The 144,179-nt window shown below is 35.7% G+C and overlaps 6 protein-coding genes and 2 long non-coding RNA genes across 12 annotated transcripts in view; 4 read left to right on the top strand and 4 right to left on the bottom strand.

Annotated features, from left to right (window-relative positions):
• The window catches only part of LOC145641901 (SAC3 family protein A-like), a 16,574-nt gene extending 305 nt beyond the window's left edge, over positions 1 to 16,269 (top strand). The window contains exons 1-14 of one of the 5 annotated variants that reach the window (XM_081692928.1): positions 1 to 13; positions 370 to 450; positions 4,121 to 4,960; positions 7,826 to 8,251; positions 8,424 to 8,525; positions 8,995 to 9,092; positions 10,394 to 10,568; positions 11,553 to 12,047; positions 12,148 to 12,288; positions 12,504 to 12,563; positions 13,018 to 13,148; positions 13,962 to 14,095; positions 14,182 to 14,414; positions 15,626 to 16,269. The exon at positions 1 to 13 is cut by the window's left edge and continues 304 nt beyond it. In XM_081692928.1, the coding sequence (XP_081549054.1) occupies positions 385 to 450; positions 4,121 to 4,960; positions 7,826 to 8,251; positions 8,424 to 8,525; positions 8,995 to 9,092; positions 10,394 to 10,568; positions 11,553 to 12,047; positions 12,148 to 12,288; positions 12,504 to 12,563; positions 13,018 to 13,148; positions 13,962 to 14,095; positions 14,182 to 14,414; positions 15,626 to 15,727 (3,003 nt within the window). In that variant the 5' untranslated portion in view covers positions 1 to 13; positions 370 to 384 and the 3' untranslated portion in view covers positions 15,728 to 16,269. Of the gene's footprint in view, positions 451 to 4,120; positions 4,961 to 7,825; positions 8,252 to 8,423; positions 8,526 to 8,994; positions 9,093 to 10,393; positions 10,569 to 11,552; positions 12,048 to 12,147; positions 12,289 to 12,503; positions 12,564 to 13,017; positions 13,149 to 13,961; positions 14,096 to 14,181; positions 14,415 to 15,625 lie in introns of those variants that run through there. The other 4 variants (XM_081692927.1, XM_081692925.1, XM_081692924.1 and 1 more) reach the window with 4 other exon arrangements.
• Positions 16,270 to 16,593: 324 nt separating this feature from the next.
• LOC145643088 (uncharacterized) lies at positions 16,594 to 17,172 on the bottom strand. The gene has a single exon (XM_081694254.1). It carries the CDS (start codon positions 17,170 to 17,172, stop codon positions 16,594 to 16,596), a length of 579 nt encoding a protein of 192 aa, XP_081550380.1.
• A 23,738-nt stretch (positions 17,173 to 40,910) lies between these two features.
• Positions 40,911 to 43,749, bottom strand: LOC145556171 (ABC transporter G family member 6-like). Its single transcript, XM_081617809.1, has one exon. The coding sequence runs from the start codon at positions 43,532 to 43,534 to the stop codon at positions 41,261 to 41,263; it is 2,274 nt and encodes a 757-aa protein (XP_081473935.1). The 5' UTR covers positions 43,535 to 43,749; the 3' UTR covers positions 40,911 to 41,260.
• Positions 43,750 to 48,852: 5,103 nt separating this feature from the next.
• LOC145643087 (uncharacterized) lies at positions 48,853 to 51,929 on the top strand. The gene is made up of 4 exons (XM_081694252.1): positions 48,853 to 48,924; positions 49,288 to 50,285; positions 50,521 to 51,209; positions 51,292 to 51,929. The coding sequence occupies exons 1-4, from the start codon at positions 48,853 to 48,855 to the stop codon at positions 51,927 to 51,929; spliced, it is 2,397 nt and encodes a 798-aa protein (XP_081550378.1).
• Positions 51,858 to 52,718, bottom strand: LOC145556170 (uncharacterized). The gene is made up of 2 exons (XM_081617808.1): positions 52,428 to 52,718; positions 51,858 to 52,347 (listed from the first exon to the last, which is right to left on the bottom strand). Exons 1-2 carry the CDS (start codon positions 52,692 to 52,694, stop codon positions 52,219 to 52,221), a joined length of 396 nt encoding a protein of 131 aa, XP_081473934.1. The 5' UTR covers positions 52,695 to 52,718; the 3' UTR covers positions 51,858 to 52,218.
• Positions 52,719 to 56,889: 4,171 nt separating this feature from the next.
• LOC145641900 (protein RDM16-like) lies at positions 56,890 to 65,012 on the bottom strand. Its single transcript, XM_081692923.1, has 7 exons — positions 64,875 to 65,012; positions 64,297 to 64,670; positions 63,175 to 63,462; positions 62,665 to 63,009; positions 62,386 to 62,580; positions 62,143 to 62,303; positions 56,890 to 58,402 (listed from the first exon to the last, which is right to left on the bottom strand). The coding sequence occupies exons 2-7, from the start codon at positions 64,645 to 64,647 to the stop codon at positions 57,523 to 57,525; spliced, it is 2,220 nt and encodes a 739-aa protein (XP_081549049.1). The 5' UTR covers positions 64,648 to 64,670; positions 64,875 to 65,012; the 3' UTR covers positions 56,890 to 57,522.
• Positions 65,013 to 70,363: 5,351 nt separating this feature from the next.
• On the top strand, positions 70,364 to 71,574 carry LOC145556169 (uncharacterized). The gene is made up of 2 exons (XR_014091787.1): positions 70,364 to 70,630; positions 71,299 to 71,574. It is a non-coding gene; the product is annotated as an uncharacterized LOC145556169 (long non-coding RNA).
• Positions 71,575 to 85,579: 14,005 nt separating this feature from the next.
• Positions 85,580 to 104,554, top strand: LOC145556168 (uncharacterized). The gene is made up of 4 exons (XR_014091786.1): positions 85,580 to 85,745; positions 87,829 to 87,911; positions 103,490 to 103,684; positions 104,278 to 104,554. It is a non-coding gene; the product is annotated as an uncharacterized LOC145556168 (long non-coding RNA).
• The last annotated feature ends 39,625 nt before the right edge of the window (positions 104,555 to 144,179 follow it).

Here is a 144,179-nt window from a genome sequence, read left to right as displayed (position 1 = left end):
TCCCTTCAATTTTGTACTTCCGCTTTCTAATTTCTCTTATTCATTTTTATTTTTATATCATATTTTGCAGCTAATTATCGTTTTCAAAATCACCCTTTTTTTATTTTTCTATCTGTGATTTTTTCAAAAATATTTTGATTTTTTTTTTTTTTTTTCCTGTAATCGTTGTTGTATTTCAATTGTTTCAATTCAAATTCTTGCCCCTTCTTTCGTCAATTCGATAAACCCACCTTTTCCTAAGCATTAACTGAAGGTTAGGTGATTATTTTGGGAATTAGGGTTCTTATTAGTAAAATAATATTCAATTTCATCTCATTAAGTTTATTTGTGCTGAATTTCTGTTGTTTATGGATATTAATAATGGATCAGAATGATAAAGAAGTAATGACGAGTGAAGGAGGCAGTGCTCAAGCCGTAGCAGCAGCTACTGCTGATCCTAATTTACTTGAGGTAATTATTAAATTGTATCATTTTTAATTTTCTGTGTTAATTTGATTTCCTGCCAACTTCAATCATTTTATCCTGTATTGGAGTTTCTGTGAATCAGTTAGAGCTGCAACTACAATCTTATGTGGACTGTGTCATCGTTTAATTAACGATTTAAGCCCGGTTTATGTAATGAAGAAACTATATGGGGATATATGTTTTCGAGTTTTGGTTTTGGGCATTAAGTTGCTAGAATAGAGTTAATGGCTTAATGCCCAAAACCAAAACTCGAAAACATAAATGTTTAGTTTATGAGTTAATGTATATTGTTAGAGGTCTGATACCTTTAGTCATATTGATTTGGATAATTGTATTTTGCAATTCTATTGAATTTAGCTTTTAGCATTTGTTTTTTGATAGTGCATTCCAATTGTGTCAGAGTTTGAGTGTTTGATTGGATTGTTTAATATGATCCTTGTACTTGAATGGCTGAGTTGTAGTAATCATTGCCTGTGATAATATGTGTTTTTTTTTTCCTTGTTGTTTATCTACGACCTATTAGGTTGAGGCAAGCGTTTTTCTGCACTTCTTTGATCTGGATATCCAGTCGTTGCATATAGACAATGAATATTGTTATGTGATTTTTGAGAGCTTGTCATGGTTGAATAATACACCCTCTTACCTGAATTAAGTTATCACTCTGTCCCAACCTCTTATAGTCAAGGATCTCACCTCTTGTAGTAAAGGATATGGCATGAAACATTCATTTGTGTTACTTTTATCCCCTCCTTATCACTTAGTTTTGAATAGTTACACAAGGATATTTATCATATAGGAAAGGTGTTTCTAGAATCCTAACATAATACTAAAGTGTGCCTCATGCATTATCAATAACATTCGAGATCTAAATATGAATACAACACTACCAACAATCACATAGTCCGAAAAGAGATCTATACAAGAATAACTCATAAATATTTGTGAGAAAATTATAAATATAATAGTGTGATATGAAAAGATGATTTGGCCCTTGAATTTTTCTGATAGTTTTCAATAAGATAACGATCACATAAATAAAGGTTCAACCCATTAGATGACTGTAATTGTTATTATTTTTTTTTTCTTGTTATTAAACTTAATTAATGTAACTTGTAATATATTTCCCCGTATTTTATCTTTTTTTACTTGCAAGGTTTTAGTTTTTCACATTTGCCAATTCATAACTTTAATCATATATATCTTTAATTATGCAGCAACAACAACAAAGCCTTAGTCCCAAAATGATTTGGGTTGCCTAACATGAATCGTCATAAGGAACCGTGCGATTTAAAGAAAGGGACATAACAAGATAATCAGTTGAAATTAAAGTTTCTATCTTTAATTATGCATTTGTGAAAAATTATGAAAAATAAATTTTAACAAAGTTGATGTTGCATCGAATCTAACAAGATTCAATGTATATTCTGTGTAAGTATATATCACATAATGTAAAAAAGGTTAGCATGTGAATAGCGTACACTATTGAAATGTTGCAAGTGAAAAATTGAGGAAATTTTACGTACTCCATAATTATATTTTCTTATTCATTTAGAAGTATGCAAGTATTTTGACTTCAATAATAATGCAAAAATGGGACCATTAGTGGGTCTCCTTAGTAAACAAAACCCAAGTATAGCATAGAAAACAGATACGAAATAAATCTTTTTTTTTTTTTTTGACAAAACAAATATGTAAAACTTCACCATGTACAAAATATTTGATCCCTTTCACCAAACTTAACTTAAAAGTTAAAGTAATCCTATATTACCCACAAAATAGCTTGACTACCTTTAGTACGTTGCAACAACCGCACACACACGCCTACACAAAAAAAAAAAAAAAAAGTAAGATTAATTGCAAGATGAACATCTCATTAATTAGCGAAGCATTAACATAGTATGTATTAGTTTTCCATGATTTAAGCTTTTATTATATACATCTCCATTCTTCTTAGTCTGTTAAGAAAAACAATTGATTTGTCTTTATTTTATTTTTTATTTTCTAATATTTACCATTCTTGACACTAAAACATCATACATATACATGGAATTATACTCCCTCCGTCCCATAATATAGTTCTTATTTTCCTATTTTGAATAGCCAAATTGTTGTTCCTGTTTCTATTTTTGAATAATATGTAAAGACCATTATACTCTCACTTTTTTTTTTACTCTATTCATTATGCTTCCTACATTACCCTTGAACTTTGCACATGCCTTGTACTTTTTTCCACTTTCTCTCTCTAACTTTTGTCTTTAATTGTGCTTTTCACTTTTATTAATATACTTCTACCACTTTCTCCGCCTATTTCTTAAATATTGTGATAAATACAAACAGAAACTATATTATGGGATGGAGGGAGTATCTTAATAAAGCATAAATTTAAGCACAGTAATACTTAACCAAAAAATGCACCAATTACTAAATTAGTACATTCAGTATACATTTTTTATTTTTCTATTTCTTGGGTAATTATACCTTAGTTTAACCTTATACAAATCAGAAATTCATAATACCTTAGTTGACTATTTGTAATGTACAATGTCTTCTTCAATACATTAATTGAAACAAAAAATTTGATGATATGTTTCCCATCTTGGTTTTGGACTTTTGGGTGTCGTGTCTAACACAGTGTCAAGTCCTCTAGATTTTACAAAATTTCATATAAGGCTACTATATATTTGGGTATCGTGTCGTGTTGAAGTGTCACAGGATTTGATACAAAATTTCATATAAGGCTACTATATATTTGGGTATTGTGGTGTTGAAGTGTCACAGGATTTGACACTCGACACCAAACGTAGAACAGGGTGTTAAACTATCATAGGTTTGACGAGTATTGTAGGAAACGAATAATCAAGCAAAAAATGGGTATATATATATAGTTTTGGCCAAAATTGGAAGAAAATCAAAGCATAATTGTTTGATTGAATTGCTCATCAAATCAATACAAAAATAAATTATTGATCTTGGGTTTTTATTAATGCAATTAAATGTTGAATTATACCTCCTCCTTTCCCCTAATATCCCTAATATTGCTTCAAGGGTGGTTGAAGATGAGGAGAGGTATAAAGAGAATTGTTGCAATATTTGTGAAGCATCCTAAATTGGTAATTGTTGTAATATTAGGAGAAGTCAAAGAATGAGAAAATAAATTCGCACTCAAAGAAAAACAGGTGAAATTTGCGAAGATGAGTAGACTTGGAATTTGATAAAAAAATTAGTCTACTATTTATCTTGTTTAATACATGCCTTTGGACTTTTTATTTTGGTAGTACTGATAATACTGTTATAGAAAATCATTTACTTTCCAATTTTCCATGCAAAAATTTCAATTTCATCCGAATAAGTGTCTTCATGGTTAGATTTTCTTCCATGAAATTAAGGTTGATAAACATGGGTGGTTTCATGAAATTTGTTCTATTTATTTATTTTTTTATTTATTGGGATATGCATGTAATCTCTTGTTTCTCTTCCACTAGGAAGTAGGTTAGCAGTTAAATGTTTGAAAAGTGATTTAGGTGGGAGTGTGTGAGGGAAAGGATAAAGTGACTCCTAAATTAATATATAGATATTAGATATGTGCCTATGGATAGAGGAGTATTATTAACAAATATCTTTAAAATCATTTATTCTGTTTTGTTTTATCCTGAAGTATCGAGCTGAAGGGAGCCAGGGGCACACATATCAATATTACCCGTCAGCAGCTGCACCTACGCCTATTACTTGGCCTGTGCATGGGGGTGACCATTCAAATTTAGGGAACAGAACTGTTCAGAATGTGAGCTACCAGTATCAGCAGCAGCCTACTACTGTCCAGGATGCTACAAACATGCCTTCTATTGCCTCTACGTCAACAGCATCAGGGACTGATAACGCTTCACACATGTACCCTAGTTATGCTACATACCCTAATTCCAGTAATCCCTATGGTTATCCAAGTTCTGAATACACCAATTACTATAGTGGTTACCAGCAGCAGCCAACTCAACCATACACTCAAGCAACTGGAACATATCAAAACTCAGGTTCTTATCAGCCTATTTCCTCATTTCAGAATACCGGGTCTTATGCTGGGTCTACAAGTTATCCAAGCACTTATTACAATCCTGCTGATTATCAGACAACGGGAGCTTACAACGGAAGCAGCTACAGCAGCCAGACTAACTTGTGGAGTCAAGGGAACTACACAAATTACCCTCAGCAGTATGGGAATTATAGCCATGACACAAGCAATGCTTATAGTTCTAGTAGTGCTGCTGCAACTACGAATTATCAGCAGCACTATCAGCAATGGGCAGATTATTACAGTAGTCACACTGAAGTTACCTGTGCTCCTGGGACAGAAAATACTACTGTTGCGACCACAGCGGTTTTGTCGTGTCCAGTTCCTGGAATTTCTAGTGGTTATGCAGCTCCTGTGAATCAGCCACAGGCAGCTTATGCCCCGGCTTGGAAGCCCGAGATTGCCCCCTCTGCATTGCCTTCACATCAGGTTTGAGTTTAATTTTGATATTTAGAAAATATAGATGAAGTGCTTGGTTAATGGTATTTATTTCGTTGTCTTTGGTTAGCCTTGGTCATTAGTTAAATGATTTTTCTTAATAACTAACTATTTTATGTGATCGTGCTCTTGATTCTTTATGTTGTACTTTTGACTGTAGACTTTCCATTTATGAGTGTGTGTGTGTGCACGCGCTTGCACATGTATGTAGAGACTTGTTATAGATCAATTGGGAGAGAATCAGATCAGGACTGTAGCAATCAAGAATTTTTGATGTACCTGTGATCTATTTCATGTATGATTTCAATGGGTTCATTTTTATAATTGAAGATGATTATTTGGGCCTGAAGGTGAGGTCTTAGGAAGCTGGACATTCTGTGGAAAGGGAGTAGAGAATTAATTCACACTTCTCTTTATGCACTCTAACAATGTCCCAGTTCTTCTGTAAACCATAACCATACTTGCTCCTAATCACTTTATGCCTCTGGTGTTTAGGTTACAATGTGAACTTATTTCATTTTTCACATATGTGATGATTTTGGAAATCAAGTTACCCAAACCCAGACCCCTTCCTCATGTCTACATAATCCAACTCTATAGGTGATATAATTAGAATTAACTGCCTAACAATATAAACATCATTGTCAAACTTCTTGGTAATCCCTACCAGAATTTTGAAGACGAACAGATGATGTAAAGTGGTATTGAACTAGAACTCTAGAAGGATTGTTAGAGTGATACAAAGCCAAGAGTCTGCCTTCTTATACCCATCTAACCTCTTATAAACTCTCTTAACCCTGGAATTTGAAGGACTTGCTCCTTGAACTCTGTTGCTTAGGCAGGATTTAAGAGGATCCTGAATTGCTAAGCTTGCCAAGGAGGAAAGCCTGGAAGGATTTCAGGCTCCTGATCTATACTAGAAACTGTAGACTTGTGTAAGCTGTATGCATGGAGGCTCAAAAATCTGATGCGGGTATATCATTAGAAAGGTATGAAGGTAGAATATTTAGTGAAGCCTTATTATATAGGGCAAAGATGGTGTGAATATAGGAGAGTGTATTGGATAGCAGCAAGTAGAATTGATGCAAGTCCTAGTCTGACTGTTTGAGCTTTGGTATAACATGTCATTAGGTTTTTTGACAGTGTCTGTTAGAAAATTAAAAATGTTAATTGGATAATGTGCTAGAATTATTTTATTTTATTTTATTTTTTTTATTTTTAGTTTTTTGTAAAAATTTACAATTCTCGAACTTCCGGTGTTTCTTTAAGACTTTAACTGAATAATTTAGTTTGTGAGATCAATTTAATCGTTGTTCAGAAACTGTATAATAGGCAGCCTAGATGATTAGAATTTATCTTCATGAAAGGTTAATTGGTGTTAGTAAATATTTATAATTGTATGTCTACATCTACTTATCCTTGTATTAGTAATCTATTTATATATATCAATATGAGAAGAGAGGAGAGAATTAAGGGCTATAAGAATGTAAGATTCTTAAGTACATGAGAATGAGGCTATGCAATACATAAGAAAGATAAGGGTACCACTGTATGTCAAGCCTCCTCCACTCTCCAATGTTTCTCTGTCTTTTGTTCCCGTTGTTATGATTCTTGTGAATCATGATATAATACGTCTAAGGCATGAAGTTAATTGAGGTCAAGTGCATAATTCTTTCAAGGCATAGGCAGTACTGGGTGCTAAAGGCAGGGCTTCATTTCACCTTCTTCTTTCTCTCCTTTGCTGTTTCAAAGCCTCTCTCATCCTTCATGAACCAAATCCATTATCTTACATTAGACCACACATAGTGATGTTTTGTGAGCCAGGGCTCTTGCTATAATAATTTGGGTTGTGTAATTGGTATCAAAATTTGTACTTCTAAATTTTACGAGTTATGATAGGTTCCCTCCAAAATAAAGGCATTTGGTTGATTTTTTGCTTTGTGATGGCCTCGGTCTTCCACTGTCATCGTTGCTAAATCCTAGCCCCAGAACATTAAAGGCTGTAAGTGGGTCTTATGAGCTCCTAATAATTGCTCCTATCTGTTTGTTACTCTTCGCTGTCTCTCATTTGTCATAACAAAGTGCAAAAGCCTAGTGCTTTCCATCTTGAATTGTTTTTATTTATGAGTGGTTACCATTTAGTATAACAAAATTTATGTTTTCCATAATATCCTATTGCAAGTGTTTGCCTTTTAACACAACAAAGTACTATGTGAAAGGTGGCATATTAATGATAATAATATCCTATTGAACCTCATGCTCTTTGGCCATGAAGTATGTTTTTTTTACTTGCACTTTTTGTTGTGATATGAACATATCTCAAACCATGTGCATGTTTGCCAAGCTGTGAGGGCTGCTGCTTTTTTTCCTCTGTTACTTTTATATTATGGTTGTTTGACGGGTACTAAACTTACCTTTTTGCTGCATTTGACATGCTTATGATTTATGAGTCAGTGCTTGCATTCTATATATTGCAGCCTTCTATGCTTTGTGGTTACATGTAATTCTCCTTCCATATCTCATTTGCCACAGATGTGGGAGAGGAAACGTTGGGATTGCGATGTGTGTATAGGCAAGTAAATATAAATAAGAAAGTGGATTTTTCTTATTGTTTTTTAATTGAGGCGAGAGTAGGGTGGAGAGAGAAGAAGAATAGAAAAAGTAATAAAAATGAAGAATATTATTATCAATCTTTTAGGGAGAAATGGGAGGTTTATTTTAGGATGGAGGGAGCAATTGCCCAATTGTTATTCTGAGTACAGTTTCTGAATGTCATATGACGTTTTATGTAGTCACTGTTTTGTTTCCCTGTTACATTGTATTTAATATATTTTTCTTCTTTTGTTGTCTTACCAGACAAGCAGTCCAGTAGGTGCTTATAATGAATACTGGAAACATGCTACTCAAGCTTACCAAAACCAGAGCGCTTCTAGTTCGCAGTCCAATTTTCTGAAGCCTTTAGATGTAAACCATTCTAGTGCTCAGGATCAGCAGCATACTCTTGCACCACAATCACAGCTACCCAATTCAATGTACACCGAGGTGCAACAAACTCACCCACAACCCTTGCAACCCCTTACTCCAGCAGATACGCTCAGGGTAAGCAACCTTCAGATTCCATCAAATCCTAGAATTGCCTCAAATTTGGCTTTGTCTATGCCAAAAAGTTATAAAGATGCGGCCACATCAAGTGTAACAGCAAAGCCTGCCTATGTTAGTGTCTCATTGCCTAAACCTGCCAACAAGGCTCTGTCTGGTAGTGCTTCTGACTCAACTCTCAAGGTGAGGCTTTTTATACCTTTTTTACCTTCATGTTAATTATGACCCAATAAAAAGTATCCTTCCAAGCTGAGCGACTTCTGTTTCTGTTGATAATTTACATTTATTTATGTTGATCGATGATCAGTTCCCAAACTTTTTCTTTATATTTCATATTTATAGTACTGTTTTGCAGCCTGGAATGTTCCCAGCATCGCTTCGAGGTTATGTAGAGAGGGCCTTGGCTCGTTGTAAGGATGAAAAACAAAGAGCTGCTTGTCAAGAAGCCATGAAGGAGGTGAGCCATAAAATATAGGAATGTTTAAATATAGGAATGTTTACTTGATGGGCTCTTTTGTATTTGTGTACTTGGCTATGTGTTTGTGTGTACACATGCGCACCCAGGACTTAGTTGTGGATAGGCTGGTGGGGCATTTATGGTGTCTGAATTTTTTTTAATTTTTTTTTTAATGTTTTACAAATTGTAAATTATAGAAATAATGTTTAGAAAAGGTCTTGTGGAGAACAAGTACTTTTGCTTATGCTTATAAACATATCCTTTTGCTTACAGACTTGCACATTGTTTCTGTTGGATTTTCCATATGGGCTGAGACTTATTTCCAATTTGGTTGACTGCTTTGTATTCATTAGATGATTATATTTCTGTATTACTGGAAGATCCATACCGTCTCTTAATATATCCTGTTCAGTTCCTGTATATTTCAATAGGTGATACCTTATTTTGTTTTTGATGTATAATTCTCCAGATTATCACTAAAGCAACTGCTGACGGAACACTTTACTCGCGAGACTGGGATATTGAACCCCTTTTCCCGCTACCTGAAACAAGCACCGTGAATAATGAGTGTGTTTCTCTTCGTTCTTTTAGATTTGTTGCTTGTTATTTTAAGATCTTCAGGCTGAGGATATTATTAACCGAAATACTTCTTGTGCCTTGTGGTTTGTTTTGTCCTTGATTTTGTAATTGTAAGTTATTGCAGTTTGTTCAGAACTTCAGGCTGACTGTTCTGCATTGTTTTGTTAAGTCATTATTTTTGTATTTTACTGTAATTTGTTCCAGTGCTTCTTCCTAAAATCTCTTGTCTTGAATTTGGGGTAATAAAAGTTCTGTCTCTATTTCTGTCGATCTCTAGCTCTTTTAAGTTTTTTTGATACGATGCTTCGGTTGGAAAGCCATCTCTTAGCTCATCTTTTTAACAGAACTTGGTATTCCCTTATTTTTGTCTCCTCTCTTTCTGGAAGACTGTCAAGCCAAAATGGGTTTTATACTTTATTGGCAATTGCTTTGTTGGATATGCTTGTTTGCCAGTTGGAAGAGTTTAGGGGTCGTTTGGTTGGAGTATTTGGAATGGATTGGAATGGAGTTAAAGTCCATTCCAACCATTTTCTTGTTTGGTTAGGCAAATTTAGGTATGTAATCTCATACCAAGGGGTTCTAATTCCACCCTATCCCCTTAGAATCTCATACCCACCTTACCCCCAAAGACTCACTATCCATTCCTTTAAGGAATTGTAAAAACCATTCCAAATAATAAACCAAACAAGTTTAGACAAGTACGGGGTTTAGAATCCATACCTCCCTAGTATGAGATCCCATACCAATCATTCCAAGTTAGTGAACCAATCGACCCCTTAGTCTGTTGTGTTTGGTCTTTTGGAAGACCTGTATGTGCTGTTTTTTGTTTAAAAAGTGGTTTTTTAAATTTTTTTTTAAACAAAAATTGGGTTATGTACTTTATTGGCAATTCCTTTTGGACCTTTCTATAAAAATTAATAAATAAATGTATTGGAACCAAGTGGATTGTGATTAATACTCAATTTGTTTGGAACCATTTATATTTTGAAGCTGGCCCAAATTGCTTGGGGCCTTTCTTATTTTGTCAAGTGACTATCCCATTGAAGCTGAGAATACCTATTTTGATTACATGCTCATGCTGAAGATTACTTTTATCAGTTTCTTGTTGCAGTCATTGTTTAACATATCCTGATTTCTTTGTATGAACCTGTTCTACTTCCTTGCTGTCAATCTCTTTGATGAGCTTACTTGGAAGTTAGCCAATCATCTTTTCTGCATGAATTGTTTTTAAATGTATCTGTTTTTTTTTTTTTTTTTTTTTTTTTTTCACTTGCTTTGTTTACCTGCAGACAGAGTGTAGCACCAGCAGTATCATTGTCCATATTTAAAAGAAGCCCTAGCAGACGAACTAAAAGTCGGTGGGAGCCTCTACCAGAAGATAAACCGATTGAGAAACCAACATCGACGCATCAGGAATCTGCTAGGCAGGGTGTATGGGCTCATTTCAACGGAAGGGATCATAAGGTATATGGCCTGCCTTGTTTATGCCCACTTAAGTGTAGTAGATTTGTCTAATTAATTATTTCTCTTCATCATTTTTTTGAGCTGGTGTGGATCAAGAGGGTTTTCTGTTTTTGGCAAATGTACAGGAAGAGCAAGCCTTTGTATTTGCACATTGAAAAGTTTATATAGAAGCCTAGTTTTAAAAAGTGTTCCTTGGGTGGGTGCGGTCAACCGCGAGAATTGGCATCTAAGCTTTGCCAAGTCCAAAGCCCTATAACAGGCGCATGCCTATGCTCTTTTTTTTTTTTGCATGTTTATTGTGCCTTTGTGCCTAATGTTGTAAGGTGTCGTTAGCTGATGTGTAGGATTTTTTTACCACTTGACTTTGCTAAGGTCAGATTAGCTATCGATCACATGACCCTTTTACCTTAACAAATAACATTATGTAATGATAAGTTCTGTAATAATAAGTTCAGTTTAGTAAAAATAATTTTAAGTTTAGTTTAGTAAAAATAATTTTTAAGCAGTAAAAATTGGTGACCTCAAAGAACAAATAAAAAAGACAATTAGAAAAATAATTTAAGTTCAACAAAATCAAGTGAAAAGAACAGGGCCTTATTTAGTAGAAATTGATTATTTATTTATTTAAATTTTTTAATTTTTTAATTTTTAATTTTTTTTATATAAATAACGTGTACCTCACCTACAAAAGGCGCGCACCATGTGCCTAGGCCCCAGGTACTTTTGTGCCTTGGTCACTTGGTGCGCCTCGCACTCTTTAAAACAAAGGGAAGAAGTACAGGTTAGATCTCGCATACAGGATATACCTTGTCATCATCTCTGTAATATACATTTTCAATCTACTTATACCAAAGAGTTTGCATCTCACTAAAGTGGACGGACTTGATTAGTACTTCAGGAGACTCATATGTTTTAAAATGCTGCCACTTACAATATTTTGAAATCTATCTCCTTTCTTCCTTGTTTAATAACCAGTTTTATCAGTTATCCTTGCAGTCTGTTGCCGGAAAATCTGAGAGAAAAGATGCAACTTTCAGTAGATTTTCTACTGTGGAGCAGACAACTGCTAGAAGTGCCCACAGGCCTTCTAAAAGACAACGCTTTGTTAACGACTCTAGTGCCACTGAAAATGGTGATGCCTCAAGTGATAGTGATAAGGAACAAAGTTTGACAGCATACTACTCTGGAGCAATTACACTTGCCAACTCACCAGAAGAAAGGAAGAGGCGTGAGAATCGTTCCAAGCGCTTTGAGAAAGGTAATGGACAAAGATCTGAGAATCGTTTTAGACCAAAGAAGGCTAGTGTTGGAAATCTGTATGCCAGAAGGGCCAGTGCGCTGGTGCTTAGCAAAACTTTAGAAGATGGAGTTTCCAGGGCTGTTGAAGATATAGACTGGGATGCCCTTACTGTTAAGGGTACATGCCAGGAAATTGAGAAACGCTATTTGCGACTTACTTCTGCACCTGATCCATCGACTGTAATACCTTCTTTCCACACAATAACTTTCTGTCTTTGTCTACTGTATATAAGTGGCAAATTCAGGTTGATAACATTATTGAGCAATGTGGTTTCTTCAGGTTAGACCTGAGGAAGTGTTAGAGAAGGCTTTGCACATGGTTCAAAACTCACAGAAAAACTACCTATACAAATGTGATCAATTAAAATCGATTCGTCAAGATTTGACTGTGCAGAGGATACGGAATGAACTGACAGTCAAGGTATATCAATATTATACTCTATGCACTTTTAAATTAAGCATTATAATTTGTTCAAAATAACATTTTTGTTGCCTCTTAAAGTTAGTTGTCTCTTTAAGTTAGTTTGTTATCAAAATAATTTGATTTTACATGAATTAAAGGCGTTTTTATGTTTTTTTTTTAAAGTTCTGCATCATACCATTTTCATGACTTTTCTAATTCTCTGATGCTTCCAGGTCTATGAAACTCATGCTCGACTTGCTCTCGAATTTGGGGACTTGCCAGAGTTTAATCAGGTTGGTCTTTGTGCAATGGTGAAAACATCAGCTATGTCTTGTTCAGTTTAAATTGATATAGCTTATTGTGTTTTCCTCAAAAAAAAATAAAAAAATAGAAGAGATCAGTGTTTGTTCCTATTGTATAGGTCTAAATCTGCTATAGGGTATGACTTATGAGACTCACAGTTGGTCTTAGAAAAAGATAGGCATGATAATTGCAGTCTGCAATCTAAATCTAACGTTATGTGTTTTTGTGTGGACTTATGTTCTTTATCTAATAATTTAGTCCCTGTTTTCAAAAATAATCATTTGTCTATGGATTTATCATGTTCTTTATCTAATAACTGTGTAACGGTCGCATGTTAGTAGGTCGGAGTTATCCAGTTCAAATTGTATAAATATTTTTTTAATTATTATTATTAATTTTTTTATGATAAAAAAAGATGAACTGGGTTGTTGCTTTTGCTTGCAGTCTCAGTCGCAGTTGAAATCGTTGTACGCTGAAGGAATTGCAGGTTGCCACATGGAATTTTCTGCTTACAATTTGCTTTCAATCAGTTTACTTTCCAATAATAGAAGAGATCTGCTATCATTGATGTCAAGGTTAGTGATAGATTGTGAAATAACTTTTCCCTGTATCAAGTTTCTTATATATAGACTAAAACTGCTATGGAGTACAAGACTCACTCTTGATCTAAGAAGCAGATAATCAGAGTCTGTAGTCTTGAATATTCCTGTACTTATATAAATGCTCTATTTTCCTTTTGTGCTGCAGAATAAGTTCTCCAATATTGTTTTAGGAAATTTACAACAATATTTTACTATTCTCCTCCCCACTAGTGGCCCCCTCATCATATTTTAATATTTTTCATGTTCTCCTTATACCCACTTGCTTTTTCAGGTTTTTTTTTTTATTCTTCAACCTACCCCACTTCAATAAAATAATGTTTTTCTACTATTCCTCCTAAAACTTCGTGTCTGGAGAAGTGGAGCATTTATTTATTTAAATACGGAGGGAGTATAATTTAGTGCGTGTGTGATTTTACTCAAGCCCTGTTTTATTATTATCTGGTCCCTAACTCTGATTTAGGTGGTAGCAAAGTTAAAAAAAAAAAAAAAAAAATTACCTGTAGCAAATGTGAAGCGAGGTGTTTTCCCAGGAAGCAAATGTCAAAATTTCCTACAAAGATAGTGTCTTTTGGTAGAAGTTTTTGTCTATTTAGAGAAATCTGGTTGATAATGTATAAATGTTTCAGCTGTTTGACTTGTGTTTAACTTGGTTGTATGAATTTATAATTGGTTTTTTCGATCTACTGTATCTAGTCTTTTAAGCTGTACTAGTTTTAGGCCCATTTGTTCTCCTAAAATGTGAAAATATGTTTATGCTGAAGTATGTTTGTTTAATTTGAGTGGCAGATTATCTGATGAAACTAAAAGGCATGAAGCTGTGAAGCATGCACTTTCAGTTAGGTCGGCTGTTACATCAGGAAATTATGTCCTGTTCTTCAGACTGTATAAGTCAGCACCTAATTTGAACACTTGTCTCATGGGTATGTTGTATGTGTCATCTTCTCTTTCAAGTACAGTTCAATTTAATCTCTCTCATCATTTGACATGTATGATTGTTATTCAACAGATCTCTGTGTAGAAAAAATGCGCTTTGAGGCTGTGAAATGCATGTCTCGTACGTATAGACCTACAATTCCTGTTTCTTATGTTACTCAAGTTCTGGGATTCAGCAGTGTATCTGAAGGTGAAGGGGCTGATGAGGGAGACGTGGATGGCTTGGAGGAATGCATGGAATGGTTGAAGGCGCATGGTGCGTGCCTTATTGCAGATAATAATGGTGAAATGATGATTGATGCAAAGGTATGGCTCGATTCTTTTTACAGTTTACTATCTTTTATTTAAATTCGTGCTTGTAACGAGCTTTTCAAGCCATGTTTGGTTCATATTGACTTGTTAAGGTCTACAGCTGAGGCTGTGCTTTGTTCATCTTAGCTTGTAAAGGTCTGGAGCTGAGCCGTGCTCAAATAGATGGCCAGATGAGTTGGCTCATTATATTTCTTTGCAGGACCCTCTATATTGGTTATTGTTAAGTGGTGGCTCTGGCACTGTGTTTAGCTGTTACAATTTTGACCTCTTGTGGACTGTGAATTGCAATATGTTTATTTTGGCAATGCAGTCTTGTATTTTGTGTGCTGGTTTTGGTTGTGTCAAACTTCCCTTTCCACTTTTCGCTTTTCATTTACATCAATTGTTTGTGTTAATATCTTTAAAATTTTCTTTTTAGTTTTGCATCATTGTAAGTTGATTACAAGCTGTTCAACATTCATCCATGACTTTGGTTTTTTATTACGTCATCGTGTCATGAATATATATACTTTTTAAATTTATTTTCATTTTTAATTTTATTTTAAGCCCACTAATGTTGAATGAACTGTATTGTTTTCCTTTGCTATAGTTTTTTCAAACCTTTATGTTTTCAACTTGAATGATTTAACCAATCTTTTAAAACTTTCTTGAATTTTATTCTTGATTCTCTTTTAAAACTGCCTTAATTTTTCTTAAATGCTCTTTCATTTACTCACTTTACTCGCCTTTTTAAAACTCTTTTAAATGATGGTTACTACCTCCGTTTCATATTATTTGCAACGATTTGACATAATTTAACCAATCTTTTAAAATTTTGTTGAATTTTATTCTTGATTCTCATTTAAAACTGCCTTAATTTTTCTTAAATGCTCTTTTGTTTACTCACTTCACTCACCTTTTTTTTTTTTTTTTTTAAACTCTTTTAAATGATGGTTTTACTATGTACTAACCTCCGCTTTATATTATTTGCAACGATTTGGCATAAAGTAGAGAGAAAAAATGTCTAATCGTTGCAAATTATATGAAACGGATGTAGTATTTATATCGTACGATTCCTTATGATTCATGTTAGCTGACCCTAAATCATTTTGGGACAAGGCTTTCTTGTTGCTGCTGTTATAGTCAAAGTCCAAGTATGTGATGCAACATAATTTTACCTCAAAAATTGGTCCTCTCTTTTACTTAATGGCCGGTGTTGTGAACAGGTCTCCTCATCTAGTCTCTGCATGCCTGAACCTGATGATGCTGTGGCTCATGGAGATGCCAATCTTGCTGTGAACGATTTCTTCACTCGAGCATCCACTTAACTGTTCTTTCTAAAAAAAAGGTTTGAGAGCACTGGGAAGTCATAGTATTGATATTCATCTGACCATCAACAGTATAATTGATGACAAAATAATCATCATCAAAAGGGCAGGACTAGGGTTTTAGAAAGTCTGGCCCTCTGATGCTGATCTTAAAGGATTTTATGTTGGTGGAGGGATGGAGTATGCACATGCATATAGCATTGGAATTGCTAGAGACGGAATCTGGCACAGGCACAAGCATGCTAGTGGCTTGTAGATGCACCAAAGCCTCATAGCAAACCGATTTGTCAAAGATTAGTCTGTAAACTTGTTAGTGAATGTAGTTGTAACATCAATTCATTCTTGTTCGAGTAAAAAGTACATATAGGCAAGAAAAGCAACGCGAATAAGGTGGCCATCCATGTATCTGATGTAATTTTTGCCAAATTTTGTTCTAAGTAGACTATTTTCAAAAATTTTGTTTTGCCCGTCAAAAAAGTTGGCAAGCTATAGAGTTCTTTGTTTTTCACAGCTTCTGTCGTATACAAACCTTTTTTTTTTTATTACTGTTTTTCCTCCCTTACCTAGCCATTGATTCCAAAACACATCTGGATTAACTAAACAGTATTTATATCTTGAGACTTAACAGTCATTCAAGTATTCGACTGATTAGTGTAACCTTATTTACCTGATCTTTACATTGAATCATTACAGAAGCCATTCACTGATCCTCAGAGTATATGACAGTGGCGAATCCAGTAACTTTACATTATTACAGCAACAGAAAATGATTTATACGCAGCATAACTTTAATTATACTCTATAACTCAAACATTTTACAACAGATCACAGAATTAGAAACAAAAATAGCAGCAGCTCTCTGTAAATCATTTCTTTGCATCAGTCTGAGGCCAAACACTAACCTTCTCTTTCTCAAACTTCAAATACACAGCACTAACAGCAGCCATAAAATATATCTGAATAAAAACTATTGAAGGTGTATGATAGCTTATCACACTCTTCCCCGTCGCCAATTCCACCAACAACAACGCCACCAATCCTACACCAGCGAGTCGCCCGTTAACCCGCTCCGTATAAGGACTAAACCCAAAATCCACCTTCAGACCACCTGAGACCGGTTCATTCAATGGAACCGGAGGCAAAAAAACCGGTTCTTTCCCGGTTCCAACAGAATCAGATTGCTTTCCTTTCTTAATCTTTCGTATTTCGGCTTTTTTCCCGGTTCCAGACCGGTACTTGAGCCGCATTTGGGAAAGCCTGGAATCAAAGTCGTCATCAGAAGAAGGAGATTGTGGGTCGGATTCCGGTTCAGAAGCGGCTTTAGGAGTAAAGGTGAGATGGGTAGAGTTGGACCGGGTTGATGGGTGGAAGAAGAGGTTTGTGCGAGGAGAATTAGTGAGGAATTGATGAGATGATGCGAATGAAGAAGCTGCTGTTGCTGCCATTGTTGATGGTTATGCTAGTTTTGGAGATTGATTATATTGATGATGGTGTTGTTTTTAGTTGTTAGTAGTTTTTTTGAGGTTTGTATTTTTAGTTTGGTCCAAAATTTTTGTGGTGGATAAGGTGTTTTGTTGGTGGTGTTTCATCCTTGTCTTTCATGGCTTGATTTCTCTAAAAATTGCTTAAAGTAATCAAAATTCCATGATCACTTTATTTTTTTAATGAAAATTCCCTATATACCGTTGATGTCAGGTCGTCAGCAAAATCAATCGATTTATTTTATTTTATTTTAATATAAATAACTTAATAACGTGAAACCGTCAAATCAATTAGCGGTTTATCCTAATTGAATTAGCGGTCTATGTTTCCACCAAACATGAGTATGGGCACCGAGGGCGTGTTCGGCAAAATATAGCTGTGAAGGTAGCTGTAGCTGTGGAGGTAGCTGTTAGCTGTGTAGGTAGCTGTTAGCTGTCAACAAGCTATTAGCTGTGAAGATAAATAATTTAGATATGAGTGTTCGGTAAAGTAGTGGTTGACTAGCTGTTACATATAAAAATCAATATTTTATTTTTAAAACTATAGATTAAATTTTCAACAGCTACTTAAAAAGCTACCTCTAAATTCAAAAGCTAATATTTCTAACTTTTCACAAAATCTACCTCCACCACTAAAAGCTACCCTAACCACTACTTTGCCAAACACTCACATTTTTTGTTGAGTAGTGGTTTGACCAAGTCAAACCACTAAAAGCTACTCAAAAGCTAACGTCGAACACGGTAGTGTTTTGTGGTTATTTACTATAACTAGCGGCTTTACTATAGATAAAACCATTAATATGGTAAACCGGCTAATTCAATTAGCGGTTTTGCACTAAACTAGTATATAAAAAAAAAAAAAAAATCAATAAGCTAAGGTGGACGGTATGTAAGAATTTTTTATGAAAAGTAAAATAATTGTGAAATTTTAGTTTGTTTAAGAAATTTTTAGGGAAATTACTCTCTTTCATGAATTATTTTATGACGAAAACTAAAATAAAATAAAAATAAACTTCAAGCACATACATTGGGACTAATATGAAGGATTAATATCCATATTATTGCTAATTAATTAAGCAACTTAAGCAATTCAATAAGTTCAATTTTTTTTTCACCATACATGTAATAAATGGTTTAGGCTATAAAGTTGTTGAGAAGATAACGAACGTCTGAGGTGAAATGTTCAATCTGCAAAAAATGTTGATTGGTGTCTTGGACTTAGTTGTGTTGGGGATGTTCATCCCAAGTCTCACACGGGAGGAGTAAGGAGGTGAAGAACTCTTTATAAGTGAGTGCATACTCATTTAGTATGAAGCTTTTTTGGAAAGGTGTCAAAAAATACTACATTAGTAATGAGGTCTTTTGGGAAGATGTCCAAAAACAAATTCGTGTAGATTTGGCCCAAATCGGACAATTTGTGGAGTGGAGTATTTGTGGACCCGTCAAGGTGGGTGCCCTGAGCCCAACAAGTTGATGAACTCTCAGAGATTGTCAATAGGGATGGCAATATTAAGTGGATATCCGCTAACCCGCTCCACCCGCTTTAAATAAATGGACGAAAACCCGAATTAAATGGATGAGAAGCGGGTGACGGATGAAGCGGGTGATGGATCGGATCGGATATGGATGATACTTTTTTCACCCGTTAACCATCCACCCACCCATTTAACATATATTAAATTTTTAATCTAAGAATTTTAATAATGAAATATGAAATGTGCAAGAAATTACTTGTTTTTTTTGTTACAAATTAATTTTTCAAACAATACGTTGTTATTGTTTCCTTTTTTATTAATAAAATAAAAAAAATTATTGTATAAATAACCGAAAATTAGAGTTTATGTGGGTTTTTTTTCACTTTAATACTCATCCATTAGTCATCCGCTCCACCCGTTTCATCCGCGGATGATGGACGGACGGATATGGATGATGGGTGAAGCGGGTGACGGATGGATGTGGATGGAGCGATTAGAATAATGGATGGATGCGGGTGAAGCTCCACCCGATCCGAATCCGATCCATTGCCATCTCTAATTGTCAAGTTAGAACTTAGAATTACGCTTTTGAGAGGCGGAGTGGATCTCCTTTTGGAGATCTCGAAGAGAAATGATTTTGGTGTGAATTATGTTATGTCACTAATCTATATTTATACTTAGTATTTAAAAACACAAACCATCATCCCCATCAAGCCACATGTTAATTTTATTTTTCACCAAAGCCACATGTCACCTCATTTAACCTTTTTTTTTTTTAATTCCCTTTTCTCATTTTTTTTAAATAAAAAAAACTTCAATTAAATACATGTATGAAAAAAAAAATGTTGTTTGCATGGTTCACTTTCCCCAACTTAATATCTTCTACAATTACATTCAATTTTCACCCCTTCTTTTCCTTTATAAACTATTTATTTTCCAATAAAAATAAATTACAAAATCAAATTTGTATTGTATATCTATAAACAATCTGTGCATTGCACGGGCCAAAAGCTAGTTACATAAATTGCTATTAGTATTAAGTCCACAATTTTATATAGTAATTGTCAAGGGTTTCATTATGGTGAATTAAAAATGAATTACACTCTTAATTTAAGGTAGAGCAACATATGAGCATCCAAAATCCTCAACTAGATTACACCTCTTACAATAACGTTCTTATGTTATTAACTTACAACTGAGAGGTTTAAAGTTCAATTTTTAAATTTTATGCTTGCGTACCACACGATCATTTAATGACTTAATCATTTGCTAGAGTCTACATACCACACAATTTTGATTTCCATTTATTCAAGAATACAGATTGAAAAGTCTGGTTGAATTATAATTTAGGATTGGATAAAAATTGGAAATTGATTTTTGTAACAGGTTTATGGCATATTTGGTTACAAAGAAATGAGATGGTGTTTGAGAATAAACAAGTAAACTCTCTTTATTCACAAAATTTTTAGTGGACCATTAATTCAATTATACTATTTCCCAGGTGGATGATAGGAAGAATAAAGGCAAAGGCAAGGTAGGAAGCTCTTCATCCATGAACTGGGAAGCACCAAAGGCAGGCTATATCAAAATCAACATTGATGGGGCATGGATGAACCCTGCTATCTCATCTGAGGGAGGTGTTCTGAGAGGGAATTCCTGTTTCTCACGGTGAGAAACGAAATTTGTTTCTCATGAGGGCATTTTCGTGAATAAATCAACAACTTTTTCTTTATTGTGGGCTCCACATTTGAAAAAAGTTGTTGGTTTATTTACGAAAATGTCATGTGAGAAACAAAATTTGTTTCTCACCATGAGAAATTGGGGCATCCTCGCTCTGAGACGTGCAGATAGCACTTGGTACATGGGCTTCTCTTGCAAGTATTCGGCAATATCTCCTCTAGCTGCGGAGTTGTATGCCTTAAATGATGGTTTATCAATTGCAAGTGATCTGAAGATTAAAAAGGTTGAGATTGAAACTGACACAGACTCTTTGAGAACAATGTTGCTTACTACTGGTCCTAATCCTCATCATGAGTTAGCTGCAGCGGTTTGTGACGTGGCTGCCGTCCTTAATCGTTTTGAAGTGGCTGTAATTACTCATATGCCTAGGGAGAAAAATATATTGGCTCACAAGTTGGCAGCTTATGGAAAGGATATGGCTGTAGGATACAAAACACACTACCTGATTCCAGAGTGTGTGAGAGCCATCTATGATCTGAGCTGGCTCTGGGGTACTGCAAGTTAGGGGGGGATGATCTACAAGGTTTAATGTATAGCGGCTTGGTAGTTTTAGCCTATTTCTTAGGCCTTATTTGGGTTAGCGTCCATTTTCAATGTACAAATTATGTGATGCTATTTGTAATTACAACTATGGCTTTAGCCACTTAACATAATTATTTCCTGTTTGTGTTAAAAAAAAGAGTAATACTTTATAAACAGCACATCATCATTATCAATTTATCATGCATAGTTTCATCTTTAATCTTTATCTTATTTCTACACTAAGATATGAAGATGCAACCAAAACCAATGTATAAATTGGTTTAATCAATTATTCAATATATTTTCTTTCTTAAAAAAATGTTCAATATATTTAATTTTAATTTAGAAAATCATGTAAAGATAACATGATTATATATGAAACATTTGATTAATTATATAATGTATATATATTTTTTTTTATTTATAAGTGTATCTATAAATCTCATAAAAAAATCTAGTAATTATGTGAAAATGCAACTTACCTACAAGAAAAGGAAAAGACTCATTTGTTTGCTTAAAAATCATTATTCTTGACGTAAGTTGGGAATGTAAGCATGTGGCAAGTTTAAAATTTTGTCATTGTGTATAGTTTTTGAATAATATAATAAGTTCTAAGCATTGGTGACATCTTACCTCACCTCTATAAAGTTTGATTTTAGTAATTTTTGCCTAAGAAACTTGTTGCATAGGTAAGTTTCATTTTTAGATTTTTGTTTTTAGTGTGTTTTGCGTGCGGATGACTACATGATTTGACCACTTGTAAAAGAGCAAAAGTACCCTCCATAACGTTGATCAAGTTTCTTTTATAATACTGATCGAGTAACCCCTATAATACTGATGATGTAAACCCTATAAAACTGGCCAAATAACCCACATAACACTAAGTAACCTTCATGGTGGCTGGTCACATCGTGTGGCCAACCACATATAAGAATATTGACAAACAATGCCAAATGAATGTGATCATTTTAAATTACCATATAAATATTCGGAGTAAGAAATAAATAAATAATAAGAAATTGTTTATTGAGGTATTTTTTTAAAAAACAATAAAGAGTGTGTGGTAAGTTATAAAAGGACAAAAAGTAAATACACCCAACTTTTAGGACAATTATTTATTATCATAAAGCAGGTTTTACCATATAATTGGTTAACCATATATACTCATTTTCTCAAAATGAACAATTTTTTTTTTTTTTATGCAATGAACAAGTATTATTCTAGCTCATTTGATATAAATAATTTTTTGTTTAATTATTTTAAAAAAATGAATAATCAAATATTAACTAGATATTTCCTGAGTCATGCTCTGTTTTTTAAAAACTGGTATTCAAAATTCAAATGTAAAAAAAGGAACTCAAAAGTTAATTTATATAACAATAAGTTATCAAATAATAGAGTTTCTAGGCAAATTAATAATTTTTCAAAATAATCTAATATATATAAATAAAGTACGCATTTTTTGGGATCATTCAACGCGCCACATAAGCAAAGGTATTTTTTCGAACAATTAAAAATTAGATTTGTCTTTTATTTTAGAATCAAAAAATTCACTCACCACATAAGCATAAGTGACGAACGAGATTTAAGGATTTTTTCATGTAGGTAAAAACAATAAATAGTGATTTATTATGATTTGGATTATTTTAAAAACTAAAAATTATATTTTTTTTAAGAACTAGAGATTATCTTTAGATTTTAAATAGCAAAATTTACAAAAAAAAAAAAAAAAAAAAAAAAAGTATGATTATATGGGAAAGATTTTTATCACGTGATTATTAAAATTAAAACATAATAATATAGAAAAAAACATATATGATAATTTATACTTCGTACAAAACAAAAAAAAAAATTATCATAAATAATTTTTGTAAAATATTATTATTTTATCTTTCAAAATAAAATTTAAAAAAAATCACGAATACAAATTTAAATTGAAAAAGATAAAGATAATAATTATTATTATAATTTAAAAGAAAATCACAATTAAAAAAAATGTAATCCTTATAAATGATCTATAATGCCACATAAGTGAAGGTATTATTACGACCAATTAAAATTAGTTTTGTATTTTATTTTAGAATTAAAAAATTCATTCGCCATCTAAGCAAAAAAGACGAATGAAATTTAATAATTTTTCTACGTAAGAAAATCAACGAATAGTGATTTATTATGATTTAAATTATTTAAAAAACAAAAAATTATATTTTTTTTTTAAGAACTTCAGATTATCTTTAGATGTTAAAATTAAATATCAAAATTTACAAAAAAAAAATTAAATAAATAAAATTGCATATAAAAATTACCAAAACAAAAAGTATGATTATATGGGAAAGATTTTTATCGTGTAATTATCAAAATTAAAACATAATAATTTAGAAAAAAAAAACCATATACGATAATTTATACAAAAAAAATAAAAAAAATTTGATTATATGGGAAAGAGGTATAGTTTAATTAAATATTGTTATGTTATCTTAAAAAAAAATTAAAAAAAAAAACCATGAATACAAATTTAAATTGAAAAAAATAGAGATAATAATTATTATTCTGATTTAAAAGAAAATCACAATTTTAAAAAAAATATAGTCCTTATGTATATATGATATATATGATCTATGATAATTGTTATAACTAAAAACTAAAGTACGTAAACATAGTATGATTTAAAAAAGTCATTCACGAGAGGCCTAAGTTACCTCATATAAATAGTATTTGGACAATTATACCCTCTTAGATATTTATTTACTTATTGCCCTCATCAATGTTAATTGCCTCTTTTATTTTTTCAGTGCTTAAGAATAATGTGTTAACATAGGTGGATCCTGAGGGGTCTAGTCGTCTACCCGGGCCTTGGCTTCCCAATGCGGCATTGCCAGATTTTGATATCATATAAATAAAAAAATGTTGTACAAATATTATTTTTTATTTTTTATTTTTTTTGTGGCTAGAGGATCTTATAAATAAAACAACAATACAAAAAAACACACAAGATGACTAAAATAAAGTAACAAAAATTCAGGGAGGACCAATATGAGTGCGTGTCACACGAACTAACTTGTTGGACTCCAAATCGAGAGGCAAAGACAGAGCTAGACGTCGCTTTGAGCCACATGATCCACCCTACAACCTACAAATATCCTATTGACAGGGTGAAGTCGTATCCCCTAATAAAAAATAATTCCTAAGTCCTCTAACTAAAGCAGATAGGGAAGTAGGGTCGATCTCCACAGGGAAACAAGTCTTTCTATTCCTAATTAACTAAAATAATCTAGATTATGAAGTAACCAATATTTATATTTGAATAAGAAACTAAACTACTAAGATTGAGAATAGGGAGAAAACAATATATAAAAGGATCTAGGGCATAGGTTCACCAATATATAATAATATTCCAGGGTAGAGTATAATAATCATTCATCCATGCATATATTAATCAGATTATAAAGGGCTTTCGCTACGTATTATAATCACACAATTAATTTACCGGTATTAAATCTCATCTTTCGAATCTCGACCTAACCTTTTATAAATTAACCTGCCTATTGAAACTAGACCTAAACATCAATTCTCATCTGTCGAATCTCGAATCAATATTGTCAAACTCATGCATAAAAGGTCTGCGCAAATCTAGTCACAGAGCATTAAATAAATCAATAGGAAATTAATCTAGCATTGACAATTAACAACCATAAATTACCCCTTCATATTATTCATGGATTCCCATAAACCCTAGAAAGAAAACTACTCACACATAGTAAAAACTAAACTAATCAAAGCAATAAAACAAGTCATGATGGAATGAGTAAAATAAATAACTAAGATTAAGAGAAGAGAAATAGTTACCAAACTAATCTGTATTAATGGAAAAATTAAGAACAAGAGTTGAGAGAAAAGTTAAGAGAGAGAGAAAAATCCTAAGTAGAGAGAGAAATTCTAAGAAAGAAGATAATCAAAATCCCGTACAAATCTCGTACTTAAACGTTTCCTAAAACAAAAATTAGAACTAAACTAATCAGGCTCCATAAAAACGCGCGCCTGATCAGGCCCGCCTTTTTCTTCGCGTTCCTTCTCAGCAGCATCGCCTGATCATGCTAGACGCTCGCACGATCGGGCGCGCTATAGGCCACGCACAACACCAACGCCGCGCCCGATCGTGCTACTCCTTGCCCGATCGGGCCCTTGCTTCACTTTGAGGCTCGGACTTCGATTGGGCCTGATTTCTCGGCCCAAATACCTCGGGATCCCAATTACCGAGCCCTTAATCACCGGCTCGATGACTCTAGCCGGCCTTGGGCTTCAAAGATGGTCGTGCACTTCTAATTCCCGTAGTCGCTCCATGAAAAACCCGAGAAAATGCTCCAAAGGCGCAATTTCCTACAAAACTCAACAAAGACTACGAAAACACTAGAAAACACAAATTAGTAATAAAAGTGGCTCGAAAGAGCCAAAAAAACTACTAATTATTACAAAGGGATGGGGGTAAATTACTATATAAAATGGACATATCACCTATCATAAAACATCTTACCGTCATCAGAAGACGAGAATGAGAAATAGTTTGTTGTTGATGATTTAGACGAGATGAGTCCTTGGAAGGCAAAGGTAAAACTCGAAACTTATGACCCTGACTACTACCTATAAGGATATAAACCCCTGAAAAACTACCCACTTTGTCAGACGAACTTGTAATATTGATGGTTTGATTAACTCTTCCGAAACCTAATTTGTAGCTGCCTCAACCGTGGACGATTGAGAAGAATCACTCAAGACCTGATGAGAAGGAACCGCTTGGTGCTCAAAGCCACAAAATGGAAGAACCAAAGGAGTCTAAGTCTCTGCTTCCTTGGATTTTTCACCTATGGGGACCTCTGTGAAGATTTGAGTTTTACTCGGAGTGACCCGAACTGACATTACCGACATAGACCTAGAATGATAAAAACTAAGCACTTCACCGTGCTTAAGACATGCAAATTAGATGATGCAATTCACTACAAGAAAATAACTTTTTCGTAGCGATTATTTTAACCTTTAGTATCGATTGTAATTGCAACAAAAAGCTTTCCCAACGAATGGTCATTCAATACAATATCCCCCGTTGCCTTAGCCTTTAGTAGTGGTTTTCAATATCGCTGGGGTTGGCCTCAATAATCGATACGAAAACTACATCCAATTGTGGTGATTATTATAGCGATTACAATCGCTATAAATGTTTAACTCATTTTCTTCAAAAAAAAAAAAAAAAACATGCGTATGATCTTTACAAGATTCGAACATGCAACCTTAAACTCTTATATTAAATGTTTCACCAATAAGCTATGACATATTTTATGTATTCTTTGTCAAACAATATTTATATATCTACTGTTGAAAAGGCCTTTCGTATCGATTTTTAGGATTTAGTGGCGATTGTAAATGTTACGATTTCTCCAAATTATATAAATGTGTAAAAATAGTGTTGATATGTATTATTATGTTTTCCGCATCGATTTTCTATGGGAAAACCATGGCGATTGTACAAATGATACGACATCCTTAATTATTTCACAAACATACTTGCATATTGTAGCGAATGTACAATCACTACGAAATAATCGCTACGAAAAGAGATTTTTCTTGTAGTGATATGAAGAGATGAACCAAAACAACCACAAGATCAAAACCGATGTTGATTCAGACCATTATCCAATTGCATTGATTTTGGAGTAGACTCCCTATCCAAATCGTGACAAATCGTCTCATCTAACACTATAGAAGGAGTTCCACTAACAAGACTTACCACATCACAGTCCATGTGATCTCCGCTAGGTAACTCCTTGGGAATGACCTCTATATCACAAACCTCCTGATTGGTTGGATAAATAACTTCCCCCAAAGTGAGAGCTACAAAAAAGGCACAACCTAAAAGCCTTTCAATTTCCTGTAATTCTTTTAACAATTCCACATTTCTCGAATCACTATTAAGTACCTTACAAAGGTTAGATTTGGCGGATGAAGATCGCCTAACCCCTTAAAAGCCAAAGCTCTCTTAAATAAACCTTTTGTATGATAGGAATCATACCTAAACATAAACGAACATAACTTTATTACAGAATCAAACTCCTGTAATTTCAGGGCACAAGCAGCCAAATTGAGATTTAAAGTTAGGGCCAAGGATCGAAACATAGCATATGTCTCTTGGGATGTAGGCTAACTAAAACATAACACTTTACTTGCTAAATCATACTTGGAAAAAGCAAGCTTAAACTTGCGTTCCCGGAACAAGGAATTACCTTCCTCCTTGAAAACTTTAGAACGGACTAAAACTTCATCAAGACAAGCCAACGAATCAAGGATACGAACAACATGCTTGTCATTAAACTTAGCCGGAAGATAGAACTCAGCAAAAGAAGGACACAAATCCGGCTACTAAACAACCTGATTAACCGCACAAAACTCCTATAGTTACAACCACCCACTTCGCCTAATTACAAACCTATCCACATATAAGGCTCACCAAGGATATCCAAAAAAAACCAAAAAAAGGGCAGCAAACAACAACCAAATACCTAAAACAAAACACCATAAAAAACTAACCAAACTGAAGAAGACTAAACTTAATTAACTAAGCTATATAGAACAGCCACCACCTCACCTCTAGGCTCTCGGAAACTGAAAATAAAGCCACCACAACCCACGACCCTTATGTTGTTGATCCTATTGATGACAATTGAAGTAAAATCGTGGAGACCGATAGCCCCAACCACTAAGGTGCAGGGGACCACTCGCCGGTGACTAAAGGAAACGACCAGGGGGAGCAGGTTGCCGACAAGCAATGAGGCGGTGCGAAGATTGGGCTTAGCGGTGGGATAAAAACGAGTGAGAGCTAGCTATCCTAATTTAGAGAGAGAAAACTTTTGCAATCGCCTTAGTTTAAAACTAAGGTTTGCAACATTTAAGTTTTATAGTTGGTTTAGTTGGTTAGTTATTACTTGTTGCATAGATTTGAAAGGTTAAGGATTCAATTCCTCTTGTGCTGTTGTTCATTACTCTCATGCTCATAACCACTTTTAGATAAGAAAAGATAGATTCATTAAGGAGAAAACTAACTACTTGAGTTATGTAAGGTAGAAACCCAGGGAGTTTAATTTTACCACATGAGCTCCATGTGGGCATTGGCCAGTGATGTGTGTTCTATTCCGCAATAATACTATAGAAATTTCAGAGGACAGAGGTCTTAAGAATTTCTTACATCACCCATTATTAATAGCTTAGAGACTTTAGAGTTTAGACTAATCCATTTCAATCAATTCAAAAATTGATTACTGATTGAAGGAATATTATTATTGCAATTTCTTTTAAAAAGAAAAAGAAAAAAAAAATTGAACAAGAAAAGTAAAGTACTTGATATTTGTGGGACTTTGTGTTGTGCTCGTGTCAGTAATTTTTTAAATGAAAAGATACACAAGAAATCAAGACAATCTTCTCTTAAGACTACAACCTAACCTATCTGAATTTTTTTTAAGAATAATTGACTGTCTAAAAAAAAAATTTATTATCTTCCAGAAAATACTAAATCTTTTATGGCGAAAAGAAGGCCATTGCAAAGGGCCATAGCCTCAAGATGCATACCCGTACCAATAGTATAAGAAAGACAAATTTGATTATTTGACAAGTTGAATTAGATTATTCAACTTGTCAAGTGGAAACATCAAATATTATTCAAAATAATCCAGTTTTTTTTCTAATTATTTGATGTTTCCATTTTTTGTTGAGCATATTCTTCATTTAATTGACAAATTGGTTGCAATTTTGATTGTCTTTAACTAATTTTTTTTTTCTCTTAAATTGGATGTAGATAATGCAATATTAATGGTTACATGACATGGCATATAGCTACTGAGAGGTGAGAATTGGGGTTTTGAAACAAAAGCTTTTTATTCTAACCTTTTTTTTTTTCTCAAATCAGATATTCATATTGTTAATTATAATATTTAGGCATACAAAAATTCTTATATGTGGCTGGCCACATCACTCATATGGTCAGCCAACATGGTAGTTACTTCGTTAGTGTATGTTATAGGGGTTACTAGATCAGTATTACAAAGGATACTTAATAGAGGTTACTCAATCAATATTACACGGGTTACTCGATCAATGTTATAGGGGTTACTTTGTTCCTTTACGAGCAACCACATGGTGTGACCAGCCGTACACAAGATGCATTGTTATTATCAAGTTTGATTGTATTACCAATCTCAGTGTTATATCTATATTATATCAACTTAAAATTCAAATTGATGCTTCAATTTTTTTAAAAAATTATTGTTTATAGTGTTAGAAATTTATGAGATAAAAACTTGGTTGCCTTTGTGGTGTGAGAAGTTTGATTGTATTATCTAATTTCGGTGATCAATGTTGTCAATTTGTTTTTCAAGTTGAAATTGCTTAGTTAAGTTCATCTCCTTAGTTAAGTTAATTGATATGATGTTCTTCATCGAGTATGATCGATTGAAGAAAATTGATGTGAGGAGATGATGTAACGAAAGCTGAGCTAGAGTGCGTTAGGGGTTTGAAGATTCTCATAAATCCTACTTTTGAAAATTAATACCAGCTTTGAAGCCTTTTGTAATTTGACCAAGTCAAAATCAAGTCGGTTGTGCATGCAAACGGGGGAAAGCTCTTCTGACCCTACCAATGATGTTGCATTCTCAAATGAATATTTTTTTTTTTTTTTTTTTTGGTGACAAAGTTCTCAAATGAATTGAAGCTCAAAACCATCGATAAATTGTACTTAAAATAACATAATTATCAAAACTTTTTACTCCATAAAATGTATTTAGTTGTAGATTGCTTTTTTTTTTTTCCCTGAAATAATCAATTGTTTAATAAATAATTAAAAACTCATTAGAAATTTTACAACTGAATCTAAATTTAAATATATATATATATATATATATATATATATATATATATATATATATATATATATATATATATATATTATATCAAACAAAGGATTCGCTCATGATGAAGCTATAATTGTTAAATAGACCTTAAACTGTAGTACATTATCTCATTATCTCACGCACATGTTGATAGAATATACAAGCTAGAGGGATGATCTAACGATTTTTTGTTGCAAAAGAAGATGATTTCATCTAATTTATCATTTGAATGTAGTTTAAAGTTTGACAATCGTTGCAATCCTGTATGAATCTTTACTAGTAAATCGATTATAAGGAAGAGGATGATAGATTATTTCTTGATAAACCCTAGCATAGGAAAACTCACTTAAGAGAACGAACAACTACAATAACAATTCCACTATAGGGAGATTGGAACAACTATACTTCTCATGTAGATTTATCGAAATTAACAACGAAAATCTAGAGAAAAACAAAGAAAGAGGCTAGAAATAGTCTAATTTCCACAAAAATTAGATCATTGTCCTATTTTCAGCCTAAATAGCAAAAAAAATATAAACCCCTAGCGAAGAGGAGAAAAAGGGAGAGAGAGTGTTCATGATTTTGTAAAATTTAATATTTAAGAACTTTTTCTTCACCAACTCTTTTAAGGCCAATCACCATCACAGTTATTTCGTTAATGTTATAGGGGTTACTTAGAGGTGACCAACATCGGCCCGGTTTGCTAGCCTGACCCGATCCAACCTGAAAATAGAGCAGGTTTTGGCAAGCCTAAAATCACATTTTTAGTGTAAAGCCCAAACCTGGCCCTGAAAAAGCCCGTTTTAGCCCATCAAGCCCGCTACTTTTTTGCGGGTTTGGAAACGACATATTATATTAAGGCCCGACCTGATCCGATAATTTGATCACCTCTAAAGTTACACTGTTCTCTTACAAACGGTCACATAGTGTTAGCGCATTGCTTCTTCTTAAACTTATTATATATAAATGATCTTTCTTAAACTTTTATTTAAACTAATTATTCCAAAATAAGTCAATTCAAGATATAAGCCAAGAAGTGGCACAATACACAACACTGTTAGCAGCTGATCAAAATTAAATGTACGTTGGTAAACAACTACACAAGATAAGATCACGCCACAAGAAAATTCCAAATTATAATGACAATTCCAAGTCTAATCTCTAATCTGCTGTGAGTATCTCATTACCTTACTTACAAGTCAATTTTTTTCATTTATTATATTTGAATATACACTGCTTTGGCGTGTGGCTAATTTACTTGCAGCATTAACTATCTAGAGAAAGCCCTTTATTGGTACCTAATATGTACTCAAATTAGCTTGAATTTAGTCCCCACTAAATTATGCACAAAATTACAATCAAATAACCCAATCAAGAAAAAAATGGAAGATACAATAATTATGTTATACTATCTCCATTCTTTTTTAATTTACTTGCTTACTTTGTATTAAAAGTAAATTGTAACATAAAATAACTTTTTAACATAAGGTTTCATAATATAAACTTTTTTCATACTTTTTAATTTAATTCTATATCATGTAGGATTTTTATTTTTATTTAATTTTTATTTTTTTTATTTATTATTTATTATTTTTATTTTTATGTTTATAGAGCCAAAGGCAGGTGATAAGAATTGATCCCAAGATCTCTTAAACAAGAGGTAAGCTCTAACCAATTGAGATATCTCTTAAATTTATTTCAATGTGTATTATCAAAATATCAAATTTTCATATTTTATATTATTGCTTGATTAAAGATATAATTGGTCAAACACATGCTTTAGAGATTGTACAAAATACAAGTGAATAGATTAAAAAAAAAAGGAAAATGGCGTATTATACATTTATACTCCCTTTATGTTCGGCCAATTGACCAGATTGATAAATAAAAAAGACCCCTAGTGATAATTTGGTTAAAAAAAAAAATTACTCCAGCCACAATAAGTTAAAAAATAATTAACTCCAAGCGACAATTTGGTAAAACAAATTAATCTCAGGCGACATTTAGGCCAAAATATTTATTTATTTTTTTTCCGAAAAAGTCTTCAATTTCCTAATCCAATTCGTAATTGTATTTTTTAAAATTATTTTTTCCATCTTTAAATTTAAATTAATATGTCATCTTCTTCTATTTTGCTATATCCCGATATCAAATTTATTTCCAACCCCATTTTAAAAAATTTCAATAATAAGGGGTAGGAAAATTGCGTGAAAATTAAAGTTTAAACAATATTTCTTCTTCAAATTGTTAATTCCAAAAAAAGGGTTGGAGATTTTTTTTTATTTACCAATTTGGTGAATTCTCCTTTTACGTTCCTATATATTTGCGCTATTTTTAAGGTTACATGCCTATTACTCCTTTCGCAAATGAAGGGCTAGGTTATCTAGCCTGGTGCCCCCTAAAATATTTGACTAATAAATCAACAAATCAAACCCAAAATAAATTAGCATCAATCAACGTAAAATATCAATAATATTTGTAATTGACAGCTAGAAACATTTTCAAAAAGAGACAACAATCAAACCAAATTGATATATTCCGTTGTTGAACAATTAAAAAAAAAACAACAATCAAACCAATTTAATTGTTAAAGGACCAACTTAACCAAAAGTTTAAACTGATGGTTGAAATACAGGAATATCTATTATACTCTATCACGTCCCTTTACACGAGAGTCTGTTGGGCTTGAAGTGTGAATGTAGCATGGACCCTCCTCATACTTGACGCTTAATATTTCACTTGAAAGTGGGGTTGGATGAGATTTAAATTCGTAACATTAATGTCATGTTGGGTTCAAAGGTTTCCTAACTTGATTAAGACATATATTGTAACTCTATATATATATTGATCAATGATAAGCAATCCAATTTAAGGAGTTTCCTTGAAATCAAACATTAATAAATTTTATTTTTTAAAAGATAACAATAAAATGTGAAATAAATAATCACTATCAAACCAGTGTTTCTCAAACCAATTTATAGACTCAAGCGCATACTAATCTTTAATTTAGACTTAAATACATACAAAGTTTCAATTTATATATACTAGTTTTGTGCCCGATAATACCCAGATTGTCCTAAACTTTTAGCTTGAATGTCAAATACGATCATATAACCCTTTTTAATAATGTTAAATATTTAGAAATACGATATCATATCACTTATTTTTATAATAGTGTACTTTTTGTAGTTTTAGATATCTATGTTATTATTAACTTGATATTTTCTTAAATTATTTTTAACTAAAAGTATTTTTACAAAATTGAAATTATACTTTCTGATTAATACTTATTTTTACTGATTTTTTTTTATTTAAAAAATTATAAATGTGTAGACACCCATTTGTGTCTCCCCAAAACCAAACCCGGTGATGAGTACCTTTCGCGTCGAATCATAATCGAATGAAGTGAAAGTGTGGAAAGTCTAGTGTTGCGGATAGTTTTAATTACTTTTCTCTTATCTCTGTTTTTGAAAACCTATTTTGAGAAAACAGCCAATCCAGTTTGGCTTGGTCCATAGCAAGGGTCTAATAATGGTATAGTTGGATGGGGCTTGAAAAGAGCTTTCCAACGATGTATTATAAGCCCAATTCCGATGAATAATGAGGAAGTTATGGCCAAATTACTAAACTGGGTCCGGTTTGATTCTTATATGCGGCCCAATGATTTAGAGAGGGCCTAATATGAATTTATCATTCCTAATGCAATTAGAATTGATTTTAGTCTTCTAGATTCTTCTAGAAGGTTCTTTTCATTCCTAATTCAATTAGCATTGATAAATTGACTTTGGTTGACTTTTTGGAGTTTTAATTAGAATAAAAGAGTGTTTTTAAGAAAAATACGATTTTGCCCTTCTGTACAGCTAAATTTTATCTGAATTAAGAAAACGCGTGAAAATGATAATTAGCGCCTGACGACAGACATTAGCGCCTGGCGCTAATGCTTGGCGCCTAGCGCTAGCCTTAGCGCCTGGCGCTAATGTTCAGCGTCTGGCGCTAATCTCTTTTATCCTCGTCGAAACTCTGATTTGTTTTTCTATCCGTTTGGCTGATTTTCTCTATAAATAGCCTCCTAAAACCTCCGTTTTTCATCAACAACTCTCTAATTCTCTTCTCTCTCTAAGCTAAAGCTTACTCTCTCTCTCTCTCTCTCTCTCTCTCTCTCTCTCTCTCTCTCTCTCTCTCTCTAAACCAACCCTTTTACAAATACAAAATTCCGCATTCACAAGATCTAGACACACCTAGCATTATTCGAAGTTGTCTTTGCCCTAGACGTGAAAGGTTTTAATTTCTGAGGGTTTGGTCTCAAATCTCTATTTCAATTATTTAATTTAATCGTTTGTTTTATTGTTTTCCTTGAAGTTACTAACGTGTGTATTTTGTTATAAGAAAGAGGTACGAGGCATCCAAGTAAGTGATTTAATTTGTTTTATTGATATTATGATATAGAAATCATGTTTAGGTTGTTATTATGATTCCTAATGTCATGTTAAGGTGTTTTGATCTTCCTAATAGCCTTTTATTTAGGGTAACATGTTTAGGGTAACAACTAAATTTTTTTAATATCAAGTATGATTAAAAGTATGATGCCTTTTATTTTCTTCCTAATAGCATGTTAGTATCATGTTAGGGCTAAAACTTTGATTTTTATTGTTTAGTGACATGCTAGGGCTTGTTATTAATATTGTTAGTATCATGCCTAGGATCTTGCTATTATTATGCTTTAACATGATTATTTTAATTATTATTATGATATTTATTATGATTGTTATGATGATTATTATTTTGTTGCTTGATACATATTTATTGTTATTGCTTGATCACACCTTTTATGCATGTTTAAAGGGAATTGGTACTTGTAATCACGCTTAATAAGATATTTAATAATCTTATTTAGGTTTAATTTGATTATAATTCAAGTGATCGCCAATAATAGTTTTATTTGTGCATTAAATTCAACCAACGTAGATAAACAGGTTTAGGGTTAATCCTATTGATTGAATGTTAGTCAGAAAGCGCACATGAATACGATCAGAATAAAGTAGAGGCCTATTATTAGGGTAGGTTCAATCTCTTTTAGGTTGGATTTGTACCTTCATCCCCGAACTACCAGTCATGGTTCCAGACCTATTGGAGTTGACGATCTCCTGGATCGTCAAGGGGTGTAACCTTCACCTCGTGAACGGTTTACAAGTTCCTAAAACTTGTTGGCGACTCTTTTGCTCTATCTTCTTTCCCTTTGGACGCCACCGTACTTTAGTGTATGATCACAGTGGGGTTCGAGTTAGGGTTAATGCTTGAAATATTCCCCACAAAATAGATCTCATTTTATAGAACTTTTTAAAACGAAATTTATGATGAAAGTAGTTATTAATTATAAGATATTTATTAAAAGTTGTAATTAATTTTGCAAATATGAATTATTAGAATGAAGTATATCGATAATAAAACACTATATGTATACAACATTTTTATCTTAAATAAATTTATCCAACATTCGCTTACTTAGCCTTTTATGTGTCATAATAATATTTATTTGTCGACTACGTGTAGAGCTGTCAGTTTCTGACCCGAACCGTTAAACCCGACTGTTTCGAACCAATCCGAAAAGGAACTAAATTGTTTAAAACCCGTTTTTTGGAAACCGAAAACTGACCCGACCTAATTTTTTTCCAACCCGAAACTGAACTGAACCGAATTTGTGCAAACCGTTACTAACCCGACCCGTTATCAAGCCAAACCGTTACAACCCGAAACTGAAAGCAACCCAAACCGATTACGTTTAAACCTGATAGTAACCCGACCCATTTTAAACCAAAAACCGTTAAAACCCGATAAAAATCCGATAAACCTAAATCGTTCCAACCCGTAACCCGTTGTGACCGAACCGTTTACGACCTGTAACCCGTTGTGACGAAACCGTTTAAAACCCGTAACCCATTATGACTGAGTCATTTACAACCTATTACCCAATATGTTTATGATCTAATCTGTTTCAACCCACTACTCAATAAACCCAACTTATTTATGACTTGACTTGATTATAACATGACTCGTTCCTACCCGTTATCTGACTAATTCGACTCGATAATCATCCGACTCAATTTTAACCCAATATGATTTGATTAGAAACCCGCTTCAAATTGGGTAAACTCGTTTTCAAACCAACCAAGTTCAATCTAAACCGATTATAACCTGAAACGATAATGATTGGACCCGATTTCACCCGATCTGTTTTGAACCGAAACCCATTTTCGAATCGACCCAGTTAAACCTAAGCTGATTATGACCCAAACCAATTACGACCCGTCTTGATTAAGACCCAAACTGTTTTTAACCGAAACCCACATTAAACGGGCTAAACCCGTTTTCAAACCGACCCGGTTCAACCCAAATTGATTATGACCCGAACCGACTAGAACCCGACTCGATAAGGACCCGATCCGAATAGAAACTGCAATTAAAAAACTCAAACCGAACCGACCCGATAATTTTCAAAACCGACCCGCTTATTATTTCAACCCGCTATAAATCGACCCGTTATAACCCGAAACTGATAAACCCAACCCAAACCCGAAATGTTTAACCGAATTGACACCTTTAACTACGTGGATTGACACTTGGCGAAAAACTGAAATTCCAAGTGTCGATGTCTCGTGGCCTGGCTGCGACACCAACTTTATATATTAGTGATGATATTATACCCAAAAATATGTAGATACTTTTTCTATTTTAATCTTCAATAGATTATTTCGCCTATTTTTTGTGCTATATTGTACAAATTCAATTACATAATCCACCATCCAAACTTCACCAAAAAAAAATAATCCACCATTCAACATTTATTTTAATTATATTACCTTTTATGTACAAAATGCAGATGTCAAAAATATACCTTGATAATTTATTGTTTTGTGGGTACCTATATTAATTGAAGAGAAGAGAAAGAAGAGAAGAGAAGAGAGAGAAGAGAAATATGTTCTCCTCCCAAACGCTCTCTTCTCTCTCCTCTGAAAAAAGAAACCTACCCCTCCCGTAAATCTAGGTGCTCGCCGGAGATCCGGCGCCGCAGCCGTTTCTCCGTCGAGTGTCCTCCTTTTTCTCTTCTTTTTCTCTGTGAGGATCGCCGGCGACGAGTTTTCCGTGCTCCTCCTCTTCTCTTACTTCTCTTCTCCTATCTTCTTTCCCGGCTTCCCCTTCTTGATCTGTTTTTCTTTTAGGCGTCTTCTAACTCCGAGCGACGCCCTCATCCCTTCTCTTAAATATTTATTAATCTCAGTTTAGAAGGTGTTTTTGTGACCCTTTTCCCGGCTAAGAGATTTAGAGTAGCCCCTGTATTACCCACCTTAGAGAGGAAGGTTCAAGTTCAAAGGATTTCGCCGGCAAAACAAGAGGTCTAAGGACTAAGCCTAACACCGCCGTCATAAAGGTCATTGGTATTTTTGACCGTGACGGAAACGGTGAAGTTAGGGTTAGGGTTTCATGGGTCCTTGCGCTGGAGGGCTAAGCCTAACGCCGCTGTAGACACCCATTTGTGTCTCCCCAAAACCAAACCCGGTGATGAGTACCTTTCGCGTCGAATCATAATTGAATGAAGTGAAAGTGTGGAAAGTTTAGTGTTGCGGAAAGTTTTAATTTCTTTTCTCTTCTCTCTGTTTTTGAAAACTTATTTTAAGAAAACAGCCAATCCAGTTTGGTTTGTCCATGATATGGGTCCAATAGTAGTGTAGTTGGATGGGGCTTGACAAGAGCTTTCCAACGATATATTATAAGCCCAATTCCGATGAATATTGAGGAAGTTATGGCCAATTTACTGAACTGGGCCCGGTTTGAGCCTTATATGCGGCCCAATGATCTAGAGGAGGGCCTAATATGGATTTATCATTCCTAATGCAATTAGGAATGGTTTTAGTCTTCTAGATTCTTCTAGAAGGTTCTTTTCATTCCTAATTCAATTAGCATTGATAAATTGACTTTTGTTGACTTTTCAGAGTTTTAATTAAAATCAAAGAGCATTTTTGAGGAAAATACGATTTTATCCTCCTGTACGGCAATTTTTATCTGATTTTAAGAAAACACGTAATTTTCTGAATCAGCGCCAAACGCCAGCTGTAGCGCCTGACGCTACGCTTGGCGCCTAGCGCTAATGTTGGCGCCTGGCGCCAATAGCCAGCGTTGGCGCTGGTTCGGTTTGATGTGCGCCAGACTCTGTTTTGATATTTTATCTTTTTGGCTGATTTTTCTATAAATAACGTATTAAAAACTCCGTTTTCGATAACCAATTTTAATCTACATTCATCAACAATCATCTATTTTCACCAACTCTCATCAAGATTTTCTTGATTGTTCTCTCTCTCTTTTTCTAAACTAGCTTAGCCTTTTTCAAATACAAAATTCCGCATTCATTAGCACTAGACACACCTAGCCATATTCGAAGTTGCCTTCGCCCTAGACGTGAAAGGTTTAATTTCTGAGGGTTTGGTCCCAAATCTCTATTTCAATTATTTAATTTAATTGTTGTTTATTATTTTCCTTGAAGTTACTAACGTGTGTATTTTGTTATTAGAAAGAGGTACGAGGCATCAAAGTAAGTACTTTAATGGTTTTTAATTGATGTTATGATATAGAGTTCATGCTTAGGTTGTTATTATGGTTCCTAGTATCATGTCTAGGGTAATTTTAATATTAAGTATGATTAAAAGTATGATGCTTCCTATGTTCTTCCTAATATTTATGATTGTTAGTATCATGTTAGGGCTAAAGATTTGATTTTTATTGTTTAGTGACATGCTAGGGTTTGTTATTAATCTCGTTAGTATCATGCCTAGGATCTTGCTATTATTATGCTTTAACATGAACATGTTTATTTTTATGATTATAATTGTTATAATTATTGTTATGATTATAATTATTGTTATGATTATTATTATTATTATGATGATTTATTATGTTGCTTGTTTGATATTTATTTTTATTGCTTGATCACGCCTTTTATGCATGTTTAAAGGGAATTGGTACTTGTAATCACGCTTAATAAGATAATTAATAATCTTGTTTAGGGTTAATATGATTATAATTCAAGTGATCGCCAATAATAGTTTATTTGTGCATTAATATTCAACCAACATAGATAAACAAGTTTAGGGTTAATCCTATTAATTGCATGTTAGTCAGAAAGCGCACATGAGTACGATCAAAATAAAGTAGAGGCCTATTATTAGTGCAGGTTCAATCTCTTTTAGGTTGGATTTGTACCTTCATCCCTGAACCCTATTTTGGTTCAAGACCTTATGGAGTTGACGATCTCTTGGATCGTTAAGGGGTGTAACCTTCACCCTGTGAACGGTTTACAAGTTCCTAAAACTTGTTGGCGACTCTTTTGCTCTATCTTCTTTCCCTTTGTATGCCACCGTACTTTAGTGTATGATCACAGTGGGGTTCAAGCTAGGGGTTAATTAACGCTTGAAATATTCCCTACAACCGCCGTTAGGAGTGGTTCGTGACCGAAACGGTGAAGTTAGGGTTAAGGTTTTGAGGTTCTTTGCTGTTATGGGTTCGGATTATGGGTCCGAAAGGGGCTCTCTGGATGTGGTCGGTTCACTTAAGTATGTTTTTTCTTCTTGTTTTTTAGAGTTTGCTTTGTTTTTGTGAGTTTTCTTTATTTTGTAAAGTTATGTATGGTTTATTTTAGCGTTTCTTGGTTGTTGTCCTGTAATTTTGGTTGTATTGGCTATAGTTTATTAAATGGTTGTGTGCGGAGGGAGTTTGGATCCCTTGTTAAGGGATTGAGTTTTGTTGTTGTGTTGAGAGAGTTAACATGGGTTGTCGTTGTTTGGGGGACGAACAAGAAGTTGACCATGGCTAGGGAAGTGTGTGTTATGGTGGAATGATTATGGTTGTCATTCTGCTCCCTTCTTTGTAGAGACCATTATGATCACTACTCTTGAAAATCTCTATCCGAAGCAGGCGCCCAAACTTTGTTTTGGGGGTTCTTGAGCCTCGACGTTGTCTAAGCTTTGTTGCCAACAAGAACAACTTTTGAAGGAAAGGTCACATGTCCAAGTGATCGGTTTGAAGGCCTTACTTGTTGATAAGTTGATCCCACTAGGTAAGGTTAAACTAGCCATGATTGAACAATTTCGTTACTCGTTGCTCTCTTTGTGTTTTGAAGTAGGTATCCGCTCTTTGACCTATAAAGAGGTCCTAATCCGTAACATGTCCTGCCAACCCCATTATGTAATATGGTTTTTAATGTCGAAAGTTGTAAAGGCTTAAATGTGAAAATTAAAGCCATGTAGTACTCTAGACATTTGTGTGTGTGTGTGTGTGTGTGTGTGTGTGTGTGTGTGGGTGGGTGGGTGTGTGTGTGTGTGTGTGTGTGTGTGTGTGTGTGTGTGTGTGTGTGTTTAGAGAGCCACAAGGGTGGGGGTAAGAATCGATCCTAGGATCTCCTGGAATCGGGAAAGAAGCTCTAACCAGTTGAGCTATCCTTCACTCTCACTTGTTTGACATTGTTATATAAGGTGTTTTTATTTTTCTGTTGTCAGTTTTCAAAATTACCATAGATATAATAAATTTGACTTATTTTTTTATTCATTATATGACATATATCATATGATTTCGAAAAAACAAAAAACGCCAAACGAACCCTAAATAATCCCAAGAATAACTGGATTCACTACTCCTTACATCAATATTGTAAGAAAGATGAAAGATATCATGTAATATTAAAAGACAACAAATTAAAGCTAGCTCTTTTAAAGATGAGGAAAGATGGAGATCATGAACAAAAAATGTGAGTGACGCTATAATTTTTGCCATAATATACCTAACAAATACGAAAGTTAATATATATAAAATGCAATTATATCAAAACAGATGAAGTATATAACAGATGAAGTATATGGTGTGAATACTCGATCATACAACCTTTGAAAATCAAGACATTGTTATACTAGCTTGGTTATGTTTGACTATTGTTTGCATAAATACGTCAAAATCAAAGAATAGCAAACTTGTTAACTAGTAGTTCACCAATAAATCTTTTAGTCATGCATATAACATACAAATACAGTAATACTCAAAAACAAAAATAAAATTGGTTGGTCCAAAAGTTGTTGATCAGAAAATAAGTAATTACGTTGTATTTCTTATCATAAAATTATGAAACAATTTTACACCAAACTCCACCTTACTTCCAATTGAATTCAAAAAGGTAACATTCATTGTATTTATAAAAAAAAATATAAAAAATTAAAATTAAAATTGCAACAAAAGGATTAATTAGCATATAGCTAATAATCCTAATTAACAAGTAAATTAATTAATTAACAAAGTATAATTAACCCCAATTTCTTTTCTTTTCTTTTTTTTTACCTCCTCTAATTTCACCTAGCTCCTCTTATTCTTGCTTCCTAGTAACAAAGTAAAGTAAAACAAAATCCTAAAGAAAAATCCCCAAGCAACGGTAACCCATAAGCAGCCCCATTTACTCAAGTCAGTTACCCCTTGCTGTTGGAGTATATCGGCACCGGTAGTGACACATGTCGACGGCGTAATCGTCATCCCTAAGGAGCCACTGATGGTCTGCAATAGCCTTACCTTCATGGCATTAGGCACGGCCCCAAGTGGGGTGTTGTCGAAGATTTGTACACCGCGAATGAAGCACTTAGTAGGGTCTTCGAACTCGTTTTGTAGGACACCTTCGTAAGGGTACTTGACTAAGGAGATATAATGGAACCAAATCCAGTAGTCAGGGATACGATCACGGTTGATGAAGAAACCCGAAAAGAGGAGGAAGTATGCCAAGATCGCGACTACTATTACATAGCCGAGCATGACATGAGGGACTACACCTGATAGGAAGGACACGAAGGAGTTACCGGCCCAAAATGAGGCGAATATGATTCCGAAGTAGAAGAAGAAGCCTGAGGCTCCTCCGTCTAGGCCAACAGCCCAGAATGTAGTTGCTGCGAATGCAAATGAAAGGAAGATCAAGGATGGTAGCGCGGTTAGAGCATGTGAGAGTACATACGAGGATCGTCGATAGGCGTTGTAGGCTGTCTCGCGCATGAAAATGTACCTCTCCTGAAGAAAGACAGGGAGAGCGTCTGCACAAGTGTAGAAGGTTGTAGACATTGCAAACGCGAAGAATCCTAGTCGTTCTTGTACACCTTTAGGGGAGTTATCGAGCTGCCAGAACATTGTTGCAAGGATGAACCCTGTGACTAGCACTGCTCCTAGTCGGATGCCAAAAAGCTCTGGCATCCGACGGGAGTTCATGACTGATCTCTTAGATAATGTGACTATCTCGTTCCAGAATGGGTTGGCGAATGTTGGAACCATGGACGCGGGGCTAGCATCAGTATTAGTAGCTCCGGAAACGAGTTTTCCCCTAGAGATACTAGCACTAATTGCCTCCTTTAAGGACAACCCACCCCTACTGTCTTGGGGTGCACCTTCAATGTTGGGTAGGTTGCTTTTGTGCTTGATTTGCCAACCTTTGTGGAATTCGACTAGAGCTTTCGCCCCTCCTTGTGAGCCCTCTAGCTCTCTGATCAAGTCTAAGGCGAACTCGGTCTTGTTCTCGTTCTCAGGTATTGGAGCCCCGAACTCCCCAAAGTACCCTGGTAAGTCGGAGGGTGTACCGCTGAAGACTGTCTGTCCTTTAGACAGGAAAAGAAGTCGATCTAACAGCCCCATAATTCGGTAGCTAGGTTGGTGAATTGACATTATGACTATGCTACCACTTTGAGCTATTCTTTGCAAAACTTTGACCACCATGTAAGCGCTAGTTGAATCTAGCCCTGAGGTAGGCTCGTCAAGGAAGAGGATGATGGGGTCATGAATGATGTCGATACCAATCGACACTCTACGACGCTCTCCACCGGACACCCCACGGTGTCCTTCATCACCTATGATGGTCTTAGCCGCGTTCCTTAGCCCGAGCTGATCGATCAGCTGCTGGACCCTGGCTTGCTTCTTGGACTTAGACAGGGTCCGAGGAAGCCGAAACTCTGCAGCAAACATCAGTGTCTCCTCCACAGTTAGCATAGGGAAGAGCAAGTCATCCTGCATAACATACGCCGATATAACCTTAAGGAGCCGCGACTCAAGCGACTCCCCATTAAGGGTTACCTTCCCTTTCAGACTCCCCCTTGCAATACGATTTGCAAGGGCGTCAATGAGCGTTGACTTCCCGGACCCACTCGCACCTAGCACAGCCATCACCTCACCATCTCGAGCCTCACCACAGATATCATTCAAAAGAGTCTTCGTACGAGAAAAAACTCCTCCAGGAATCTGCTCACCAGGGGACAAATTATGAGTAGTAATTCCCGGAATCCTTAACTTCCTTTGCATCTTCACACTGTATGTAAGATTAGCGAACCTTAACACAAACGGAAGAGCCCGCGTCTCAGGGCTCATGTTAAGGGTATGGTGGACGGGGGTCTCATCCCCGGTAGCCTCCTTCCGAGCATCCCCCACTCGCTTCAAGAGCTGGCCTAACGTCGGTGAGAATGACACGCGACGACTATCACCAGCACCACCACCACCAACACCGTTGGATTCAAGATCCATGGTGTGGTAATTATTAGATGATCCAAAGTAAGGTAAGAGAGTAGGTGATGAACTGGCAGAGTCATCATCTACCACACGAGACATTTTAGTTGTACCTCTAAGGATCTCCAGCTTTGCACTTCCTATTTATAAGAAAAACAAACTATTTTTGGTAATAAGAGATTTACTTCTACTATGCAAATAAAAGGCTTGTTTGTTTGTTGTTAAAATTGAAAATTATTTGGTAGTTTCATAAATATGAAAGTAGTGTCCCTTTTGTTATGGGATGGTTTAGTTTAGCTCAAATGCAAAAAATTATGGGAAATGTATATATATAGGATAGTTTTGGTATGATAAAAATATGGTTGAGTTGTATTGATTTTTATAAGATATAGTTTGTTGTGAATGTGAAATTGGGTGTGATAGTGGAGAAAACGGAAGAATTTATGATACTAAAAAGAGGGAGAGGAGGGTGAGAGAGAGGTGACCTAAAATCTCCTAATCTCTTGTCAACACGCCTCAAATTTCTTGAGTGAGCAAATCATATGCATCATTCAAGGCTTGTAACAAAAGGGTTTTCATTTCTTTGATTATTTTATTCTTATTTTAATTTTTATTTAAATAGTTAAATTAAATTAATTTTTTAAGAGTAGTTACTAGTGATGTTAAGAGGCCACGTGGCGAAGTGGGTGTTTAAGTTTGAAGGGTAGTCATGGCTTATGTAATATAGTATGGAGAAAAAAAGGGTGGGAGTATGGAGGAATTAGGTGTGGGTGTTAATCTACTGTTGGCTTTTTTTTAATAATTTTGGTCCAAATAAAAATGAAGGACTTTCTAGTTGCTATTAAAGTTTTGGCTGTTTTGCTACTATTACATCATGTATTTTTATTTTTAGCTACATTTTTCTACCTTGTTCCGATGTGAAGGAACCATAAATAGTCCATGGACTTTTTTGATTGCATAGTTTATTTGCTAGATATTTTTTTAGTAAATGTGCTAGATATTTTTTTAAGTAAGTTATTAGAGGTTAGCTTAGGAAACCAACTATCAACTATATAAATACAGTTTTATGGAACTCTTTTCTTTGATATTTTGGTAGTTAGTTTTATATGAGGAGAAGAAACGAAAGTAATTAAGACAATGTTATTTCACCGGAAATAAGGTGATTTCATATGTGTATTTTGATTTATATAGAAAAGAAAAGTAATATTCTGAATATATACATTGATGAATCATGAATGCCATATAGCAACAAGCTAAGCCAACAACGCACGTAATAACATTCAGATGAATTCCCTCCTTTCCAGAATAATTGACAGGTTGGACTTGTTTCACTATTCACATACTAAATCTGACCATGTTTTTTTATGGTAACGTATTAAAATACCACTAGTAGAAAAATACAAAAAGGCAACCCCCAAAAGGCACCGGTTCAGGCCAAACCGGTGCCAAATACCTGCCTAAAAATGGGCGGAATTTCAGACCAAGAGCAATGGCACCGGTTCAACTCAAACCGGTGCCAAAAATACAAAGGGCACCGGTTTGAACCGGTGCCACTAAACCGGTTCATCTATATAATTAAAAAAAAAAAAAAAAAAAACCCGCCCCATATATAACCCTAACTCTCCCTCACTCCCTCAACCGCTCCTCCTTCTCTTTCTCTCTCCTCCTCCTTCTCCTTCTCTCTCCTCCTTCTATCTCTCTTCTCTGTTCGCGATCTCATCTCCTTCGATCTCATCTCCTTCTCTCATCTCCTTCTCACTCGTTTCCACCACCAAGACCACCAAGAACACCGATTTTAGGTACATGCATGTGGTTTTTGGGTTTTTTTTTTCTTTATTTTGAGATTTCTGGGTTTAATTAATCGAGTTTTGGGTTTAATTGGATTTTTATGGGTTTAATTAATCGATTTAAATCGATTTTTGGATTTTAATTCTATTGATCTGGGTTTCATTAATCGATTTAAATCTTTTTTCGGATTTTATTTCAATTTTTCTTGGGTTAATTTTCGATTAAAATAATCGTTTTTTGGGCTAATTAATCGAGTTCTGGGTTAATTTTCGATTTTATTTTCGATTTTTGTTGGTTAATTAATCGAGTTCTGGGTTATGGCTAGCATTTCAATTTTTCTTGGTTAATTTTCGATTAAAATAATCGTTTTTTTGGGTTCATGCATGCGTTTTGGGGTTGTTTTCTGGGTTTTGTTTTTAGATTTTGAATTTTTTTTCGATTTCAAGTTTTTTTTTCTGTGTTTTTTCGATTTCAATTTTTTCTGGGTTTGAATTTTTTTTCAATTTTTGGGATTATTATTTGGTTTTCGATTTCAATTTTTTCTGGGTATTTTTTCGTTTTTTTTAATTTTCTGAGTTTTTAACTAATTTTCGATTTTAATTTTTTTTGATTTTTTTTTTTAATTTTCTGGGTTTTAATTTTCTTCGATTTTCTGGGTTTTAATTTAATTTTTTCTTCATTTTCTGGATTTTCTCGATTTTCTGGGTTTTAACTATTTTTCGATTTTAATTTTTTCGATTTTCTGGGTTTTAATTTTTTCAATTTTTTTTTTAATTTTCTGGGTTTTTAACTAATTTTTGCAGCTAATACATTTTAATTGATTTTGTTGGATGAACTAATTGGCACAGGTATACTATTTGCTTTGCAAGCCCAAAATATTGCACATAATCGAAGAATCAAGAATCAAGAATCAAGAATATTGATTTAGATGTTTGGGTTTTTTTTTATTGTGATGTTGTAATATTTTTTTTGATTTATATTGTAGTTCTTTTTTATTTATTTATATGTTGTAATTTTATAATTCGTATATTTTAATTTTTTCTTGACTATATACTGTAAATTTCGGTTATATTCAATGATATTCGACTAATATGTTGTTGTTCTTATTTATTTTAGTCAATTTGATGTTAAGTGAAAAATGACACCAACAAAAAAAAAATGATTTTTGGGGGGTTTAAAAACTTTGAAATAATTTTCTGTGGGCCTTTTTGGCACCGGTTAACCGGTGCCAATTTCGATTTTTGGCACCGGTTTGAACCGGTGCCTTTTTGGCCCCCTTTTTTGCACCCCCCACATTGGCACCGGTTCAAACCGGTGCCTTAGGCCGGGTTAATATTTTTCACGTAGTGTACGGAGTATAGTTTCTTGTATTATGTTGTTAAATAATAAAATTTTATAATATCGTTCTTTTTAATTAATATTTTTTACTAATTATTTTTAATCATATATAATTAAACTCAAATTAATGTATTGTCATGTGTGTCAAATTTGGCTGTAAATTATTCTAGGACAAAAGATGTGTATAATTATTTATTAGTAAAAAAATGGTTAAAGGCGAAAAAAATTCGTCAATAGTGTAACATCAAAGTGTAACCAAACAATTTAAGGAAGTTCATTAGGTAAAAAATTCTCACAATTTTTTTTCTTTCCTTAATATACTACCGTAGCTCTTAAAAATGTACAAAAATTTATTTTAAGGAGGTTTTACAAATATTGTATTATTTTCAACAGAAAATCAAAAAACTCTTTTTTTTTTTTTTTTTTTTTAAACAAACTCTTTTCACAATGTAGATACCTAATATCCTTACTGTTATTTTTAATTATGTTTGACCAATAAAAAATAAATTAAAAATGAGTCAATCAAAACTGATCAAGTATAATGGTAGTCATTTTAAGGATGAATAAAATAGACGATAAATAAAAAGATTAGTATATGACAAAGGAAGTTGATTATTTTGATTAACCCTTAAAAAGATTAACAAACAATAATAAATATTTATACATTAGTAATGAAGTAAGTTTTGCGCGTTTTGAAAAACCTAATAACAGTATGTTAGGTTGATGCATATGAGTAATTGAGTGCCGAAATCAAAAGAAATGGTGAGCTTTTTATTGCCATTAAATTTAACTTTGACTGGCTTGCTCCACCTGCTCTTTTTCATTAGTGGTTTATAGGATGATGTATTAATATCTATAAAATCAATTATGGAGTACAACTGTACAAGTGATAAATTATATGTTGTACAAAATTACAAAGTTATGTTTTCGAGTGTTACAATATATGGAGTACAAAGACAGTTAAATTGGACAAGCAACTTGCTCACACAAGTGCCAATTGCATTCACGACAATTTGATGCTTACAAATATTTGCATGCACATATTAAACTGCCTATACGTAATACTCCGTAATATTTCAAGCAGTAGGCTCTAATTCCATCTATATACGCAATTTGAGTTTTCATTAAGGATTTAGGGCCTAGCACCCTATAAATTTATTTAATTTTATTAGACATGGAATTTGTTGCATTAAATATAAGAAAAAATTGAAATAATCCCAACTTTATTCGATTCGCTCAAAATAATCCCAACTTTTGATTATTTTTTAGTAATCCAAACTTTAATATGAATTTGCTTTTAATTGTCCTCGGTGACCAGTAACCCGATGGAGAGGTAATTTTAAAAAAAAAAAAATGTACACGTGTCAATACATGATAGGTCAAAATTAAGTTTACTTTAAGTTTTAATTTATGCTATTGATTTAAGTGTTTAATTAATTAACTTTAAAAAAATTATTAAAAAATACACTACCAATGTAACCACCGCCGCCCCAGCCAAGCCTGACCCCCACCTCCGACAACCAGTGGTTCGCTGACTCCCTGCTGGACGATACCCATCCCAATGGCTCGATTCCCCCCTCCCCCCACTGGCGAATCTCACCCAACTCCTTTCCATCCCCTTCTCGTTGGATTTCTTGGTTGTTTAAGGTAGACATCTCGTTGGGGGTTTTTGGGTAGTTTGGAGTCTGATTTAAGGTTTTGGGGGCTAGTGAATAGGGAACGAGGGTCGTTCCGGGGAGGAAGGGACGATTATGCGGTGGATCGAGGAGGGGGAAATGGGAGGAGGGCGACGCGTGGGGTGGGGGAATTCGTGAAATAGGGGCTGTTCGTGGGAAAGAGAAAGGGGTTAGGTGGCTGAGATCCCCGACGGGGAAGGGGTTGTTTCACTACTTGTTTGCGCCAGAGAGTTCCGACAGTTGGGGAGTAGGCCAGGCGCTGGCAGCAGAGACGGGGGGTCAGGCGTTGGTGGCTGGCTAGTGGAGGTTTTTTTTTTCTGAAAAAAAAAATTATAAAATTCTTTTAAAGTTTTTTGATTAATTTTGGGGGTTTTTAAATATCGCCCTCGATTTTCTAACTAACGCCCGCAAAATGAAATTAAATTACGTATTTAACCTTATTATAACGATTATAAAAATAATTAATTTTACCTTAATTTCATACTTTTACTGGACACAAAATTTTTTACCGCTCTCTCTAGTGGTGAACGGCCACCGACCTTCATCGGACAACCACCCCAACCACCGTGAAATCAAACAAATTTTATAAATTTTGCAAAATCAATTTCGTTAGATCTTATGGACAACAACGAAATACCAGAAACACAACCTTTGACGCTTGCCGAAGGCTCGTCGAACCGATCAGAATCGGTACGTTGCGTTAATTTTTTTAAAAAAATCGAAACCCAGAAAACGCCTAGGATATTCGAAAAAACTAGGCGTTTCAGCCTAGGTCATTCGAAAATCCTAGGCGTTTCCTGGGTTTCGATTTTTCTTTTTTTTTTTTTTAATTTTTTATTTCACGTATTGGTTGATTGTCATTGGATTTTATACTTTTGAAATTATTATTGTTATTAAAATTAGTTATTATTATTATTATTATTGTTATTGTTATTATTATTGTTATTGTCATTATTATGGTTGAAAGTTTTTTTGATAATTAGTTGTATTGTTATTGTTGTTATTACTATTAGTCGTCTTCTTTGGTTCTAACTTTTATTAATATTTATATAGGATTCTGAGTCCGAGGATGGTGACGGTGTGGACTATAGTGGACATTTTTTGACAAACGAAGTGTTTCCGAGTTTTGAGGATGCTGTTCTATGGGCACAAAATGTTTGTCGACCGCTCGGATTTATGTTAGTGAAGGCTTCTTACAAGACCGATCGGAGTGGTCGACCGTATCGATATGTGAGTTGTGATCGTGGAAAAAAGGGCATGATAAGAGACATGATGAACGCGATACGCAAAGACACCAAAAGCAAGGCAAACAATTGTCCCTTCAAACTCAAGGTTGAGTATGTCAGAGTAGTAAATGGTTGGAAGCTTAGTTGCTTGAACGGAACTCACAATCATTCTTTGGTTGTTTATCCCGAGGGACATCGACAAATTAGTGGTCTTAGTATTGCTGCTAAGCAGGTAGTGCGTGACATGACTCAGGCACAGGTGCCACCTCGACATATCATGAGAACTCTTGTAGAAAAGTTTCCCGGAGACCATCCTAACATCAGGCATGTCTACAACTGCAGAAGTAAAATAAGAATGGAGCAATTTGAAGGAAGAGAAGTAGTTCACCAGGTGCTTCATTTGGCCAGACAGAGCAAATACCTCACTTGGGTTTTTACTGATTCCAACAATGTGTTGCAACATGCTTTCATGGCACACCCGATCATGACAAATTTGCTTCGCACATACCCGTACGTGATAGGTATGGATTCCACTTACAAGACGAATCGATACGGCATGCCATTCTTTGAGATTGTTGGGGTTACACCGACTAATCAAAACTTTCTTGTTGCATACGCATTCATGAGGTCAGAGTCTCAGGAAAGTTATCGGTGGGTGCTTGAGTGCTTGAGGTTGTTGATCGGTTATCATAGAGAGCCATCGGTACTACTGACAGATAGGGAGCTTGGCCTTTGTGCAGCGTTGAAGAGCGTGTTTCCAAACACAAGACACATGTTGTGTGTGTGGCATATTAACAAAGATGTTGAGGCGAAGGTTACTTCCATGTTTGAAAAAAAAAAAGGAGATTGGTGCCAAGTTCAAAAATGGGAGGTGGAGGCTTGTGATTAATGCTACATCTGAAGAGGCATATAACAGAGAACTTGCAGTGCTGAAAACCAAGTGGAGTCGATGGCCGAAAGTGATTGAATATGTTATGGACACTTGGCTCGTACACAAGGAGAAGTTTGTATTGTTTTGGACAAACCAGGTACTACACTTTGGCAATGTTAACAACTGCAGGGTTGAGAGCCAGCATTCAGCATTGAAGTGTTGGATTGACAGTTCAACAGGCTCTTTGGACACGGTTTGGGCTCAAGTGCACTGCTCGATTGAGAACAAGATCATAGCCATTCGTAATGGATTGGAGGCATGTAGAACAAGTCATGGTCAGAAGTACAAGCATAAGCCTTTACATCAGCTGAACGGAAAGGTATCCCACTATTGTCTGTCTATTCTTCTCGGTGAGACAAACAGAATGCGAGGGTTGAGTACGGATATTCATCGACGCTGTGGGTGTGCTCTACGTACTACCCACGGCTTACCTTGTGCGTGCCAAATATATGACTCGATTGCTGCAGGGAAGGGGTTGTATTCTAAGAATATTCATCCATTTTGGAGGACCCTTGTCATTGGAGATGGTGTCGACATTCCTAATATAGTTGATGAAAATGATGAGGATCGAGCTCATTTCCGCACCCTTGTTGATCAGGTTATTGCCAGTGATCCTGTGATGCTTAGGCACATGTCACGAGTTATTGAGGGTGAGATGGATCCCAACTACGATGACCTTCAGGAGCCTAGAGTCAACCCCCGTGTAAGGGGACGACCACCCGAGAATCGTAATAGGCGGGATCCTTCATTTTTTGAGCATGTTGAACGTAGTGGGCGAGAGAATCGATCTAGAAGTAGACCGCCCCCATCTAATACAGGTGATCATCGATTTAAATAATATGTTTATTCATCCTAAATTTTAATTTAACTATATGTCATATTATGTTTTTAATTTTGTAGGTACTGGGTTCGACATGCGCCAATGCAGATACAGCTACGCTATTCCCAACATCATTTGGCCTTACGTCGTAGGTGTTAAGGATGTAATTGGTGATGGGAACTGCGGATTTCGTTGCGTAGCAGATTTATTGTACGGAACTCAGGAGGAGTGGCGATTGGTTCGGCATCAAATGGCAAATGAGGTTGGTTCTCACCCTTGGCTGTACAGCATGATTTACTACGACATATGGGGCCAAGGGGTTGGTTCAGGACTGCAAAGGGAGATAGACCGGATTAGATGGGATGGTGATGCGTGTGGAGAGGAGCACTGGATGGTAGCACAACAAGATTTTTTTGCTATTGCCACATTATGGAATGTGGTGGTGATTTGTTATGGAGTAGGAAATAGACCGTCGAGCTACTATCCATCTACTACTGTTTTGCCGTTGAACAATCGTGGCCCTTTAGATAGGCCTTCTGGGGAGTTTGTGATTGGAACTGTTGGTGGATCGCATTTCATTCGGTTGCATATGGAACATGACCACCCACTACCTCCAATTTCACCAATGTGGTTTAACGCTCGACAGACAAGTGTAAACGGGTGGGAGAGAAGGTACGATAGAAGGCTTCAATTGTGGCAGACATTAATCAACTCTTGAGTACCGTTGAGTATTGTTGTGGATTTTGATTCAACTTTATTTTAACTTTATTAATAAACATGGTTATTTTTTTAATTTCATTTAAGCATTTCTTTTGTGAAGCAAGTACACAGTCTATTTAGAAAATAAAAAAAAAATAAAAAAAAAACTCAAACATAAATGTCAACTTGATTATTTCCAACAAATGTGTAAAACTTAAATGGCCACTAACAACATCCAAAACATAGTCAACATCCAAAACATAGTCTAATAAAAAAAATAAAGTCCAAGCTACAAATAAATATTACAACTAATCAGCAAGTCCATTTATTGCATTCCAATCATAAATCACTTGCTCCAACATTGCTCTGGTGTCTCTCGATAGTGTAGGGTACTCACTAAGTGATCGCTGTGCTGTAACCATGAATCGTCCTACCCACTGCATAAACAATTATAATTATATTAATAATAATAGGAAAAATAAATTAAATAAAAAAAAACAAGTAATAAAAAACTTACGTAATCAACGTTGGTCCTCTCAGGAAGACCGTGATCATCCTCAACATTAGGAGTGACGATAGGATGACTAACTCTCCTAAACCATGATAGGTAGTCAGGTGCACAAGTATGTCCGCCAGGCGGAACTCTAGTATATCCACCAAGCAGAAGACTGAACGCAGCACCGGGAACAAAACCATTCCACATGCGAGTAGTCATCTGAGCTGAAAAACTGACCCTATAAGACTTAACACTAACTGGTCTATGAGCATCATCAGGCCTAATCATGTCACCGGGAACCTCCTGTATAAACCCCAACTGTCGAACAACTCGACCGGGCATATATGGCTCTATGATGCTTCGATATCGAATACATCCAGTAAACGCAGTCCTAGGCACCTGTAATGCAGGAAAAGCTCCGTACGGCAACCAGCATACCTACAAATTAATACAAGAGTAAATCAACTGTAAATTAAAGCATTGTAAAACAAATAGTATTACGTATCTATTTATACCTCATGGTCACCCAGCTGGTCAAGTCGAGTACGAAAGGACACGAGACGTTGTTGATGCTTCCGCGCCATACCAACATCCCATAACCCTGCACGTGCATATGGAACGTCTCGCGTCAACACACCCTGGTGAGGCCGAAAACATGGAAAGTACTCATATATCCAAGACTGGAGAAGAGTTAGACAACCCGCGATAGAATCACATCCATTTCGGGTGGCATGCCCGAGCTGACGATACAAGTACGCTAGTGTGGCTGAACCCCAGGAGTATCTCGTCAACCTCTCCAGGTTATGCTCCACAAACAACTCAGTGAGAAAAGAAGGGTGGGTACGACAACCGCTCTTGTCAGTAAAGAGCGTGTTACCCAAAAGGACCCACATGTAACCAATGACCTGAACCTCCTCTGTAGTCTCTACAGTACGACACCTATCAAAAATCTGGTCAGTATGGACGCCACCATTCCTATATATGGCAGTCTGAGTCTTGACCTGTAGCTCCTCTGTAGTCAACTGTAACAACTCAGCTGCAAATGTCTTATACCGGTCACTAGATAGATCCTCGGCAACCATATCACCTTCAACCCGAATACCAAGTATGTGGTAAACGTCATGCAACATGATGGTCATCTCACCAAAAGGTAGGTGGAAGGTGTTTGTATCTGGCTGCCATCTCTCCACAAAAGCAGAAATCAGCGGAAAATCAAGGTGGTCGTGCATAATGCTCGGCAGGTGCGACAACCCAGTCTGTCGTATCCGCGTAGCAGTGTCTGCCGTAAATCCCTCCATCCATTCACTCAACAATCTACACACACTAGCTCTAGTATGACACCGCAAAAACCGTCGATCATGCCCGTCCCAAATATATCGAGCAACATGGGCCCCAAAACTAGGAATAACGGTCCCAACATCGGGTCCACCGTCCATCGGCCCCTGAACAAGCCAAGGCGCTACAGATCGAGGTGGTCGTGAACTCGTAAATCTCCCATCAGGACCTCTCGTCACGACAGTCGGCTGCTCCTCAGCATCAGCATCAGCATCATCGTCCTCAGGTCCATCATCATCGTATCTCGAACCTGAACCAGAAACCGAGCTAGTAGTCCTCAACAAAGGATTAGGACCGGCTCCCTCCCGCTCATCCAAATAAGTCCCAGAACTACCCACTTCTCTATCGCGCTCCGGTAAAGAACTACCTTCCCGTATACTAATCCCCGGCCCCCTATCTCTCCTAACCGACGCGTTAATGCCGCGTGATCTAGCATGCCGTGGACCAGAACCCTCGACTACATTCTAAATTTAGAATAAAATGGCATTAATACTAACAAAATCAACCAACTAATATTTTTAATAACTAACAACTAAATATTCAAACTTTCAACCAAATAATAAACTAGTACACATATCATCCAATTAATTATAACAAAATCCAACAAATTTCTAATAATTAACAACTAAATATTCAAAATTTTAACCAAATAATAAACTAGTACACATATCATCCAATTATATATAACAAAATCCAACAAATTTCTAATAATTAACAACTAAATATTCAAACTTTTAACCAAATAATAAACTAGTACACATATCATCCAATTATTTATAACAAAATCCAACAAACAATATTTCTACATTATTCCTTAGTTAATCTTGCATTAGCCGACATAAAGTAATGATATAATACTAGTATCACCATCAACTATAAGAAATAAGAAATAATGACCGAAACCAAACTATCATTACACATTCACGTTAATTCGAGAAATCTAAGGAACTTGCACATAGACTAATCAAATTGCCGATTTTAAAATTTCTATCGGTAAAAAAAAGCTATCTTTCTAGTCAATTTTGGAGTAGGGTAAAGTCAAGACAATCTTGAAGTAACGGAGCAAGCAACATTTAAAATCTAATCAAAACCCATTTTCCTACTCACATCTTTATAGTAGATAAAAAAAAAAGGATCAACAAGTATAGGAATATAAAAATCAGCCAATAACCATTGCTTATAGTATGAAAATCTGAAAAATGAAAAAGAATCAAGAATGCTCAACAAGTATTTTCATATAGATGAATTCGAAATCATATTTAATCCTCATCAACTATATATCAACACAAACCACCCAAAATATCAACAAAACTTCAAACTAAACATCACGAAAATTCTCAAAAAAAACTTCCAAGAAATTCTATACGGGCATCAAGATAGATAGTAATGGTTGGAACATCTACGAGGCTAATATCTAAAACAATAATAACTCTTAATCAATCCAACAGCACTTAAAGAAAATCCATTATATACATAGTACAAATATTGCCAACAACGTCATTTCTCAAACACAATACAACTAACTACTACATATTTATAATCCGATTGTAAAGTCATATTAAAATGTATAGGGTGTGAATATATGAGCACAAAGCATAGATATCTCACTACTTTGTTACACGAGATGCTAAAACCATTTATGATTGAATTAAAATTAAAGCATTACAAAAATTAAATCTACACTAACAAATCCCAAAATCAACAACTAAAAACCAAGCAATTGAAGTCCTTCACTTTAGTTGATTAAAACCCAAAAATCTTGAAGTTTAGTTGATTATTTAATTTCCAATTTCCAAACAGTTCTTAATAATAATAACAACAACGAATTTACAAATTCAAAGCCAAGCAATTAAAACCCAATACCAAAAAAAAAAAAAAAAAAACGAATTTAAAAAAAAAAAAAAAAAACCCAGGCAAACGCCCAGTTTTTTCGAACAGCCATGGCTGAAACGCCTGGTTCGTGCGTACAACCGTGTGGTTGTACGAAAAAACTGGGCGTTTCACCTCAACCGCCCAGATTTTTCGTACAACCACACGGCTGTACGCACGAACTAGGCGTTTCAGCCATGGTTGTGCGAAAAAATCAGGCGTTTGCCTGGATTTCAGAAAATAAAAAAAATAAAAAAACACAAACCTCTTCTCCGCCGGCGATTGACTTGCCTTTGTCCTTCCGCGGCATTATCACGGTGTAGATCGGCGCTCAACCACTGCTCCGGCGCTTTTATCTGCGGTGATAGTGGTGGCGGCGGTGGATGTTGTGGTGGTGGAGGTGGATGTGGTGGTGGTGGTTTGTTTAGAGAGAGAATGAGAGTGAGTAAGGAATGAGGGTTTTGTTGGGGGAGGGAGGTAATTTTGTTTGAGGGTTATTTTTTTTTTTATAAAAAGGGTAAGAATGTAATTTTAATTTATTTTGCGGACGTTAGTTAGATATTCGAGGGCGACGTTTAGCTTTCCACTTAATTTTTTTATTACATATCAATTAATTTTATTAATTTTTAATTTAATTTAATTTTTTTGATCAATCACGTCCTGACACGTGTTACGTGACTTGTTATACCAAGTTTTATGACCAGCTGGGACCATTAGAATTAAATTCAAATTAAATTTCAAATTATTAAGAAATAATCAAAACTTGGGATTATTTTGAGCGAATCGAGCAAAATTGGGATTATTGTTATCAATTTTTCCTAAATATAAATATAAAAAATTGCGAAGAAATTATTTCAATTTAACAAAAATAAAGTGAAGTAAACAAGACCTAACTAATCAACCAATAATGCTAGATTATTTTTAGATTATCATCCTTGGTAATTTAACTTGCAATCTTAGAATATTAAAGACTTAAAGGTATGATATTACGCATTTACGCCCGTAACAGGATCACGTAAACATATATTTGCAAGATTTTCAAGTGACGTAGAACCTCTCATGCATAACAAGGTAGTTCAACCTTTAGGTATAAACATATCCCCACAAGCCCCCAACTTTGTTGACTTGTAAAGAGGAGCACATGGATTAACAAAAAGTAAAACTTGCATGATTAAACTTACCAAAACTGTGTAGAGTAAGAAGATGGTGAAAGAGAAAGTTATGTGCTCGTGTAATCCGGTCAATCCTTTTCAAGAAGAGGGAGCAATGCCTTTCAATCGAGATGTCGACAACGCGGTCTTAAGAAATGACAGTATGGCAAGAAAGATCACAAGTTACTCATTAGAATATACTAGTAACAAGAGACAGACAAACTACAAACTCAAATGGTAAAGGATCAAAACAGTATAATTTAATAAAGACTAACAATCTTAGCTAGGCACATCAAAGATCTCGGAGCTGTAATTTCCAGGAAAATCGGACAAGCTACTGCTGAGTATATGGCCAAAGGATTAGGAACAAAGATCTCTGGCTTGTATATCAGTAGAAGTTAGGTCCAATGATAACTTTTTACTTTAAGATTTGATCTCTCGTTCTCAAAGCGCTAACTTTGATCAGGTCACGCTAATATTTTGCCACAAAAGGAGTTTAGTTTGATTTCATACTATCACCAATGAAGAACTCATCCTTGTTCACTACAGACAGACCCAATAAAAACTACTGCCCCGGAAAGAGAAGAAAGATTGCCGAGGTTGTGCAACTTTATGTATCTAATAGTAGTATTTCCTTCCATTCCACAGTATGTCCTGAGAAGTCGGCAATTTTAATTACACAACCATTACCAAAAATTCATTATCAGTAGAAAGCAGAAATATTTCTGTAGCTTGACTAGCAGGTACAGACAGTGAGAACTTCATATCTGGTCATCCACAAAGTTTGCAGCCAACTCCCAGTAGTGGCCAACACCAGCATCAAAAAAAACTTTGCGGGCAGCAGCCTCGGTTCTGCAATCATGGATGAAGAACCGATTAAAACAAGGTTTTGCCACACTTCCTTGCCACACGAGAACACATTTATTTGGTGGTTTTTCCTCATCATCATCTTCCTCCTCATCCTCATTTTCCAGCTTGGCAGCCCAATCTATCCGCCGAAGCATCAGCTTCCCATACCTCTTAATGGATTTGCTTCCACCTTCAACGACCACAACACTAAAACCCTCATAAATGACAGCGCAACCAGTTAAACGATTCTCTTGTGCATTAATGTCAACTTTAAACCGATTTTTTGGGTGTGAAAGGTCATTGATCTTATAAACTGATACGATAGTTTCCAAGGTATTTGGATCATCAAACAGCTTCCTTTCTTTCTTTTCACGCCGCTCAGCAGGCGTGAGTTTGCGAGCAATGTTCCTGTCCACATGGGCCTGCTCACGCTCAGCTGCTGCAGTTCGAATTTCCATCTCCAATTTTGTGGGGTCTTGAGTTGCCTCAGAACCCAACACCTTCATGAGGTTACTCATTTTAACTTTAGGTTTGGGGGGCTCAATTAAACCTTGCCTAATCATCTCCTGCCTTTCCTTCTCCTTGGCCAAGCGACGCTGTGTACGGAGTTTCTTCTGTTCCTTCTTAGTAAGTTTCAGCGGTTGAGGTTGAGGAGGGGCTGGCTCTGCAGGAGGCTCAATAGGACGGGGGTGCTCCACATACATCGTGATCTTCTCCATCTTTACTCTATCTTCAATGGTGCTACCATCAGCAATATCAGCATAATCACCAGAACGCAGAAGAGGCACATCCCTGAGCATATATCAGGTAATTAGCAATCAACTAAAGATCAAAATATGTTCACATACAATGGTTAACCAAACCGAAGATAAATAAAATGAAAATAATAACAGCACAGTTCAACTTTCAGTTCTATTGAAACTAAGAAAGACACTAGCATGTCCTTACTGTAAAACAACCAGAAAACTAATTATTTGGTCTCTATGTTTAATTGCTGACTGAAAAACAGACAATAAAAAACTAAGAAGTGCAGAATAAGCCCCAATTGCAATTGACAGTACTACTTTGAAATGGGCAAGTACAAAACATTAAGAATTTGCTTTCATGGGAGTAAGTCTCACAATTTCATCATTAAGCAAAAGAGACACTCTCAGAGTTCATAACAGCAAGCATATCGTACTAGCTCAAACCTAACCACAACAAATGCACCATATAACAGATTCAAAAGAGCTGGTTCACACTTCACAGCACATAGATGATGACATATTGACATTCCCGTGGTCAACAATAGAGCACATTACAAAGCAAATTTACAGACCACAGATCAGAGGGTTTGCACAAAAAAAAAAAAAAAAAAAAAGAGTTCAACCAGAATGGATAAGTCAACTAATCAAGAAAGTACAATTCAGCATTCAATTTATCAATTATACAGTGATATAAAGCACATCAGTTAGCCAAGAAAACTAATTCCGTTTCTCTCATTTAGCAACCAAAAAGTTGGCAACAACAACCTCTATCTTCTGGAAGTGACTTGAATCCAAGACAATAAGTAAAAAAATAACAACATTGGCCAATGAAAAAAATGACTTGTGACAAGCAAATGCAATCTGAAGAAAATTATAATTGGACTTATCAAAATTTCTGTCAACATGTGAATTACAGTAATCTCCCGACAGGTGAGTAGGAATGGATCTTTAGTTCATTTAGAAATTAACCAACTTACATAAATCACATACTTCAACAATACTAAAGGGTATTTGAAATGAAAGTTTCAAGAATGGAGATAATACTAAATTTGCATATAAAGTGGTACTTCGTATTTGATTGATATTTCAAAATAAACTCTTTCTTCATTTACACTATGTTTGGATTAAAGGAAATGGAGGGAAAGGAAGGGAAGAGAAATGGAGGGATGGAGTATTCTTCATTTGGATAACAAATGAGAAATGAAGGGAATTGAAGGGGAGAGAAATAGAGGGATTAATTTGTGAGAAATTGATCTCTCCAACAATGGAGAGATTTGGAAGGAAAACTCATCATTTTCCCCTCCCCTTCCTTTCTCTTCCCTCCCCTTGATCACCCTCCCCTTCTTTTCCTTCCCACTTAGTTATCCAAACAAAGCCTTAATCTTAATGCCCCCACAAGGGACTTAAATTACCCAAGCTCCTCTAAAATCCACCAGGGCCCAAACTAGACCACCAACATCTAAATCCAGTCAGCAACTAGCTCTATTCATATATTATCCCCACCAGTCACCACAAGCTACCAACAATCCAGTTCAAACACCAACACTAGATACCTTTACCACCATCAGTCATCCCATTTCCTTGAATAAAAACCACAGCCACCATCAACCTAAACACCAAAACCCATTCTTGACCCCGAGCCCAAAGCTCAACCCCACCACCCAAATCTCTACCCCATTTTTCCACACCACCTCAGCCCAACAACCCAAAATTGCCACACAACTCCCCATCTCCTTCCTCATAAACCCACAAATGCTACAGGCTACAGTGTTATAGATCAAGCTCCTTTGAGGGAGTGTTCGCCGTTTGGTTCATAGATTTTAGGTACGAGGTATGGTTTAAAATGGGTAAATTCTGTACCTAATGTTTGTTAAAAAAAAAAAAATCAATTTCTAGACTCATAGCTCAAACCTCAAACACACAAGGTATGGGGTCTAGAAACCCAAGGGGAAAGGTGGGTATCGTATCAATATGACTAATACCATACTCAAGGTATCAAATATAAAAGAAAAAATCCATTCACTAAAAACAACCAAACACAAGGTCATAAGAATCAAATTCTCACCTTGTTTTCATTCTTGATTCCAAACCATACTATAGTGTGAATCAAACACCCCCTTAATATCTTCCATGCTTTCTAAGTCTTTTTTTCAAAAGTTTGCAACTTTGCAATACCTTAGAAAATATTATTATGGTAAAAAAATGTAATTCCAAAATAAAGCTCTTTAGGGGCAGTGATATGACAGGTCCAAGCTTCTTACCCTAAGTTTTCTTTGCTTTCATGAATGTATTGTCGATAGACTTATGCTAATAGTGATCTAAGACACCCATCAATGAACACCCTGCGCTCTTGTCTGCCAATAAATATCAGCCCCCTTTCAAAATCAGATCCCGCTTGTATTTCAATGTGCTCACAGGTTGAACTTTCTTTTTTAAATCAAATCCAATGAACACAAAGTACTTCAGTGGCAATAGTCACAAATAGCAACTGGAAGGAAGCATCAGCATGATGGTAGCTGCAAAAGCACGCAATTGAGCTGGTATAATAAATGTGGTAATAAGAACACTTAAGAGTAGGGAACAATAGAGTGACTAATGAATAATGAGTGAGGAAGGGAAGTTTAATTCCTTTGCCTCCGCAAATCAAGCAATAAGAATTTAATATATTTATTTCATTCAACAAATCACAGTATGCAATTTGAAGGTTTTTCAAACTCCTTTAGGTCCCTCTCTTTATTTCATTCATATTCCCCATCAGCCCATCAGCCTCCCAAACCAACAGAACAAAGCAAATGTAACACGGATTTTTAAAAAAAAACAACTGAACTCATGCACATTAACACCTGCCGAGTTGACACCATAAAAACTACTCTATTCCAACATTAACAATGTTCAGCTATTCTTATAGCCTATGTAACTTCAACTCTTCACATAGTCTTCCATATTAGTGTCCACCATAAAAACTACTCTATCCCAACATTAACAATGTTCAGCTATTCTTATAGCCTATGTAACTTCAACTCTTCGTATAGTCTTCCATATTGGTGTCCACCACTCTTGACATTCTGACAAGGGTACAAAATCCTTATCCGAATACCCGATACTTAAATGCCCACTCAGACAATATAATCATCTTGAACCACATATACAGGAAAAAAAAAATGTACATATTAAAGGGAGAAAGAGAACATGTGCAGCATGTGATCACAAATAGGCTTCAAACAAGCATTGTTTGTAAATGTATTTGAGTTCTCTAGGTTAAAGTTCATGCAAAAAGTCTTTAAAAAAAACAGGAATAATTTCCATTTATGCCATTTTCCCTGCACCCATGTCCATATTTAAGACAGAATCTCCTTTTCGAAAATTGATAACCTTGACACGTCGAAATCTTAAATATGTACCGGCACATCGTGTAGCTACGCTACCTTCCTCAACCCCCCCCCCCCAACCCCAACTACCACCACCGAAGAGAAAGAAGGAACAACACAATAAAGGTGGAAAATTGGAACATGAGATGAAAACTGATAACGACATAATGGCCACCAAGATTGTCAAGAAGCAGCACACAATACACAGTTAAGTGTGTGAACAACAGGTGCATAGTAGCATGCAACGAAAAATAAGTTGTTTTTATTTATAAGATAAGGTAGGCTAACTCGGCTAACTCTAACAATAATTAAACTGCAACCTAGAAAAACACATGTTGAACATTGCTTGAGTATGAAGAAATTTAAATTTTTCATAAGATGTATTCAGCTTATCTTGAAATATAACTATAATACACACCACCATTCAACTTCTGGAATTGACTCCTTTGGCTTCTCTTTTGTAATAACTCTTTCTGAAACTTCAATCAAATTTGGATTAATGTTCGGCTCTGCCTTTGCCTTAGCCAGCTGTGCCTGCTTAGCCTTATGCTCCTTGGCTTGGGCTTCTCCAAATTGACTCTACATAGCAGAACCATATCCATGTATAAGTGCACAAGAAACCAGAATACAGTACAAAATATTCTTAGAAAAAGGTACATACCTTCAGTTTGATAATTTCAGCATCTTTAGACCATTTACCTTCCTCAACAAACTGGAAACTCATTCTCTTGGGCCTGAGAAGTTTGGTTTTGTCAATACCCATCCTTGGGTCAAAATGAGGATTCTTCTCTGGATCAACTTCCAATTCTGGCTTGTGAATCTGGAATGCATCTTTTTTCTGCTTGTTAATGTTCACCTGAAAAAATTGACGCAAGGCATTAAGTCAAAAACAGACAGATTTGCACACATGCTGCGAATGATATACAAGTCATAGACCAACCTTAAGAGTACTAAGACTGCTTGGTTTAGATATGTTGACAACATTTCCATGCTCATCAACTTCCCTACCAAAAGCATCCAATCGAAGAACGGGGGCCTTTGCAGGTTTTTGAAGTGCCGCAGCATCAGGTGGCAACTGCCCAGGAAACAAATTAATCAAAGGAGCAAATTCTGTATCCTGGCGGAAACCCATCTTGGCAGCAAGTTCCTGAGCACGCTTCACAGCTTCATACTTGGCAGGGTCTATCATGCCAACTGTCTTAGCAGAAGAAGAAGCTGGAGGAACGTCAGGTGGTGTCTGCTGAATTCCAGCAGCATTAGAGGATTTATTTTCTTCTTTATTTGACTGTCACCCCAAACAAACAAACGGATAAGAAGTTAGAATAGAATCATTACAACATTATGCGGCAATTAGCAGAAAATATTGTGAAATAATTTCATTTCATAACGGTAGCAATTGAACACAAAAGATGTGGCATATGTGAAATCAGAAAAAATAAAAGGAACGCACCGAAGGAGTCTTCTTCGTTCTTTCAGCGATTTGCTTATGCTTATGCATCTGTAAAGCTTTCTTAGCTTTTGCTAAAGCATCAAGGGAAAAATTGCCACTCTTGCCAGCAGTTGAAGGTGTCCCATCTGTACTAGATTTTCCAGTAACCTCATGAGATCCGGTAATATTAACTCCCTTATTTTCATTGGTGGTAGAAATTGAAGATACCTTGGTGGCAGTATGGTTATTAGCAGAGAAAGATTCGGATGCAAATCTTGATGACACATTGAGTGATTCCTCAGCCCGATCCTGCAAGAGAAAAAAGAATGCAAATCAGCATCAAAAAGTTCATGATGCTTTGAGTAAAAGTATCAATCATCGTCCCCAAAAAAACTAGGATAAAATTATTAGACACGGTGTTCAACAAAGGAAAATGTGTCTTGACATTGATTCCCAAATGAAATCACTTCGGCAGATCATAAGTAATAAAGATGCATAAATTCAAATCATAGAAACTACCAGAGTACCAATAAACAACCAGTGATAAAGCAATGAACTAGCTAGCAAGATCCAAAAAAAGAGTTACATATTCATTATTCAACAGCACAAAGATTCATTTACTAAACTATTTGAATAATAACAAAGGAGGGTCATTAAACTAGTGAAAATAGCGTTTTGAACTCCACACCTGTATCAAACAACTAATCAACCAAACCCAAGATGTAAGAGTCCAAGCCAAGCCAGTTATCATTACACTTGTCATATTACGGAGTACTATTCATATAATCGAACACTCCATAAAAGAAAAATATAAACAAGAAGTGGAGAATCCAGACATGTTCAGTTGCTCCTGGCAAAGTTGCCAGACAATATAAATCCTAAATCTTGTCTACAATTTCTAACACTTAACAAGATGTTCAATTGCAATTTCCTACAATGCATTACCTCCAATACCAAACCAAACATCGATAATCATAACCTAACGCATTCATATAATCGAAAACATTCAACCTATTACACTAAGCTCACTAACACTACTCAATCATACTACATTCTAATTCAAAAACAATTACCAACATACATCCAAAAGCAATGAACCTTAAATAACAACCATAAATCAAAAATTAAAGGAAATGATCTTACATTCGGACGGGAACCACTCCTGTTACTAGGTTCAGCAACAGTTTCACCATCCTCAAATCTCCTCCTAGCCCTCTTCCTATCATTATTACTATAATCACCGCCATCGTGGCCACCACCGCCTTCTTCGTCTTTCATCACCTTAGCCTTTTCTTCCTTAACCCTCCCATTACTTTCATCATCCTCAAATCTTCTCCTAGCCCTCTTCCTATCACTATTACTATAATCGCCGCCTTCTTCGTCTTTCATCACCTTAAATTCTTCTTCCTTAACCCTACCATTACTTTCATCATCCTCAAATCTTCGTTTCTCTCTCCTCGAAGATCGACCCTTCTCGTGGCTTCGTTCTGACATTGAAGGGTTGTATAAACCAAAGCCTGCAACACCATTAACAACCAAAATTGATTCAGTTAACAAAGTATGCGACAAAAACTACATCAAATTCTTCGAATAATAACAACCAATAATCCACTTTAGAAGAACCCTAAATTGCGTATTCTGACAATTGTATTAAGGATTAACAGTGATTATGAAATTGATACTCGATAATTCAAAAAAACCAAAAAAAAAAAAAATCTAACCTCAAAGATTGCTTCAATGAAGAAGAGAAAGCTCACAAACTGCTTCAATGGAGGAGATAGAGAGAGGAAGGGGTGCAGCGATGCGCTCGAATGTGAAAAATCCCTAAAGGCGAAAACGGAAAATACGAGAAAATCCAAATATTTTCTAAATAGTAAATCATATACTTCTGTTCTTTAATTATTGCACCACTTATAAGTTTTACAAATGTTCCACCATTTCTTATTTAGGAAAAAAATTATTTGTGTTCACACTACAAATACTCAACATACCCTTGTTTTTTTACACTTAATTTTTAGTTTATCAATATGTCACATGGACAATTTTGTATTTTTACATTTCTCTCTCTTACTTTTTTCCCTGCTAAAATATTTGTACCCAACCTCTATGGTGCAATAATAAACAAACGGAGGAAGTAACTAATATATAAAGCTAAACTTTTAGACAGCCCACGAGGCACCGACATTTGGAATTCAACTTTTCGCCAAGTGTCGTGTCACGTATTTAAATTTAAATAGACTTCATAAGTTAAAAACGTTAGTTTATTACTCAGCTCCCTCCGTTTTTAAATATTTGCTCCACTTTCCTTTTCCGGCTGTTTTTAAATACTTGCTCCATTTCCTTTTATGGAAAACTTTTACAATATTTAATTCATTTCTCACACTTAGTAGACCCAACATAATACTCTCTCCTCCTATTCTTCCACTACTTTTGTTTTTTTTATAATTTTTTGTTTTCTCAACTACCCCACTACCTCCATATGTTATTACTTTCTCCAATTTCTCCTAAAACTCCGCGCATGGAGAAATGGAGCAAGTATTTAAAAATGGAGCGAGTATAAGATAAAATTGTTAGTTAAGAGTTTTATTTTCATAAAATAAAATTTGAGTGTCACGCCACATTGGATAGATTTAAATAGACTTCATGAACAACCCGGGCATCGCACGAGCACATAACTAGTAAATAAATAAAAGTAATAACTACGGGTTCGTTTGGCATCACTGTGGTTTTCTTTTTTTTGTTTTTTAAAAATATATTATATATGTAACATAATGAATTAAAAATTATTTAGACTTATTAAAATTATTTTGAAAACTGATAACAGAAAAGTGGAAACACCTTTTTGGGGCTTGTTTGGCATCATTTTTTATTTTCACTTTCCTGATTTTTTTTTTAAATCAAAAACCAAAAACACTAAACAAGAAAAAGATGTTTTCACTATTCTGTTGTCAGTTTTCAAAATTATCATGATTTTAATAAGTTTATATAATTTTTTATTCATTATGAAACATATATCATATACTTTTTTAAAAACAAAAAAAAAACAAAAAAACAGAATACCACAGCAATGCCAAACAAACCCTTAGTTTTCTATTTTTGGTTTTTAATTTTAAAAAAAAAAGGGAAACTGAAAACCAAAAACAAAAAATGATGACAAACAAGCCCTACTTCTTCTGTTTCTTTTTAGTTGATTTAATTACCGTTACCGATAAGAAAAAATTGTGAAAAGTTATATTTTGAAAAATTTATCGTGGCGAATGTAACAAGATCCTACATGACTACATTTTTCATTACGTTTAAATTAAAACACAAAACACGATCAAAGGAGAGCGTGTGAATAATGCTAAAGTCAAAACGTATCAACTAAAATAACGGAGGTAGTTATAAATATATCTCTTATCACAAAATAGTTTTTTTTATTTATTTTTAAAATAATATAGATGAAATAGTAAAGTAGCGTAGAAATAAAGTCATGAGAGGAGATAATGCAATAACTTGAATTTTCTCGGGAAATATACAAAGTATAAGCCTTAAGCATACGTTTGGTACCTAAAGTTTCACTTCTTTTGTTTATTGATTAAACAAAGGTGACCAAAGTCGGGTTCGGTTATTCGTAAAGAATTTATTTTGAGGATTCTTTCTCCGTTTCATAATAATTGCAATATTTTGACTACCGGTACACATGTCAATGCATAATTTGACCATTTAAAAATTAATCCAAAAATATTTTACATGGCAGCATAGTACAAGTATTTTTTATATTTTGGTAAAATGTGTGGTCAAAATTCGCATATGAGTAGTGCAAAATTTAAAGTGCTGCGATTACTACAAAGCGAATGGAGTACAATTTAATCAACCTAATATATATTGTTGCTATGTAAAGAGGTATTGGTAAAGGAATAATCGGTCGTTGGACAATCACCCTAAAACCAAACAATACCAACCTAAGACAAGTCTAGGGTAAGTAAAGGATCGTTCCACATGAAATGGGTAAAGAACAACAAGAGTATGAAACGGTTGCAATCTAGTTCAGTCACAAATTGGGAGTTTTGATTAAATAACTACTATGGAGACAAACACTAGGGGGAAATGGGAATCGACACCAACCAAACCAATAGATCAAAACAACAGTCAAACATGAACACAAATTGGGTGATAGAAAGGGAACTCAACATTGCCTTCTTTCAAAGCCACAACACTAAGCATTCATAAACCAAACTCAACTAACAAGATAAGCCAACCAAGTCTTAACGATGGAAAGTAGATTACTAACTCGGGTTTGTCTTTTGATCGGTCCAAGAAAGTATTAAGGCACAAGCAATTTGGATTTGTCACCTAATTGTTGCCTCTAAGACTACTATATCATCCAAACAAAGAAGCGTAATCAAGAGGAATTTAGCATAATCATATAAGAAAAGGCTCACAACTAGACTCCATCTCTCAATGCAAGCATAGAAGTGAATACATGAGCAATAAGTGCCCATCCAATTACACATGCAATTAACCAATTCTTTAACAAATCAATCATTAACCCAAAATGAACATGCAAGCACTAACATCAATCAACCCATGGCTTGGTTGGGTCTTCACCAACCCTACCCCTAGCTAATTAATTAACTACTCACTAATCATGGTAAAGAACATCATAACAACAAATTCTAATTCTAGCATTAAATTAGCAAGTTGAGAAAGTAGTAAGAACAAGGTAGATTGAACATGCAACAACAATTAAATAAGATTAAGGAAGAAACCAACAATTCAAAGTAAATAAAAACAGAAATTAAAGAGTAAGAGATAGAGATAGAGGAAAGAGATTACTTAAAATGCTTTTAAGTTGAGGAAATGTTGAATTCAAGAGAACAATCTTCAATTAATCTACTACATCGATTGAGTTTGAGAAGATCTAAGCTAATTAATGAGAGTTAAGAGAAACTAAGGGCCTAAGAAAATTGAAGGGAAGAAGATCCGTACAAATAAGCCCCCAAAAACTATTTATAACCCCCAATTACATAGTAAACTCCGTAATAGAAAGCTCGCATGACCTTTCGGGCGCGACCTCTCCAAGGCCTGGAGAGGCCGCTGCAAACTAGGAATAATTGGGGCAGAATATTCCGTATCATGGTGGAGAGGGCTCTCCAAAAAGGTGGAGTGGTCGTTCCCCAGGTGGAGAGGCCGCACACCTATGTTGGAGAGGCCTCTCCGCATTTCTTCTTTTTAATATGCCAAGGGAGACAGGAAGTTCAGCATTGAGGTGGAGAGAGCTCTCCAAATAAGTGGGGAGGGCGCTCCAATTGGAGAGGCCACGACCTATGTTGGAGAGGCCTCTCCTCACAAAATTCTTACATTCTACCAAGGAGGTAGTAGCTACATCAGCGAGGTGGAGAGACCTCTCCACTGACCCAGAGAGGTCGCGCCTTAGGAGACGCCGCTCCACTGCAGTTCTTTCCTTTTTTTTTTTTTACTTGGCTCCATTGCTTTGGCTTCTTTTCATCATCTTCTTGCTTTCACCCTTGGTTCATCATCTATAGGCTTTAATTGGTAGTCTTTAGGCCTAAAAACTCAACAAAAACACTAACGACCTGTGAAGCATGGGATACACAAAAATTGCATAATAATAGAGTGACATTGAACCAAAACACTGATTTTATCAAGTAAACAAGGTTCAAAGACACCCTAAAACCATATGAAATTACAAGTTATTAGGTATATTGGTAGTTTCACTAATGATTTTTTTTTTTACGGGAAAAAATAAAATTCTTTAGTGAAACTACCATATGTATTGGGGACAAATATGTATTGGAATTCCTATCTTCTACTCTTCTCAATTCTCAAATCACAGCCATGATTGCTCAAAATTCCTCCTTCCTTCACACAAGCAACACCATTGTTGTTGAGATGATGAAGATGTCACACCCTAAGGGAATAGTAAACTTAGTATGACCCCTAAATTTACACTCTTTGCCTTATAGTAGGGGTGAACAAATCGGGTACTCGATCAATATTTTAGGATCCTAACCCAGAATTGGTTTGGGCCAAGTTATAAAATTTGGAACCGGAATTGAAACCGGTACAACCAAATCCTAAAATTTAGGAATTGGAATTGGTTCCACCGGATATCGGTTTCGGTTTCGGGTATCCACTTAGGGCCTGTTCTCATACGATTATCTTCAGTTCAGTTCTGTTAAGCACTAATCAGTTCAGTTCAGCTCCTAATTTCCTTCTCTTATAAAATATTCATTTCAGTTCAGTTCAGTTCAACTCTAATAAGTTCAGTTCAGTTCAGCTCATTTTAGTCAATGAGAACAGGCCCTTATATACATAAGTGTTAAAATATAATACAAATCATAATTTTTTTGGGTCTATTTTCACTTTTAGCGTTTAATACTTATATTTTATATATGAATTAAGCTATTTTATTTATGTTAAATATTAATATATTTTTATTTTATTTTACTAATTAGTTACATTCAACATATTTGCATTTTTTTAAAATATATTTAGTTTAATATATGTTGGGCAATCGGATACCCAACCAGTTCTGGATCCAAAAAATTGAGAATTGGAAGTGAAATTGGATGCAATCGAGTCCTTAAATTATTATCCAGAATTGGAACTACTTGTCAAATTTCAATTTCGGACTCGCCGATTTTGATTCCAATTTCGGGTGCCCGGAATTTCCGCTCACCCCTAGCTAACAGGGTGTCTTTTTGTCCCCCACCCCCCCCCCCCAAAAAAAAAAAAAGTGGTATTGGGCCATTGTTGTCGAGAAAGGAAGAACAAGAAGAGGAAGAAGGTGATGAGACGAAGAAGAAAGCTTATGTGGTTGATCGTTGGGAAGATAGATGGTGGTGGCTGTGTTGGATTTCGGGTGGTGGTGGTGGTGATTGTGAGTAGATGAGAATATTTGGTTTGTTTTGTTGAGAAGATTTTGCGTAGAACGGACTCACGCGAGTCCGATTGATAACACATATGCATCCACTAGCAGAAAAAAGTAAAAAGGCACCGCTCAATTGCCACCGGTTTTTAAGAATCGTTGGCAAAAAATAGGGGAAAAATGGGCGGGGATATTATTTCCACCGGTTCAAACCGAACCGGTGGAAAAAAATTATTCCCACCGGTTCAAAACCGGTGGCTTACTAATATAAAAAAAAACCGGGCCTTTTTTTTTTGGAAGACAAAACCAACCCTTTAATTTAAATACCCCAAACCCTACTATTTCACCCACCATCAGCCGTTTCACACCCACCACCCCTCATTCTCTTTCTCTCTCCTCGGATCCCCTCATCCTCTCCTCCTTCTCCTTCATCCTCTCCTCCTTCTCTTTCTCTCTCCTCTCCTCCTTCTCTTTCTCATCTTCTTCGATCTCCACCACCACCAATTTTTCCACCACCCCGAAGACCACCACTGCAACAATAACACCACCACCGCAACAATAACACCAAGAACACATGCATGAGCAACAACGACTTTAATCGAGGTTAGGGTTTTATTTTAATTCGATTTTACTTTGATTTTAAACGATTTTAATCGATTTCTTCTAGGTTTTTAAATCGATTTTTTCGGGGTTTTTGATTAGAATTTTTCTGGTTTTTTGAATCGAAGTTTTGGGGTTTAAATTCGATTTTTATTCGGTTATGATCAATTTTTCCTGGATTAATTAGTCGATTTTGAATTTTTTTTGAGTGTTTTCATCGATTTTAATTCGATTTTTAATTGATTTTAATCGATTCTAAGTCGATCTCCTTCTGGGTTCTATTCGATTTAATTCTAGCTTTTTTTTTCTTTTTTTTTAAATTTCGTGAAAATTAATTTGTTTTTTTAGTACGATTTATTTCTCATTTTGTTTTTAATTCTCGTTTTGAAAATCAAATCGATTTTTTTTTTGAGTTCGATTTAATTCTCGGGTTTTAACTAATTTCTGGGAATTTTGTTTGATTTTTTTTCTGGGTTTTTTTTTTCTTTTTTTTTTCTGGGTTTTAGTTTTCTGGGTTATTTTTCTGGGTTTTGTTTATATTTTTGTGTGTTTTTTCTGGGTTTATTTAACCGATTTAAATCGATTTATGGGTACCATGCATACTGTTTTGGTTTTTATTTTTTTCGCAGCCTATTTATTTTATTTAATCGATTTTTTTTTGTTTGATGCAGGTATATTGATTTAGATGTAGATGTTAAATCAAAGAATAAAGATGCAGGATTATTGATTTAGGTGTTATATGGGTTGTTTTTTAATTTTAATGTTGTAATTTTTTTGGGTTTTTGATTTTGATGTTGGAATTTTAGTTTGTGTAATTTGATTAATTTAGTTCTTTTAAATTGGAATTGTTGTATGAGTAAATTAGTTGTAGTTATTAATTTAGTTTTTTCACTCTTAAAAAGTGTACAATTACTAGATACTGATGAATATATATGTGTTTTTATGTATTTTACATATATATATAGTTTCTGCTACAATTTAAGTGAAATAAATCCAAAAAAAAAACTTTTTTTTTTTGTTTTTTATGGGCATTATTGCCACCGGTTAACCGGTGGCAATCCTTGTTAATACCATTAAAAAAAAATCGCGGGAAACATTATTGCCACCGGTTAACCGGTGGCAATATTTGTTTTTTCCACCGGTTTTGAACCGGTGGTGTTTTAATAAGATTATTATTGCCACCCTTCAAATGGCCACCGGTTCAAAACCGGTGGCATAGGGGGGTTTTGAACCGGTGGCCAATTCATATTTTCGCCTAGTGATCCCCACCCATTGCCACTACCTAGCCACTTGTCGGTGCCCGGTGACCAAATTCCTCCTCCTATCCCTCGACGCCGGCGACCCTTCCGCACCCTATATCTTCAATTGGATATTTGAGTAAGAATCTCTAACGTCAACTTTTAGAGGTATGTTTTGGCTTTAGAAAGTCACGATATTCCAGCTGCCTCATCTCTCCTCCGATCCAATCCAGATTCATGATCAAATTCACATCGGTAAAAGTTGAATTCAAAGAAGTTCACCACTTAGAAAGTTAGAATACAATAATTGCAAAGAGTAAAATCATATAGTACAAACACAATCATAATCATCTTAACAATCCCAGCAATAGCAGCTACTATATAAACAATTATGCAATTCCATCCATGATATTAACTAGTTCCCTCTATAACAAAATGCAATTCAGTTATGAATAAATTTCAAACTGAAACAAACAAATTAAGTTTGATGCAAATTCCAACACCATATGTTTCTATTACTACCAAAATAAGATAAGACCGAAACTACCAAAATCTTTCCAGAAACTTCAACAGCAGTATATATGCCCGACCAAAATTATCTAATGTCTGACCAATATTATCTAATACCTGATACTTATTATCTAATACCTAGCCAATATTATCTAATTTCTGACACTTATTGTCTAATTTCTGACACTTATTATCTAATACCTGACCAATGTTATCTAATTTATGACACTTATTATCTAATATCTGACCATTATTATCTAATTTCTAACAATTAATTTTTTTTTTCTGTTTGTATAATTGGACTCACCTGAGTCCGTTCTACACAAAACTTTTCCTGTTTTGTTTTATTTTACCTTTTTTAGTAAATAAGTTGCAAAAATCACTTATTTTTTAAAGAGGGCAAACTCATTTATTTTGGTAGCCTTTTATTTACTTGTTCTTTAAGCTAGGTTTACCTTGTACAAAATAAAAATTTAATTTTGGTTTAGTGTGAAAGATTGCACCTTCCAAGCTTAAGGTTGTGGGTTCATCAATTCCCACTAGAAACACTTTTGAGGAGTGGATCCCGTATCTTTTTTCGTCACTTTAAACCATGAGGGTTGAGGTCTACTTAGAGTCTTTCTCCTTACCTTAAGAAAAAATTTATTTTCTAATCCGTGATTAGAAAATATACAAATTTGGAATATATTAATGCAAATCTAATAGGACTATATTTCATTTTTTTTAATGAATAACGTACATATAAATAGGGCTGTACAGAGTGCGGTTTAGACTGCACCAAACCGCAATTTTGTGGTTTGGTCTAGTTTGCGGTTTGTTTTTTATTTTGTCCAAACCGTATTATTGCGGTTTGGTTTGGGTTTCCAAAAAAATATAACCAAACCAAACCGCAAACCGCAATTGTACGGTTTGTGGTTTAAACCGCAAACCACAAAACTGCAAACCGCAAATATAAACCGCATTTTTATACGAAGTATAATACAATGATATATCATATGGTAGAAACTTAAGATCTTCAATTATATGTAGATTCTTAACTTATTAGTTTAATTGTATGTTAGATTATCAATTAATTAGTTCAATTAATAGTATGATTATACCCTTTTTCGATTAGATTTTTTTATAATCATATCCGTTTGTTTTACTTTTAAACTCTTTTGAACTTAGTTGTGTACCTGTGGTAGTATATTCTCATGTGGTAGTATATTTTCAAATTTTGAGTGTTTGTAAAAGTGTAAGTTGAAAGCTATATTCATTGTTGATTGTTATTGTAGCTGATAAGTTGCTATCAGTTAAATAAATTTGAGGAGGTATTTTTTTTTCTTTGAAAAATTGCGGTTAAATCACAAACCGCACCGCACCAAACCGCAATTTAAATTGCGGGTTGGTGCGGTTTGGTTAAGAATGCGGTTTGGGAAAAATCAAAACCGCATAATTGCGGTTTGATGTGGTTTTGCCCCCAAACTGCACCAAACCAAACCGTGTACATCCCTACATATAAGGTCAAATTTTAGTTAAATTCGATCAGAATCAAATTCGATCAGAACAATTTATACAATTCATATGAGATAATCAAACTAATCAACGCTCAATCATACGTACAATATTTAAACCTTTCTACTCCCTCCGTGTTTTTTTAAGTGCTACACTCACTACTAGAAAACAGGCTAATTGCGACGGACTGCTTCCGACGGACCCATTATTCCGTCAGAAAAAGCTAAATTTCCGACGGATTTTTATTCCGTCGGATATTCCCGACGAATTCTTCAATTCCGTCGAAAATCCGTCGGAAATTTCCGATGGAATAAAAATCCGTCGGAAATTTAGCATTTTCCGACGGAAATTAACTTTTCCGACGGAAAATTCGTCGGAATTTTTTTTTTTAAAAAATAAAACACATTTACCTCCTAAAAAAACCCTAAAAGCATCCGCCTCTTTCTATCTTTCCTATTCTAGTTCTCCTATCTCTTCTTCTCCCTCTATGTCCTTCTCTCTGTATCTCCTCTTCTTCTCTCGATCTCCCCTCCTCTCCTCCTCTCTCGTTCGCTTTTTCTCACGTTCTCCTCTCTTTCTCTTTCCTCTCGTTCTCCTCTCTTTCTCTTCTCTACTTTCCCCTCTTTTACCACCACCACAGCAACATAAACACCGAACTCAACAAGTAATCACCGACATTAACAACAACAAAGGTTAGGAGTTATCTTATTTCGTCCTTTCTCTCTCTTCTCATGCTGAAATTAAAGGTTTTTTTGGTCAAATTCGACCATGAAAACTCTAGATCGGTCGAATTTGACCTCTTAAACCCATTTTCGAGGTTATGTGCGGTCGAAATAAGGTATGTGTCTATTTTTTTTTCAATTTTGATGTTATTTTGTTGTTTTATCGGATTTTTTTACAATTTATGGTGGTTGTGGATGGTGGCTGTTGGAGATCGTGTTTAGGGGCTTGGGTTGGGATTTTATTATTTTTTTTTTCTTTATTTTTTTTTGTTAATTTCTGGGTTGGGATGATTTTCGGTGGTGGCGGTGGTGACTGAGGGGGTGGTGGGGTGGTAGATCTGGTTAGGTAGGTGGTTGTGGCGGTGGTGGTTGTAGATGGGTAGATCTGGTTAGGTAGGGGTTCTAGTGTGGGCTGGTGATACGGTTGGTGGGGTTGGGTGTGGGTATGGTGAAAGTTTGGCTGGTTATGTGAGGTGGGGGTAGGTAGTGTTTGGTGTAGGTATGGTGAAAGTTTGGCTGGTTGTGTGAGGTGGGGGTAGGTGGTGTTAGGTGGCGGCTTGCGGTGGTACGGGGTGGCGGTGTGCTTTTTTTTTTTGTTTTTTTAATAGCATTTTCCGACGGAAATTCCGTCGGAAATTCACGATGGAATTCAGTCCGTCGGAATTTTCCGACGGACTTTGCCGGGCTATAAATCACTTCCAACGGATTGAATTCCGTCGGAAAAAGTGCTTCCGACATAAATTCCGTCGGAAAAGGGTGATTTTCCGACAACATTTATTGCGACAACCGGTTGCGACGGATTTCCGTCGGAAATGGGTTTTCCGACGAAAAATTTCCGTCGCAATTCGCCTGTTTTCTAGTAGTGACTTTTCATTTCCGACTGTGTTATTTTAAATGTTACACTTCCTTTTTTGGCAAAAAGCTACATTAAAATATTATATCTCTCTCCTCTCATGGTCCTTATCCAAACCCACTACTACTTTTTTATTGTATCTTTCCTCTCAAATTCATTACATTTCTATAAAATATTAACCCCACTATATTTCTTTTACAATTTTTTAATACTAGTCCAACTACCCCACTTACCTCTTATTTTATTTAAGTCAATTACATTACCTAAAACTATGTGCCGGTCAAATTGTAACACTTAAAAAAACACGAAGAGAGTAACTTTTTTATTCTATTAACGATTTTTTCAATTTAGTTCCATCCGGTAATGGTAATTATTAATTCACACCCTATTTAGACATAGCCACTAAATATTAGAAAAATTAAAAATAAAAATTCATTAGAAAAAGGAAAATGAAACTCTATTTTACTAATGTTTTATGAATTTTTGGAGAGTTACACATGGTAAATGATAAATAGTGAGTAGGGACATGGATGAGTCAAATAGAAACCTACCTCATCTTAACGTAGACCTAAAAAAAGGGTCATTCGGGCCGGGTACGAGTCTGGTCAGATAGGGTTTGGTCAATTTTGGGTCAATTAATTTAGGTCGGGTTTGGGTTGGGTCGAGTCAATTCGGGTTTCGAGTCGGTAATTCGGGACGGGTATGGTATCGGGTTAACACTTCGGGTCGGGTTGAGTTCGGGTCAAGTCAATTCGGGTCGGGTCAGTCTTATGGTCTAATTATTGGGTCAAGTTCAGGTTGGGTCAAATTCGGGCTGGGTCAATTCAGGTATTAGGTCAAGTTCGAGTCAACTCCACTTCGGGTCCGGTCAGCTTTATATTCGGGTCAATTTTGGGTTTACATTTTTGGGTCATGGGTCGGGTTATTCGGGTCGGTTAGGATTGCGAGGTGTATCTGTGTATGTGAATAATAACCAAATCATAGGAGTTGAGTTCATGGGCCTTTTGCAATAAATTATAATACTAATTTCTCCATATATGTCATTAGTTTCACCAAATTTAAATTAAAGGTGTGTTTCTTTGTAATTTACAATTTTCATTTATTTAAAAAGATTTTCTTACAGATGTCAATTTTGTAATAAAATGTTTGTTGTGTGAATGTGATGAGTACATATTTTTTTTTAGGGGTAAGGGGTGGCCCCACCTTAATTTCCTATCACAAGAATATCAAGGGAGTATCACCCACAGGGGAAGGGGATATGAGCCTCGAACCTGGGTCACTACCACGGGAAATGAAGCCTAGCTCCACTAAGTTTTGAGCTTCATGCTCGAAGACTCGATGAGTACTTAATCTTAGGTTTTTGTATTGTAGTTAAAGGATATTATAGGCGTCGTTCGAAGCGCGCCTACATTAGGCATGTGGTTAATATGCTTGGCACTCATAGAAAGTGGGAATTGACATTATGCGATTTGGGACAACATTTAGGGACAAGGAAAGTAGGGAACCACCAACAAGTTTTTAAGGAACTTGTAAACCATTCACGGATCAATTAAGACAACCAAGAATAAGGGACAACGATAGGCAACAACGATTGACCCGTGAAGGTTACACCCCATTTATAATCCATGAGATTACTAACTTCATAAGGTTCGAAACCACGAAAGGAGGATCGAGGATGATGGTACGAAGTGAGTCATGGAGGCACATTCGCCCGTATTGGCCTGTACTCAATTCTTATAGCGAAAAGTATTCCTGCGATCTCAAAGGCATGCAAACAAATATTCGATTTGCTCCAAACTATTATTAGGCTAAATTAGTTAACTATTAATGCACACATAATTCTAAAATATTAGTGATTACTTGATTAAATAACACGATTAAAATGAACCTAAATAGGTTGTCCAAATCATCTTATTAGTCGTGATTTTTCAATTACATATTCCCTTTAAACATGCAATGGTGATCAATAAATATAATAGAATAACATCAACATTGGAAGCTATTTAACAATAATATCGATAGTCAAATCAAATCATATTGTTGGTGCCTAGAAACTGAGGAAATCAGCCTTGTATTTATAGAGAAAATGCGAGGGGTGAAGAACGGAACCCTAAAAGTGAAAAGGAGCCGCGGAGAAACCCTAGAAAAACGCCGCGTCACGGCACGGAGTACCACGACACGGTGCAGCATACCGTGACACGACGTCCCTTTTTTCCTTAAAACCGTCTAGTTTCATTTTAACCCTATTTCTTAATCATTAAGTACGTAATATTTAGGTGCTGCTTCAGAATTTCGGGCTTATTTAGACTTAGGGTTTTTATTATTTATTAATCAGGTTTAATTAATAAATAACATGAAATGGATTAAAAAAAGGTTTGGGCTAGAATATGAGTTGAACTGAGTTTGAATAAATGGTTTGACTGATATGTTTGACAGAATATAGGTTTTAAACACTTTTGGGAATAAATACTTGACCCGACCAATAATGGCGGTGAAAAGTTGTACATCATTGTGTTTGGTTTGGGGAGACATTTTTAGATGTCTACATATACTACTTTTTTTTAAGAAAAATAAAGCATATATTAATCAAGTAACGTCGAGTTCGGCCATGGTTAAAAGACCTAGCTAAAACGAGCCCATACAAATTCTTTAGGAACAACTGTTAGTTTCCCACCGAGCTACTGTACTACATTACCTTCCCTTTTCACATGTTACTATTGTTCAAAGAAATTGTTACAATTTATAATGATACACATAATTGTTTCAGAAAATTCTTTTTATTTCTCTCTTTTATCTAAAAATGGTTTTATTGTTAACCTTCGTTATTTGTTGCTTCTTTAAGGTGTGAGAAATGTTGGGTAGTTGAATTTCTGAGTGTAACACCCCGTCCTAATCAACGAAAAGATGCCAGCGGAAAATAACATTAGGACGGAAATGCCTCTTAAGAGACAAAAAGAGATTCACAAAAGAAAGACCTAACTTTAGTGTTCCATAACAAAATAGACAATAATAGGCTCAAACACGGCCTATAAAGCCTTATTACACTCAAAACATCATACGGGGTACATCAAAAGTCTTTTTAGTAACAACCTCCATCAACCAAATCAAAAAGGATATAGAGAAATACTATAACATAGAAGGACTCTCTAACGCCGTCCTCATAAAAGTCTATGATGACCAACAAAAGAGGTAGGTCCTACAACCAATCCTCACTGACCCAGCCCAGACGGTGATATTCCTACAATCACTCGGCATCTGTAACAACAACAAAAATTCCACAATCAGTGGGGAGTAACTAGCAGTTCTCCCTAAAACAAAGAATCTCAAAGTATACATGAAAGACTACGCCATTAGAATGCAACCAAGAAACATGGCAATTCATAACACAACAATTAAACTTTCTAAGAGAAATAACACGAGTTATAATTTAAGACTCATAGTTTAAGATAGCCCAAATCATAGAAATAAAATTTAAAGTGATTATTCAAACAAATGATAATTTAGGTAGAAATGAGCGCGCTGGTGGATCCCGCAGCCCACTTCCTAAGGTTTGTCAGGGCGAACCTCCAGACGATCCCGCAGCCGTCTGTGTCTAAGAATGGCCAAACTCCCGGTTTTCCTACTCGGATTCCGCATCCCGAGTAGTTCCGGACGACAATAATTAACCCAAGTGATACTACTTGAATCCCGCAGCCCAAGTAGTTCGCATGTTCTAACCATTGAATCCCGAAACCCAATGGCTTCTTACACTCAATAATTTAAGGGAAATAGTAATAATATACTTTACTCAAAAATCTTCCAAAAATAGTAGAGAAGCCAAACGGCCTTACACTCGTGCTCATCAATCAAATTAAGTAATGATCAGCTATACATGGTACCCATTTAAGAACCAAAGCAAAATCCACCCATTTTACACATAGTCGTCACAACAGGATTATATTAACTATTTCCATTTAACGATTATGCATGCGTAAAATAAGTAACACTCCAATAACATTCATTTCGTTTTAATAACCATGATTACTCAAATAATTCCTTTAGCAAATGAAACAAATTGATGGTAGTAGTATTTTAATCATCTCTTAATAGTATATACAATACAAGTAGTATATATAAAAAAATTAAAAGAGCATGTTTGGGTGCACTTCCACCAATTGAATAAACACGTGGCTAACATTTCCCTAATAACTAGAATTAATCTACATCATAGGCTCACAACATGGCAAGATTATAGGTGACAAGAGTCATGTAAATAATTTAGAGAAGATTACATATTAATAATCATATAATTCTACTAGAAACAATTCATACGATTGAAATAAACTGATATTTCAATTCCTTCCTTACCTATAATCTAAAATCTTGACAAAATTAAAGGAAGTATGTTTCATGCATTCCACTAACATAATTTGCCTAATAATTCATTATACGTGGCTTGAAATTAGGACTAGGCTACATATTAGACTATCAGCTTGGCATGATAATAAGTGAGGTGAGTCAAGTATACAAACCACCGAGTTTACAAATTAATCATTCATTCTCACGCAAACCCATCATACAAAACCAACTAAACCGTCACATATATAATTAACATGTACATAAGATACGATAGGGCCAGTAAGGTATATGATTATATTTAGCAAAAATACAACTTAGCCCACTCTAATTCGTAATCTGACATCCATAACTATGAAATTCTAAGTTTAAGAGATAATGCTAGTTACTTTATTGTAGGGTAAAAGTTACACAAGAAAGACCAATTAAAGAACAGTGCTCCCCCGTCAATCTACTTCACTTGAGTACAATAGGTGAATTGTGAGTGGAATTTTGTGAGGAAAAATAGAAAGATTTGGCAGCCATGCAATACTCACGACATACTACCATATTTTATAGATGAAGTAAGAAGTTGGATGGAGGGAACTTGGATAGTTTATAAGAATAAGAAGTGAATGACAATTAATGCGGTAATTAGTGAAATAAAGTGAGGAATTAAGGCATCCAAAGGTTAGGCACAAACTATAAATTAACTCCTAACTCTTCACATTATCAAATGCTCACCCTCCAAGTTCACGCACAACTTGGTTTCAAGAAATAGAGTTGGTCCAAATAAAAATGAAAAATGAAAAGGCAACAATGTACGTCAAATATCATACCAGTCATGCACCAATTACTCACATACATACTACACAAATTATTCTTAACTAATACTATTATAAACTAACAATATATATATATATATATATATATATATATATATATATATATATATATATATATATATATATATATATATATATTTATCGTAATTAAAGATAATAATTCATTAGAAAATAAGTTATTAGGGAAATCACTCGTTGTAGGCGTCGTTCGAAGTGCGCCTACGTTAAAAGCATGTGGTAAATATGCTTGTCACTCATAGGAAGTGGGAATTGACATAATACGATTAGGAAAAAAGCAAAGTAGGGAGCCGCCAACAAGTTTTTAAGGAACTTGTAAACCGTTCACAGATCATAAAAGGCAACCACGATAAAAGGACAACGATAGGCAACAACGATTGACCCGTGAAGGTTACACCCCATTCATAATCCATGAGATTACTAACTCCATATGGTTCGAAGCCACGAAAGGAGGATCGGGGATGATGGTACGAGGTGAGTCATGGAGTCACATTCGCCCGTGTTGGCCTCTACTCGATTCTTATAGTGAAAAATGATTCATGTGATCTCAAAGGCATACAAACGAAAATTCAATTTGCTCCAATCTATTATTAAGCTAAATTGGTTGAATATTAATGCAACATATAATTCTAAAATATCGTGATCACTAGAATTAATAACAAGATTAAAAAGGACCCTAAACCGGTTGTCCAAATTATCTTATTAGGCGTGATTTTCAATTACATATAATATTCCCTTTAAACATGCAATATGGTGATCATAATACTAAAAATAGAATAAGCATTAATATTGGAAGCAATTTAACAATAATAATGTTAGTCAAAGAAAATAAAAATAATAACCTAATCATGATGCTAGCAATATTAAAATAAAATAAGAGTAATTAAATTAATTAATTACTCACATTCCGCGCGTTCCTTTAAATTGCTACATCATGAATAAACTGTTAGTAACTTCAATAAAAATATAAAGCAAATGAAAATTAAATTAAATAAATATAGATTTGATTTGGTCCAAACCCTCAGTTATTTATACCTTTCACGCCTTGGTTTAAGGACGGAACCTCGGGTTTAGTATAGACTCCTTGGAGTGCGTAAGGGAAGAATGGTGTAATTAGGAATATAGGTTTAAGGCTTAGAATATGGGAGAGAGAGAAGAGAATGATTTTTGGTGTAAAAGAGAGAAATAGAGAAGGATTTGATGATCAAGCTTGTTGATGATTGGAAAAGGGGTGATATGACCTCTATTTATAGAGAAAAAAATAAGGGTCGAAGAATTAAGATAAGATTCGAATTAAATCGGAATAAAACTCGATAGACTGCAGTTTTTGCGGTTTTTGTTTTTATCATATCTTTTGATCCAAAAATCGGAATAAGATATCGTTGGAAAGATATTGAAGTCTGTAGACACCCAAATGTGTCTCCCCAAAACCAAACCCAGTGATGAGTGCCTTTCACGTCGAATCATAATCGAATGAAACGAAAGTGTGGAAAGGTCTAGTGTTGCGGGAAGTTTTATTTCTTTTCTTTTCTCTTCTCCCTGTTTTTGAAAACTTTATTTTAAGAAAATATCCAATCCAGTTTGGTTGGTCCATGATATGGGTCCAATAGTGGTGTAGTTGGATGGGGTTTGCAAAGACCTTTCCAACGATATATTATAAGTCCAATTCCGATGAATATTGAGGAAGTTATGGCCAATTTACTAAACTGGGCCCGGTTTGAGCTTTAAGTACGGCCCAATGATCTAGGGGAGGGCCTAGTATGATTTATCATTCCTAATGTAATTAAGAATGGTTTTGGTCTTCTAGAACATTCTAGAAGGTTTTATCATTCTTAATTCAATTAGGATTCTTCAGAGTTTTAATTAGATCAAATAGCATTTTCGACTGAAATTATATTATTTTATCTTCCAGTACGGGAAATTTATCAGATTTTCGAAAACGCATTGAAAGCCGGTTTGGCGTCCAACCCCAGGCCTTGGCGCCTGGAATCAGGATTGGCGCCTGGCGCTAGCCACTGGTCCTGGCGCCAATGAGCCAGGGCTGGCGCCAAGTTAGTTTTGTGGTCTTCAGACTCTGTTTTGATAATTATCTTTTTTGGATGATTTTCTCTATAAATATCGTATCAAAAACTCCGTTTTCATTCACGGATTGTCCATATTCATTCATCTACAACTCTCTTCCATTAATTTTCAATAACATTCATTCTTTCTTTCTTCTTTGCTTTTTAATACAAAATTCCGCATTCACAAGATCTAGAAACACCTAGCCATATTCGAAGTCGCCTTCGCCCTAGACGTGAAAGGTTTTAATTTCTGAGGGTTTGGTCCCAAATCTCTATTTCAATTATTTAATTTAATTGTTTTGATTATTATTTTCCTTGAAGTTACTAACGTGTGTATTTTGTAATTAGAAAGAGGTACGAGGCATCCAAGTAAGTACTTTATTGGTTTTTATTGATATTATGATGTAGATATCATGTTTACATTGTTATTTTGATTCCTAGTATCATGTCTAGGGTAATTTTAATATTAAATATGATTGCTATGATGCCTTTTATACTCTTCCTAATATTAATTCATGTTAGTATCATGTTAGGGATAAAACTTTGATTTTTATTGTTTAGTGACATGCTAGGGTTTGTTATTAATCTTGTTAGTATCATGCCTAGGATCTTGCTATGCTTTAACATGATTATGATTATGATTGATATTATTTTTATTAACGATGATGATTATTATTTATTATGTTGCTTGATGATTTATTTATTTATTGCTTGATCACCTTTTATGCATGTTAAAGGGAATTGGTATTTGCAATCACGCTTAATAAGATATTAATAATCTTGTTTAGGGTTAATTGTGATTATAATTTCAAGTGATCGCCAATAATAGATTTATTTGTGCATTAATGTTCAACCAACATACTTAAACAGGTTTAGGGTTAACCTATTGATTGTATGTTGATCAGAAAGCGCACATGAATACGATCAGAATAAAGTAGAGGCCTATTATTAGGGCAGGTTCAATCTCTTTTAGGTTGGATTTGTACCATCATCCTCGAACCCTTATTTGGTTCATGACCTTATGGAGTTGACGATCTCTTGGATCGTTAAGGGGTGTAACCTTCACCTCGTGAACGGTTTACAAGTTCCTTAAAAACTTGTTGGCGACTCTTTTGCTCTATCTTCTTCCCTTTTGGACGCCACCGTACTTTAGTCTATGATCACAGTGGGGTTCAAGCTAGTGGGATTTTAAAGGCTTGAAACTATTCCCGACAAAGTCTACTTTCTAACCCAATAAGAATCAGATTAAAATATATTATAGAATAAAAGATATGGTCGAAATAGTGAGACGGTGTAAGTTTTGGATTGAGTTTGATATTTTATTCATATCTTTTCCGTTATAGCTCGAAATTGATATTATAATATATCATTGGAAAGATAATTTCAAGGGCTATCCAACCATATAAAATTTAGATAAAAAATATGAGGCACGAAAATCATATCTTACTATCTTTGAATGTCTTTCAATTCGGATAGAAATAGGATTTTCAAAAAGAAAAGTTTTATTCAATTTCAAACTCTTTAATCTTATCTTTTTAAAAAGGATAATTAAGATATTTTAGAAACTTATAGAAGCTTTTAATTAATCCTAATTGGTTTAGGAATGGTATTAAATAATTTGGACCCTCCACATGATCATTAGGTCGTAGGTAAGGTGGGCTTAGGTTCGGTTTGGGCTCAATTTAATATTTTGGCCATAACTTATTCGTTATAACTCGGATTTGGGCTTATAATATATTGTTAGAAAGCTCTTTTAAATCCCCATCCAACTATTCAATCATTGGACCCAGATTATGGACCAAAATAAACTGGATTAAACGTTTTTATAAAAAGGACACGAAATGAATGATTTTAAAGGACACGAAATGAATTATTTTGGATTTAAAGGCACGAAAAGAGGAAAATAAGTGAAGGTTTGGGGAAATGGGCTAGGAATTGGGTTGGTTTATGAAATGAAAAAATGGATTTGAATATGGATTTAAGCACTCCAAAGATTAAATACTAAACCCGACCAATAATGGGGTGAAAGGTTGTTCATCATCGAGTTTGGTTTTGGGGAGACATTTTTAGGAGTCTACACTCGTGAAGGATACTAGCTCAAAAAATACGGGGTATTACAATCACCCCTCCATATAAAAGTTTCGTCCTCGAAACTTGGAAGACCGCAACATCCTAGAAAGTAAAATAAGCATATAACGGGTATAGGAATAAGAAATTATAGTGTGTTACCTAAGTTAAACAACTCCGGGTACTTGAGCCTCATATACTCACTAGTAGAAAAAGTGCTATTTGTAACGCCCTATTAGTAACTGGCGTATATTATGCTAGTTACGAAAGCATCAATAGTAACCGACTAACATAATGCCAGTTACAAATTTCATGACATTTGTAACCAACGTTGTAAATGTCAGTTACGAATATGTGGTTTATCATTGCTTGAAGTTTTATTAGTAACTGACTAAATAAATGTCAGTTACAAATATTATGTCAATAAAACTTTGACTAAAAAGCTTGTAACTAGCTTACAAACGCAAGTTACAAATATTAAGTCAAGAAAAGTTTGACCAAAGTGTTTGTAACTAGCTTATAAACGCAAGTTACAAATATTAAGTCAAAGAAAATTTGACCAAAACATTTGTAACTAGCTTACAAACGCCCGTTACAAATAATAAGTCAATGAAAATTGGACCAAAAAGTTTGTAAGTGGCTTACAAACGCTAGTTACATATAATAAGTCAAACAATAATATTTGTTTTTTTAAGCAACAAATATTAAGTTTCTAATTTCTATTAATTTTATTTAATTTTCATTTAAATTTTGATTAGAGGTTTTTTTTAAAAAAAGAATAATAATTTGTATTGAATGCTAGTAAATTCGCTGAAATAAAATATAAAAAAAAACTCAAACTTTCGCTCCAACGAACTGTTTCTCCTTCACGTACTGCTCCTCCTTCTCCTTCACTGCTCCTCCTCCTTCTTTGCTGCATCTCACTCCATCCATTGTTGTTTTGGTTTGTTCAAATTTGGGATCACCTTTAGTGGATTTTTATCAAGGTTTTGAGGTATGTGTTCCTTTTGAATTAGGGTTCTTGTACTTTCGAATTAGTGGTTTTACATGTAAATTCAAATTGAATGTTGTTGTTTTCAATTACTTGATTAATTTTTAATGAAATTGGATTATTAATAACAAGAAAATTAGGTTTTGATGAATAATTTTGAACAAATATAATCAAAATTGTGTTATTTGGGCGAATTTTTGGAGCTGGTGTTGTTGTGTCCTCTGGTCCATTCTTTGTATCCCAATTTTCCCAAGCTTTCAGCAAAATGGGATCATAAGGACCCTAAAAAACCTTAATACTGAAAAAAAATTAAGAATCCAGTATAGTTTGTGTGACTGCTGTGTGTGTGTGTGACTGTGTGCGTGTGTGTGTGTGAGAGAGACTGTGTGTGTGTGTGTGAGACTGTGTGTGTGTGTGTGTGAGAGAGTGAGAGAGAGAGAGAGAGAGACTGTGTGTGTGTGAGACTGTGTGTGTGTGTGTAAATTCTTATCTTTCTGCTTTCATACCTCACATGACTGCTAATGATTTGCAAGTAAATAATGATGCTCAACCTTCCCCATCTTCCTTAACCAATCCAATGGAGCTAAGTCCTTGAAATGTTTGTTAGAGGTAAACCTTCATTTAACTGAGTAATTGAACTCTTAATTATTATCACATGAGATGAAGGAATGCAGAATTGATAATCCGAACGGATTTTAGAACTGAAAATCAGAACGAAATTCAGAACTGAAAATCAAAACTGAATTCATAACTGAAAATCAGAACTGAATTCAGAACTGACTTTCAGAGATGACTTTCAGAACTGAATTCAGATCTTAAAATAAAAAACAATTGAAAATCGGAACGGAATTCAGAGCTGATTTCAGATTAGTGTGGATAGCCTAGTATTCTGATATACTCACCAAGTCACCAATGTCAGTGAATTAGTGTGGTAGCTGTTAAGAATTTTTTGTTATCTCTAATTATAGATGTGGAGATTCTTTCTTATGTTTGTTGATGCTGCCCCATCTATTTTAGACGGGTAATATATTTTGATTTCCAATTTTATGAAGTCCAGGTACAATTAATTTCTTGCTGCTTGTCTGCCTCTGGCTAGACTACTTCACAGTTTCTGGAAAGTTAGGTTGTTTAAGATTATTTTGACCTAATTGAAGAATTAGGTTGCTCATTTGATTGATGTTAGGGGCTCTAATTAGATCAATTTCTGGTGTTTTCAGATCGGATTGATGACATCTTTTCATCGTTATTACAAATTAATGATCATTTCGAACTTTTGATGATTGATCATCTGATTTAATCTTAGTACTTGAACTTACTGACCTGATTTCATTGGTTTGTAATCTGTTTTCATCATTAAACAGTAGCCAATCAATGTGAAAATGTGTTAATTAAGTTGTTAGAGTCCTTTGTCCTTCAATTTAATTAAATGTCCCTAGGTTAGGATTTGGCATTTCTGAGTGAAATTTCTGTAGGTTTCAGATCGAAATTTGTTATTTGTCGTGTCGAATGTTATCTCTTAATGGTTGTACTCCTGCACTTTAGTGTCTAATAATGATTCTAAGAAGAAATATATGCTCTTAACTTGTGTGTGTTTATTAATGTCATGTATCCTTTAAGCGCACTTATTGGTTTGACATCTACAAGGTATTATCATTGCTTCATCATTTCCTGTTTTGACAAGTTTTCTATGTGTACTTGATTATGGCTATAGACTTTGGCACTGTATATAAATGTTATGGATTAATATTTTGTTAATGTGGAATGTAGTAAAAAAATAATAATAAAAAAATGTTAATCATATGATAATATGACAATGGGCTTAATGATGCATTATTAATGTGTCATTTATTTGGATTGCGAAGATCTTAATCTAAAGTAGGGTGTGAGATATATATATATTTTATGTATTAGACTCTTGAGAGATTCCTTCAATTAAGTTTTTTCTTTTCGTTTGGATGTCCTGCTTTTTGTTGTTATCTTTCTTTTTGTTGCTATCTTTATATACCTGGTGTTGATTACATTAAAAATTATGTAACAAGAATATTATCTTCTGGAGCTGATTGGTAATGATGTTGGTATGATACAGGAAAATCACATGCCCTTCAAAAGAGAGTGGATCAGCTCTGCACTGGAGCAATTAAATTGGCTGAGTTGAAGAGGAAACCAAAGGTATCTTGATTCTTGAGTACGAACTCTTCAATTTCCAAAAGTTTTTGACTAATTAGCTAAACACTAGGTTCTTTTGGATTCTCTAATAAGCTGCATATTCTATGGTAATTACAATACATCATATATTGATCATATTAAGAACACCCTGATTGCATAGGTAAAGCACTAAAAGATATTTTGTTGATTGTATGAATGCTGGAAGAGTTTGTTACTTTCTTGGTATATCTGGTTTTATATCTGATAGAGTATATGTGTTGGATAGTATACGATGTGCACTTGTTGTGTTCTTGTAGGCGTCGTTCGAAGTGAGCCTACGTTAGAGCATGTGTGAATATGCTTGACACTCATAGGAAGTGGGAATTGACATATACGATAAGGGACATGATTAGGGACAAGGAAAGTAGGGAGCCGCCAACAAGTTTTTAAGGAACTTGTAAACCGTTCACGGATCATAAAAGGCAACCACAATAAAGGGACAACGATAGGCAACAACGATTGACCCGTGAAGGTTACACCCCATTCATAATCCATGAGATTACTAACTCCATATAGTTCGGAACCACGAAAGGAGGATCGGGGATGATGGTACGAAGTGAGTCATGGAGTCACATTCGCCCGTATTGGCCTCTACTCGATTCTTATAGTGAAAAGTGATTCCTGAGATCTCAAAAGCATACAAACAAAAATTCAATTTGCTCCAATATATTATTAAGCTAAATTGGTTGAATATTAATGCAACACATAATTCTAAAATATTCGTGATCACTTCAATTAACAACAAGATTAAAAGGAACCTAAACCGGTTGTCCAAATTATCTTATTAGGCGTGATTTTCAATTACATATTCCCTTTAATATGCAATATGGTGATCAATAACAATAGAATAAACATTAATATTGGAAGCAATTCAACAATAATAGCGTTAGTCAAATCAAATATAAAATAACCCTAATCATGACACTAGCAATATTAAAATAAAATAAGAGTAATTAAATTGATTAATTACTCACATTCTACGCGTTCCATTAAATTGCTACATCATGAATAAACTGTTAGTAAGTTCAATGAAAATATAAAGCAAATGGAAATTAAATTAAATAAATATAGATTTGATTTGGTCCAAACCCTCAGTTAGTTGTACCTTTCACGCCTTGGTTTAAGGACGGAACATCGGGTTAAGTATGGACTCCTTGGAGTGCTTAGGGAAAGAATGATGTAATTAGGAATATAGGTTTGAGGCTTAGAATATGGGAGAGAGAGAAGAGAATGATTTTTGGTGTAAAAGAGAAAAAGAGAGAATGATATTATGATCAAGCTTGTTGATGATTGGAAAAGGAGTGATATGACCTCTATTTGTAGAGAAAAAAAGAAGGGTTGAAGAATTAAGAAAAAATAAGAATTCGAATCGGATAAAACTCTTGCGATAGATAGCAGTTTTTGCGGTTTTTGTTTTTATCACATCTTTTGATCCAGAAATTGGAATAAGATGAATAAGAGATCGTTGGAAAGATCTTGAAGTCTAATTTCTAACCCAATTATAATCAGATTAAAATATTTTGTAGAATAAAAGGTATGGCCGAAATAGTGAGACGGTGTCAGTTTTGGATAGAGTTTTTTATTTAATTCATATCTTTTTCGTTATAGCTCGAAATTGATATTATAATATATCATTGGAAAGATAATTTCAAGGGTTATCAAACCATATAAAATTTGGATAAAAAATATGATGCACGAAAATAATATCTGACTTTCTTTGAAGGTCTTTCAATTCAGATATAAATAGGATTTTCAAAAAAAGGAGTTTTATTCAATTTCAAACTCTTTAATCTTATCTTTTCAAAAAGAATAATTAAGATCTTTTAGAAACTTGTAGAAGCTTCCAATTAATCCTAATTGGTTTAGGAATTGGATTAAATCATTTGGACCCTCCACATGATCATTGGGTCGTAGGTAAGGTGGGCTTAGGTTCGTTTTGGGCTCAGTTTAATATTTTGGCCATAACTTATTCGTTATAACTCGGATTTTGGCTTATAATATATCGTTGGAAAGCTCTTTTCAAGCCCCATCCAACTATTCAATCATTGGACCCAGATAATGGACCAAAATAAACTGGAATAAACGTTTTTTATAAAAAGGACACGAAATGAATGATTTTAAAGGACACGAAATGAATTATTTTGGGTTTAAAGGCACGAAAAGAGGAAAATAAGTTATGGTTTGGGGAAATGGGCTAGGAATTTTATTTGTTATGAAATGTATTTATGGATTTAAGCACTCCAAAGATTAAATACTCAACCCGACCAATAATGGCGGTGAAAGGTTATTCATCATCGGGTTTGGTTTTGGGGAGACATTTTTAAGTGTCTACAGAAGCCCCCACTTTGACTGAGTTTGTAGAAACGTCAGTTTCGAAAACGATAGTCAAAGTAGTTGATAGGGATGGAGAATGATTTAAGACGTTTTGCGATCCTAAATCACTCTATTTACGCCAATACCTGCAAAAAATGTTAATTCCACAGATAAAAGAGTAAAGGGATAGAACGCTTATCTGACACCAGTGTATCGGTGATAAATGAGTTTAGTATTTTCCTATGCTTGAAGGAATCCACCGGATGACGTTTGTTGAAATGCTTTCCATGCTTGAGGAAAGCCGACAGATGAGTTTGGTAGCTTTCTAAGCCTGAAGAAACCTACCGGATGACACTTTCCATGCTTGAGGAAAGTCGACAGATGATGAGATTGCAAGTCTCTATGTATCGAGAACCTTGCGTCATGAAATGATGGTGGTTCGATTGTCCCCGAACGTGGGCTGTAGATGGTTCGCTTGTCCCCGAACGTGGGCTGTAGATGGTCCGCTTGTCCCTGGACGTGGGCTGTAAATGGTCCGCTTGTCCCCGGACGTGGGCTATGAATGGTTCGCTTTTCCCCGGATGTGGGCTATAGATGGTCCGCTTGTCCCCGGACGTGGGCAGTAGATGGTCCGCTTGTCCCCGGACGTGGGCTGTAATTGAGACCTACAAAATAAAATCTGCTAGGGGACTCGTATAGACTATGATTGACTTGACTAAGTTTGACTTGAAACGACATGACATGACATGTGTATGACTTGTGATTGTGTGTGTCTTGAGTGAGTGTGTGCACTGACACAAGCAATTAAAAATGCAAAAGCAAAAATTTTCCGTCATTTTTGTCATGAGTGGAGGGTACCGACTTTCTCCCGAGAAAGAAAGACGTGAAAAATGAAGTTTTGTTTTTGAACTTCCCCAAAATAAAAGTCATGATAAGAAAAGGGAAGAAGTTTTGAACTTCCTTGTTGAGCAAGACGAAATGAATCACATGGATTGTGTGTGTCTTGAGTGAGTGTGTCTTGAGTATAATGTATGCATGATGTATGTTCTTAGGCTAGGAGGCTAAGGACAATTACGTCATGTGACACGATAGATGAATGAACTTAGGTCATGGAGCTAAGCATCACATATGGTGTAAAGAAATGATCTTGAACGTTACTTAGGTTTGGAAGCTAAGCACGTATATAGATGAAGTGATCGATGAGTATCGTATAATGAATGTCACATAGGTCAAGGAGTTAAGCACAATATGCGATGTATGAAACAATGAACATTGCTTAGGTCTAGAAGCTAGGCAAGTATACAATGTCTCTTTTGATGAATGTTGTCTTGAAAGATGATGAAGCATGCGCGGTAGGGAAACAAGATTTCATGATAAAGGGTTCCTAAGGGAAAGATGATATGGATATGTATGTGCGAAATAAGTGTGTGAAAGTGATACTAAGGTGAGGCTGCAAAGGTTATGGTGATGGAAATATATGTGAGAAGAGTCAAATATGATGACTCTTTAGGCTAGGTAGGCTAAATGATGTGGGTTCAAGCCCCGAAGTCTAGCTCTAAATGGGTAGGGGTAAGCATTGGATATTCTTTGACTCGATCATGCATGGATATGAATATGAATGTGGCCACACCTCGATGTGAGGTTGCCTACGTATCCGTTAGGAATCAGGCTGAACATAGCTCTAACCGAACTTTGCACAAGTGTGTGTACACCTCAAAGAGGTATTTCAAGGGTTGTAATGTGGTTAAGCTGAAGGTTTAAGGAAGAAAGGGGTGAAAGGCTCAAGACCCGAGAGAAGCCCCCGAGATGTGTAATTGTGTATTTGAAAATTTGGACTTTGCAAGTTTATTTTCTTTTTTCTTTTCTTTTCTTTTTTTTGGCTTTTCGTTTTTTTTTCCATTCTTTTGAATCAATGTGGGCAATCTCAGATCATGCGGTCCATCACACACTTATCATTCATGTTTCTCAGGCACGGTACCAAGCACTCGATGAGAGACGCAATTTGAGACGTGTTCATATCAAAGACATTGGAACACTTGCCTTTAGACATTGTTTTATTGTTGCTTTGCTGTTTTTTTTTTACTTGCTTTTTGAATGTTATACAATTACACATCTTCCAATCCCAGGGTTAAGTGAATGTGGGCTGAAGAAATGAAGGCCAAACGTTAGACGAGGCTCAAAGTGGTTGATGAAGAAATGGAATGTGATTGAATGGTTAGCAGGGAATGACAGGGTTGCAAAGGTGCCTCAAGTCATTGGTGTACCTTGTGTTTAGTTCGGTAATTGATTTTTTTTTATTTTTTTTTTGAGAATGAGTGAATGAAAAATGCTATGATCGAGATGTAAAGGAAATTTGCTCATTTTATTAATGGAAAAGGTGAACGAAATACATGAGACATATAAAAATTTGAAATGGAAAACCTATGCTAGACATGAATGGGAGAATGGAGATGAATGACAAAAAAGAAATCATGAAATCTTGCACAAAGGATCTGATGTGCGCCTTGTGTTCATTACTTCTTGCCGCCTGGAGGGATAGGAAGTTTGTTTGCATCCACTAAGTCTTGAATGACGTCCTTCAAATTCCAACATTGCTCAGTAGTGTGGCCCCTTCCTTGATGGTACTTGCAATGGGCATTGGTATTCCATTTGGCGCTCCATTCTTCAGGTTTTGGCTCTGAAAATGGCCCAATAGGTGTAATCAAGCCTTGACCATAGAGGCGATCAAAGGCCGCATCATAAGTCATTCCTAAAGGAGTGTAAGTTCTTTTCTTCTTGGGCAATGGAGCATCAAGAGCTAACACTTCATTGAGATTAACTTGGCTTATATTAATGGTAGTATTTTCGTGCTTAGAAGACAAAGAAGAAGGATGGTCATTCTTCTTGTTTTTCCAAGTGTTATTATTGTTACTACCAGCAGTCTTTATAAGCTCATCCTCGATATTGATGCCGATGTCGTATACAGCTTCGAAAGTGTTCAGTGGAAGAAATTTGAGATGTTCCCTATACTTGTGAGTCAGATTTTGAATAAAGAGGTGAACCATCTCTCTTTCTTTGGGAGGATCTACCAAGAGTGAAGCCGTTTCCCTCCACCTGTTCAGATAAGCAGTGAAGCCTTCATTCTCTTTCCGTTTGAGAATGGAGAGTTCACGTTCAGAAGTTTTAGTTTGAATGTTACACTTGTAACGATTAATTAAACTTTCGGTGACATCTTGCCAAGTCGCAGTACGCTTGGCATCTAGGGAATAGAACCATTGTTGGCAAGCATGTTCTAAGGAGAGAGGGAACACCGTAGGGAAGAGTGTTACGTCCAATCCCTTAAGAGCCATGGTAGCAGAGAACGCCTTCAAATGGAATATTGGATTGTCAGTAGGCTTGAACTTTAGAATATCAGCAGTGGAGAACTTTTCAGGTAGTCTGTACTTCACATCCAAAGGAGTGGGAGGCCGTTCCACATAGGTGAAATCCTCAGAAATCTTGCTCGTTTGCTCTTTCAATTTGTCAAGGGTGAAAACAGCGACCTTGTTTTGTTCCATGGTAGTGACCCTAGTGGTAAGGGTTTGCATCATGGCAGACAGTGCCTCGATGGATTTGTTGATGTTCTCAATATCTTCTTTAGTGGCCATTGAAAGGTGATAAGTAATGTGGAGATGGCAAAGTTATCTTTGAACGCCTATTAGATCTGAGAGATTGTTGCGGTAATGACTCGAACCGTATTAATCTATCCCTGCTCCTTGACCAAGTACTGTGAAATAAAATAATTCACTTAATTGTTCGACTCATTGCTCAAGATTGGAAAGGAAGGGAAAAAATAGACATTTGAAAACAAGTGAGAAAAATCTCCACTCATTTTTACTACGACAGAAAACGATGCATGCATGGTCTTAGTATACGATCATAAACAATATAGTGCATGACTCGGAGACAAAGTGTGTGCAATCACTTAACATGTGTGATTAGGTGAGTTTATTAAGACTCGTGGTATGATCGCATGACTAGACATGAGGACGTTGTGAAAAACAAAGGACCCAATGACCAAATAGCACGGAAGACTAAAAGACAAACTAACTTGATTAATTTTATCAAATTTTAATGTTTATGCTATTTACTAGGTGAAAATGGTCCATTAGCAATCGTTAGTCCTAAATAAGATCAACCACAATCAAAGACAAAGAACACATGTTAAGATTAGCACAAAAATCGATCACAAGAAACTAGGAAGAGGACTAGAATTCTAGAAGAGTTAAGACTCATGGGTATAAAAAAATAAAATAAAATAAAAATCTATAATCCTATGTGAGTTGACACGGATTAAAGGACCGGGTAAGACTAGCTTGACACGATTTTTTTTTTTTTTTTTAAAAAAAAGGTAACGCTAAAAAGAAATCTAAACTGGACAGGTTGTAGTATATCAGTTATAAATTTTGATCTATGACTCTGATTTAGACGAAACCAACTCTAAATCAAAGATAAAACTCGGGGCTACAGATCCATAGGTGGCACGACACGTAACCCTTTCTAGAACTCCGGCTATGACCAAAACAAGTTGACTCTTGTGCAGTATACGGGAATAAAAATCCGAGTTGACTCAAATTTAAAAAAAAATCTATGACTCGACTCTAAAAAAAATAAAAAGGGTTTGATTAAAAAACAGTCAATAAAAAAAATGCACATATAAGCATATTGTCACGCATGATGCAATGAAGTTCGCAACCTAAAGTCAAGTTCTATGTTCGACTATGGTCAAGCTTTTGGGTGTCAAAGGGTACCATGGTTAAGAGTTTGGACGCGTTAGCAAGGCAGCCTCCCTTGAGGGTGTATGCCAACGGGCGGCTCCGCGAGTTCGTGATGAAATCGAACTCGACTCCATGGTTTGGGTGGATTTAAAAACTCGGATGAACCCTTATTGCCATGAGCGTTTTCGGGTTAATAGAGCATAAATCCCCCGGGCTAGCCACATACGTAGAACACGTAATATTGTGGCAAAATAGGTAACCTAAAAAAAATCATATGCATATGTGACAATGCCAATTGAATCGCAGGAATACAATTCAAGAATCTTTCAAGTCTCATCCACTCATCTTAATTAAATACCGATCATTCAAATCGATAAATAACCAAGAATCCTCCCCAGTGGAGTCGCCAAATTGTAGGCGTCGTTCGAAGTGCGCCTACGTTAGAGCATGTGTGAATATGCTTGACACTCATAGGAATTGGGAATTGACATATACGATAAGGGACACGATTAGGGACAAGGAAAGTAGGGAGCCGCCAATAAGTTTTTAAGGAACTTGTAAACCGTTCACGGATCATAAAAGGCAACCACGATAAAGGGACAACGATAGGCAACAACGATTGACCTGTGAAGGTTACACCCCATTCATAATCCATGAGATTTCTAACTCCATATGGTTCGGAACCACGAAAGGAGGATCGAGGATGATGGTACGAAGTGAGTCATGGAGTCACATTCGCCCGTATTGGCCTCTACTCGATTCTTATAGTGAAAAGTGATTCCTGAGATCTCAAAAGCATACAAACAAAAATTCAATTTGCTCCAATCTATTATTAAGGCTAATTAGTTGAATATTAATGCAACACATAATTCTAAAATATTCGTGATCACTTCAATTAACAACAAGATTAAAAGGAACCTAAACCGGTTGTCCAAATTATCTTATTAGGCGTGATTTTCAATTACATATTCCCTTTAATATGCAATATGGTGATCAATAACAATAGAATAAACATTAATATTGGAAGCAATTCAACAATAATAGCGTTAGTCAAATCAAATATAAAATAACCCTAATCATGACACTAGCAATATTAAAATAAAATAAGAGTAATTAAATTGATTAATTACTCACATTCTACGCGTTCCTTTAAATTGACATCATGAATAAACTGTTAGTAACTTCAATGAAAATATAAAGCAAATGGAAATTAAATTAAATAAATATAGATTTGATTTGGTCCAAACCCTCAGTTAGTTGTACCTTTCACGCCTTGGTTTAAGGACGGAACATCGGGTTAAGTATGGACTCCTTGGAGTGCTTAGGGAAAGAATGATGTAATTAGGAATATAGGTTTGAGGCTTAGAATATGGGAGAGAGAGAAGAGAATGATTTTTGGTGTAAAAGAGAAAAAGAGAGAATGATATTATGATCAAGCTTGTTGATGATTGGAAAAGGGGTGATATGACCTCTATTTATAGAGAAAAAAAGAAGGGTCGAAGAATTAAGAAAAAATAAGAATTCGAATCGGATAAAACTCTTGCGATAGATAACAGTTTTTGCGGTTTTTGTTTTTATCATATCTTTTGTTCCAAAAATCGGAATAAGATGAATAAGATATCGTTGGAAAGATCTTGAAGTCTAATTTCTAACCCAATTAGAATCAGATTAAAATATTTTGTAGAATAAAAGATATGGCCGAAATAGTGAGACGGTGTCAGTTTTGGATATAGTTTTTTTATTTAATTCATATCTTTTTCGTTATAGCTCGAAATTGATATTATAATATATCATTGGAAATATAATTTCAAGGGTTATCTAACCATATAAAATTTGAATAAAAAATATGATGCACGAAAATAATATCTGACTTTCTTTGAAGGTCTTTCAATTCGGATATAAATAGGATTTTAAAAAAAAGGAGTTTTATTCAATTTCAAACTCTTTAATCTTATATTTTCAAAAAGAATAATTAAGATCTTTTAGAAACTTTTAGAAGTTTCCACTTAATCCTAATTGGTTTAGGAATTGGATTAAATCATTTGGACCCTCCACATGATCATTGGGTCGTAGGTAAGGTGGGCTTAGGTTCGGTTTGGGCTCAGTTTAATATTTTGGCCATAACTTATTCGTTATAACTCGGATTTGGGCTTATAATATATCGTTGGAAAGCTCTTTTCAAACCCCATCCAACTATTCAATCATTGGACCCAGATAATGGACCAAAATAAAATGGAATAAACGTTTTTTATAAAAAGGACACGAAATGAATGATTTTAAAGGACACGAAATGAATTATTTTGGGTTTAAAGGCACGAAAAGAGGAAAATAAGTTATGGTTTGGGGAAATGGGATAGGAATTGTATTGGTTATGAAATGTATTTATGGATTTAAGCACTCCAAAGATTAAATACTCAACCCGACTAATAATGGCGGTGAAAGGTTGTTCATCATCGGGTTTGGTTTTGGGGAGACATTTTTAGGTGTCTACAATTCTTGTCACAGGTTTGTTCACTTTTTTCAACCTTGCCAGCTTTGCACTAAATCTGATAAATTTTCCCTCACGTTGGTTGTATTGGAGCATCTAGAATTTGTGGGAATGATTATTCATCTGATATGTGCATGCTGACAAAGTAAAATGTTAAGTTGAGTTTCCATGTCAAGCTTCGTTTGAATGCTGTTTATTAGTTGGTTCTAGAAGTGGGAACTAGTCTGTTATTTTAGATGAACTACTACAAGAGGGGGGGTGAATGGTAGTAGGTTCCAATCGCGGAACTTATGCGGAAATTAAAAACAAAACGTAAAGGAACTTAAAGCACACAACAAGTTTTACGAGGAAACCATCCAGTGCCTAACTGGAAGTAAAACCTCGGCCCTATTGGGACTTATAAACAAATTCCACTATAATAGGCAACTCTCCTAGTACAACCTATTACACAGACCTTTGCTTTGCAAGTTCCACCACGGACACTTGACTATATGATAGGACACCTCCTACCAGACCTAAGACACCTCTCAGGACCCGTTTTCTCCCTTTACCCAGGACACTTCCTAGGTGACCCAAGTCACCTCTCAGGTTCCTTTCACTCACTGTGCAACCCAAGACACACTCAGGGTGACTAACTACCACTCGAATTTTACGAGATTTCAAACTCATCACAAACGTGAATTTAAGAGAATTCACAATCTCACCCCAAAATACAAAACACTCAAAACCATTTTTCCCATTACAAGATCTCATTGAATATCCATAAATACATATCTATGAATAAAGAGATAAAACTAATATGTTGGACACTCGAGACCTGTCTGGAACTCACTGGACGTACTGTAACCAAAACCTGATAGGAACTTTGACCAGGAGAACTGACTTAGCTTCGTGGTGAAGGATAAAACCATTAAGCACGACCACTACACTTCGTCAGCCTCAACTCTGAATGAATACATATGAGCATATTTATAGTACACTCGAATTATTCATTTCATCTTGAAAAAGATAGATTTTCTTAAAAGATAAGTTTAAAAGATATTTTCTAAAAATCAGTTTTCCGAAAATATATCTTTTTGTTAAGAATAAAAACTGTCAATAATAATAAGATAAACTTAGCATAAAATCAGATTTTATTCAAAACTTATCCTTTTGTTTAAAATACTTTTTAAACAATCTTATCTTTTTCCAAAAGGGATTTATTAGAAGATAAATATCTTTATTCAGTAAAACCAAATCCCTAAAAGATATGCACGTATAAGGTAAATATATATATCATTAAAACCGACTTTTAACGACGTGCATACTTAAGGTCCTATTAGGTTCCTGAACTCTGACAGTCTCTGAGTTCATGACAAGTCAGTTACTCTAATTTCATTGACTGTTTGGAGTTCACCTTGGTTCTATATAGACTTGTTCCAGACCGACTTTTATGTCCAACATACTTACATGAATCCTAGAGCAATATACTTCTATTTCTCTGTCTTCATGTTGCTTCTCTGAAACTCTTGTTCTGGAATCTTGTAGTCTTGATATATTCTGGATCTTAGGGTTTGCCCCAACATTACACCAGAACCAGGTCGTTACAACTCGTTTCGAAGTTCCTGTTAAGAAACTTCTGGAAGTTCCATTTATGGAACTCTTCTTCTAACTTTACTTGTATCCTCATGGATCTTCTAAAGTTCCTCTGTTTCAGTTCCTACTTCAGCCCTCAACGCTTACTGAACCTGCAAACATCACAACACTAGAAAATCCTTATTAAATGGAAGTTTGCTCAATTCTTAACATCATCATCAAAACCTCATAAGGGTCAACAAGTTGTCCCTTTTTGATGATGACGAACTGAGCAAACTTCTGAGAATAACAAAGTAAAACAGAAGGTTAGTTTTTTATTTATAAAAACAATAAAGAAAACTAAACTAAATTAAAAGACTCCTACACATACATAACCTATATATGTATAGGATACTTACCTTATGAAGCTAACATATGCAAACACATGTTTACATAGTTACCTTCATGGTTCCTTAGCCATCATCATGCTTATCAACAATAACACTTATCGTTGTTCTTGTTCCTCTATTGTTTATCCTATATTGCTCAAGTTCCTTACATATATACTTGTCATTACTCAGGTTCCTTGTATCCTGTTCCAAGCATAACTTGCTCTTTCTATGCACAACTTAGCATACACGTTAGATAGATAATCATCATTAGTTTATAATCATCAAAACCTAATTGCTCAACAATTTCCCCCTTTTTGATGATGACAAACTAATGATGCTCATCACATATTAAAGGATAATCGTTGTACATTTATTCCCCCTTAGTTTTTCAAGGAAATAACATTTAAACAAGTTAAGAACATACACAAGAACTTAATAGTTAGGAACTTAGCAATACACATCATTTATCAAAATATAAATACTTTCAACAATCATGATGTAATAACTTTAGACTTAATTACTGCATACCATAAGCATCATACATATTATTCCCCCTTTTGTCATTATCAAAAAGGGTATTGTTCTACATGTTTGTTTTTCGTAAATTATACACATGTAAAGTTATATGTCACACCTACCACCATATAATAAGTAAATATATAATGGTTAAACACTTGTTGTTCCTAAAAGCCTCAAGGTACTCACTTTTCAAACAGGGATACCATTTCTACACTATTTTCCAACTCACAATCCAAAGGCCCAACTTCAAAACCCTTAATTGAACTTGACAAATAAGAAGTTAAAAATCAAGTAAAGATCAGAGCTAAAAAGTTAGAAATGGATTGCATGAATAGACAAATGAAAGCGCAAGCTCAAAGGATATATAAAGAAGCATATGAAACAAAATAAGTAGAGGGAACGTGAAGTGGAATTTGTGCTCTTCGTTTAGACCTTTTGAGATGAGGACCGCCACATTGTACTTCACCTCAAACTCTTGAATCTCCTGTTGAACACAACACATATTCATCTTGCCAATTGATAACCAAGTTCCCTTACTTCAACCACCAACTTTTTGAGGAACATTCTGCATACTGGAACTTAAATAGATTTCAGTTTCATCATAGTCAAGTTCCTTCAACGTTTGTCGTTGTTCCTTCACTAGCTCACCAAGTATACGAGTACTCCACATCAAAGTCAATATTCTTCATCTTTAGATATCCAGGAAATTAAATATTTGATCACCCTTTTCTTTTTTTTTTTTTTTTTTTTTTTAATTTTTTTTAAAGGGTGTCATTATACAAATTTTGCATGCTTTTCTGGAATACCACATTTTAAATCAATGAAGAGAATATTTACTCATACATTTGAGTTCCACAACCAGATCTGAACCATTTTGAATTCTTGGTTCCTACCTTATTCCCCCTGAGTCCCTTACCATTCTTCTTCCTTTTCAAGTACTTACTTCTTTCTTTTTCTTCAACTTCCCCCTCAACATGTAATCACCCATTTTCATGTTTCATTGAACCATAAAAAGATGGTGAACAAACTTAGAGCACATGGGAATTAAGAATAAGAAGTAAAAGTGTGTGAACGGAAAGAGGAAATTGAATTGGGTTAATAAGAATCTTCGATTTTCTAAATATGGGACAATTAAAGTATATGCAACACGGACACACAACTTAGAGTTGTAGAATAATGTTGTGATCGAAGATATATGGCGTAGATGCTTGAAAGTTGGCTAAAAGATAGGTTAGTTCCCTCTGAAATTTAAACAAGTGAGTTACAAACGGTCTGGGAACTTAACTGTCTTGTTCCATAAAAGTTTCTTCCATTGTTCCTTTGGCAACTTAGGAACTTCGTGTTTGACAGCACCCATAGTTCTATTATGAGACCTCTAATACTCTTAGGCAAGTGAGTATGTCTTTTACAACACAAGAACTAAGTGTGACACATAAACAATAAGCGCATATTCTTTACTTTAAGTATAACATAGGAACCCCAGCTTGACATAACTTATGGGAAAAAATACTTTATACTCATGTTATGTTTCATCAAGTCTTGTTCCATTAAGCAATAAAAAAGAATATGACAAATCAAGACAAGACCATAAGAGAATCAATTCACAAATTCACATATTGCATTCATACCAAAAATATATCAATTCAATTCATCTAATGCCGACATGTGAAAAGGAACTTATATCTTATGTAGTCTCTTACCAGTAAAAATATAACTTTAAAGCATTGGTTGAGTATGATTGCTTACCTTGGAGTTCCTTACATGTATACCTGTCATTACTCAGGTTCCTTGTATCCTGTTCCAAGCATAACTTGCTCTTTCTATGCACAACTTAACATACACGTTAGATAGATAATCATCATTAGTTTATAATCATCAAAACCTAATTGCTCAACATAGTCGGCTTAGAATCTCCAATGTCTTGCTTAATGATATCTTGTGAATTTTACCCCTGAATGAGGCTAAGGGATACCTGCCCTTATTTAAGAAGGGCATATAAGGTGGCTCTTTTGCATCCTATATAGTACTCACGCCCTAAGTGTGGGAGAATCCTTTTTAGAACTAGGCACTAATATATTTAATGTCTAATATGGTTGATAAATCATTTACATTACATAGATAATTTAGATTCATTTATTCTGGTACCTAGGATGGGATGGTGAATTGAAGTACCCCTTTCTGTTTTGGACTATATTAATTACCGTTGAATTTTCTGGGGCTGTTACTCAATGCCTTGTCTAAAAATGCATATTTGTTGGCCTATGAGTTTGACAAACCAAAGTTAATGCATTGTTTCCATCTGCCTCCTTTTTCTACTTCTCTCTAATTGCTACGTATCTTAAAGGTTACATACAACTACAAGTCCACAACACACATGTAAGTTAGCAGAGGCCCATATGCAACTTTTCTATGATAAGGAAAGAAGTTGTTCAGTTAGAGCTTGCATGAATTACATGTCTGGGACAATGCTGCGTGAAATACATGTTTAAGTGTGTGTCGTGAAGTACAAGTCTGGAACCTTTTGGTTAGAGGCCTTAGTGCTTTCAGGAAGGGATGGGGAGGCTGACTATCGACTATGTTCATGCTCTTGGTTGATTATTTCTAAAAATGAAAGTTTGCACTGTATGTTTCTATAATTTAATATTTTTTACCTATATCCAAGTTATCATGAATCTCAATCAGGCAGTGGCGGACCTAGAAATTTGACAATGGGGGGACAATTTCGATAATTCAACTAACATCAACCTATTTAAAAAAAAAACGGGTACACAATACAAGTAATTTTGGTTTGGTTGGGAAATAAGAATAAGGGAGTAGTCGAGTGGTATGGTTGAAATAAAACACCCCTAAAAAAAAAAGGAGTGATGTTACAAGGGGGATTCGAATGCCATATTATCTTGTGATGTTAATTTCTTAGCAAACATTTGCCGAAAATGCTCGCTGCAGTCCGTGACTCGTGGTCGCGTGGGTGGTGGTTCGTGCCTCGTGGTTGGGAAATAGGAATAAGGGAGTAGTCGAGTGGTTTGGTTAAAATAAAGGAATTTTTTATTTTTACCACCTCTAAAAAACAACTTAATTGCTTTTACCACCTCCATAAAAAAAAAGTTTTATTTTATCAGCACATAAAAAAAATGAAAATTGACTTTTACCACCAATCACTGCCAACTAACGGATTCTGTCCATAAATTCGTTAGTGGGGTCTATCATGTCCACGTGTCACCATATTATTGGGTAATAAAATAAATAAATTAACAAATAAAAAAAAACCCGATAAATACCAAATTTTTCGTTTTTTGCGGGTGGTAAAAGTCAAAATAACTTTAAATAAAACACTAAAAAAAAAGTTGATGTTACAAGGGGGATTCGAACCCTGATCTAGGTAAACCTGAAATTAGGCCCCTTGACATATTATTTTTAGCCCACTACCAACTTAGCTAAGGCAAACTTCTTGTTTATTCTTACACTCAATTTTATATAACTATTTTTCCAGTTTTATTTTTTTTCCTAAATTTTTTTTTCCTCTGTTTTTTTTTCCCGAAGGTGGGGGGACAATGGTCCCCCCTTGTTCCTTCATGGGTCCGCCCCTGCAATCAGGTATATGTGGCAATTGATAAACAAACAGAAGACATGGTGACTGATCCTCAAAAGGCATTGCCATCATTATTGATCAATATCAATGGATTACGATCAAATCTTGAGAGTTCCATTGCTCAATTGCACATTTCTTTGTCCTAGGTATATATTTTTGTTTCTTCTTCTTCCTTATCTTTTTAGCAGTTTATCTTTGTATTTGTTTGTAAAGAACTTTTGAATTGTCTTTTCTTTGTAGTTCTAAATCTTGTTTTCTTTAGGAAAATAATACAGATAGATTCATTTGCTGGGGAGAATAACTCATATGGATTCGCATTCAATAAAATGACTGAAGTGAAGTTAGAGCAGTCACAATGGACGGATAATAATGATTTTTGTTTGTTTCATGATAACTACTTAGTAATTTAGTTTAATAAAGGATAATGGGGATAAAGTTGTTAAAAGTCAACTAACTAAAGAATGCAGGTAGGTGTTTCTCATTTCTAATTTAAAATAAAATGATTTTTATGATATGTTGTTGTTAGTGCTCCCCTGCATTCCGCTTGCTCCCCCTTGGTTAGGAATAAGTATGATAATGTTTATTCCATGAGTATGCATGCACCATTACCTTACTTATTACATTTTTGTTGGATTTGTTTTGAGTGGCACAACGGTTGTTAACTTGCAATATACCACTCTAATCCAAATTAAGGTTGTCATAAAGTGAGTTAGTATATATATATATTTACATTTTGCAGGAGTAATTAGCAAGACTTGTAACTTACAATGATGAAGAATGGGACGCGATTCAAGAACAATGGGCTAAGTTTTATAGGATTTTAATTTATTTTTTTGTTGACAGACTAGTTATCTTATTGATCGATGTTAGAATTAATCGTATTTAGCTTAATAAAACAATATAACTACACATTTCTATTTATCTAGTTTATTTTGTTGTAGAAAGTATAATTTATTTTGTTGTATTGTTGTGGATGAATTCAAGTTGTGTGGAATTATTTAAAGTGTTTGATTGTATTGTATGTTGTAGGTGAATTCAAGTTACATGGAATTATTTGGAGTTTTGTGGGTTGAATTGTAACAGGCTATAATAGGTTTTAACCCGTTTGACGATGGGTCATTCGGTAGGATATACTACCAAGCTTGTTGTTTCAAATCAAATATTTATAAAAAAATAATTAAATATAGATTAGTAACTGGCATAATCTAATGCTAGTTACTACGAGATTTTTTTTTTTTAAAAAAAAAAAATTATTCGTAACTGGCGTAAGGCTATGCCAGTTACAAATAATACCCTATTTGTAATCGGCATAACTAAATACCAGTTACGAATAGTTTGATTTCTACCTTGAAAAATAGACTATTTGTAACTGGCGTTAGATTAAGTTTGTTACGAATAGTACTATTTGTAACTGGCGTTAGATTAAGTTTGTGACGAATAGTACTAGTATATTATTAGTAACCAACATTAGCCGGTTACGAATAATTTTCACTAGCTGTAACGGTGGCATTCGCAGCCAACAATGCCAGTTACAAAAAGTAAATTTCGCCAGTTACAAATAGCATTTTTTCTACTAGTGACTCTTTGGTTTCCCACGTGGCTTCCTCGTACTTTTGGCTTCTCCAAAGTACCTTTACCAAAGGTACCACCTTCCTTCGAAGAGTTCGATATTGGCGGTCGAGGATTTGGACAGGTCGCTCCTCAAATGTCAAATTCGGCTCAACCTCGACCGACTCAACAGGAATCACATGAGAAGGATCGCTACGATATCGCCGCAACTGAGATACATGAAATACATCATGAACCTTTGACAACTTAGGCGGCAATGCCAATCTATATGCAACTTCCCCAGTTCTTTCAAGAATCTCATAGGGACCAACATACTTCGGGGCGAGCTTGCCCTTTTGACCAAAACGCATCACTCCCTTCATCAGTGACACTTTTAGTAAAACTTTATCCCCAACCTCATAAGAAATAGGCTTGCGATGAAGGTCTGCATAAGATTTCTGTCTGTCTTGAGCAGCCTTTAACTTAGCACGAACCACTTTAATCTACTCAACAGTATCTTGAATCAATTCTGGCCCCGAAATTAAAGAGTCACTGATGTCACTCCAACATGTAGGACTACGACATTTTCTCCCATACAAAGCCTCATAAGGAGCCATCTAAATGCTTGCATGATAACTGTTGTTATAGGAGAACTCTACCAAACTCAAAGACCTTGCCCTTGACTGTTGAAATTCTAGGGCACATGCACGGAGCATATCTTCTAGAGTTTGAATAGTTCTCTCAGTCTGGCCATCTGTAGCAGCATGAAAAGCAGTACTCAACTTTAAATTTGTCCCAAAAGCCTCTTGAAAATCAACCCAAAAATGAGACGAGAACCTCGGATCTCGGTCCGACACAATATCCTTAGGAACACCATGAAGACGAATAATTTCATTAGCATAGGCTTCTGCTAAAACTTGTTGGCGACTCTTTTGCTCTATCTTCTTCCCTTTTGGACGCCACCGTACTTTAGTGTATGATCACAGTGGGGTTCAAGCTAGGGGTTAACGCTTAAAATTTATTCCCTACAGTTTTTGGCGACTCCACTGGGGAGGATTTCTATTTAAATTCCTGAATTTGTTTCGGCAATGATTTAGAATGAGTGGATGAGACTCGAAACGTTCTAAGTATTTCATGTGCGTAATTTTGATTAACATTATTGTCATATGCATAAAAAAGATCTCATTGGAAAGACCATCCGTAATGTGTTAAATTCATAGGATTTTACACGTAGGAAATTTGAGAAGTATCTTTCACAACTAGGATCGAAATAACACCGCGCGAAACTGGAAAATTTTATCGAGCACAGAAAGCTGCTGAGGCATGTGGGAATTAGCGCTAGGGGCCAGAGTATTGGCGCCAGACTTTTAACTGTAGCTCCAGACGCCAGCATTGGCGCCAGGCGCTACAGATAAAAATTGGCGCCAGTATCTGTTTGCTGGCGCCAACTTCCCCCAATACCGAGCTAGAAATATGCGTTCTAATTTCGACCGGTTTTTCGTATTGTTTGCTCGATCCTACTTCCTGATTGAATTTTTTCTCACTTTTCTGAAACCCATATGTGTTCTACATATGGACATAACCCTCTGGGAATTCATGCTCCATCTACCTGATTGAACGCTCTGTGCAACAAAGGGTACATCCGAGAATGTTGAATTCACCAAACCATGGAAGCGAGTTTTTTCTAAACTCGCGGTGTCCCATCCACTCGCGCCAACCCTTCACGGTTAGGCTTCCGCGCGGTGCATCTGGACAATTAACCATGGACCCTCTATTGACTAAACCATATCCCGAACTTTGGAGAACTAGAGCCATGGTTAGGTTGCAAACTCATTGCATCATATTGTGCCTACTTGACTAATTGTGCATTATTTGTTGTGCATATATTCTATGTTTCTCTTAACCGTTTGTTTGACTTGTGTGGAGATTAAATAAATTAATAACTTAAAGAACTTTGCCTAATTAATTAATTAATTAATTTGAGTCAATAAAGTCTAATATTTTAATCAGAATTGACCTAGTACGACTTTAGGCATACCCCAGTTGATTAATAACACCGAATACAGTCTCAGATTGAAGCTCCACCATTGGCGCCAAAATCTTAGCTGTAGTGCCACCCTGTGGAGTGTGGCGCCTGGCGACAGCTCTGTCGTTTGGCGCCAAGCTACACAGTGCGGCGCCAGTTCTGTCGTTTTGCCGACAGTTCGGATTATTGGTCGAGTCATCACCCAGTGTCTAATTAACCAGTTTACTAATTAATTCGGCTAATTTTCGATGTCAATCATGCCTTTTCGAGTCATTAATTGAGTCTAGTCACATAGTCTAGCCACATGGTCATGACACGAGTCTTAGCCTGTCACTTACACTCACTAGTCTTAGCACACACTTTGAGTATATATCACCATGACCATGTCTTAGGTCCATGCATGAGTCGGTCTTTTCCGTCATTTGAGTTGGGGGGTACATTCTACTCCTAATTCTTCATATCCCTCCATCTACATCATTTCCTTCACATTCTATTCCAATCTTTCTTCACTTCCTTCATCCATTGCATGTTGAATAAAGTTTGAGTCAACACTAGTAGAAAAATAGTAATAGGCACCCCCTATATGGCACCGGTTCAGGCCAAACCGGTGGCCAAAACCGGTCTAGAAATGGGCGGGATTTTATAAGAAGAGAAAAGGCACCGGTTTGGCCTGAACCGGTGCCTAAAATTAAAAAAGGCACCAGTTTGAACCGGTGCCAATTGAACCGGACCCAATTAAAAAAAAAAAAATTCGCGGCTTTCTTACTTCTTCTCCTTCCTTTCTTTCTCTTTCATTCATTCATTCCTTCATTCCTTAGCTTACTGTTTCATTAGAGCTGGGCGAAGAACATCCTTCAATCCTTCCTCTCTCTCCCTCCACCATAGCCGTCACCTTCACCGTACCGGCGACCACCAGAGGTTTCGAAAACCGCCTTCAATCCTTCCTCTCTCTGTTTTCCCTTTCTTTCTCTTTCGAAAACCACCTACATAGTTCGAAAAATCCTTCCACCTCCCTAAGGTTGCTCCACCACCTAGCCGCGCCACCCCCTTGAGGCTCCTCCACCACCTAGCCGCGCCACCAGCCTGAGGGTCCTCCTCCATTTGCCGTGAGTGCCCTGAGTCTCCTCCTAGCTACTGCCCTAATGTTCTCCTCCACCACCTAGCTGCGCCACCCCCCTGAGGCTCCTCCACCACCGAGCCGCGCCACCGGCCTGAGGGTCAGTACCAGATGCCGTGACTGCCCTGAGTCTCCTCCTAGCTGCTGCCCTAATTGTCTCAAGGTTTATTTTTAATTTTTTTTTTACATTATTTTCCAATTATATAATTATGTATATTAATTTGTTTTGCATTTTGAACCATTGTTAGTAAATTAAAATTTAGGTTTGAATACAATTTTTCTCAATTTTAGGTTTGAATATAATTGGGAAATTGTGAAAATATTAGAGATTAGTAACCTTGTTACTCAATTAGTTGGATTTTATTATGTTTTAATGGTTAATTTAATGTGTTTTGGTAGATAATTTTGAAATAATTATAGAAAATATATTAACCTTGGTACTTAATTAAATAGGTGAAATTTGGTATTTTACTTTTAATGGTTAATTTGAAGTTGTTTTGTTGGATTATTTTGAATAAGTTAGAGATTAGTTAACTTTGTTATTAAATAAGTTGAATTTTGGAATGTTTAAATGGTTAATATTAAGTTGTTTTGATGGGTATATTTGAATTAATTTGAGATTAGTAACCTTGCTTGTTACTAAAGTAGATGAATTTTGGAATGGGTGAATGGTTACTTTTAAGTTGTTTTGATGGGTAATTTTGAAAAAATTAGAGATTAGTAATCTTGTTAGTTTAGCAATTTTTAGTTCAATGAATGATGTGTTTTAGCTTATAAATAAATTAGTGAATTGACATGTTATGAGAAAGAAATAGTACATACCTTATATTTAACCTAATTTTTGTATATTGTTTTTTTTTTAACAGATTTGTGAATTAAAGCACGAGTTTAATTAGCTTGAGGACTACATATTGAGCTCAAGTGGGTAGTTGCTATATTGGTATGACTTATAAACTTTACTTAGCTATATTTCTTTCTATTTATCCATGTTATAAAAGTTTATTCATGAAATTGCAACTTGTGTATTGTTTAATTTCAAATAAATACAACAATATATAGAATACTTGCATCATCATATGCCTAGATACCCGTTCAAGGCTTTCTCATTAGGAGAAAGTCTTGAATAGTCCCCGGTTGGGACTGTTCTTGAATGTGTACTCTCACTTAGGTGGTGAATGTATGTTTTCTTTTCGATTTTAAGGAAAATCTTGGCTTACCATTTCCTCACTATGTTTTCTGGGTACATATGTGGGTAATTAATTATCTACATCGTGTACTTGGAGAACTAGGGGGAAATGCTGCCGGATTTTCCTTAAAATTGGAAAGTTGACATACATTCACTAGTGAGAGTAGACATTCAAGGATGGGTTAGGTTGGAGTGATAAGGACCCTTTGGAAACATGCATTTTTTCACTATATGAATGGTATATTCACGTTTTGTACTTGAATTTGATTTACATAAAATATGTAGCACTTACACATTATAAATTATATGTTGCTATATATGTTTAGAGACAATTTACTAAATGGAGAAGGATCGTGGTTGGATGTATGGTAGACGCGATACATTGGAATTTTGGAATGGGGTTCAAGAGTTTTGCGAGAGGGCTTTAGCTTATCAACGCAAACTGGGAGGCAAAGGCCTTTATTATCCTTGTGTTGATTGTAATAATGTGAATGTGGTCGATAGTGTTGAAATCATTAGAGATCATCTATTATGTCGTGGGTTTAGGCAATTATACCATGTGTGGATTTGGCACGGAGAAAGTGGAGAGTACAGTGGGGATCTTGATCGGAATGATGTGCGTGTTAGAAGCAATGAGATTCATGTGGACGAGGAATACGAGAATGATGAGTATATTGTTGATAATGGTGAGGATGGAGCCGATGATGATCAGGCGGATGAGGTCGAGGATGAACAAGTGGATGAGATGTTGCATGGTGTTGAAGGTGAAGTGTTTGAGTTATTATCGGAGGCTACCAAAAAGCCTTTGTATCCCGGGTGCAAAAAATACTCCAAACTATCGGCCGTGCTAACACTTTTCAACATTAAGTCGAAGCATGGGTGGACGGACATCAGTTTTACTTCTTTGTTGACCGCATTAAGTGATATGTTGCCTGATGGGAATGAAATTCCTAAGTCTTACTATTACGCAAAGAAGCTCATGTGTCCCTTTGGTTTGGAGTATAAGAAGATACATGCATGTCCTAATGACTATATTTTGTATTGAAATGAGTATGAACAACTGCAGGAGTGTCCACGATGCAAGCGGTCGCGGTACAAGCGCATGAGTTGCAATCCTGGCACGGAGGGACCTCCTACTAAGGTGTTATGGTATCTTCCCATTATTCCAAGGTTTAAGCGTCTGTTCTCAATACCAAAAGACGCTAAAAACTTGAGGTGGCATGCAGAGGGAAGAAAGAAAAACAGAATGCTGAAGCATCCAGCCGACTCTCCACTGTGGAAGAACATTGATTTAAAGTTTGAGGAATTTGGTAATGAAGTCAGAAATTTAAGGCTTGGGTTGTGCACGGACGGGATGAATCCATTTGGCACTCTTAGTACCCAACATAGCACATGGCTGGTACTTTTAGTGATTTATAATTTGCCTCCTTGGCTGTGCATGAAATGTAAGTATGTAATGCTTTCATTGCTAATAACTGGTCCTAAGCAACCTGGAAACGACATAGATGTTTACCTTGCGCCGCTTATTGACGACTTGAGAAAGATGTGGGACGAAGGGGTTTCCGTTTTCGATGCTCATCAGAACGAGATGTTCACATTGCGTGCTGCCCTTATGTGGACCATGAATGACTTCCCTGCATATGGCAACTTGTGTGGGTACAAGGTCAAAGGGAAAAAAGCATGCCCCATATGTATTGATGACACATCAAGTGTATACCTGACTCATTCTCACAAAGATGTCTACCTACGGACTCGAAGGTTCCTTAGGCGTGATCACCCATACCGTAGGCAGAAAAAGGCTTTCGATGGAACCGTGGAAGAGGATACTGCGCCTAGACCATTGACTGGTGCTGAGATTAGTGCTCGGGTGAAAGGGATACAAACGGTGTTTGGAAAATCAGAAAAAACTGTGGTCTTAGCTGCTCTGTTTAAGAAAGAATCAATCTTTTGGAAGCTTCCGTACTGGAGAGAACATGACGTTAGGCATTGTCTTGATGTGATGCATATAGAGAAGAATGTGTGTGATGCTCTTTTGGGGACGCTTATGAATATCCCAGGCAAAACAAAGGAAGGAAAGGGTGCACTGTTAGATTTGAAAGAGATGGGGATTCGTCCAAAATTGTGGCCTCAAGAAAAGGTTAGAAAGGGGAAGGAGCCGAGAATAGAAGATGAAAATGTTTCGAAAAAAGGGAAGGAGAAGAGGAAGGGAAAGGGAAAGGCCAAAGATGCGTCAAAGAAGAAAGTTAAGGGTAAAAGGAAGGATGAAAAGAATTATTTACCCCCGGCTTGCTATACATTGTCAAGGGTAGAGAAACGTATGTTTTGTGCATGTCTGTACGACATTAAGGTTCCATCAGGGTACTCATCTAACATGAAAAGATTTGTAACCTTAAATGGAGAATTGAAGCTGACAAGTATGAAATCCCATGATTGTCACATTATGATGCAAGTATTCCTACCGATTGCAATCCGTGGTATTCTACCGAAACACGTGAGGGAAGCGATTACAAGCCTTTGTTCGTTTTTCAATACAATTTGTAGCAAAGTTCTTGATCCTTGTACACTAGATGCTTTGCAAGCAGATGTGGTTGTGACTTTGTGAAAATTTGAGATGTATTTCCCACCCTCATTTTTTGACATAATGGTTCATCTGGTTCTTCATTTGGTGCGTGAGATTAAGTTGTGCGGTCCAGTGTTCATGAGGTGGTGTTACCCTTTTGAAAGACACATGGGTACATTACAAGATAAAGTACGGAACCGGGCTCACCCTGAAGGAAGTATGATGCAAGGGACAGTGGGTGAGGAGATAGGTAACTTTGTGGCGGACTACATAGCCCTTGCTCAACCTATTGGTCTTCCTACTTCTCGACATGAAGGTAGACTTGATGGTCATGGCACAATTGGGTCGAAACGAATGTCACCAGACCGAGATCAGTTCTTACAAGCACACCTTTATGTGTTGCACCATGTTTCAGATGTGCACCCATATTTAGACGAGCACATGGCTAGTTTGCGCGCCAAATTTCCATCCAAAGGTGAAAGGGCACTTATGCAGTTGCATAATAAGAGATTTGTTGATTAGTTTCGTGATCGAGTAATGAGTGGATTGAATGATACTAATGTGACCGATACAGTACGGTGGCTTGCGTACGGTCCTAGGGATGATGTCCGTTCATTTGAGGGATATGACATCAATGGGTACACTTTTTGGACCGAGGGTCGTGATTTGAAATCTTCCTCCACCAAAAACAGTGGTGTAACTCTTGTGGCATCGTCAAGGGAGTTTGCAAGTTCTAAGGATAAATTACCTGTCGATGCAGAGTTGTCATACTATGGTCGAATTCAAGAAATATGGGAGCTTGATTATTGTGACTTCACGGTTGCTCTTTTCAAGTGTAAGTGGGTTGATAATATCAGGCGTAACGTCAAACATGAGGACTTTACTCTTGTAGATCTTGGCCACTTGAATGATAGTGCGGAACCATTTATCCTTGCATCTCAAGCTAAGCAAGTGTTCTACGTAACTGACCCAATGGATTCAAAATGGTCTATAGTGCTAGCTGGCAAAAGAAGAATCCTAGGCATTGGAGATGTTGAGGATGAGGAAGAATATGATGCGTTTGATGATTCAGCACCTTTCACTGTTCCTAGACCTGTTGTACTAAATGACATAGACAACGAAGCAGGTTATATGCGATCAGACCACAACGAAGGAATTTCAGAATGAGGTAGTTTGATTAAAAGTTAGTAATGGTTTCATTGCAAATATAGTTTAGTTATCATGTATATAGGTGCATAAGTAGGCAAAAATGATATATTTGTAGCTTGAAATTGCCTAAGTGTACTCATTATCATGCATATACAAGGTTATAGGATCATAAGTAGGTGAAATTGGCTTAAATAGCTTCTACTTAACCCAATTCTTTTGTTTTGTGTATGAACTAACATATATTCATTCTAACAACCTATATTCAATATATTTAACATGTTTGTAGTTTGAAATTGCCTAAGTGTACTCATTATCATGCATATACAAGCTTATAGGAACATAAGTAGGTGAAACTGGCTTAAATAGCTTCTACTTAACCCAACTCCTTTGTTTTGTGTATGAACTAACATTTATTCATTCTAACAACCTATTTTCAATATATTTAACATGTTTGTAGTTTGAAATTGCCTAAGTGTACTCATTATCATGCATATACAAGGTTATAGGACCATAAGTAGGTGAAACTGGCTTAAATAGCTTCTACTTAACCCAACTCCTTTGTTTTGTGTATGAACTAACATTTATTCATTCTAACAACCTATTTTCCATATGTATAAGTGATATGTAGATTGAAATTGCCATTTTTTACTCATTATCATGCATATACAAGGTTATAGGACCATAATAAGTAGGTGAAAATGGCTTAAATAGCTTCTACATAACCATAATAACTATCATGCATATACTTTACTATACACTAATATTGTTTTATGATTGCTTTGACAGGTGCTTATATCTCATGGCGGATAATCATGATCCTCATTTGGGAGAGGACATTGACGATGATGAGTATGAGGACGAGTACGAGGATGAGGACGAGGACGATAGTGATGTGCCTTATGATGTGAATAAGGAGGATGACTTGGGTGAGCCAGAGGATCAGGCTCAAGATGAGTTCGAGCGTAGGCTTGACGATTTTGAAATTTTAGCTGAACGTGCACCGCCTATTGTAAATACAGCACGTGAGATTGTTGGTGAGAACCCGAGTCCTGAAAGTCATGGCCAAGGACAAAATGAAAACAACACAGGTGGTGGAGGGGGGGAAAAGGCACCGGCTCAAAGAAAAAGAATGGGTCCGACGAGAAGCTTTAAGAAACCGGACGGTCCCATGGTCTTGGAGTATGACAACAAAGGCCAACCCGGGCCTAAATGGCGTCGACAATATGCTAATCAAGTTGGCATATGTTTGCGGAAAATCCCCACTACACTTGTAATGCGGCAAGTACCTCCGGGTTTGATTCAAGCATTTTGGGATGATACAAGGGTAAGTGTGTTTTTGGCACGTTTAGACAATTTAAGATACCTTAACCTTATGGTTGTTACTAAATAGAAACTAATAATCGGTTTTAATTTGAGCTTGCAGAGGCTGTTTTCTATTCCTAATGATCCCGAGAAGAGAAGGGTGTTTGAATCTTTATTAGCGAAAAGATTTAGAGGCTTTAAGACCAAGTTGACTAATCGGTGGATCTACAAGAAGAATAAGGTGCAAACAAAGAAGAAGAATGCTGATGAGGATGACCGTCTCCCGTGGCAAATATGGCCGACCGTGTCAAAAGATGATTGGGAAGAGTTCGTTATAATGAAGACTCAAAAGAAAGCCATTGTAAGTTTGTGTAAATCTGATCTCAATTGAATAATAGCTTGACACTTTTTGTAGCAATGAGACTAAATTTTTTTGTTTTGTAGGAACTTCGAGAGCAAAATAAAGCGAATGCAGAAAGAAGGGATACGTCCATCATATGGGTCCTAAGACTTTTGGTGAAAAGAGACCTGAGTGGGTCGATTCGGGTTTATACCCTAAAGCGCTTCTAGTGGCATTGAAGGAACCCTCTAGTTCCACGATCACTACATTGGTGAGTCGTGCCGGTGATTTCTTTTGTTCTCTCCATACGTTTGATAAGGAAACCGGAAAATGGGTCATCAAGGGTCCGGAAGCAAAAAAACTGGCTGATAAGCTTGTAAGTTACCTATGAATTGTTGAAATTAAGTCACTTTTGCATCTAAATCACTGTACAAACCATTAACTGTTTTACTGACCTCATTTTTCCTTATGCTATAGCTTGAGCACACTCAAGAGATGTTGGAGGGCAAATTTGAACCAAGTGTGGAGAATGACCCTTTCACCATGGCTTTGGGAAGGCCATACCATCCAGGACGAGTAGTAGGTTCAGGAGGGTCATTGCTTGGATGGAATAAGGTGATGGGTCCTGAATACACAAAATCGGGTAGATCTCGGGCCAGTGTTAACTCACCGGGGGAGTTGGATGCCAAGGTGGCATCAATTAAGGAATAAGTACGCAACGAGTTAGTTGGTAAAATTGAATGCTTGGGCGAAGCTGATGAACTTACCGACTTTGCCGTTCCTCACGAGTACCCCGGTCGACTCATGTTCTGAACCAAAAGGACAAGGAGAAGGTGATAGACATGGAGGAGATGAGATACGTGGTGAAGATGTGCCACCTGAGGTAAAATCAATTGGGTTATTAAAAGTTTTAAAATACAGAGTTAATTGAGATTTGAGGTGCAATGATTGATGTACTTTTGCAGGTTCCTACTCCTACACATGCGGACTCGAGGGAGCTTGAAAATCCAACACCGCATGAATTTCCAGAGTTACAGGTGATTTTTAACCCCCTACCTTAATGAATTTTGTTATATTATCTATGCTGTTTTAAAAGTCCTATTTAATTATCTTCTTTTTATATATATATACTTGTGTAGGAAGACACCCGGTGTGCACTTCTAGCCCCGGGGCATACAAATAGTACGGCGTTGAGTTGGGTGGCGTATGGTAGTGATATGTCTATTTTATATAGTATTTTACCCCCGTCCCTTGGTCGTAATTAGTAGTGTTTTAGGCTCTTTAGAGCCACTTTTATTATTAATTGGTGTTTTCTAGTGTTTTCGTAGATTTGGTTGACTTTTTGCAGGGATTTATACTTTTGGAGTATTTTTCCGAGATATTTTGGAGCAATCACGAACATTGGAGAAGCACGACCAGAGTTTATAGCCCAGGGCCGGTTAGAGCCATCGAACCGGTGATTAAGGGGTCGGTATAGGTGATACCGGGGCATTTGGACCGAGTATTCAAGACCCAAAGAGGAAACCCAGATTGGCTCGAAGAATTGGAGCCCAATCGAAGTCCAAATAGTGGCCCAAATGAGCCGCCCGACCAAAGAGGCTGGCGCCCGGAGGCGCGCCCGGCCGGGCGGGAGAAGCTTAGTCTGGCGCCCGGTGACGCGCCCGGCCGGGCGCGAGATTTGTACTATGATCAAAAAGGCGCGCCCGATCGGGCGGTGCCTCGCCCGATCGGGCGCGTGTTTTATTAGTTGACGCTTAACGTCGTTTTAATTTGTTTTAGTTTAGGATTTTTGTACGGGGTATAAATACTCCTCCGTAATACGTTTTTAGAATATCTTCTTCTTCTTCTCTTCTTTTCCTCTTTACTCTTTCTTTACTCTCTTAATTATTCTCTTAGAATTCTCTCTTTAAACCTTTGTCCTTAATTCTTCCATTAATTCCAGATTACTTTTTGGTAACAATTTCTTCCCTTTTAATTTCAGTTATTTTATTTACTCCCTTGATTATGCTTTTATTTATTTATTTGATTAGTTTAGTCATGATGATTTGTGAGTAGTTTAATTTCTAGGGTTTATGGGGATCTAATAAATAATATGAAGGGGTAAATTATTGTTGTTGATTATCAATGCTAGATTAATTTCCTATTGATTGATTTAATGCTCTGTGACTAGATTAGGCCTATCTTTTATGCATGAGTTTGACAATATTGATTCAAGATTCGAGAGATGAGAATTGATGTTTAGGTCTAGTTTCAATAAGCAGGTTAATTTATAAATGGTTAAGTCGAGATTCGAGAGATGAGATTTAATACCGGTAAATTAATTATGTGATTGTAATACGTAGCGAAAGCCCTTTACAATCTGGTTAATTGATGCATTGATGATTGACTATTATTGATTATTGGTATTACATGATAATTTCTTATTGAATTGTTTTAATGTTTTACAATTGCGGCTTGTAAAAGTATAGCAATATTAAATTGATGAATCGAGCAGATGTTAATTTGATATTAAAGGCTATTTTCAATAAGAACTTATATCTAGTAAATTGCGAGAGCCTGTTAGATCTATGTTCATTAATAAATTGCGAGAGCCTGTTAATCATGTTATTTATGCAATGTCAATGATTGATTACTATGTTTTACCCTGGAGTATTATTTATTGGTGAACCTATGCCCTAGATCCTTTTACATATTGTTTTCTCCCTATTCCTATTCTTTGTAGTTTAGTTTCATACTCAATTATAAATATTGGTTACTTAGATAATTTAGATTATAATAATTAATTAGGAGTAAAAAGACTTGTTTCCCTGTGGAGATCGACCCTACTTCCCTATCTACTTTAGTTAGAGGACTTAGGAATTATTTTTTATTAGGGGATACGACTTTACCCTGTCAGGTAGTGCCCAACCGACGGCGGGTGCTACGGCGGGGCCACATCATTACTCGGTTGGGATCGATTCAGTGGTTGCGAGGTTCGAAGACATCCCACTACCCGTACTGATAGAGGAGGTTGAGATAACAACGCTTTGGCAAGCTGTAGGTAGCTTCGTTGATTGGCCACGTGCATGGGTGAAGTTGATTAATAAGGAGGTAAATTATTTAGTTCTCAATTTTTGTAAGTGTTAAACCGTTAGGCACTCTTAAAATAAAACCGCCAAATATTATTTTTTTTTTTTACAATATGCAAGGTCCGCCAAGTTGATTTAAAATGGCTCAAATTTTAAGCGGCTCCCTCGGGTGTCCCGGTGCGGCGGAAGTTGCATATTTTTTTTTAAAAAAATTTTTTAAGCAATTTTCTTCATTTCATCAAAATCAAGGTCATTTGAGCCGAAATGGCTACTCACTTGCCTATTTTCTTCATTTGTCAACTAATAAACTTATACATTATCAAACCATATCATAATTACATATGTATAAGTGATTGTGAGTTGAAATTTCATAAAAGAAGCAAAGTTCTAATTTTTTTGGCGCATTTCATCAAAATAAAGCCACTTCGAGCCGAAATGGCTACTTACTTGCCTATTTTCTTCATTTCTCAACTTATAAACTCCTTGCATCTCAAAACAACTCATAATCACATATTTATAAGTGTTTTTCATTTGAAATTACATAAAAATTGCCAAGTTCTAAGTTTTTTAGTCCAATTCATCAAAATAAAGCCATTTTGAGCCGAAATGGCTACTCACTTGCCTATTTTCTTCATTTCTCAACTAATAAAATTATACATTCTCAAACCATATCATAATTACATATGTATAAGTGATTGTGAGTTGAAATTGCATAAAAGAAGTAAAGTTCTAATTTTTTTGGCGCATTTCATCAAAATAAAGCCACTTCGAGCCGAAATGGCTACTCACTTGCCTATTTTCTTCATTTCTCAACTTATAAACTCCTTGCATCTCAAAACAACTCATAATCACATATTTATAATTTTTTGTCATTTGAAATTACATTAAAACCTCTAAGTTCTAAGGTTTTGGGTCCAATTCATCAAAATCAAGGTCATTTGAGCCGAAATGGCTACTCACTTGCCTATTTTCTTCATTTCTCAACTAATAAACTTATACATTCTCAAACCATACCATAATTACATATGTATAAGTGATTGTGAGTTGAAATTGCATAAAAGAAGCAAAGTTCTAATTTTTTTGGCGCATTTTATCAAAATAAAGCCACTTTGAGCCGAAATGGCTACTCACTTGCCTATTTTCTTCATTTCTCAACTAATAAACTTATACATTCTCAAACCATATCATAATTACATATGTATAAGTGATTGTGAGTTGAAACTTATTCTTTCTCAAACTATTTCAGATTACGAATGGAAGCAAAACTTTAAAGAGAAAGAGGGTGGAGAAGCCTAAAAGAATTGATCAACCTAAGAAGAAGCTAAGTGAACAACGGTCCAAGAGTGAACAAGCGTCGAAGTTTCACTCTTCGAAAGGTTCACCCATGCCACCTACTCCACTTGTTGAAGACATTGTTCTTCAATTGCTCTCTGCTGACTTGACCTTTCTTCACAACCGTGCTTGTCATTTGGTTGATCCCATGGAAGTTGCACTTCCTTAGGCAATGTTCCACTATGATGAGGATGCAATTGCATGGATCAACAAAGAAGATGTGAAGGAATTTCTACGTGGTGCAAAGCTTAACATTTCCCTCATTCAAACATTCATGAGGTACTTCAATGCCCACATAATCTATACTTTTTTCAAGTTATTCAAATTGATGGTGATTATCCTACATCTGATAAATTATTTAATGTTCATGCAGGCAGAGCACTACAGGAGCACTTAACTGACACTGATTCTCCTTGTAAAGTTGGGTGGTTATGCCCCGAGAAGTTATCCACTACTAGAATCATAGGCAACCCCCATGACGTGTTGTACTATGTTGAACAGAGTATCAGGGAATCAGCGCGTGCGGGAGACAAGTTCATATTCGCCCCATGTTATAGAGAGTAAGTCTAACCATGTCAAATTCAATCGATTTGGCCTCATTATATGTTGACTCCTAAATATTAATTACCTTGTCTATTGTGAACTTATGTAGGGAGCATTGGAGCCTCATGGTGATTTGTAATTCCACTAACACAATTTATCACCTTGATTCAGCTCGATCATCGGAGAAGTGGCTCGTGAAGTCTATATTGCAAAAGTAAATATATATAGCAACCCTAGTGATGATTATGGCTAATAATAACTAATTTAGTAATCATACGTCTAATCAAATTTGAATGTACTTTTTTTTACTACAGTGTTATGAAGAAGCTACATTGTCGTGCTCCAAAGGGTCCAACATGGAAGTCACCGTTGGTAATTTACATGATATTGTGATTATCTTGAAAATCTATGTTAGTAAATATTTGCTCATTTCCTTTGCATGTTTCAGTGATGTGATTTGTTTGTCATATGCTAGTGCGCAAAACAAGAGAATGGACTTGATTGTGCTTTGTATGTGATGAGATTCATGCTTGACATTGTGACTCATTGTACGGACACTCAACAACTTGATGAGGTAAGTCCTAAAACTTATTGAAATGCTATATTGATGTGATTTCTAGCCTTAGACACCTAATATTACCCAACAATGGCATGTTATGAGAAACAAAAAGGCTATTTCACAAGAAAGGTAGAAAATGGGCTGAATAGAAGTCATATGGGCTATATTAGGGCCATTTTGTGTTAATATGCTCTTTTGATGTGATTTCTTTCCTTATACACCTATAACTAGATAATATTGACATGTTATGAGATAAATAAAGTTCATTTAATAAGAAATGTAGGAAATGGGCAAAGTAAAGTCATATAGGCAATATTCGGGCCATTTTGAGTAAAAAGCGTCATAAACCTTAATAAAATGCTCTCCTATACAATTTTAGGGCTTACACACATACAACTACCCAACATTGACATGTTATGAGAAAGAAATAGTTCATTTGATAAGTAATGTAGGAAATGGGCTACATAGAAGTCATATAGGTAATATTTGACAAAATACATATTGTTTTGCCTAATTAATTAATTTTAACATAATGTTTTTGTATTTCAAGTTTTGCAACGTCCAAAAGGATGGTCCGTTGACAATCAAGGAGCTTAATGAAGTTCGTGACATGTTGACGTCTTTTATCACCTTCAACATGTAAATGGCATTGTAATTGTAAATTATTTATGTTAACTTTTGAACTATATAACTTATTATTCATTATATATGTACTTACTATTATTTGTATATGTAAGCAACTTTTTTTTTTTTTTTTTTTTTTTTTTTTTTTCTGTATTGCGTTTGGGAATATTTATATCTATATATATAATTGAATTCTTATTTTTAATATTATTTTTGTATCTTATTGTAATAATTAATAATATTATTATTAGTTATTATAATAATAACATTATTAATTATTATATTTAATATAATTGCTGGAATTACAGGTTATTATTATTGCTGGAAATAGGTTTTTTTTTAAAAAATATTATTGCACGAAAATTGGAAAAAAAAACAAAAAAAAAAAATTGGTGAATAGGCACCGGTTAGGCAGCAACCGGTGCCTAAAATAGCTACCACCAAAAAAAAATTTGGCGGGAGAGCAGTTTAAGGCACCGGTTAACCGGTGCCTAAGTGGGCATACAGCACCGGTTAACCGGTGCCTATTTTACCCTATGGCACCGATTTTGAATCGGTGCTAAAACGATGGTTTTTGGCACCCCTCACATAGGCAGCGGTTCAAACCGGTGCCTTAGACCGGGTTTGAACCGCTTCCAAAGGCCTTTTTTCACCTAGTGCAAATAATTAACAATAAGTATCCCCAAATTCCTTTTCCACAGTACTTGGTCGAGGAGAGAAGGGCGATTAATCAAGGACAACCTCTTTATTCAGGTCTCACTTTTTGATAAACCGATTCGCCAAAAGAGGAAGGCTAAAAAGATAATGGCAACTCAAGAAGAAGTCAATGAGCTTAGGAACCAATTGGTTACCGTGACTGAGACACTGAAGCTCCTCACACTCAAGATCGATGATCCCGTGAAGCAGCAACAAATGAGCCTCACGCAAGAAAGTTTGAGCAAGCTATCTAGTGAATATAAATTTCAGGGCATGAGTTCACAAGGGGTCTCGCTGGACAAGGAACTTCTTCCGCATAAGTTCAACGCCACTAACATCCCTAAATTCAAGGCAACCGATAACCCTTATTTTCATCTAAGAACTTTCGAAACTATAATGAACATTAAGGGTATCGATAAGAAGGTTTTCCCCTCTCTATTCCCACTATCTCTTGAAACCGTTTGCCAACAATGGTTCTTCTCCCTTGACAAGGAGAAAACCTCTACCTGGGAATTGATAGTAAACGCTTTCGTTGATAGGTACAAGTGCAATATCCAAGTTGAAACCGACCATAGACAACTTGAGATCTTAAAACAAAAAGAAAACGAAGGGTTCACGTCTTTCTTCAACAAATGGAGGGAAACTTCCGCTAATATGGTCAAGGCTCCTATCGAAAAAGAATCTGTGAGGATGTTTATCAATAATCTCCAAGGGAAGTATTCAAAACACTTAAAATATCAACACAATTTGAATACTTTCAAGGCTGTGTATAATATAGGCATTGATATTGAAGATGACCTTCTGAAAGATAATAGTGCGAGAGGAAAGAAGATCGACCATCCTTCTTCTTCCTCTCCCATTAATGAGGTACATGCTACGAACGCCTCTAAATCACGAATCCAAAGGTCAAAAAGGGTGTTCACTCCACTTGGTATGAGTTATGAAACGGCTTTTGAGAAGCTACATCACAAAGGACTAGTCATGCCCATAGGGCCCATCAAAGATCCAGTTCCAGAAGCCAGGCCACCTAAGTGGGACCCTAATAAGCACTGCAAATATCACTAAGGAAAGGGTCACGACACTGAGGAGTGTTGGAAACTCAAAGAAGCTATTCAAGATCTGATCGATAACAATGAAACTTCTGAGATTCTAGACATCGAAGAAAGTCAAACATCCTTCGATCCATCACTTCTTATCACACCTGTAGGAGAGCCCATGATCGAGACAGCTTATATGACCTCTCTCGATGAAGTGGCCATAATTGAGGAGGATGAAAGTCTTTTCTTAGATAATACCAGGGAAGACTCGTCAAGTCTAAAAGAGGACGTTCGAAAATTGCAAGATGTCGTTGCCATGCTCTTGAATGTGGTAGAAGGATTAGCAAATCGGGTGATGGCCATCGAACAAAATTCTCACCAAGAGTTTAATGAAGAACTCAATGCTCCTAAGCCACAGGCAAAACGGACCATTGAAGAATACACACCAACAGGAATGACTTACAATGAAGCTTTTGACTGTCTACATGATCAAGGTCATATTCGCTCCATCGGTCTGAGTCAAGACCCTCCATCTGAAAAACGTTTTCCCAATTGGGATCCAAATTCCTATTGTCGATACCATAGAGGTCGCGGTCACACTACTGAAAAGTGCCTCGCCCTCAAGGATCGTGTTCAAGACTTCATTGATTCAAATCTCCTTCATGTTCCTCCGCGCGACAAGAAGGCCAAGATTAGTAACGATAGTAACAGTGGCTGTAAAGGGAAGAAGAACGACTATCCTTCTTATTCCGGAAACACCTACTCTAGTAATAGTGTTGGTACTTTCGACCTTAGTGAGATCCTAGCCATGGGTAATCAAAGCAACCGAAAAGGGAATTTACCCCTATTGGAATTAGCTACGATGATGCTTTCGATCGACTCCATGCCAAGGGAATCATTACTCCCATTGGACCTATTCAAGATCCCCCACTTAAGAAAAGATTGCCTAGTTGGAATCCAAACGAACACTGCAAGTACCACCAAGCTAAGGTAGGGGTCATGCTACTGAGAGCTGTTGGAAGCTAAAGGAGGATATCCAATATTTGATTGATAATAACAAGCTTCCCATGCCTCCAGTTTACAAGAAGAGCGAGTGATGATAAAGGAAACAACATAAGACAAGAGGTGAGCTTCAACGACAAGATTTCGTGACCTCTTTTTTCTATTCTTTTTTTCCTTTCCCCAACAAGTCTAGCATAGGCACCTTTTTATTCTCCTTAGCTTTATTTTGTAGGATCGTTATATATTTTCCTTTAATAAAAATGAGCATTCATTTGCTTATATATGATCATTTCATTACATTGCATTAAAAAAAAAAAAACCATGTCGAATTAAGCACAAGGTATACCAATGATTTGAGGCACCCCTTGTAGCCACATCATATCTACTTTCACCTTTCAAATTTACAATCCTTTCTTCATAAACCACTTTGAGCCTCGTCTAACGATAGACCTTTCTTTTTTCAACCCACATCTACCCAACCTTGGGATGGGATGATGTGCAACTTATGCAATCTTAAAAGGCTTGAGTGAATTTAAAAGATTAAAATAGCAAAAATAAGCAAAAACAAAGAATAATAAAAGTGTACAAAAGGGTAAGTGTTCCAATGTCTTTGACATGAACATGTCTTTGATAAGAACACGTCTCAGATTGCGTCTCTTATCGAGTGCTCGTTACCGTGCCTGAGAAACACGAATGCCAAGTGAGTGATAGACCGCATGATCGGGATTGCTTACACTTACTAAAATGAAATAAATGCTAAAGAAAAAGAAAGAGCTAAAAAAAGAGTAGAAACTCAAGCATAAAAATATAAAGATTCAAAAGCGAAGTTGCACACCTTGGGGGCTTATCTAGGGTCTTGAGCCTTTATCCCCTTCTTCTTCAAACCTTTAGCCTAACCACGTTACAACCCTTAAAAAGACCTTTTTGAGGTATACACACACTTGTGCGAGGTTCGGCTAGAGCTACGTTCGGCCTGATTCCTAACGGATACGTAGGCAACCTCACATTGAGGTGCGACCGTAATAAACATGCATTCATATTCAAATTCACACACTTGCACCATGATCATATCAAGGGATATCCTATGCTCATCCCTTTTCACTTAGAGCTAGATTTGGGGGCTTGATCCCTATATCATTAGCTTACCTAGCCTAAGAGTCACCACCATTTGACTCTTTTCAATATATCTTTCCACACACTTAGCCCTTGCGGCCTAACTTTAGTGTCACTTTCACACAGATCACACATACATGACCAAATATACTTCCCTTAGGAAACCTTTGTCATGGAATCTTAACATAAAGTTGAAGCATGCCTTGTCATATCAACATCACTCATTAATCATAATTGTCATTACATCAAAGTATGAAGTGCTTAGCCTCCGTGCCTAAGTTACCCAAATACTTTCATCATGGAGTCAACAATTGAGATAGCCTAGTATGGATTAATCCTTGCACCTTGAGAGATAGTATCAAACAACATTTGACTAAGCTCATTCAATATGCATCTACAAAACCTCACTTTGATTCCTTTTCGCGTCTTTCTTTTTCGGGAGAAAGTCGGTACCCTCCACAAAAATGAAGGAAAATTCAAATTTTTTTGCATTTTCGAGTCAACACAATGCACACACAAATCATGTACACATTGAGTCATGTCGTGTCATGTCACCTTGATTTGAGTCTAACACATGTGTCATTTCACTTCGAGTCGAGTCAACCTCGAGTCAGTCAATCATATCGAGTCAAGTTTATACCTTGAGTTGTGTCAAGTCGATGAGTCAAGCAATGCTAAACCTTAGGTCAACCCTAAGATAATTGAAGAGATTGGAAAAGTTCTATAGTAAAAAATAAATAAAGGTGCAGCAAAATAGGGAAGACCCTACTCCAGCGCCGGACGAAAACATCTAGCTCGAAGACTCTCAGAAAGGTGATTTCGACTTCATACAACAATTTCGGGTTCCTTCGTACGCCAATTAGCCCCTATAAGCAATTTGACATGATTGAGTAGTCGATTTGATTACAACCGCAAATAAGTGGTCGACCTGATGAAAGATCGTCTCACTTAGCTTAAAGCGCCTAAGAATTGGCTCATCACGGAAACACCGACATACTGGTTTTAGCGGAAGCAAAGTTCAGGCGAGCTTTAGAGATCGACGGACGTTGGTCTTCGGAAAATTTTCTTCAGAATATTATCGCAACAAACGTTCAAGTACCGAAGCTCTATTGATCAGAGACGCGTGAACATCTCCTTTCAAAAGCTCTTTTGTTCAGAGACGCGTGGACATATCATCAAAGCTCTTTGCTCTAGAGACGCGTGGGCATATTATTCAAGCTCTTTTGTTCAGAGACGCGTGAACATTTCCATCAAGCTCTTTTGCTCCAGAGACGCGTGGGCATATCATTCAAAAGCTCTTTTGTTCGGAGACGCGTGGACATATCATCAAAGATCTCCTATTTTTGATCTCTTTCGCTCAGAGATGCGTGAGCATCCTATTATCAAGCTCTTCGTTCAGAATCGCGTGGACACATCATTCAGAAGATCATATTATCAAAAGCTCTATTGTTCAGAGACGCGTGGACATAACAAAAAAAAGGAAGCTCTTTGTTCAGAGACGAGTGAACATCGAAACATCAAGGTGGCGTTCCCTAGATTGTGGAGAGTTTTCACAAATAACTGAGGATTGTTTCAAGAGAAGCAATCTTCGATAGTATTCCCTTGGACGTGGAATATTATCAATGCGGATGAGGATTGTTTCAAGTGAAGCAATCTTCGATAGTATTCCCTTGGACGTGGAATATTATCAAAGCGGAGGAGGATCGTCTCAGGCGAAGCAATCTTCTATATTGGAAGCAGTTACGGGCATAGCGGTTTTCAAGCGGGATGACATTCTCTAGCTTGCAGGAGGTCATCAAAACAATCGGTTACTTTCAGAGGCGTGTGCTCAACAGTGCAAGATACGCGTTTCTTAACTTTTTTATCTGTTTAACTAATGCTAGTTTTGTAGGTATCGGCGTTACAAGAGTGGTTTAGGATCGCAAAACGTTCTGAATCATTCTCCGTCCCTATCGATACTTTGACTTTTGTTTTCAAAACTTGCGTTTCTCCAAACTCAGTCAAAGTGGGGGCTTCTCTAGACACCCAAATGTGTCTCCCCAAAACCAAACCCGGTGATGAGTACCTTTCACGTCGAATCAAAATCGAATGAAGCAAAAGTGTGGAAAGTTTAGTGTTGCGGATAGTTTTAATTTCTTTTCTCTTCTCTCTGCTTTTGAAAACTTATTTTAAGAAAACAGCCAATCCAGTTTGGTTGGTCCATAATATGGGTCCAATAGTAGTGTAGTTGGATGGGGCTTGACAAGAGCTTTCCAACGATATATTATAAGCCCAATTCCGATGAATATTGAGGAAGTTATGGCCAATTTACTGAACTGGGCCCGGTTTGAGCCTTATATACGGCCCAATGATCTAGAGGCGGGCCTAATATGATTTATTTTAGTCTTCTGGATTCTTCTAGAAGGTTCTTTTCATTCCTAATTCAATTAGCATTGATAAATTGGCTTTTGTTGACTTTTCGGAGTTTTAATTAAAATCAAAGAGCATTTTTGAGGGGAAGATACGATTTTATCCTCCTGTACGGCAAAATTTATCTGATTTTAGAAAACGCGTCAAAAACAGGATTAGCGCCTAACTCTAGACATTGGCACCTGGCACTAACCCTGGCGCTAGCATTGACGCCTGGCGCCAATAGCTGGCGTTGGCGCCAGCTCTGTTTTTCGTGCGCCAATGCTCTGTTTTGTTAATTTTATCTTTTTGGCTGATTTTCTCTATAAATAACGTATTAAAAACTCCGTTTTCATGGACCTACAACTAGTTTTCATTCGCAATCATCAATTCTCTCATTCTCTTCTCATCCATCTCTTTTTCTAAACTCGCTTTTTACATACAAAATTCCGCATTCATTAGATCTAGAAACACCTAGCCATATTCGAAGTTGCCTTCGCCCTAGATGTGAAAGGTTTAATTTCAAAGGGTTTGGTCCCAAATCTCTCTTTCAATTATTTAATTTAATTGTTTGGTTTTATTATTTTCCTTGAAGTTACTAACGTGTGTATTTTGTTATTAGAAAGAGGTACGAGGCATCCAAGTAAGTGCTTTAATTGTTTAATTGGTATTTTTGATATAGAAATCATGCTTAGGTTAATTTTTTGATTCCTAGTATCATGTTTAGGTTGTTCCTAGTATCATGTTAGGATGCTTTCTTTAGTATGATATTTAGGGTGATTTGCTTATATCAATTATGATTTCTGTGATGCTTCCTATTTTCTTTCCTAATATTCATGTTAATATCATGATAGGGCTAAAGCTTTGATCTTTATTGTTTAGTGACATGCTAGGGTTTGTCATTAATCTTGTTAGTATCATGCCTAGGATCTTGCTATTATTCTTATGCTTTAACATGATTATGATGATTATAATTATTTTTATAATTTTTGTAATAATAATAATAATAATAATAATAATAATAATAATAATAATAATAATAATAATAATAATAATAATAATAATAATAATAATAATAATAATAATAATAATAATAATAATAATAATAATAATTATTATTATTATTATTATTATTATTATTATTATTATTATTATTATTATTATTATTATTATTATTATTATTATTATTATTATTATTATTATTATTATTATTATTATTATTATTATGTTGCTTGATATTTATTTTTGTTATTGCTTCATCACACCTTTTATGCATGTTTAAAGGGAATTGGTACTTGTAATCACGCTTAATAAGATATTAATAATTTTGTTAGGGTTAATATGATTATAATTCAAGTGATCGCCAATAATAGTTTATTTGTGCATTAATATTCAACCAACATAGATAAATAGGTTTAGGGTTAATCCTATTGATTGCATGTTAGTCAGAAAGCGTACATGAATACGGTCAGAATAAAGTAGAGGCCTATTATTAGGGCAGGTTCAATTTCTTTTAGGTTGGATTTGTACCTTCATCCCCGAACCCTTATTTGGTTCTAGACCTCATGGAGTTGACGATCTCTTGGATCGTTAAGGGGTGTAACCTTCACCTTGTGAACGGTTTACAAGTTCCTAAAACTTGTTGGCGACTCTTTTGCTCTATCTTCTTCCCTTTTGGACGCCACCGTACTTTAGTGTATGATCACAATGGGGTTCAAGCTAGGGGTTAACGCTTGAAATTTATTCCCTACGGAATGAAAAGAACCTTCTAGAAGAATCTAGAAGACTAAAACCATTCCTAATTGCATTAGGAATGATAAATCATATTAGGCCCTCCTCTAGATCATTGGGCCGCATATAAGGCTCAGACCGGGCCCAATTCAGTAAATTAGCCATAACTTCCTCAATATTCATCGGAATTGGGCTTATAATATATCGTCGGAAAGCTCTTGTCAAGCCCCATACAACTACACTACTATTGGACCCATATCATGGACCAACCAAACTGGATGGGCTGTTTTCTTAAAATAAGTTTTCAAAAACAGAGAGAAGAGAAAAGAAATTAAAACTATCCGCAACGCTAAACTTTCCACACTTTTGCTTCATTCGATTATGATTCAACGTGAAAAGTACTCATCACCGGGTTTGATTTTGGGGAGACACAAATGGGTGTTTACAGAAGCCCCTACTTTGACTGAGTTTGGAGAAACGTAAGTTTCGAAAACAAAAGTCAAAGTATCGATAGGGACGGAGAATGATTCAAAATGTTCTGCGATCCTAAATCACTCTTGTAACGTCGATACCTTCAAACTAGAGTTAGTTAAACAGATAAAAGAGTTAAGAAACGCGTATCTTGCACCGTCGAGCACGCGTCTCTGAAAGTAACCGATTGTTTTGAAGACCTCCTGCCAAGAGAATGCCATCCCGCTTGAAAACCGCTACGCTTGTAACTGCTTCCAATATTGAAGACTGCTTCGCCTGAAACGATCCTCCTCCGCTTTGATAATATTCCACGTCGAAGGGAATACTATCGAAGATTGCTTCGCTTGAAACAATCCCCATTCGCATTGATAATATTCCACGTCCAAGGGAATACTATCGAAGATAACTTCGCTTGAAATCACCTTCAGTTGCTTTTTGACAACTTTCCACAATCTATGGAACGCCATCTTGCAGTTTGTTTTGACGATCTTCCGCAATCTAGGGAACGCCGTTGATCAATGTTGCTACATCTCGAGCCTTTTCTTGAATCATAGTGACAACCTTTCCAATCATAGCAAAAGTCATCGAAGACTGCCTCATCATGAACCGCTCTTCTCATATCTTGGTGACAACCTCCACAATCTTAGCGAATGCCGTCGAAGACCGCCCATCTCGTGCTATCTTCGCAAATCTTTTCTCAAATCTTAGTGACAACCTCCACAATCTTAGCGAATGCCGTCGAAGACCGCCCATCTCGTGCTATCTTCGCAAATCTTTTCTCAAATCTTAGTGACAACCTCCACAATCTTAGCGAATGCCATCGAAGACCGCCCATCTCGTGCTATCTTCTCAAATCTTTGGTGACAACCTCCACAATCTTAGCGAATGCCGTCGAAGATCGCCCATCTCGTGATATCTTCTCAAATCTTTGGTGACAACTTCCACAATCTTAGCGAACGCTGTCGAAAATAACTTTACTTGTGTTGATCTTAAGTTTTGATGATGACTCAAGGAACCTAAGCAAACCCATAAGGGCTTTAACTTTTGTCTATTAGATTTGATGTACTTGACAGGTTCTTATATGCAACGAAGTTCTAGATTCAGAACGGAGCATGGAACAAGTCTAAAGGATGAGCTATGGACGAGCATAGAAGACAATCAGAAGCCAAGTTCCTTGAGTGAGGAACTGAAGCTCCAGAGTCGAAGCTTCATTGTGTTCCAAGGAGTCTATTGTATCTTTATTATTTATTTTAGGCTTCTTGTATATATGTTAAGTACATGGTTAATTGATAGGATTTAAGTGGATTAAATTTCAGTTTATAAAGATTTTATTTTTCCTTTATTTAACAAGATTTAATTTTATTTCGGAAAAATATCTTTTAAGTAAAATATCTTATTTATTAAAAGATTTTCTGTTCTGATTTTATCCTAATATTTTGGAAAATCTGACTTGGTAAAACTATTTTTAAAACGGCTTTTACTTGGTAAAGGAGGTTGAGAAAATAAAGGAATCACTTCCTTATTGTATGCTTCAGCTTGCTGCCCAAGCATCCACGAACTGCACTTCCTTATTTCATGGAAGTTGTGGTATAGTGGGAACTAAGGCAAACGTAAGGTTTTCAACTGCTTTCCTCCTGTATAAATAGGATTAGTTTTCTGTTTTGAAAAGTACACTTGAGCATTACGATTCTTAGCTTTTCTAAAAGAGTCAAAAATCCACTTAAGTCCTTGAGTGTCTTTGTACTTAGCATCTTAGTAGTTTTATCTTGAGTTGTATTGGGGTAGAGTTTGGGTAAACTCTAGAGTGTGTTATTGCTTTGAGTGAAGCAAGGAGAAAGAGAGAGATTCGAGAGCTCAACTGACTGAGGGATCAGTTGAGGGGGAACTTAAGTTCGTAGAGGAACTTGAGTTTAGAAGTCTTAATTTGTAATAGGTTGTTTGCCCTATTATTATTAAGAATTGTGATTAAAATCCCTTGTGGTCGTGGTCTTTCTTCTTGATTAGGGCCAAGAAGTTTTCCACGTAAAATCTCACTTGCACTTTAAAGTTTTTGTTTAAGTTTCTTTAAGAATTCCGCAAAAATTACCCTAGTTCCTCAACAATACAATTCACCCCCCCTCTTGTATTGTTCATTCGATTCAACAATTGGTATCAGAGCTGGTTCCTCGAAGAAATCAGGAAACCCTGACGAGTTAAGTTCCTGGAATCAAGATGAACAATCACGAGAAACTGGAAGAAGGTTACTCTACGCAGCGTCCTCCTATGTTCAATGGAAAATTCTACACCTATTGGAAGAACAGGATGGAGATTTTTATCAAAGCCGACAACTACCAGGTTTGGAGAGTGATCGAAGTTGGTGATTTTGAAATTACCAAAACCACTGGTGAAAATGAGGTAGTACCTAAACCCATGTCTGAATTTGATAAGGAAGATTTTGAGAAAATGGAAATTAATGCACTTGCTGTTAAATTACTTCATTGTGGACTTGGACCCAATGAACACAACCGTGTTATGGGTTGTAAAAATGCTAAAGAAATTTGGGATTTACTTCAAGTCACTCATGAAGGAACTAACGAAGTGAAACGCTCTAAGATTGACTTGCTTATGTCAAAATATGAACGGTTTGAAATGCAACCAAAAGAATCAATTCAGGAAATATTAACTAGATTTACTAACATTACTAATGAGCTTATTTCTCTTAGAAAGCAAATCCCTATTGATGAGCAGGTCAGAAAAGTTCTAAGAAGCCTCCCCCAAGATGAGAGATGGAGAGCCAAGGTAACAGCCTTACAAGAAACAAAGGACTTCACAAAGTTCAATATTAAGCAACTTGCTGGTTCCCTTATAACCCATGAGCTGCACCTAGGAACAAGCAACAGTGAAGGAAACCGAGGAAAAGGCTTGGCTCTCAAAGCCGGAGATCAAGAAGACTCTGAAGCTGATGAAGAAAAGGCTGTTATGCTGAAGAGAAGGTTCAAAAGAATGTTCAACCGAAACAACAAGTCAAGGAACTTCACCAAGAAACCCTCTACTTCAAAAACTGACTTTGGTTGTCACAAATGTGGATCTCTAGAACACTTTATTCGTGAGTGTCCACTTTGGGATACAGAGAAAGGTAAAGGGAAGACAAAGGAACAAGTTAAGAGCAACTACAACAAAACTCCTTTCAATAAAACAGACATTAGGAAGGCTATGATTGCTGCCTGGGGAGATTCTGAAAGTGAGGATGAAGAGAAACAACCTGAAGAAGAAACAGCTCATCTATGTCTGATGGCCAAACGTGATGAAAAGGCTTACAACGATGAGCTTGATAAAGAGGTATTTCTTGATCCTAATGTGTTTAAAAATTATACTAAAGATGCTCTCATTGATTTAGTGTTTGAATTAGAAGATGACTGGACTCACACTAGTATTCGTCTAGGTGAATGTCAAAGAGCTCTCAAAGTCTGCAAGGAACACAGTACGTGGATTGAGAATCAACGAACTGATGTTCAAAGTAGATTTTTTGAACTTTTTGACAAAAATCTTCTATTAAAAGAAATGAATGAGAAACTCAAGTTTGAGAATATCATGGTTAATGTAGAATTGACTCAATACAAACTTGCTAATGCTGAAGTGTCTCCAAGTTCCTCCTCTGAATCTTTGCCTAAATTTAATGAGGATTTTGAAAAATTAAAATATGATCTTGACGAGTTAAGAATTGAAAAGGCGAAATTGGAGAAGGAACTTGAGCTTCGAAAAGAAAGAAGCATTAGCTAGTTTGGAATTCCTAAGTGGATAGAGTATGCTCAAACCAAAAGAAATGAAGGTCTAGGATTCATACGTTCTAAGCATAAGGGCAAGAAAAAATATGTAGACCTGCCTAGTTATAAAGTATGTACCTTCTGTGGTAAAACTGGTCATCTTGTTGTCACGTGTAACAGGAAGGAACAGTCTGTTAGTAAGAATGTTAGGCAAGTTTGGGTAAAGAAATATGATATTGCTTCAACGTCAAAGGAACCCAAGGAAACCTGGGTTCCTGAATCTAACCAATAAGTTCTTTTGCAGGTCCTAGTGAGGGGGAACAACACGTGGTACCTCGACAGTGGTTGTTCAAAGCATATGACAGGAGAAAAATCAAAGTTTCTCTCACTAGAGGCCTATCTAGGAGGAACTGTGACCTTTGGAGACAACAAAAAGGGTGATATAATTGCTAAAGGAAAAGTAGGAAGGTCCAGTTCTCATTCAATAGAAAATGTACTTTTGGTCGAGGGTTTGATGCACAATTTGCTGAGCATATCACAATTTTGTGATAAAGGAAACTCTGTAAGTTTTACCTCTGATTCATGCAACATCATTAATGATAAAACAAGAAGGGTTGTTCTTGAAGGAACTAGAAAAGGGAACACATACATTGTGGATCTAAATTCTATTCCAAGGAACAACCTTACCTGCTTGAGTGCCATTAATTATGATCCCTTATTACGGCATAAACGTTTTGGACATGCTAGCTTCTCACTCATGGATAAACTTAGAGCAAGGAACTTGGTTATAGGGCTTCCCTTAGTCAAGTTCCTCATACAACATATCTGTGATGCATGTGTGAGAGGCAAGCAAGTCAGGTCTTCTTTTAAAAGCAAAAACATGGTCAGCACCACAAAGCCATTGGAGCTAATTCATATGGATTTGTGTGGTCCCATGCGTGTTCAAAGTAGAAGTGGAAAGAAATATGTTTTAGTTATTATTGATGATTTTTCTAGATTTACTTGGGTGATTTTTCTGTCTAGCAAGGATGAAACTTTTGATGAATTTGTGTCCTTTGCCAAAAGAGTACAGAAGTCAAGTGGAAATCAAATTATCCATATTCGATCAGATCATGGAACTGAGTTTGAGAATTCAAGATTCGATGACTTTTGCAAAGAAAATAGCATGGATCATAACTTTTCAGCTCCAAGAACTCCTCAACAGAACGGAGTAGTTGAAAGGAAGAACAGGACTCTAGAAGACATGGCAAGAACTATGCTCATAGCAAGTGGTCTTCCAAGAAACTTCTGGGCTGAAGCTATTAATACTGCATGTTATATTATTAACAGAGTTATGATGAGACCAATCATCAATAAGACTCCTTATGAACTGCTTAAAGGTAGGAAACCCAATATTTCTCACTTTCAAGCTTTTGGATGCAGGTGCTTCGTTCATAATAATGGGAAAAGGAACATAGGAAAATTTGATGAAAGAAGTGATGAAGCTGTGTTCCTTGGCTATGCATCAAATAGCAAAGCTTACAGAGTTTACAATAAAAATACATTGTGTGTAGAAGAAAGCATTCATGTGATATTTGATGAATCCAATATGTTTATGAATGTGCAGGAACAAGACAATAATGATTATGAAATTGGTATGATTAGAGACAGGGAAGAAGATGAAGAAACCTCCAAGCAAACCAAGGAAGTAAGAGAGGAACCTGAGCAAGAACATAAAGAAAATGCTGAAGTTCCAAATCAAGAAAACCCGGAGGAACAAGATCACGGAGAACCTGGAAACAAGGAAAATGGAGAAGAAACTGAAGAAGAAGTGCCTCAAATAGGAGTTCCTGCCAGAGAATTTCAACCAAAGCCATTCAGATATCGAGGCTCTCATCCAACAGACCTTATTATAAGTGATATTGGTAGAGGAACTCAGAACAGATCACAGTTGAGGAACTTCTGTGCCTTTCAAGCCTTCCTATCCATTATTGAGCCAAGGAATCATGATGAAGCACTAAAGGATGCTGACTAGATAATTGCCATGCAAGATGAACTCAATGAGTTCGAAAGGAACAAGGTCTGGCATCTTGAAGAGAAACCTAAATACAAAAAGGTTGTAGGGCTCAAGTGGTATTCAGGAACAAGCTGGATGAATATGGAACAATTGTGAGAAACAAAGCAAAACTTGTTGTGAAGGGCTATAATCAGCAAGAAGGTATTGACTTTGAAGAAACTTTTGCTCCTGTTGCTAGATTAGAAGCTATTAGAATCTTAATTGCTTTTGCCTCTTTTATGGGTTTCAAACTATATTAAATGGATGTTAAGTGTGCTTTCTTAAATGGTTTTCTTGAAGAAGAGGTGTTCGTGGAACAACCTCCTGGTTTTGAAAATCCCCAATTTCTTAATCATGTCTTTAAGCTTGATAAAGCTCTTTATGGGCTGAAACAAGCACTTAGAGCTTGGTATGAGAGGCTCTCTAAGTTCCTTCTTCAAAATGATTTTAAAAGAGATAAAGTAGATAAAACTTTGTTTTTAAAATCTGAAGGAACTGACTTACTAGTTTTTCAAATATATGTTGATGATATTATTTTTGGAGCAACTAACAAAAACTTGTGCAAGTACTTTGCTGAGCTAATGAGTGGTGAATTTGAGATGAGCATGATGGGGGAACTCAACTTCTTTCTTGGACTACAAATCAAACAAACTGAAATAGGTATTGCAATTCACCAACAAAAGTATGTCAAGGAACTGCTGAAGAAATATAACCTTGACCAAGCAAAGACCAACCATACTCCAATGGGAACAGGCACAAGGTTAGATGAAGATCTACAAGGAACTAGTGTAGATCAAACAAAATACAGAGGTATGATTGGATCCCTTTTATACTTAACTGCTAGTAGACCTGATATTGCATTTAGTGTTAGCTTATGTGCAAGGTTTCAATCTAATCCTAAGGAGTCACACCTTACAGCAGTAAAAAGGATCCTACGATATCTCAAAGGAACTGACCATCTTTGTCTCTTCTATCCTAGAAGTGATACTTTTGATTTAAAAGGTTTTGCAGATGCTGACTATGCAGGAGATTTGGTGAATAGGAAGAGTACTTCAGGAATGATTCGGTTTCTCGAGCCATGCCTAGTTTCTTGGGGATCCAAGAAACAGAATACAGTGGCCTTGTCAACTACTGAAGCTGAATATGTGGCAGCTGCTGCCTGCTGTTCTCAAGTACTTTGGATAAAACAACAACTAAGAGATTATGGTATGAAGTATAATTGCATTCCTATTTATTGTGATAATACTAGTGCCATATGCATTTCAAAAGATCCAGTTCATCATTCTCGTGTGAAACATATTCACATACGACATCATTTCCTTAAGGATAAAGTGGAAAAAGGCTTAATTAAGTTAGATTTTTGTGAAACTGAAAATCAAATTGCTGACATTCTTACTAAGCCTTTGAGCAGGGACAAATTTGAAAAGATGCGCATGGAACTTGGTATGATACAATTGAGTTAAGAAGACCTCAAGTTCCCCCAAGGTATAAGTCAATCATGCATGCATTATATGTATCTTACACAATATGAATATGTGAAAACATAGTCCCAAGCATTAGAATGTATGTCATTACATATGGGATTGTGGCTGTATGTGAAGAAATCAAATTGCTTTTGGCATGTCTATGTTATAACAAACTATGTTGACTTGTTCCTAGTTCCTCCGAAATAATTTATAAGATTTTGTTCTATCTTTTTGAGAATTAATTAACGAATCAGTTGATTAATTTTATCTCTTAAAATCTTATCTTTTATTTTGAATTATTTCTCATTGCTTATCTTTTAAAATTCAAATTCATCTCTAAAAAATTGTTGATTAAATACCCATGACTGTTTGCATTCAATTCAAAGTTTATGATAACTTAACCTTGACCTTTCATGTCAAATAACATTAATTCTTTAAACTGACCAAGTTAAAAGTAATTTCTCTATCCTTCATCAAACGACACCTGCACTATTCAATTAACCTTTCACATTCATTCACCGACCCTTTTATCCCTTAAAATTCCACCCCTATAAAATGACACCAAACCCTACACACTGTTCCTCACCTCCTCACTCTGTAAAATACACCCTACATTTTACCGATTCAGCGAATTCACCCATGGATGTTTCACCAAAACCTCAAGTTACCCCTCAAAAAGATTCACCCATGAATATCGAGTAAGAGAATCAAACAAAACCCTCTGTTGAAAAACCAAAGAACTTGCCTGCTGAGTCAAAGAAACGAAAGCTGGAGGAACTTGAGGATCAGGGCTGGGAGGAATTAGGAGAAAGAATTCAGTTGGAAAAGTCTCCATTTCAAAAGAAAGTCGAAGCAAGTTCTGAACGCTTCATTCATGGTTTCTGCATCAACTTGCCATGGTGTGAAGTAAGTAAGTATTCTGAATTACTTGAAATCTTAGAGGCTCAAAATTGGGTGCAATTGTTTAGTGAAAGTTACAATAATGTGCTTGCTCATGCTCCTTTGAAAGAATTCTGTGCAAATTTTAAGAATTATGATGGTGTTTGTGTATCAAGAGTTAAAAATAAGAAAATTAGTTTTGATGCTGATTATTTATGTGCTATCTTTGGAACTCCGAATGAGGGGTTTGATGAATATTTTAAAGGAGCTACTGATAAAAGTGTAGGTGATGTGCCCATAAAGGATATTGTGGAATCAATTGGTGGAAAGGTGTCTAAAGTTCAAACAAATCATAATATGTTCTCTCCCATTCAAAAACTGTTGTTTATCTTTGTGAATTTAGCCATTATTCCAAGAACTCAGCACAGGCATGAGGCTAACCACCTTGATGCTATGCCGATGTACTGCCTTGAAAACAAAATACAAATCAATTTCCCTTCCATCATGATAAAACACCTCACCCACTATCTTGCAAACCATTTGAAGGTTGGATATGCCAATCTGATCATTACTCTCATTAAGAGTTTTGGTATTTCTGTGGAGAACTGTGAACATATCAAACTACAAACCAATCATTTTGTTCAACCCAAAACCCTTGAAAGCAGAAACTTGCATGTTGTTGATGGTATTACCCAATTCCTTCCTAAACAAACTCCTAAGGCTAAGGAAGGAGTTAAGGTTCTGACTGAGGAAGAGGAGTTGGACAAATGGCTGGAAGAAGAGGAAAGTGAGGGAAAGGAAGAAAATAAGGAAAAAGAAGAATGTTCTGAAAAGAAGGGCAGGAAAAGTAATGCTTCTGGTGCTAGGAAAAGGAAGAGCATTAGGTTGGCTGTTAAGCCAAAAGCAAAAGCTGAGGCTCCAGCTGCTTTTGTGGATCTCAGTGAAGAGAAAGCCTTTGTTCAGGGGGAACAGGGCATATTTATGCAGGAATCTATCACTCGCTCTGCTCCTGTAAGTGCAGGTACAGAATTTGTTGCCTTTGGTTCTGTGAGTTCCACCTTGGAACTGAAGGCACTCAAAGATGTTGTCAAGCTGTTGTCTGATGCTCAACCAACTCTGCTCCTGAGGATTGGAGCTCTTGAGAAGCTAGTAGGAGACCTGGTGCATGCTTCTAAGGAACTCACCTCAGCAATGAAGGAAAGCACTTCAATTCTCTCTCAAGGCCAGGTTGAGTTGTCGAAGAAGCTGGAAGAGATTGTTGTTGAAGAAGAAGTTGCTGAGGAAATAGAAGAAGAGCACAAGACCCCAGCCCCTACAGCCTAATCCTATTTTCTGCCTATCTCATATATCAAACTATCTTTTAATCTTGGTCTGTATTAAACTTGGTTTATTTTGCTTCTTTTGGTCTGTAAACAATTACACAGGGTATTTTCTTTTGTTTTTGATGTTCTGGAGGAACATCAGTTTGTTTATATGGATGTTTCTTGCTTGCTTTATGACTATTTGCATACTATTTCTGCCTATATGTGCTTTGTTCTATGCTTTGGACACAAACCAATAAAATGGTGCTGTGTTTAGATATGTATATTTGTGTGCATTAATTTTGATGAACGCCAAAAGGGGGAAAAGAAGGCAAACTCAATTGTTGACAAGCTCTCCATCCGTTTATAATAGAAGGTATAACTATAACTTCCATTCAGTTCCTTATTTAAATTTAGCTAGTTCATTTTTGTTTTAAGTTTTTCGTTTTCTGATTGTCTTTTAAAAATTTTTATTTTTTGAGTTTGCTTAGGTTTGTCATTCATAAAAAAGGGGGAATATTGTTGATCTTAAGTTTTGATGATGACTCAAGGAACCTAAGCAAACCCATAAGGGCTTTAACTTTTGTCTATTAGCTTTGATGTACTTGACAGGTTCTTATATGCAACGAAGTTCTAGAGTCAGAACGGAGCATGAAACAAGTCTAAAGGATGAGCTATGGACGAGCATAGAAGACAATCAGAAGCCAAGTTCCTTGAGTGAGGAACTGAAGCTCCAGAGTCGAAGCTTCACTGTGTTCCAAGGAGTCTATTGTATCTTTATTATTTATTTTAGGCTTCTTGTATATATGTTAAGTACATGGTTAATTGATAGAATTTAAGTGGATTAAATTTCAGTTTATAAAGATTTTATTTTTCCTTTCTTTAACAAGATTTAATTTTATTTCGGAAAAATATCTTTTAAGTAAAAATATCTTATTTATTAAAAGATTTTCTATTCTGATTTTATCCTAATATTTTGGAAAATCTGACTTGGTAAAACTATTTTTAAAACGGCTTTTACTTGGTAAAGGAGGTTGAGAAAATAAAGGAATCACTTCCTTATTGTATGCTTCAGCTTGCTGCCCAAGCATCCACGAACTGCACTTCCTTATTTCATGGAAGTTGTGGTATAGTGGGAACTAAGGCAAACGTAAGGTTTTTAACTGCTTTCCTCCTGTATAAATAGGATTAGTTTTCTGTTTTGAAAAGTACACTTGAGCATTACGATTCTTAGCTTTTCTAAAAGAGTAAAAAATCCACTTAAGTCCTTGAGTATCTTTGTACTTAGCATCTTAGTAGTTTTATCTTGAGTTGTATTGGGGTAGAGTTTGGGTAAACTCTAGAGTGTGTTATTGCTTTGAGTGAAGCAAGGAGAAAGAGAGAGATTCGAGAGCTCAACTGATTGAGGGATCAGTTGAGGGGGAACTTAAGTTCGTAGAGGAACTTGAGTTTAGAAGTCTTAACTTGTAATAGGTTGTTTGCCCTATTATTATTAAGAATTGTGATTAAAATCCCTTGTGGTCGTGGTCTTTCTTCTTGATTAGGGCCAAGAAGTTTTCCACGTAAAATCTCTCTTGCACTTTAAAGTTTTTGTTTAAGTTTCTTTAAGAATTCCGCAAAAATTACCCTAGTTCCTCAACAATACAATTCACCCCCCCTCTTGTATTGTTCATTCGAGTCAACAACTTGAAGTCATCCTCATTTGTTGCGATAATATTCCGAAGAAAACTACTGAAGACCAACGCTTGTCGATCTTTAAAGCTCTCTTAAACTTGCTTTAGCCAGTGCGTCGACGCTTCTGCTGCTTGTAAACCAGTATGTCGGTGCTTTGAATTGTGAACATGTATGTCGGTGCTGTGAACCATTACGTCGGTGCTTCTGAACCAGTGTGTTGGTGCCTTTGTGATGAGCCAATGTTTAGGCGCTTTAAGCTAAGTGAGACGATCTTTCGTCAGGTAGATCACTCATTTGCAGTTGTAATCAAATCGACTACTCAATCATGTCAAATTGCTTATAGGGGCTAACTGGCGTACCGAGAAACTCGAAATTGTTGTTATGTTACTGCTGGAATATCTCTGGCGCCAAGAATTAGCTCTGTCGCCAGAAGCTGGGGTCTAGCGCCAGGCGCTAAAAACTATTACCAGACGCTAAAAACTATTACCAGACGCTAGATGTTTTTGTCTGGCGCTGGAGTAGGGTCTTCCCTGTTCTGTTGCACCTGTATTTATTTTTGACTATAGAACTTTGCCAATCTCTTTAATTATCTTAGGGTTGACCTAAGTCTTAGCATTGCTTGACTCATAGACTTGACTCACTGTGATTGACTCGAGGTTGACTCTACTCAAAGTGTTTGTCACATGTGTTAGACTCAAATCAAAGTGACATGACTCAATGTGACTCAATGTGTACATGACTCGTGTGTGCATTGTAATGTGATCGTGCGACTCGAAAATGCAAAAAAGCAAAAATTTTCGTCATTTTTGTGGAGGGTACTGACTTTCTCCCGAAAAAGAAAGACGCGAAAAAAAGATCGAAGTTTTTGAAGGTGCATGTTGAATGAGTTTAGTCAAATGTCATTTGATACTATCTCTCAAAGTGCAAGGATTAACCCATCCTAGGCTATCTCATCTGTTGACTCTATGATGAAAGCATTTGGGTAACTTAGGCACGGAGGCTAAGCACTTCATACTTCAATGTGCAATGACAATTATGATTAATGAGTGATGTTGATATGACAAGGCATGCTTCAGCGTTGTGTTAAGATTCCGTGACAAAGGGTTCCTAAGGGAAGTATATTTGGTCATGTATCTGTGCGGTGTGTGAAAGCGACACTAAAGTTAGGCCGCAAGGGCTATGTGTGTGGAAAGATATATTGAAAAGAGTCAAATGGTGGTGACTCTTAGGCTAGGTAAGCTAATGATATAGAGATCAAGCCCCCAAGTCTAGTTCTAAGTGAAAAGGGATGAGCATAGGATATCCCTTGATATGATCATGGTGCAAGTGTGTGAATTTGAATATGAATGCATGTTTATTACGGCCGCACCTCGATGTGAGGTTGCCTACGTATCCGTTAGGAATCAGGCCGAACGTAGCTCTAGCCGAACCTCGCACAAGTGTGTATACCTCAAAAAGGTCTTTTAAGGGTTGTTACGTTGTTAGGCTAAAGGTTAAAGAAGAAGGGGATAAAAAGGCTCAAGACCCTAGATAAGCCCCCAAGGTGTGCAACCTTGCTTTTGAATCTTTGTATTTTCATGCTTGAGGTTTTCTACTCTTTTTTAGCTCTTTCTTTTGCTTTAGCATTTATTTCATTTTTATAAGTGTGGGCAATCCTGATCATGCGGTCTATCACTCACTTGGCATTCATGTTTCTCAGGCACGGTACCGAGCACTCGATAAGAGACGCAATCTGAGACGTGTTCTTATCGAAGATATTTTCATATCAAAGATATTGGAAAACTTGCCCTTTTGTACACTTTTATTTATTTTTTTGCTTTTATTTTTATTTTGATCTTTTGAAATCACTCAAGCTTTTTTTTAGAATTGCATAAGTTACACACCATCCCATCCCAAGCTTAGGTAGATGTAGGTTGAAAAAAGAAAGGTCTATCGTTAGACGAGGCTCAAAGTGGTTTATGAAGAAAGGATTGTAAATTTGAAAGGTGAAAGGAGATATGATGTGGCTACAAGGGGTGCCTCAAATCATTAGTATACCTTGAGCTTAATTCAACATGAATTTGTTTTTTTTTTTTAATGCAATATAATGAAATGATCATATATAAGGAAATAAATGCTCGTTTTTATTAAAAGAAAATATATAATGATTGTAGACACCCATTTGTGTCTCCCCAAAACCAAACCCAGTGATGAGTACCTTTCACGTCGAACCATAATCGAATGAAACGAAAGTGTGGAAAGGTCTAGTGTTGCGGAAAGTTTTTATTTCTTTTCTCTTCTCTCTGTTTTTAAAAACTTTATTTTAAGAAAACAGCCAATCCAGTTTGGTTGGTCCATGATATGGGTCCAATAGTAGTGTAGTTGGATGGGGCTTGCAAAGACCTTTCCAACGATATATTATAAGCCCAATTCCGATGAATATTGAGGAAGTTATGGCCAATTTACCAAACTGGGCCCGGTTTGAGCTTTATGTGCGGCCCAATGATCTAGGGGAGGGCCTAATATGATTTATCATTCCTAATGCAATTAGGAATGGTTTTAGTCTTCTAGATTCTTCTAGAGGGTTCTTTTCGTTCCTAATTCAATTAGCATTGATAAGTTCACTTTGTTGACTTTTCAGAGTTTTAATCAAAATCAAATAGTATCTTCGAAGAAATTATATTATCCTCCAGTACGGGAAATTTATGAGATTTTCGAAAACGCGTTAAAATCAAGACTAGCGTCCAACCCCAGGCCTTGGCGCCTGGAACCAGGCTTGGCGCCAGACGCTAGCCATTGGCGCCTGGCGCTAGCCACTGGTGCCTGGCCCCAGCTAGCCAGGGTTGGCGCCAACCTTGTTTTGCGTGCGTCAGACTCTATTTTGTTAAATTATCTTTTTTGGCTGATTTTCTCTATAAATATCGTATCAAAAACTCCGTTTTGATTCACCAATTCTATTCATTCGCAAGCTTTCATCAAACAATCATTAATTCTTTAGCATTCTTTCATTCAATTCTTTCTTACTTTGTTTTCATACAAAATTCCGCATTCACAAGATCTAGAAACACCTAGCCATATTCGAAGTTGCCTTCGCCCTAGACGTGAAAGGTTTAATTTCAGAGGGTTTGGTCCCAAATCTCACTTTCAATTATTTAATTTAATTGTTTTGATTATTATTTTCCTTGAAGTTACTAACGTGTGTATTTTGTTATTAGAAAGAGGTACGAGGCATCAAAGTAAGTACTTTAATTGATTTATTGATATTATGATGTAGAAATCATGTTTAAATTGTTATTATGATTCCTAGTATCATGTCTAGGGTAATTTTAATATTAAATATGATTGTTATGATGCTTCCTATATTCTTCCTAATATTTATTCATGTTAGTATCATGTTAGGGTTAAAGATTTGATTTTTATTGCTTAGTGACATGCTAGGGTTTGTTATTAATCTTGTTAGTATCATGCCTAGGATCTTGCTATGTTTATTATGCTTTAATATTAACATGAACATGATAATTATTATAATTGTTATAATTTATGATGATTATGTATTATTATTATTATTATTATTTTGATGATGATTAATTTTATGTTGCTTGATGCTTATTTTGTTATTGCTTGATCACCTTTTATCGCATCTTAAAGGGAATTTTGGTATTTGTAATCACGCTTAATAAGATAATTAATAATCTTATTAGGGTTAATGTGATTATAATTCAAGTGATCGCCAATAATAGATTTTTTTGTGTATTAATATTCAACCAACATA

This window comes from Chenopodium album, chromosome 8 (genome assembly GCF_948465745.1).
Source record: "Chenopodium album chromosome 8, dcCheAlbu1.1, whole genome shotgun sequence".
In the NCBI taxonomy this organism is placed as follows: domain Eukaryota; kingdom Viridiplantae; phylum Streptophyta; class Magnoliopsida; order Caryophyllales; family Amaranthaceae; genus Chenopodium; species Chenopodium album.
The sequence above is the reverse complement of the archived record's forward strand: the minus strand, read 5'-3'. Positions and strand labels throughout refer to the sequence as shown.

Bases quoted from the DNA above. Each gene is read 5' to 3' on its own strand.
- LOC145641900 (XM_081692923.1), bottom strand. From the start codon at position 64,647: ATGTCAGAACGAAGCCACGAGAAGGGTCGATCTTCGAGGAGAGAGAAA. The intron at 62,581-62,664 runs GTTGGTCTATGA...CAATTTTTTCAG, and splicing joins GCAGTCTTAGTACTCTTAAG to GTGAACATTAACAAGCAGAA. The intron at 58,403-62,142 runs GTGTGTATTATA...ATATATGCTCAG, and splicing joins ATTCCAGAAGTTGAATGGTG to GGATGTGCCTCTTCTGCGTT.
- LOC145643088 (XM_081694254.1), bottom strand. From the start codon at position 17,172: ATGGCAGCAACAGCAGCTTCTTCATTCGCATCATCTCATCAATTCCTC.
- LOC145556171 (XM_081617809.1), bottom strand. From the start codon at position 43,534: ATGTCTCGTGTGGTAGATGATGACTCTGCCAGTTCATCACCTACTCTC.
- LOC145556170 (XM_081617808.1), bottom strand. From the start codon at position 52,694: ATGATTAGGCCTGATGATGCTCATAGACCAGTTAGTGTTAAGTCTTAT. The intron at 52,348-52,427 runs GTAAGTTTTTTA...TTGTTTATGCAG, and splicing joins AGAGGACCAACGTTGATTAC to TGGGTAGGACGATTCATGGT.
- LOC145643087 (XM_081694252.1), top strand. From the start codon at position 48,853: ATGGACAACAACGAAATACCAGAAACACAACCTTTGACGCTTGCCGAA. The intron at 48,925-49,287 runs GTACGTTGCGTT...ATATTTATATAG, and splicing joins CGTCGAACCGATCAGAATCG to GATTCTGAGTCCGAGGATGG. The intron at 50,286-50,520 runs GTTTGAAAAAAA...TAACAACTGCAG, and splicing joins GAGGCGAAGGTTACTTCCAT to GGTTGAGAGCCAGCATTCAG.